The 144179-nt window shown below is 40.7% G+C and overlaps 4 protein-coding genes across 5 annotated transcripts; 2 read left to right on the top strand and 2 right to left on the bottom strand.

Annotated features, from left to right (window-relative positions):
* Positions 1–28655: 28655 nt before the first annotated feature.
* Positions 28656–48826, bottom strand: MZT1 (mitotic spindle organizing protein 1). The gene is made up of 3 exons (XM_007526709.3): positions 48631–48826; positions 36996–37141; positions 28656–29763 (listed from the first exon to the last, which is right to left on the bottom strand). The coding sequence occupies exons 1-3, from the start codon at positions 48713–48715 to the stop codon at positions 29740–29742; spliced, it is 255 nt and encodes an 84-aa protein (XP_007526771.1). The 5' UTR covers positions 48716–48826; the 3' UTR covers positions 28656–29739.
* On the top strand, positions 48756–87096 carry BORA (BORA aurora kinase A activator). 2 transcript variants are annotated; one of them, XM_060191409.1, is made up of 12 exons: positions 48756–49132; positions 50716–50883; positions 53162–53268; positions 57133–57178; positions 60584–60665; positions 61671–61736; positions 62492–62548; positions 63757–63983; positions 65459–65591; positions 68203–68816; positions 84134–84263; positions 85460–87096. In XM_060191409.1, the coding sequence occupies exons 2-11, from the start codon at positions 50731–50733 to the stop codon at positions 84233–84235; spliced, it is 1587 nt and encodes a 528-aa protein (XP_060047392.1). In that variant the 5' UTR covers positions 48756–49132; positions 50716–50730; the 3' UTR covers positions 84236–84263; positions 85460–87096. The 2 variants fall into 2 exon arrangements, with proteins under 2 accessions (XP_060047392.1, XP_060047391.1); XM_060191408.1 differs by having other exon boundaries at positions 85457–87096.
* A 941-nt stretch (positions 87097–88037) lies between these two features.
* DIS3 (DIS3 homolog, exosome endoribonuclease and 3'-5' exoribonuclease) lies at positions 88038–114813 on the bottom strand. Its single transcript, XM_007526707.3, has 21 exons — positions 114484–114813; positions 113366–113523; positions 111893–112086; positions 110401–110474; positions 108239–108406; positions 106847–107011; positions 105362–105475; positions 104983–105120; positions 104263–104409; positions 103526–103642; positions 102781–102882; positions 101421–101485; positions 101253–101337; positions 99701–99828; positions 96619–96705; positions 94483–94639; positions 92262–92476; positions 91884–92052; positions 91633–91791; positions 89987–90109; positions 88038–89382 (listed from the first exon to the last, which is right to left on the bottom strand). Exons 1-21 carry the CDS (start codon positions 114709–114711, stop codon positions 89296–89298), a joined length of 2880 nt encoding a protein of 959 aa, XP_007526769.1. The 5' UTR covers positions 114712–114813; the 3' UTR covers positions 88038–89295.
* Positions 114814–139669: 24856 nt separating this feature from the next.
* Positions 139670–142593, top strand: LOC103116766 (uncharacterized). Its single transcript, XM_060191866.1, is given in 4 exon segments — positions 139670–139847; positions 139929–140375; positions 141142–141308; positions 141485–142593. Coding segments are annotated over 4 exon segments (1842 nt in total). The 3' UTR covers positions 142535–142593.
* The last annotated feature ends 1586 nt before the right edge of the window (positions 142594–144179 follow it).

The following is a 144179-nucleotide window of genomic DNA, read 5'->3' as shown; positions in this document are numbered from 1 at the left end:
AAAAAATGGCGACTAATCCCTAACACTGAAAAAAACGGTATCATCTGTTTTCCATCTACACCATGCCTCGGCCTCGCGTGAGCTTAATATGCAGTTTTGCGATACGAGAATCCGGCATGAAGCCCAGCCAGTCTATCTTGGTGTTACTCTCGATCGCACTCTGTCATTTCACGAACATCTCATAAAAACTGCAGCAAAGGTGGGCGCGAGGAATAACATCATTGCAAGACTGGCCAGCTCCTCATGGGGCGCGAGCGCTTCCACACTACAATCATCATCTCTGGCATTATGCTATTCCACTGCAGAATACTGTGCCCCACCCAGTATGGTTCCGTAGCCCCCATGTCCACTTGGTCGATTCCAAATTATATTCCTCCATGAGGATAATTTCTGGAACCATCCGTTCCACCCCGGTTCCATGGCTGCCAGTTCTTAGCAACATCGCCCCGCCAGATATTCGTCGGGATGCGGCATCATCTAAGTTCATTTCCCACGTCTACGCTCGACCGGACCTGCCAATATACGCGGATATCTTCGCCCACCCTGTCTAACGCTTGACGTCTTGTCATCCAATCTGGTCCCCTACGCCTACACTGATCTTCTCTGTTCCAGACTCTTGGAAACAGAGTTGGCAGTCAGCTGAGGTAAAGAACAAACACCTCATCACAGACCCCTGCAAGCGTCAACCCGGCTGTGACCTAGCACGTTATGATTGGGCCCTCCTCAATCGCTATCGAACAGGCCATGGCCAGTGCGCCGCTAAGTTCCATCGCTGGGGAGCCAGAGACGACCCGAACTGCCCCTGCAGCTACAGACAGACTATGAGCCACATAGTCAACGACTGCCACCTCTCCAGATTCAAAGGAGGTCTCGAAACTTTCCATCAGGCTCAACCTGACGCTGTTGACTGGCTACGGAAGAAGGGCAAACGCAGGAAGAAGAAACTATGTGCAGTGCTATAGCATTAAAGATGAGAAATGTAAATACCAAAATACTCAGAAACATTTTCCAGGATGGACAGTGGAGTACTGGGTAGAGCATACACATTACCACGTGCAAAGATGAGGTTCAAACTCTCTGTCTACACCTGCAAAACTTCATAATCTATAGAGCAGTGCTCCATGTGTCTCTCTTTCTCTACACTCTTTCCCTCTCCTTCTCTCCCCTTCCCTCTATATTTCTCTGTCATAACAAATAAAAGAAAAGAAAAGGGAGGGCCAAGTGGTGATGCACCTGGTTGAGCACACAAGTTATAGTGCTCAAGGACCCAGGTTAGAGCCCCTGGTCCCACCTTCAGGGGGAAAGCTTTGCAAATGGTGAAGCAGTCCTGCGGTTGTCTCTCTGTCTCCCTCCTCTCTATCACCCCCTTCCCTCTCAATTTCTGACTGTCTCTATCCAGTAAATAAATAAAGATAATGCAAAAAAAAAAAAGAAAGAAAGAAAAGGAAAGGAAAGGAAAGAAAAGAAAAGAAAAGAAAAGAAAAGAAAAGGGAGGCCAGGTGGCGGCGCACCAGGTTAAGTGCACATAGCACAAGAGCAAGGACTTGCACAGGGATCCCAGTTCGAGACTCTGGCTCCCCACCTGCAGAGGAGTCGCTTCACAAGCAGTGAAGCAGGTCTGCAGGTGTCTGTCTTTCTCTCCCTCTTTATCTCCCCCTCCCCCTCTCAATTTCTCTCTGCCCTATCTAATAAAAGGAAAAAGGAAAAGAAAATAGCCTGCAAGAGCAGTAGATTTGTAGTGCTGAGCCCTAGCGAGGCAAACAAACCCTGGAGGCAAACAAAAAAGAAAACAGAAGTAGCAATAGGTGTAAGTATAATTTAGAAAGGAAAAGAAGATAGAACCATATGGGAAACATTGCCAAATGTGTGTGTGTGTGTGTGTGTGTGTGTAGTTACAGTTCTAGAAATAATAGTCAACCCATATCTGTGAACTTTGGAGAACTACTGCAGTTTCTAACAGAGAATAATCACATAGAACTCTGGTGGTAGAAACAGTGTGGAATTATACCCCTGTTACCTCATCATTCTGTAAATCAATATTAAATCACTAAAAAAAAAAAAAAAAAGCGGGGATGGGTATTCTTGCTTTTTTTTTTTTACCTGTCAGTTAAACCCTCTATGAAAATTATCTGTGGAAATAACCATGTGACATAACTTAGAAGCTGTCCATCTCTCATTATTGTTGTTATAGATGCTAAAATACCTTTGGGTCATTCATCATATTAATGGAAAGAGTTGGCCTCAGAATTAAAGATAAGTAAATACCACTACATTGCAATTATGGAAATCAGAGTTGAAAAGTTAAAGGCCACTTAAAGAGACAGTTTTCTAGTTCAATAAAACTAAGGAATTCTTAGCTTTTAAACTGTTTTATCAGATGGAAGGAAGTACTATTGGAGAGTTGGGAGATTAAATGTCAAGGCAAAGACCATATCTACATAGAGAAATCAAATCAGCCAAAGTGGAGTGAGCCCAATATACTTTGTTGCCTCTGTGATGAAGATGTACAGTAATCAGCCATGTTAACTGTGTGGTGATCTAACTCAGTTAAACTGAGAGTTTCTGTTCTTCCTTTAAAACTTTGTAAGGACATACAATTCAGTTGATAGTGGACAGACTTCTTGAAGATTAAAAATTATTTAAGCATAGGGTTATTACAAACCACAAATGCTTTCCAGAAATTATAGTCTGCTTAATCATATTCACTGAGGTTCCTATTTTTGTTTTTATAATGAGGTTTTCCCATGCTATATATTTTTCTCAAAGTATATAGCTTCACCTTGGTTGCAAACTGCTTAATACAAGAATGCTCTTATTTAATTACATTTTACCATCTTACATATCATGATGTGATGTGCATAAAGTTTTCACATATAGCATTAACAGTAGAAGCAAGTGTCCAAAAACCAATATTTACATAGGAAATGAAAATTTTATTTAAATGAACACAAACTATCTTTCCTCTCGTACCCTTTTAGTAAGTTTGTAATTTAAATTAATTTTATTACATCTAGTGTCAGTCCTTAACTTCTGCTGTGGTTATCACTAACTTGCTGTCCTCACTTTTCTAACATATGCAAGGAAATTAATACAAAGAACTAACATTTACTGAATTACAGGTAATGCTATAGAAAAATAATTTTCTTTGTAGTCCATATCTTTTTTCCCAATAACTCAAAAGTTAGCTATAGTTATTTATTTATTTACTAGATAGAGACAGCTAGACATCCATACAGAAGAGGGAGATAGAAAGGGAGAAAAAGAGAAACATCTGTAGCACTGCTTCACCACTTGTGAAACTACCCCCCTGCATGTGGGGACAAGGGACCTGAACCCAGGTCCTTGCGAACTGTAGCATGCACACTCATCAGGGTGTGCCACCGCCTGGCTTCAGCTATAATCATAATATGGGAGCACTAAGACTGATCGAAGTCAAACTAATTATATAAATTCAGGCAAGATGGTTATATGACTGAGGCTCTGAGGTCCCAGGTTCAGTCCTTTCTGCCACTAGAAACCAGAGCTAAGCAGTGTTCTGGTAAAACAATAATAAACATAAAATTAAATAATAAATTCACACATTGAGATTATCGTTTAGCAAATTCTTTCCCTTCTGACCTATGCAGGGTAGACTTCCCTACATTCTGGATATTAGATTTTGGCCATGGGACTTACTGAGTTCACAGAATGCTAACAGACATGATGTGAACCAAGGCTTCTAATGCACTTCACAGGTTCCACCAGCTTCTTACATTCTGGTCTTCTGCTGTGAAAAGAACATACTTGAGATGGATGCTGCTTTTTAAATGAGAGCTATGTAATGAAATAAACAAGGCAGAACCCCTTTCCTCAGACACTGTGTATCCCACAAGTACCAAGAATAAAGAGTATGAACAGATTTAACTCTTTTTTTTTTTTTTGCCTCTAGGGTTATTGCTGGGGCTCGGTGCCTGCACTACGAATCCACTGCTCCTGGAGGCTATTTTCTCCCCCTTTGTTGCCCTTGTTGTTTATCGTCATTGTTATTGTTATTGTTATTGCTGCATAAGACAGAGAGAAGTCTAGAGAGGAAGGGAAGACAGAGAGGGGGAGAGAAAGGTAGACACCAGCAGACCTGCTTCACTGTGTGTGAAGCAACTCCCCTGCAGGTAGGGAACCAGGACTCGAACCAGGATCCTTACACCGGTATTTGCGCTTGGTGCCATGTGCACTTAACCTGCTGCAGTACTGCACGGCCCCCAACAGATTTAATTTTATAATAAAGTCATATATTAAAGAACCTAAACAAACCACTGGCTTCCAGACCTGTGAACTGTTGGTATCTTCTAATTCTTTTAAAAACCCCTTCTGTTTCATTTGGTTTAAATCCCCCCTGCTTAACACTGCATTCTATTTACATAACCACTGCATTCTATTTACATAACCTCTGTTAACAAGCACCACCTTCCCTCCAGGGCATTGGTGGTTTAGTGGTAGAATTCTCACCTGCTCCGCCCCCTCTCCTTGTCATACCCTGATTTTCACCAGTCACTTTTCCCTCCACCCTCTCTGCGTCGCATCCTGTTCCCACCCTACTGGGCTAGTATATTTATAAGGACAGGATTGTTTGTAGTTTTTAGTTTAGAGTTCCGTAGCCCCCATGTCCACTTGGTCGATTCCAAATTATATTCCTCCATGAGGATAATTTCTGGAACCATCCATTCCACCCCGGTTCCATGGCTGTCAGTTCTTAACAACATCACCCCGCCAGATATTCGTTGGGATGCGGCATCATCTAAGTTCATTTCCCAAGTGTACGCTCGACCGGACCTGCCAATATACGCAGATATCTTCGCCCACCCTGTCCAACGCTTGACGTCTCGTCACCCAATCTGGTCCCCTACGCCTACACTGAACTTCTCTGTTCCAGACTCTTGGAAACAGAGTTGGCAGTCAGCTGAGGTAAAGAACAAACACCTCATCACAGACCCCTGCAAGCGTCAACCCGGCTTTGACCTAGCATGTTATGATTGGGCCCTCCTCAATCGCTATCGAACAGGCCATGGCCGGTACGCCACTATGTTCCATCGCTGGGGAGCCAGAGACGACCCGAACTGCCCCTGCGGCTACAGACAGACTATGAGCCACATAGTCAACGACTGCCACCTCTCCAGATTCAAAGGAGGTCTCGAAACTTTACATCAGGCTCAACCTGATGCTTTTGACTGGCTACGGAAGAAGGGCAAACGCTAGAAGAAGAAGAAGTTTAGAGTTTAGCTTAGCTTGGTATAGATTGCGCTGCGTCCTGCATGAATAAAGAGATACTGTGTACAACCCAGCCATGAGTCCCGGGTCGTCTGTCTCCCGTCAATGAAGCTCAGCCCGACGTATGGCACCCGTGGCCCAGAGCAAAATGTTCCAGAGACAGAGTAACTGTCTCATGATGAAACAGTAGAGGCTTTGGCAAAACTCTTCATAAGTAGAAAGGCAACCCATGGCAGATGGGTAGCCAAGTTTACTTATCTGGGCAATGGGTGGGTTAGGTCCCTCGTCGGTGCCGGTCCCTGTTTCAGGGCTTATGTCAGTCCCTTGTTTGGGCACCATACTCATTGACGGGAGACAGACGACCCGGGACTCATGGCTGGGTTGTACGCAGTATCTCTTTATTCATGCAGGACGCAGCGCAATCTATACCAAGCTAAGCTAAACTCTAAACTAAAAACTACAATCTTGTCCTTATAAATATACTAGCCCAGTAGGGTGGGAACAGGATGCAACGCAGAGAGGGTGGAGGGAAAAGTGACTGGTGAAAATCAGGGTATGACAAGGAGAGGGGGCGGAGCAGGTGAGAATTCTACCACTAAACCACCAATGCCCTGGAGGGAAGGTGGTGCTTGTTAACAGAGGTTATGTAAATAGAATGCAGTGGTTATGTAAATAGAATGCAGTGTTGAGCAGGGGGGATTTAAACCAAATGAAACAGAAGGGGTTTTTAAAAGCAGAATTAGAAGATACCAACAGTGAACAAGAAAATCAAACATTGTTTTATGACTAGTTTAAGAGTACATTATTGCAATGAATTGAATGTGTCCCCTTCCCAAATTCATGTTGAAACTCAATCTCCATTGTGATTCTATTTGAAAGCAGGGCCTTTGGGGATAATTATTCTGTGAGGGTGAAGTCTTGATGAATGGAGTTAGTGCCATTATGAGAACAAGCATGAGAGATTACCTATCTCCCCCACGTGAGGCTACAGTCAGAAGTCAACCATCTGCAAATCAGAAGTGTCCCAACCAGGAACTAAATTAACTGAAAACTTTTACTTTGAACTTCTCAGACTCCAGAACTGTGAAACTTTTGTTAAAAGCGGCCCTAGATGATTGAGACAGTTGTTGTGCAACATTATTGAGACAATATAGGTAGTAATTTGTAAAGCAAGGATTCAAATCCGTATTCTATTTCTTGTCACTTCTTGCTTTAATACAGTCTGTCAAACAGTACAATGGGGAATTAAACACAACATGTACTGCACCAAAGTCTGAAAAATACAGACTAACGATTTTATTCATTTATTCTTGGCAGAGTGTGGATGATTTCATCACTCTGGATCACTTTTTCATTCAAGGGGATGGGGACAGGAGAGTTTCCTCTAGCACCAGAGTAGCTCCCATGTTGTGCTGGATCACAACCATGACAAGGCATGTGCTCTACCTGGTGAGCTATCTCTCCAGCCCAAGTTAGAGAATTTAAAATATAGAAAGAAGATAAAACAAGACAATAAGCAGAGTAGCATTGGGCATTAGAAGCATCTAGGGAGGAGATCATCACACACATGACTAGATCCTCTCCCTCTTTTTTTTTTCCTCCAGGGTTATCGGTGGGGCTTAGTGCCTACACTAAGAATCCACTACTCCTGGCCATCTTTTTTTCCCCCCCATTGTTGTCTGATAGGACAGAGAGCAATTCAGAAAGGAGGGGGTGACACAGAGGGAAAAAGAAAGACACCTGTAGACCTGCTTCACTGCTTGTGAAATGCCCCCCAACACCCACCACCCCCCCGAAGGTGGGGAGTCAGGGGCTCGAACCAGGATTCTTGCAAGGGTCCTTGTGTTTCATACTATATGCACTTAACCTGGTGCACCACTGCCTGGCCCCCCACTATTCCTTGACCCACACTTCCTTTTTTACCTTCCTTTACCAACACTCAAGTAGCGCAGAAAAGATAGAAGCATTGTATGTGTTGATTCAAGAAAAGAAAACTGTCTAGAAATAGCCTGAATCTGCCTTACATATATTTTTCTCATCTTTAATTTTAAAAGGTTAGTTACTATCCTGCCTGTATTTTCACTGGTTGTAAGGATCCAGAAATCCACTTATGAGTCAGTGTTTAACAAATGCTCAAATATAAGTGGACTCTTTTTTACTTTCTGGTGTGATGAAGATCCAGAAATTCACAATAGTGGTTTTCATTAAAGAGCATCCTTGGCACTTTTTATGGCAAAAATTATTAGCACTTGTCTTTTGGCAAAATTCCAAGGCAAGCAATTATATTATACCTGTTCATACTCCTCCCACTATTTCAAATATCATTCTTCTTGCTTCCTTCCTTGAAACAATGTGGTGTTAGTGTGAACGTCTAATTCATTTCCAGAAGTCAGTGAGCCATGGTTTCTCTTTTCTTCATAGGAGAGCTTTTAGAGTTTTAATTAACTAATTGTTATAAAGCAATTATATGAAAGGAAATATGGTATTTATAACATTGATATCAACTGGCTTTATAATACTTAAAGCCAGTGAGATAAAGAGGAAAAATAAATTATAAAGCCTCCTAAAACTCTTCCACTTCTAATACTTGAGGTATTTTAGGGAATTGTTGGTGAATTAAGGCCCCCTCCAGCAATACTTACTGCTGAGTCCATATTTCAGGTTCACCTGATAAAAGATAGAACCACATTAGAGCAAGAATAAGTGGGCCTAGATTTTATTTCACTTTGAGATCTTAAAATTATTAATATTGCACTTGAACTGAGGATTTATTATAATGCCTCTCATCATGTGCTCACACAGGATGAAAGTACTTTTCTAACTACTTATATCAGTCAGGGTTCTCCAGAGAAATAACACCAATAGAATGTGTAATGTGAAAAAAAAAAAAAAAAAAGAATGTGTAATGTGTATGCATCATGGATGTCTCATGTATTACATACATGGGTAATATATAGTATATATTAGTTACATATCAACATAGTAATGTTCCTTAGGAACAATTCTGTTTCTATAAGGTGTTTTTTTTTTAAAGGTTTTGTGATGCTTTATTTTTAGTTTAGTTCAAACACTTTATCTTGTAATCAACATGCTTCTCATGGCACTGAAATTTCTTGCCAATCTTTTTACCTGTACATATTTTCCTTGCCATCGTCCTAGGTGTAGGATATCAATCCTTTTTTAAAAAAAATTATTATCTTTATTTATTGGATAGTAACAGCCAGAAGTCGAGAGGGAATGGGGTGGTAGAGAGGAAGAGAGTAAGAGAGACACCTGCAACACAACTTCACCAGTCACAAAGCTTTCCTCCCTGCAGGTGGAGACCAGGGGCTCGAACCCAGGTCCTTGCATGTTGTAACATGTGCACTTAGCCAGGTGTACCACCACCTGGCCCCAGATATCAATCCTTTATCAACCAAAGTTATGGTATTTTTCCTCTTTTCTCGCCTATGAATATTGATGAAAATTTTGTGTATATCTAAAAATTTGGAACTTCTATAGTGTCAAATTTGTAAACATTCTGAGGCCAAGTGGTGGCACACCTGGTTAACCACACACATTACAGTGCCCAAGGACCCAGATTCAAGCCTCTGGTTCCCAACTGCAGGGGAAATCTTTACAATTGGTGAAGCAGGGTTGCAGGTGTTTTTCTGTCTTTCTCCCTTTCTATCTTTCCCTCTCCTCTCAATTTCTCTCTGTCTCTATGCAATAACAACTAATAAATAAAAATTTTGTGAACATTCTCCTTCCTGTTTGTCTCATTTGCATTAAACTATTTTTTGCTCAAGGTTCCTGTAGGTATCTCTAGATTGCACTCTAGTTTTACATTGTGCTTGTACATCATCTTTTGACTAAATATTTTTATATTTATTTATTATTGGATAGAGACAGAGAGAAAAATAGAGGAGAGAGGGAGAGATAGAGAGGGAGAGAGACACCTGTAGCCCTGCTTCACCACTTGTGAAGCTTTCCCACTGCAGGTGGGGACTGGGGGCTTGAACCCAGGTCCTTGCGTACTGTAATGGGAGTGCTTAACCAGGTGCACCACCGCCTGGCCCCTAGACTAAATTTTTTAATGGAAATAATGTTATCATCTTTATATTTTAATAAACATCAATGAACACTTGCTATGAACTGTAATTATTTCTAGAACCTTATAAATATAAATGTTAATACATTTAATCTTTACTGGAAGCGTATGGAGAAGGTACTACTATAGACTTTTTTTTTTTGCCTCCAGCTTTATCTCTGGGGTTCTATGCTTGCGCAATGAATCCACTGTTCCTGGAGGACATTTTCCCCCATTTTGTTGCCCTTGTTGTTTTTATTATTGTTATTGTTAACATTGCCTTGGTTGTTGTTGGGTAGTACAAAGAGAAATAGAGGAGGAGGGGGAAACAGTGGGGGGAGAGAAAGACAGACACCTGCAGACCTGCTTCATTGCTTATGAAGTGACCCTCCTGCAGGTGGGGAGCTGGGGGGTTAAACAGGGATCCTTATGCCTGTCCTTGCTTTGCGCCATGTGCGCTTAAACAGCTGTGTTACCGCCCGGCCCCCTACTAGACCTTTAATACACATATGTAAACCAATGGAATCTATCCAAAGTCACACGATTATCACACCATAAGGCCACACAACTAGTAATCCTGGTAGAGGCAAAATTAGAAACTAGACACTGTGACTAAAATTTCTCTTCAAAACTACTACCCTACTGCCTTCTCATGTGTGGAAAAATAATGGGCATTCAACAAGTCCTTGTAGAATGAATAAAATTTAATAGGAAGGCCAGTTGGCTCAGCATTTCTGGGTGATGCACAGTTTCTTAGAAGACCAAACAAGAGTTTAAGAGGTCACGAGAAATGGTTGAGCAATTATAATACCAAATGCCAAAGAACCCAAAACAGAGACTCCCAAGTTCTTTTTTTTTTCCCCTTTTTTTTTTGTTTGCCCTAGTTGTTGCTTTTTCTTTTTTTTGACTCCCAAGTTCTAAGGTTTTTAGACTGCACCAGTCTTTGTGCACTTCGTTGACTAAAAAGGAATTCTTGGTTGATGAATGAGAGGGAGTTCAAAAAAGTGGAATCCAAAGCAATGGGCAGTTTTCCACATCATTATAGCAGTATTTTGTAACCATTTCTTTGGCATCTGACAGCAGGCATTTAAATCAGCTATTTCCTCCTCAGAATTCCTCTCCAAAGAATAATAATAGCCTCCGCAACTCTGAAGGAAATGTAGCTCCTACTCGGATACAATCTTATCTGGGAAATTGCCATGGTATTCGTCACAGCTGTCACTGCACTGAGCCCATTAGAGATGTGCTGAGTGTAGATCTACAGGGTTGTGCTCTCTGTGGGCTCCTGCTAGGCATTCTTCCCTAGTTTAAGTGGGAAAAGAAAAAAGCACCCTGCGTAGTGGGGACAGTCCCCTCAGAGCCCTGGACAAAAGAGTGCATTTCACACAGCCCTACAGAAATGACTCTATGGCTCAGGTTAGACATTTATGAAGACATTTGCAAGTGATACCACGGAGAAGGAGACAACACAAGAAAGAGTACATACAGAGAGAATCTAGTTTTCTACTCCCTACCGCCCCACCCCCATTGGAGAACTTGCGGGAAGGTAAAGACCTAAAAAATTGGGTTGGGTGTTGGGGAGAGTAAAATGGTCGTGCCTGAAGCACCAAGGTGCCAGGTTTAACCCCCAGCATCACCATAAGTCAGAGCTGAGCCAGTGTTTGTAAAAATAAGTAAGGCAGTAAATTAGTAAATGAATAAATTAAAAAATGAACAAACAAAGGTTAAGAGGCCCAGGGAGATAGCATAATGGTTATGCAAAAAAACATTTTCATGCCTGAGGCTCTGAGGTTACAGGTTTAGTCTCCTGTGCCAGCAGGGCTTTGGCTTTAATAAATAAATAAAATTAATAATAACAATAGTAATAATGATGATAATAATAATGTTAGTAGGTTGGTGTACATACCTTGAACCGAAGTTCCTTTAGTTTATTCTTGTTGAGCAGAGAACTAGTACAGTCTCAGGTCTTTGGGAGCAGATGATGTTAGGATCTGGAAATCTACCTTTTAGGTGATAAATAATTTAGGAAACTAGGATCCAAAGATGGAAACTGACCAGAATCCCTGTGTTTAGCACACAACAGTACCCAAGGTGCCTGGATTAGGACCAGTAGGACTTTTTATAACTTAGTTCTGCAAGGGACTTATCCTGTAAATATAATAAAAAAATTTTTCTCATTTCTACATTTTTTAAAAGTACCCTAAACCCTATTTACTTTTACTTAAAAATGAATTTTATTCAGTTTTAATCCACAGTTCCATTTACAAAGAAGCCGGCATAAAAATAATCTCCCACTCAATATACCAAGGGAGACAGACGATTGACTCTCTAAATTAAGTCGTCCTAGAAACTAACTTACTACAACATGTTATTTAACCCCAGGAAGTTGTTTAGCTACCTTGACTCAAAACAAGACCAGACACCTTTGCCACATGTAGTACCCTACAAGGTTTTCTAAACTAGAGGCTCTAATCTGAGATGTAACATAAATACCTTATACACATAGCAAGGCTGCTGGAGAGCCATTGCCGATGTGCTTGCTGCTTCTGACCCTCTCTCCCTACAACAAGACTATCTCTCTAGAGTCCTGGGGGTTGTGGGCATTGCTAGCAAACTCCAGAGCTTTTCTTTTGTTTTCACTATGTTGGGGATGAGGCATTCAGCTGAGGCTGGGAGAAAGTTGGAGCAATACAGTAAGTCAAGAATACTACTGGTCAACCAAAGAGAGATTGTTCACAGGTTGAGCATATGCCTTGACATGGGCAGGGTGCAGGAAAGCACTATGGTGCTGATGGAAGCTCCAGTGTAATGGGGTCTTTCTCAAGCTCTTCATCTGAATGACAAAGTGGTCCAGAGGAGTAGCAACACCATCAATGTAAGGCGCTGGGTCCACCAAAAAGGAAAGAGAGAAAAGAAACACTACTGGCACCCATCAATTCTGCACTCCTAACATCTCCCTTTTCTGTTTTGCTCTCTTTGGAGAGAATCCATGTCTCCATTCCCACCCTAGTGCCTGTCCCAGAATCTGAATTCAACAGATAATTTGTGGACTGTATGAAGGATTGAACTTCAGGGGGACAGACCATGGTGCACACAGTTAAATGCACATACTACCATGCTCAGGACCAAGGCTCCCCACCTGCAGGGAGTCCACTAGCTCTACCTGCAATTCAGGAGTGGTGAAGCAGGTCTGCTGGTGTCTTTCTCTCCTTCTTTCTATCACCCCGTTCTCTCTCACTATTTCTTTCTATGTCATCTACTAAAAATCAGAAAGGGGGGGAAATGGAAAAAATGGCCACCGGGAACAAAGGATTCATAGTGCCTGCATTGAGCCCTTGAGATAACCCTGCCAGAAAAGAAAAAGAAAGAAAAAAAAACTTTGTTTTTGTTCCTGTTATGCTGATGGTTCTCCTTCAACTTTTTGAAACTAACCATAAGATAAATAGTAGCAAAAATAGTGAATAAAATAGAGATGAATTACATAATTCAGGGGCCTCCATAATATCAAATTATATCTATGTCTCCTAACACAACTATATATATATATATATATATATATATATATATATATATATATATATATCACTTAACTAGTTTGCCTTTTTGTAAACTCACAGAATAATTTTCTTCTTTGAGGATGAACCAGAGCTAGGGTACACTTGTCAATGAATTCTTCTCAAGTTCCTAATTATAGATGTCCCCAAAGAATTGCTATTAGTAGGACTGGGAAGACAGCATAATGGTTATGCAAATAACTTCCAAGCCCAAAGCTCTGAGCTCCCAGGTTCAATCCCCAGTACCACAATAAATCAGAGTTAAACTCTTAATGTTATTTTTACCTAGATAAAACTGAATTTAGCCTTTTTTTTTATTTAAGAAGGCATCTTTTGAGTTTATAACCATGGATGAATCATCAATCTTTTTTACTTATTATCTGCAATACATCATAACTAATTATGTTGCCATTTTGCACATGTATTTTTTAATGTAGGAAATACTTTATAAGTATTTATATTTTAGGGGTACAGTTTCACAACTCTTCAAAATATATGTTTATTGTAGCTCCATGTGCAACCTTTTTTGGTTGTTTGTTCATCCTTCTTTGCATGGCCGTTTCTTCTTTTTTTATTTTTTTTTCTATTTATTTATTTATTTATTGCCTCTAGCATTCTCTCTGGAGTTCAGTGCTTGTACAACAAATCCACTGCTCCTGGAGGCCATTTTTTCCCATTTTGTTGCCCCTGTTGTTGCCCTTGTTATTATTATGTTATTGTTGCCATTACTGTTGTTGTTGGATAGAACAGAGAGAAATCAAGAGTGGAGGGGAAGAGAAAGATAGGCATCTGTACCCAGATCTCAAACTATATTATAAGGTCATCATCATCAAAACAGCCTGGTACTGGAACAAAAATAGGCACACAGACCAGTGGAACAGAATTGAAAGACCAGAACTAAACCCCCACACCTATGGACATCTAATCTTTGATAAGGGGGCCCAAAGGACTAAATGGAAGAAGGAGACTCTCTTCAATAAATGGTGCTGGGAAAACTGGGTTGTAACATGCAGAAGAATGAAATTGAACCACTTTATCACACCAGAAACAAAAATCAACTCCAAGTGGATCAAAGAGCTGGATGTTAGACCAGAAACTATCAAATACTTAGAGGAAAACATTGGTAAAACACTTTCCCACATACACCTCAAGGACATCTTTGATGAAACAAACCCAATGGCAAAGAAGACTAAAGCAGAAACAAACCAGTGGGACTATATCAAATTGAAAAGCTTCTGCACAGCCAGAGAAACTATCACACAAACCAAGAGACTCCTCACAGAATGGGAGAAGATCTTCACATGCCATACATCAGACAAGAGACTAATAACCAAAATATACAAAGAGCTCAGCAAACTTAGCACCAAAAAAGCAAATGACCCCATCCAAAAACGGGCAGAGGATATGAACAAGACATTCACTTCAGAGGAGATCCAAAAGGCTAACAAACATATGAAAAACTGCTCCAGGTTGCTGATTGTCAGAGAAATGCAAATAAAGACAACATTGAGGTACCACCTCACTCCTGTAGGAATTGCATACATCAAAAAGGACAGAAGCAACAAATGCTGGAGAGGCTGTGGGGACAGAGGAACCCTTCTACACTGCTGGTGGGAATGTAAATTGGTTCAGCCTCTGTGGAGAGCAGTCTGGAGAACTCTCACAAGGCTAGACATGGACCTTCCATATAACCCAGTAATTCCTCTCCTGGGGATATACCCCAAGGATTCCATAATGCCCAATGAAAAAGATATGTGTACACCTATGTTCATAGAAGCACAATTCATAATAGCTAAAAACGTGGAAGCAACCCAGGTGCCCAACAACAGATGAGTGGATGAGAAAGCTGTGGTATATATAAACAATGGAATACTATGCAGCTATTAAGAACAATGAACCCACCTTCTCTGACCCATCTTGGACAGAGCTAGAAGGAATACATTAAGTGAGCTAAGTCAGAAAGATAAAAATGAGTATGGGATGATCCCACTCATCAACAGAAGTTGAGAAAGAAGAACAGAAAGGGAAACTAAAAGCAGGATCTGATTAAATCAAGAGTAGGGCACCAAAGTAAAAACCCTGTAGTGAGGGGAAGGGTGGACATTTGGCTTCCCCGGGCAGCAGTGCTGGGGTGGTGGGGGTGGGGTGGGGGGTGGGATGGGACACAGTCTTTTGGTGGTGGGAATGGTGTTTATGTACACTCCTATTAAAGTGTAGTCATATAAATCACTATTTCATTAATATGAGAGGGAAAAATTGATTGTATGTCTCAAACTTTTTAAAACACAGACTGAGTCTTTTTAATACATAGGCTGTCTTTGATATGCTGACTCTCTAAAAAATCTAGACCAGGTAGAACAGAAGCAACCGGTGGCACAACTATATACAAGATGCTGGGTATTATACAGCAAACCCTAACAAAGGGACTTTACAAAGTTAAACCAATTACCAAATAATGTGATGATAACAATAACTATCCATTGTCTTCTTGAACCCTAAGATAGCAGGAACCTCACATTGCCACAATAGAGCCTCTATTTCCCCCAGTCCTGGAACCTTAGGGTGGGGCCCACTTTCCTGCATGCTTCTCTCAATTTATATCAAGTAATATTGCATCCGCCGATCGCAACTTAATCAATTCAACCAGTGCCAGTCCAGCATGCTTCACTTCAGACTGTATCCAGAGACTTCAAGTGTGGAATGACAACCCTTCAGCTTCATCACTCGGGTGAGACCTTTCCTTTCATAGTATTCTCTAATTCCAGGTGGTCCACTTCCTAATAAAGTCCCCAAACCTAGATATAGACCAGGTCCCCTGAGATAGAGCATATGTTCACACATGTCCATAAACCAGGGCAAAATATATACCTGAAAGCAGAAGTACAAAAGAGTCTGCAGTGTGTACTCCCCAACACTTCATCTGCACTATTCCAGCCTTTAGGTCCATGATTGTTCAACAATTTGTTTGGCTTTCTATGTTAACTCTCTTTTCAGCCACCAGGTTCCAGAGGCCATCAGGATGCTGGTCAGGCTTCCCTAGACTGAATACCCCACCAATGAGTCCTGGAGCTCTGCTTCCCCAGAACCCCACTCTACTAGGGAAAGAGAGAGGCAGACTGGGAGTATGGATCGACCAGTCAACGCCCATGTTTAGCGGACCTTCCACCTTCTGCAATCCACAACGACCCTGGGTCCATACTCCCAGAGGGATAGAGAATGGGAAAGTTATCAGAGGAGGGGATGGGATATGGAGATCGGGTGGTGGGAATTGTGTGGAGTTGTACCCCTCCTACCCTACAGTTTTGTTAATGTCTCCTTTCTTAAATAAATAAATAAATAGATAGATAAATAAATAAATAAAAAGATAAATAAATAAAAAGATAAATAAATAAAAAGATAAATAAAAAAGACACCTGCAGACCTGCTTCACTCCTTGTGAAGTGACCCCCCCTGCAGGTGGGGAGCCAGGGGCTCCAACTGCGATCCTTATTCCTGTCCTTGATTTTCAGGCCATGTACATTTAACCCTCTGTGCTACTGCCCTGCCCCTTCATGTTCTTTTCTTTAACACACTTTTTTTAATGAGAGAGATAGAGAGAGAGGTGTGTGCCAGAGCACTGCTGAACTCTGGTTTGTGATGGTGCTGGAAATTGAAATTGGGACCTCAAAGCCTCAAGTATGAAAGCCTTCTGCCCATCCTTTTATGTATGACATTTTAAAAATGTCTTTGATGATCGGGCAGTGGCATATTTGATTGAGTGCACATGGTACCATGAACAAGGATCCAGATTCAAGCCCCTAATCCCCACCTGTAGGAGGAAGCTTCACAAGCAGTGAACAAGTGCTACAGGCATTTCTCTTTCTTCTTCTTTATTTCCCATTTCCTCTCAGCTTTTCTGTCCTGTCAAATATAAGAAAAATCAAATAAAAATAAATTAATAAAAATATTATTGTTGGTGGGCTGGGTGGTGGCACGCATGGTTGAATACACAGGTTATAATGTGCAAGGACCCATATTTGAGCCCCCAGTCCCCAAATGCAGGGGACAAGCTTTGTGAATGGTGATGCAGTGTTGGCAGGTATCTTTCTGTCTCTCTCCCTCTTTATAACCCCCTTGACTCTCAATTTCTGGCTGTCTCTATCAAATAAATAAATAAATATAATATGAAAAATTTTAATTTTATTATTGGAAAAGGTGGAAGTGGCTCAGCCAGTAGAACCCAGAACTCACATGAATGGGGCCTTGGGTTTGCTTCCTGGCACCCAGTATGCCAGAGAATTACTCTGCTCTCTCTCTCTCTCTCGTTCTTTCTCTCTCTTGCTCTCTCTCTCTGTCTTTCTTGCTTTCTTACTCTCTCTAAATAAATCTTTACAAAAGTAAAAATTCCCTTGTTCATATAAAAGCATATTTAATACAATTTTATATAAAACTTTGTTTAAAAGGAAAGCATAACAATGTGGCAGACAGTGTGATTTGATGGAACATTACATTGTACATCTTAATTGGTATGGGTGGACACAGATAAGCACAAGCTAATTTAAAGTTTTCTCTTTAATTTTATGCTTAATATGATTAAAATAGTTATAAAATAATCAGTTGCCTTATAATCATATTCTACCATTTAAAATTGATATGAAATATCACTCCCTTTATTAAAAAGTCTGCAGAATTAAGCAGAGGACAAGGTAATTTCCATTCCAAGTGCTTTTTCTGCCATCTAGTGGAAAAAATGAACTCTAGGAGAAATGACAATTTACATTTTTAATTCTATTGTCTCATATAGCAAAGGCTTATTTGAAATCTGAAGGAAGGCAAAGAAAATAAAATAATGAATTCTCTTCCAGTTTCTAACTTGATTGGCAAGTTATCCAGAAGTGTATGATTCTGAGTGGTCCCCATGTTAACAAAGGGACTACATGCAGGAAAATGTAGGCAGTGCTGCCAAGAACACCTAAGTCACTAGTACTCATTGTTTGACAAAATTGGAGTGTCCTTCACTGTCAAAATGGTGAAAGACTCTTGCGCCCTTACATCCTTTTCTATTCCTGTCACTACTCTGATCAAGTAAACTGGCAAGAAGGTTTTAGACTAGAAAAATGGCCTGTTGAGCACTGTTTTTATGATTGGTGACTTTCAAACTTTCAAAATACATTCATTTGGCATTGCAGCCCAACCAGTGTGTATAAAACACAAGACAAGGTTCCACAAACTAATGACCTTTATATGAGTGATCACAATGACATTTTATATTCAACTTTGTGTTGCTCTATTTTACTTGTCAGTATTATAACATTTTGCTTCATTTCATACTCCACTCATGACCCTGAAACTTGAAAACCACTACTAGAAGTGTCTCCTAAGGAGTGCTATTTAAGGAGTCGGGCAGTGGCGCAGTGAGTTAAGCGCAAGTGGCGCGAAGCACAAGGACAAGCGTTAAGAATCCCGGTTCGAGCTCCCAGCTCCCCACCTGAGGGGAGTTGCTTCACAGGCAGTGAAGCAGGTCTGCAGGTGTCTATCTTTCTCTTCCCCTCTATGTTTTCCCCTCCTCTCTCCATTTCTCTCTGTCCTATTGAACAGTGACATCAATAACAACAATTAATAACTACAACAATAAAAAGTGCTATTTACTTCGCTTTAAAGCACTTGATAATTCTGAAATTATAATAAATTAAGATGCTAAATGAAAACAAAAATTATGATAGAGAATGGTTAATCAATACAAAAGCCTTGAAATCTTATCAATTAAAAAATATTTTATTTGGGGGGTGGGGCGGTAGCTCACTGAGTTAAGTGCACATAGTGTGAATGCAAAGGACCTGCTCAAGGATGCCAGTTTGAGCCCCTGGCTCCCCACCTGTGGTGGGGGGTCACTTCACAAGCAGTGAAACAGATCTGCGGGTATCTATCTTACTCCCCCACTTTTTAAATTTTTATTTATAAAATTGAAACGCTGACAAGACCATAGCATAAGAGGGGTACAATTCCACAGAATTTCCACCACCAGAAATCCTTATCCCATACACTCCCCTGATAGATTTCTATTCTTTAACCCTCTGGGAGCATGGACCCAGGGACATTATAGGATGCAGAAGGTGGAAGGTTTGGCTTCTATCATTGATTCCCTGCTGAACATGGGCGTTGACAGATTGACCCATACTCCCAGCACCTCTCTCTCTCTCTCTCTTCCCCTAGTGTAGCAGAACTCTGGGGAAGTGGGGCTCCAGGACACATTGGTGGGGTTGTCTGCCCTGGGAAGTCTAGTAGCATCATGGTAATATCTGGAACCTGGTGGCTGAAAAAGAGTTAAGATAGAAAGCAAAGCAAATTGTTGACTAATCATGAACCTAAAGGCTGGAATATTGTGGATGAAGATTCGGGGGTCTCTGTTTTGGAAAAATCCAGTAGGTCTATTTTAGGTATATTCCAAGGGGCCCATGACCCAATTTGTTTTTGCCTGTGCCTGACAGCTAATATGCAGGTGACCTAAGTGGTTGTCTGGGGGGATGGTGTCATAGTTGAGAAAAGGACCAGAAAGCTGGAAGAGAGTAGCTCCCAAATATGAGAAAAGTGTGTAAATATTGTTAACTGTAAACCCCATTGATTTGACCTGGGGCTTATAGTCAGCACAGGAGCCTATGTAGCCTCTGCATTCCTGTAGGTCTGAGCTCACATTCTGTGGTTATAGCTAGAAATATCCCAGGCTGCGCCAATTTCAGGACCCATCATCCTCTGGTGATAGGCAGAGCAAGCTACCCAACCTCCCTTTGGAGAATGGAACACTCCCTATCATTGTTGATCCACACTGAGAGCCAGGTCTGATGGGACCCACAGAGGGGTCCCTTATGTTGTTCCTGATGGAGATGACCAGTGACAGTGGTGAGTGGGATCTGTTAAGAGGCCTAGGCCTATCATGTCTGTGTGGGAATCCCAGGACTTCCTGACTAGGGCCCCAGGTGATGGTCTCACCCCTTTCTGTCTTCCCTTCCTCTCTCAATTTCTTTCTCTCCTATCCTACAACAATAGTAGCAACAACAACGGAAAAAGGATGGCATCCAGGAGTAGTGGATTCCCCAGCCATAACACCCTGGAGGCAACAAACAAACAAAAAATTATTTGATTAAAGTTTGGCATCATCATTTCTATTACCCAAAGGAGGAGCTTGGAATAATCTTCATAAACACCTCTCTTACATGATGACAGAGAAGGACCTAGAGGGGGTCGAATTGTTATGTGGAAAACTGAGAAATGTTATACATGTATAAACTACTGTATTTTACTGTCTACTGTAAACCAATAAAGGAAAAAAAAAACCTCTCTTATCTAATATTTTGCTTCACTGCTTGTGAATCGACCTCCCTACAGGTGGGGAACCAAGGACTCAAACCTGGATTTTTGTGCAGGTCCTTGCGCTTTATGCTGTTTGCGCTTAACTGGTACGCTATCGCCTGGCCCCCCCTAATTTTTTTAATGTTGTATGTATGTGTGCATGTATGTATGTGTGCATGTATGTATTTGATAGTTACATAGAGAAGTCAATAGGGGAGGGGAAGACAGAGAGAGAGGAAGGGAGACACCTACAGCACTGCTCCACCACTCCTGAATCCTTCCCCCTGCAGGTGTGGATCGGGAGCTTGAATCCAGGTCAGGACGCACTACACCATGTGTGCTCTACCAGATGCGCCACCACCCAGCACACTAGTCTGTGGATTCTGGTTTTTTGGTTTTTTTTTTTTTTTTTATCTTCATCAGCTTTGGATCCTTCCTTTTTGTCCGTGGATGATAATCACTCTCTGCCTCTCTGTCTCACCCTTCTAGTCCAACTTTCACAGTTCCCAAGACTTATCCTCTTCCTCCTCCTCCTTTCACTGCGCCCTCTGCCCAGTGAACAATGTCTGGTGATATTCAAGACTTTTCCTGCTTAGTACTTTGTTGGAATTTACTGATTTTTTATTAGGTTTTCTCTCTCCCTAACTGTTGGTATGCATGAGACCCCTTCTGTTTCATTGGTTTAATACCCCCTGCTTAACACTGTATTCTATTTACACAACCACTGTATTCTATTTACATAACCACTGCAGGGCATTGGTTCAATCCCCACTGGTTCATGATGTTTTTGCTCCGCCCCCTCTCCTTGTCATACCCTGATTTTCACCAGTCACTTTTCTCTCCACCCTCTGTGTCACATCCTGTTCCCACCCTGCTGGGCTAGTATATTTATAAGGACAAGATTGTTTGTAGTTTTTAGTTTAGCTTAGCTTGGTATAGATTGCGCTGCGTCCTGCATGAATAAAGAGATACTGCGTACAGCTCAACCATGAGTCCCTGGTCGTCTGTCTCCCATCAATGAAGCTCAGCCCGACACCTAACAGACTGCAATTTAACTGAGAAAGTTTGACTCTTTAAGCATATTATATTTGTTCAGCAGGTATGTAACAAATATTTGGAAGGCACTAAATTAAAATAAATTCTTTCTGACCTTAAGTTGTCTTTTAAAAATATTTATTTATAAAAGAGACCCAGAGCATCACTCTGGCATCTGAAATGCTGGGGATTAAAATCAGGACTTCATGTTTGGGAATTCAATACTTTATCCACTGCGCCACTTCCTTGATGGCCTCTTCAGGTTATATATATAGTCCTGTGCAGATCCTATCCTTGTCATTGTTCTTCTAACCTTTTATTGAGCTCTTCTTTTATTGGCTCCTTGTATGTTTTTTAAATTTTATTTTGAAAGAATGCGTATTTATTTGCTCTGACTTTAACATTTTTATTTTTTTGCAATCACAGTGATTGCTGAGACTCAATTTCTGTTCTACAATCCAGTACTCCCAATGGCTATCTTTTTTGGTTTTGCTTTTTGCCTCAAGGGTTTTTGCTAGGGCTACGTGCTGGCACTATGAATCCACTGCTCCTGGCAGCCATATTTTTCTATTTTATTGGATAGGACAAAAAGAAATTGAGAAAGGAGGGGGAGATAGAGGAGAAAGATAAGACACCTGCAGACTTGCTTTGCCGTTTGTGAAGTGTCTCCACTGCATGTAGGAACCTGGGGCTCAAACCCAGATCCTTGCAGGCACTATGTGTGCTTAACTTGTTAAGCCACTGCCTGAGCTCCTTGATTTTTTTTTAATTGTGATAGAGACCTAGAGAAATAGAGGGAGAAAGAAAGAGAGGCACATGTAACATGCTCCACAACTCATGAAGCTTTCCCCACTGCAGGTGGTAACAGAAATAGAGAGGGAAGGGGGTGAGAGGGAGAGACAGAGACACCTGCAACACTGCTTCACCATTTGCAAAATTTTCTCCCTGCAGATGAGGACTAGGGGCTTGAACCTGGGTCCTTGAGTACTGCAATATGTGCACTCAACCATGTGTGCCACCACCCAGGCCTAAAATAGATCTATATGTGAGTAGAGAGAGAAGTAGATGCACGAAATATTTGATTCAAAGACTTCTCTAAATTGAGTCACTGTACTGTCTTAAATTTGATCTTGAATAAGAAGTTACCATTTTCATCTTTATCTATGGATAGTGTGATTGTTTTTTTTTTTTAATAGACTATGCTTATGAGTAAAATATCTAATAGCAATAAACAACAGTACGGTGGTTACTAAAAACAAAAATTAGAAATTCCTAGAGGCTAGGAGTGTTTGTGCACCAAACTTGCATGCCTGAGGCACCAGAGATTCTACATTCAATTCCTAGCACTAGACATGCCAGAATCGAGAGAATGCTGTTCTCTTTCTCACTCATGAAGATGAATGATTATTTTAAAAATAGTTTCTAAGGAGTCGGGCAGTAGCACAGTGGGTTAAGCGCATGTGGTGCAAAGCTTAAGGATCCCAGTTCGAGTTCCCAGCTCCCCACATGCAGGGGGGTCTTTCACAGACAGTGAAGCAGGTCTTTCTCTTCCCCTCTGTTTTCCCCTCCTCTCTCCATTTCTCTCTGTCCTATGCAACAAAGATGATAACAATAATAACTACAACAATAAAACAACAAGGGCAACAAAAGGGAATAAATATTAAAAAAAATAAAAAGAAAAAACTTAAAAAAAAAAAGTACTTTCTTTCCATTTCCCAGTGCTCACCCAAGGAATACAAAAAACAAGGGTAGTGGTAGATAGCATAATAGCTATGTAAAGAGATTCTCATGCCTGAGGCTCCAAAGTCCCAGGTTCAATCCCCTGCATAAACTAGAGCTGAGCAGTGCTCATCCAAAAGGAGGATGGACAACATACTCTATGCTACACCTGAGGAAGATGGGTCCAGATACTGGGGCAGCATGGAATGTTCCTACTCATGACCACAAAATGTGAGCTCAGATCTACAGGGATGCAGAGGTCACACAGGCTCCTAAGCTAATTATGGGCCCCAGATCACATCAAATGAATGGGGTTTACAGTCAACAATACTTATACCCCTTCCCCATTATTAGGGAGCTACTCCCTTCCCTGATCTACCTTTCTGGTCCTTTTCCCAGCCTTGACCATCGTCTCCCCAGACAATAACTTGGACCCACCTGCATCAGATTTCAGGCTCACGCAAAAAAAATTTAATTAAAAAAACCACTAGTATAGCTACAGATGCTTTGAAATATAACTAAAATATGCCTACTAGCTATCTACAAAATGGAGGATCCCCCCCCCAACTCTTCATCTGCACTATTCTAGCCTTTAGGTCCATGATTGTTCAACAATTTGTTTGGCTTTGTATGTTAACTCTCTTTTCAGCCACCCAGTTTCAGATGCTAGCATAATGCCGACCAGACTTCCCTGGACAGACAACCTCACCAGTGTGCCTTGGAGCTCTGCTTCCCCATATCCCTTCCCCACTAGGGAAAGAGACAGGCTGGGAGTATGGATCGACCTGTCAACGCCCGTTTTCAGCAGGGAAGCAATTACAGAAGCCAGACCTTCCACCTTCTGCATCCCACAATGACCTTGGGTTCATACTCCCAGAGGGTTAAAGAATAGGAAAACTATCAAGAGAGGGGATGGGATATGGAGTTCTGGTGGTGGGAATTGTGTGGAGTTAGACCCCTCTAATCCTATGGTTTTGTCAATGTTTTCTTTTTATAAATAAAAAAATTAAAAAACACTCCTTCAAAAAAGATGTATGCAATCGTGTACTTATTGAAACATCCCTTATAATGGCACCTGCTGTGTAGAACTGATTAACGCCGACCAGTCAGGAGGAGGTCAAGTGCATTTGGAATGAGCTGAGAATTAGGTTATGTAAGCCAAACCAGAAGAATCCTTAGTTCCTGTTACTTGTGGGTCAATTCTGCACATGCCAAGAGTCAGCTTCATATTGGGTGATTCAGGGAACCATTGGGTCAGGCAGTTGAAGGATCTAAAGGACTTTAAAACTCTCCACCTGACAGGCTCAACCCCTCCTTTACTAACTACTCTGTGCTACTTAGTTGGCAGTTTTTCTTTGAGTTAAATTGCGATTCTAGAGCTTGCTTCCCTCCCCCCCCCCTCCCCACAGAGGGGGAGATATGCTATTAGGAACATCTTAGTGTCGATTCCTTTGTTCTGATTTGAGCATGTGAAATGAGAAAACTTGGCGCCAAACGCTGAAAGTGAAAGAGTGGGGAAGCCACACAAGAAACAGGATCTTCTCTTTTCCACATATTGTCTTCCCTAGGGACTCCCTTGTTAAGCAGATTTACTGCTAAATCCCAGCACAGATCCTAAAACCTTTCCAAACTGATGAAAGTGACAGTGTGGGAGCCATAATAATCCATCACAACAACTTTCTTTCCATCTAAGTCATGCTAGTGGCTGCTATCTTGAAAGGTCAGGTCCACACCAGTCTTTTTGAAGACTTCCAGGGCCCCAAGGTCCTCCTGCAAAAGCATTTCAAGGTGAGAACAGCTCGGTATACAGAGTGGCACTTTTCTGAAATCAAAGCACTTTTGTGTTTGTTCCACAGTAAATGCTTTTCTCTCTTCCTCTGTGAACTTGGCCTTGATTGATTAAGTTTTTTTTTTTCCTCTTCCTATTAGATAAAGAGAGGTGAAAGTAGGAATGCTGTTTATCCAGGGCTAATATGAAGCCTGCCTAGCCTTCTTCCCCGCCCCCCACCCCCACTATTTTCTATCAGTAGACTTCTAAGGAAGCTTTCTTATAGCCAGCCAGTTGTTAGCTCCTATTTTACAAGGGGGTTCTTAGTGTTCAACAGGAACAAAGATCACTGATATTCCCATTGGGATTATCAGAAGCAACTGAGAAAAACGAACTCTTCTTTTATGTTGAAAACAGGGATTTTAAAATTATTCATGACTCTTACTTCTAACACATTGTCATCCTCGTGGATGCTTTTCACTAATTAGCTATGCAAGTCTTTACATAAAATTACCTTTTTTTATTAGTAGGATATCTTGCTCTTCCCACCTAAACTCAATATACTCATATTTAAGAAAATTTTGTCATTTCCAAAAAGGGCATATAAAATTCAGTTTATGAAAACATATGAAGATGATGAATGACATAGTGGGGGTTGTATTGTTAAATGGGAATCTGGGGAATGTTATGCATGTACAAACTATTGTATTTACTGTTGAATGTAAAACATTAATTCCCCAATAAAGAAATAAACTATTTTATAAATAAATAAATAAATAAATAAAACATATGGTCTTATCATTGGTGGGAAAAAATTGTTCTGGTATCATTGGTGGTGTATTTCAGGGGGCCAGGTGGTGACCACCAGGTTAAGTGACCTAGTACAAAGTGCAAAAGCTCATCCAAGAATCCCAGTTCGAGCCCTGGCTTCCCACTTGTAGGAGGGGTAGCATCAAAAGTGGTGATGCAGGTCTGTAGGTGTCTTTCTTTCTCCCCTGTCTTGTAATTGTTTTTTATTTTGTTTATTTTCCCTTTTGTTGCCCTTTTTTTGTTGTTGTTGCTGTAGTTATTATTGTTATTGATGTTGTCATTGTTAGATAGGACAGAGAGAAATGGAGATGGGGAAGACAGAGAAGGGGGGAGAAACACCTGCAGAGCTGCTTCACCGCCTGTGAAGCGACTCCCCAGCAGGTGGGGAGCTGGGGCCCTGAACCGGGATTCTTACACCGGTCCTTGCGCTTTGAGCGCGCTTAACCCGCTGCACTACCGCACGACTCCCCTTGTAATTGTTTTTCATTTGTTTTAATATTTATTCCCTTTTTTCACCCTTGTTGTTTTATTGTAGTTATTATTGTTGTTACTGATGTTGTCGTTGCTGGATAGCACAAGAGAGAAATGGAGAGAGGAGGGGAAGACAGAAGGGGAGAGAAAGACACCGGCAGACCTGCTTCACCACCTGTGAAGCGACTCCCTACAGGTGGGGAGCAGGGGGCTCGAACCAGGATCCTTCCGCTGGTCCTTGCGCTTTGCGCCACGTGTGCTTAAGCCGCTGCGCTACCACCCAACTCCCCCCTTGTAATTGTTTCTATAGGTACTTTCTGACTGTGGAAAATTCAAGGGCTATTTTAATTTGAAAATACAGTTTTGTGGTGCAGGGTGGCACAGGAAGAACACTGGATGAGCTCTGAATTCAATCCTGACATCACATGCTGCCAGAGATACTCCAATTCTCTAACTCAATCTTTCTATCATAAATAAGTCAATCTTTTAAAAATTTACGTTTTGTGTGTGAGCTCATAGCAAAACGCCTATAACTGTAAGACTTCACCAATATGAAGTACCTAGAGTAGTCAAATTCACATTAAGGAGAAAAATTCTTAACACTTCTAGCCTTGAGGGTAGGATGAGAATAAACCATTACTTAATGGGCAGTATGTTTGGATGATAAAAAGAAATTCTGGAGAGTAGATATGGCTCTATGTCTGTGTGAATATTATTTCACAGAACTGTATACAACTTGAATTGGTTAAAATGGCAAAATATGCAGCCCAGAAGATAGTCTAACAGTGTTGCACTCTTAAGCATGAAGTCCTGAGTTCATTCCCTGGCATTGCATATGCCAAAGTGATGCTGTGGTTCTCTCCTTCTTTGTCATTTAAAGAGTGGAAGCGACCTAAGTGCCCATCAACAGCTGACTGGATGAAGATGTTGATGGGATATATACTCCATGGACTAACATGAAATATATCCTACAAGTAAAGATTTTGTATACTGTAGGACAAAATGGATGGAATTGGGAGGTGATTATGCTTAGAAAAGTTAAGTGGTCAGGGGTCGGGCAGTAATGCGGTGGGTTAAGCGCATGTGGCACAAAGCACAAGGATTGACCTAAGGATCCTGGTTTCAGCCCTGGCTTCCCACCTGCATGGGAGTCACTTCACAGGTGGTGAAGCAGGTCTGCAGGTGTTTCTCTCCCCTACTGTCTTCCTGTCCTCTCTTGTTTTTCTCTGTTCTACCCAACAATGACATCAACAACAACAACAATAAAAAAAAAGGGCAACAGAAGGGGAAATTATATATATTAAAAAAAAGTTAAGTGGTAAGAGATAATTATCAGTTGATTTCACACACACACACACACACACACACACACACACACACACACACACACACACATTCTAGTGAATTAAAACACATGAACTTGTAAACAACAAACAGAAGTAAATGAACTGTCTCTAAAACTGTGACAACCATAATGGTTATTGCTGGGAGGGGACACATAACTTTAGGTTATGTAATTATATCTTGTAAACCACTATTACATTTTTTTAATGGTTAATCACGTTGTGTATAGTTTGCTGCATTAAAAAATGTGGCTATTGTGAGGAAGTGAATTTTAAACTTTAATTATGTCAGTTTAAAATCAAATGTAATGACTTAGTTACTAGAAACTTTTATTTAGAACATGCAGGTAAATTTCATTTTTACCATGTGAAAATAAAAAAAGACTTGAAATATAAAATAAAAATAAAGCCTCAATGCCAACCTAACTTCCCTGGACAAATGACCAATGCATCCTGGAACCCCACCTCTCCAGAATGCTACCCCACTAGGCAAAGATAGAAACAGGATGGGGATATAGATCGACCTGTCAATGCTCATGTCCAGTGGAAAAGCAATTACAGAAGCCAGACCTTCCACATTCTGCACCCCATAAAGAAGATCTTTGGTCCATACTCCCACATGGATAAATAATAGGGAAACTTCCAGTGGAGTGGAGGGGATATGGAACTCTGGTGGTGGGAACTGTACCCCTCTTATGCCACAATCTTTTTCCCCCTTGGTTATTGCTAAGGCTCAGTGCCTGCACTACGATTCCACTACTCCTGGAGGTCATTTTTCCCATTTTTGTTACCCTTGTTGCTGTTACTGTTATTGTTGCTGTTGTTGTTGGGTAGGACAGAGAAAAATGGAGAGAGGAAGGGAAGACAGAGGGGGAGAGAAAGATAGACACCTGCAGACCTGCTTCACCACCTGTGAAGCGACTCTCCTGCAGGTGGGGAGCCAGGGGCTCAAACCAGGATCCTAACAACAGTCTTTGCACTTTGCACAATGTGCGCTTAACCTGCTGCACTACTGCCCAACCCCCTGCCACAATCTTGTCAATCATTATTAAATCACTAATAAAAAAGTTAAGAACAAATCTTAGGCTTATTTGAAATCAAATTTAGTTTTCAGCCTGGATGATGTTTATAGCTGTTTCTCTTCCTATTTTATACCTGAAACCTAATTTATACCTGAAACCTAATTACACCATAAAATTATATTGCTTACTTTTAACTAGTCTTAGTCACAAATAACTAAGAAGAATCTAAGTATGTATAGACTACTTACAGGAAAACAAAAGTTGAATCAACAGAAGCATAAATGAAATCAAAAGTACATGCCGATAACAAATGTTTTTATTTTTGCCATTGACAGTATCTACAACATTGTAATTATATCATTACTTTGTTCTCCTTAAATATCACGTTAAGTTTCAATAAAAATATATGTCAACATTTAAGAAACATTAAAGATGTCCTCTGTAAACATAACTCCTTCTCAATATATTTTCCTGCATTGTTTCATATATAAATGTCTTTAAAATAATAAATACAACTATATTAATTCTTATGACCTAAATTTTGGAAGTTGACAAGGGTTCACTCATTTCATAAACAATGACATGCAGTATGTGTTAGCACTTGCTATCAAAGAACTGACAACATTATAAGTTGTTAAGTCTTGCACTCAGTTCTACTAAGTATACTTTCCAGTGCACTATGCCACTGCATTAAAAATGTCAGTGTTCAGAAGAATTAAAAAAAAAAAAGTACAGAAAGTTTCCACTTAAACATTATTAAGCCTTATTAAGGCCACTTCATTTTGTCTGAACAAAAAATGGTAAGAATGTTTATAGTTTAATTTAAATGGAAGCTGAAAGTCTTAAATTTAAGAAACAACCAAATCAAAGCAGATTTCTATCGGTGTTAGAAATTCAGACGGCTCTTAATCCTACAAAACATAAAACATAAATTCAGTTATTTTTCATATGTAATTCAAAACTAAGCTGTATAATGGAAATTCCAACAAGGTTTCACTATTCCATTACTACTATTATATTTGACTATAGTTTATTATGCCTAAGTAATAAGCACCTAAGTATTTACAGAATACTTACAGATGTGTAAGACTGCTTAGAAAAGTTATGAGCTATAAATATGAAATGCATTAAGTATGAATACAACAGTGTCAAAGCATCAGAACTGTTTCTTAAAAACAGATGTGACCTAATATTTGACAGTAATCTCTGTAAGTGATTTTCTACTGATTTCGACAGGCTTGGTTTTATTAATTCTCTTACAAAAGAAAACGTTCCTACTGCTATATGCAGTAATTTCATTATGCATTCTTAGCTACAATGCAATCTTCAAATCCTTTTGCAGAGCTTGACGGATTTCATCAAGAATTTCTCCAGAAAGTCAGCTTGTCATATTTTCAGCAGCCTAGAACAGGAAAATACGATTTGTTATAATAAGACCATGAAGATAAACTTGTCAATATTGCACTGTCATAAACAAACAACTTTCCCTCAACATAACTAAACTGCTTTGATCAGCATAACATAACTACCTTTTAAAACTATTATTGGGCTAACAATAGAAAATTGCTTTATCATCTTCATAGTTCATGTAAAATTACACTGCTACTTGAAAAATAAACATGGTGGACCTTATGAAGTAGTTTTTTGTGCTTGTTTTGTTTTTGTTTTTTAATAGAGCACTGCTTATGGTGGAGCAGGGGATTGAACCTGGGACTCTGGAGCCTCAGACTCTTTGCATAACCATAATGCTATCTACCCCAGCTCTGAAGTCATCTTTTTCAGTCTGTTTATGAATGTTTTAGTAGTCGTCCGGGAGGTGGCGCAGTGGCTAAGGCACTAGACTCTCAAGCATGAGGTCCTGAGTTCGATCCCCAGCAGCACATTTACCAGAGTGATGGCTGGTTCTTTCTCTCCTCCTATCTTTCTCATGAATAAATTAAAAAATGAATATTTTAGTAGAGTGAAAAAGGTTTTAATGTATACTTTCGGGGGCTGGGTGGTAACACAGTGGGTTAAGCGCACATGGCGCAAAGTACAAGGACCAGTTTAAGGATGCTGGTTCGAGGCCCCAGCTCCCTACCTGCAGGGGGGTCACTTCACAAGTGGTGAAGCAGGTCTGCAAGTGTCTATCTTTCTCTCCTCTTCTCTGTCTTTCCCTCCTCTCTCTATTTCTCTCTGTCCTATCCAACAACAACAACAGCTATAACAACAATAACCACCACAACAAGGGCAACAAAATGGGAAAAACAGCCTCCTCCAGAAGCAGTGCATTCATAGTGCCGGCACAGAATACCAGTGATAACCCTGGAGGCAAAAAAAAAAAGAAAGAAAAAAAAAGAAATGTAGACTTTCTCATTATGATTTGTTTTTTTAAAGATTTTATTTAATCATGAGAAAGATAGGAGAGAGAGAGAAAGAACCAGACATCACTCTGGTACAGTACATGTGCTGTCAGGGATTGATCACGCTTGAGAATCCAATGCTTTATCCACTGCACCACATCCCGGACCACCTTGTTTTTAAGGTGAGGGGATAAGGACTAAGGAGAATGAACAAATGGCGATCGTGTTTCACTTACACTATCAACCATTATACGTCTCCTGATTATTCTACAGGAAATCCAAAATATTAAGTTATTCATCAATGAATTCTTTGCTATAGGGGCTGAGTGACGGCTGACCTGGTTGAGTGCTTAATACGTGACAATGCACAAGAACCCAGGTTCGAGTCCCCGGTCCCCACCTGCAGGGAGAAAGCTTTGGGAGTGGTGAAGCAGTGCTGTAGATGTCTCTCTGTCTCTCTCCCTCTTGATTTCTGACTAATATCCAGTAAATAAAGAAAATATTAAAAATTTTTAAAAACTATGTGCTACATATTTTCTAAAAGATAAAGATTTAAACAAATGAAGCACTCAACTGACCAGCTCCCAACCTGAATTCAGTAAGAGCAGTTAAGAGAAAACAGTTAAGAAACTTTGATCTAGAGAAGTAGTCAGTGAAAAGGTTGAATCCATGAAATTATAATTACTGTATTTCTGAAGTAGCATGATAGTCATCAAACACCACTTCTGACACATTTTGGATGATATCAAATTAGTTTTGTCTCCTTTGTATTAATAATTTCAGTATTAAAAAATTATAAGCATTATCTTTATAAAAACTATGTTATATATAATCATTATATATAATCCTCAAGTATCCTAAAAATAATTACTTAAAAATATTTTATTTGGATTGGGGATAATGGTTATGTAAATAACTTTCAAGCCTGAGGCTCTGAGTTACCTGGTTCAGTTCCCAGCACGAGCATAAGCCAGAGCTGAGCATGCTCTGGTCAAATAAAATAAAATAAATAAATAAATAAATATGAATGACAAAAGAGATAATCAGAGGACCACGCTAGCACATGGATCAAACTCAAGACCTCACACTTGAGAGTTCAATATTTTATCCAACTTCCAGGCTGTTATTGGGGTTTCAGAGAAAGTCAAGATGTATTTTTTTCTGTTTTTCTATGCAAAAGTGTGTTATGAATCTTCTGACAACCCAGTACTTTTCATGAGAGTGACTAGAGCACCACTCAGTTCTTCAGTATGAGTGACTGGGAATCAAGCCTGGAAACCCACGCATAAACTAAAGATAAAGTTCAGATAACATTTCCTCTTTGTTAAAGCTTTTCAGAATCTCTTCCCTTGTGAATTTTAACAAAATATTGGCACAATGGTTTAGCTTAAAATGGCTAAAATGGAGGCTGGGCAGTGATGCACCCAATTAAACACACATATTATTACCATGTGCAAGGAGCCGGGTTCAAGCTCCCTTTCCCCCACCTGCAGGGGAGATGCTTCACCAGTGGTGAAGCAATGCTGCAAGTGTGTCTCTCTCTTCCTCTCTCTCTGTTTTTTAACCAGAGCACCGCTCAGCTCTGGTTTATGGCAGTACCGGAGACTGAACCTGGGACTCTGTGCCGGGCTGAGCTTCACAGGCGGGAGACAGAGACGACCAGGGACTCATGGCTGAGTGGTACGCAGTTCAGTCTTTATTCATGTGGAATGCAGCGCAATCTAAGCTATCTCTAATCACAATCTTGTACTTATCTCTCCTGAGGCGGAAGAGTCAGGAAAAAGGAAGTACTAGGATAGGGGGCGGGGAGAAGGAAAAAGCACGAACCAGTGAGGATTAAACCAATGTCCCGGAGGCAGAAGGTGCTTAGTTAACAGTGGTTATGTAAACAGAACAAGCAGGGGGAACCAAACCAATGAAACAGAAGGGGTCTTAGAAGCAAAAATTAGAAGCATACCAACAACTTTGGAGCCTCAGGCTGAGAGTCTCTTTGCATAACCATTATGCTATCTAGCCCTGTCTTTTCTTTCTCCTTCTCTATCTCCACCTCTCTCCATTCCTCTCTGTCCAACTAAATAGAAAGGGAAAAGAAAAAAAAAAAAGAAAAAAATGGCCACCAGGAACAGTGGATTCTAAGTGCAGGCACTGAACCCCAGTGATAACCCTGATGGGATGGGGAAAAAATGTAAAGCATTTTAAGAAATGTTGTATGGGTATAAGAATTATCTTCCATTCAAAAGCACAATACTGTCTGATTCTGCTCATCTTAATTTTGGCTTTCCCCTTTTACATCTCATTATGGTCCACCAGAAATAGACTTATCGGTGGAATCAAAGCCAAGTTAAACAGATACTTCTCAATCTATTCGAATACCCTGGGTTATACTTTGCCTAAAAAAAAAAAAAAGGTCATGCCAAGCACCTGTTACTTCCCCTTGCACCTGTTGTAATTAGGTTATTTGCTCTGGCTTCTTTCTTTAAAAATAAAAAATCTGACTGGGTGTGGGAAGACAGATCATAATGGTTATGCAACCTGACTTTCATACCTGAGGCTCCAAAGTACCAAATTTAGTCCCCCACATCACCATAAACGAGAGTTGGGCAGGTCTGGTCCCTCTCTCTCTGAACCTCTGTCTCCAGTTGAAAAAAATCAAATACACTTTACAAAACTTACTAGGGACTGGGCAGTTGTGCACTCAGTTGACTGCACATGTTATAATGTGCAAGGACCAGGGTTTGAGCCCCCAGTTCCTACTTGCAGGGGGACAAACTTCATGAGCAGTGATACAGGGCTGCAGGTGTCTGTCTCTTATATTTCTCTCTGTTGATATAATAAAAAAACACCTTATTTTTATTTATGTCATACAAGATAAAACTTCATGTATAAGACAAAGAGGGAGAGAGAGACAGAATAGCAGTGTTAGAACATTTAAAGGACTACCACTGAAAAAGCCAGACAACCCAGAAAAGTCAAGAGATAAAGATACCCCACAAAAAAGAATGATTAAAAAAAAAAAAAAAGGTGAAAACTCACTCAGCTTTATTGGTACTCAGAGAAATGTAAATTAAACCACAGGAAACACACACACATGCACACCTATCAGAATAATTAAAACTACAAAGCCTAAGCAGTGGGTCAGGTGGTGAAGCAACCACTTGAGTGCACAAGTTACCATGTGCAAGGATCTGGGTTCAAGCCCCAGGTCCCCACCTGCAAGGGGGAAGCTTCATGAGTGATTAAGCAGTGATATAGGAGTCTTTCTCTCTACCAATCTCCCCTTTCTCACTCAGTGTTTCTCTGTCTCTATACAATAAATAAACATATATTTTTAAAGCCTAAGTAAGACAACAAGGGCAACAAAAGGGAAAATAAATATAATTTAAAAAAAAAGAAGTGAATAAAAAAAAGCCTAAGTAATGGTAAAGATGTGGAATGAGGGAAGCTCAAATACTGTTGGTGGGATTATCAATTAACATAGCCACTTTAAAAATGTTGGGCATGATCTATTTAAGCTGACGCTACATAACTGAAGATCCAGCAATTTTACTTCTAAATATACACACAACAGAAAGGTATGCACATATACACAAGAGATATGAACAATTATGCTCACAGTAGCTTATGGGTAATAATCCCACAGTGAAAGCAACCTAATGTCTGTTCACAGAAGAATAAATTGTATACTTGTACAATGAAACATGATCACTGCAGTGAAAGGGACTGCATTACAATTACACACAACCTGAATGAGTTTCATATAAATCACATTAAGTGAAAAGACCAAGGAAGAGTGCATGCATTACCATGCATAAGGATCTTGGTTCAAGTTCCCAGTCCCCACCAGTAGGAGGGATGCTTCAAGAGCAGAGCAGAGCAGTAGAAGCACTGCTTCAAGTGTCTGTCTGTCTGTCTCTCTCTCACTCTTTTCTTCCTCCTCCTCAAAAGGGAAGGGGGAAAAAAGAAAAAAGGGAAAAAAAGGCTGCCAGGGTAATAAGTCTGTGAGTAGGCCCCAAGTCCCAGCAATAAAGAAAAGCACACAAGTCACCCTCTAGGACCTTGGTGGCAGCAAAGTCCATTTGGCCTCAGCAGTCCCCTGGTCTCTGGGTCAGTCCTACAGTCATTCTTTCTTTCCTTTTCTTCAAGGATAACATATGCTCTGAGTTTAGTAGCTCTTTAATCACTTTCCTGCCAGTACAGGCCCAGAAGTCTGTTAGTTTCCTTTATTTTGTCACACTCATCGTTCAAGTCAGACACTTAATCTCTTCATTAAAAGGTGGCCCTGACACACTCTTGGCTTTATGGCTTGAGCAAACCATACAGAAAACTATGTTTTTTGTTTACAAGTTCCTTTCTCAATTCTCTTACATTTTACTAAAAGCAGCAAGGGGAAATCAGGTTGCATTCTGTGTTATTTTGCTTGGAAATTTTCTGAGTTAAATATTCAAGTTTGTGACATATGAGTGTTATTTTCCCTATAAAAGTAGAGCATAATTCTACCAAATGCTCTGTGACTTTTATAGCAAGGATAGTCTTTCTGTCTAAGAACAATAACATATCATCATTTTTGTCTTGAGACTTCACTACAAGCACCTTGGTGTTTCCACCAACATTCTGTTGACAATGATACACACACACACACACACACACACACACACACACACAATCAGATGATTGACATTTTGTTTTTTTACCAGAGCACTGCTCAGCTCTGGCTTATGGTGGTGTGGGGGATTGAGCCTGGAACTCTGGAGCCTCAGTCATGACAGTCTCTTTGCATAACCATTATGCTATCTAACCCAGCCAGACTGATGGCCTCCTTTCTTTTTTCGTAGTCCTGACCCAATAAACTTTAATATCCTTAATTTTAACAATTGCTTAAATGCAAATCTAAATCTTTTCTAACAAGAACCCTAACAATTTCTAATCTCCATTTTGTAATTTTTTATTCCCTTCTGTTGCCCTTGTTGTTTTATTGTTGTCATCGTTGTTGGATAGGACAGAGAGAAATGGAGAAAGGAGGGGAAAACAGAGAGAGGAAGAGAAAGATAGATACCTGCATTCCTTCTTCACCATCTGAACCGGGATCCTTAAGCCGGTCCTTGCGCTTTGCGCCACCTGCGCTTAACCCGCTGCACTACTGCCCGACTCCCCACTTCCTAATTCTAAAGTTGGTTCCATGTTTATAATTTTTAATTGTGTTACATCAGCACCCCACTGTAAAATATATATATATATCCAATTTCATGGATTTCCTTCTGAGGTTAGATGGCCATAGACAATTTCATGGATTTCCTTAATGAAGTGCCACAAACTGAGTGGTTTCAAATGACAGAAATTTATTCTCTCATAGTTCTGGATGCTAGAAATCTAATGTCAAGGTTGCAATAGGGGCATGTTGTTCTGAATTCTCTCTTTCTTTCTTAACCACAGCACTGCTCAGCTCTAGCTTAGGCTGGCGCTGGGGACTGAACCTGGGAACTCAGGCCTTCAGGCATGAAAGCTGTTTGCATAATCATTATGCTCTCCCCAGTCCTGCACTGAATTCTGAAAGCTTGGACATCTTTGATTTGTAGATAGCACTCCAATCTCTCTCATCAGATGGTCACTGCTCCCTCTGCGGACTGTGTCTTCATGCATAGCTCTCCTTCTGTGCATCTTATCTTAGAAAATTATTGGTCTGGGAGTTGGGCGTTAGCGCAGCAGGTTAAGCGCAGCTGGCACAAAGCGCAAGGACCGTCATAAGGATCACAGTTTAAGCCCCAGGCTCCCCACCTGCAAGGGAGTTGCTTCACAGGCGGTAAAGCAAGTCTGCACGTGTCTTTCTTTCCCCCCTCTGTCTTCCCCATCCCTCTCCATTTCTCTGTCCTACCCAACAATGACATCAATAATAACTACAACAATAAAACAAGGACAACAAAAGGGAATAAACAAATAAATAATAAAAAATTTAAAGAAAATTATTGGTCCCTATTCTATTGAAATCTCATCTTTATTTACCTTTGCAAATATAGTATTTCCAAATAAGACCATTGTCATATGCTCTAGACTTAAGCTTTTTAGGGGCCAACACAACTTAACCCATTAAATACACAAAATTCTAAAATAAGCTGGGAGACATCTGGAAAAAAAATAATAGTCCATGAAGGCAGCAAGATTTGTCATCCGGTGGCAGTAGAAGCTGGTTTAATCTTGCTTATTAGTCTCTTTCACAGAACTTTCTCCTTATTCATTTTCTAAACAAAATTTAGGCAAAATGAACTCATAACAAAAAAAACTAACATGAATATCTAACCTTAAGTGCTTCGGTAGCCTTTCGAAGTTCTTTAATAACAGATGATAAAGCTTCTGGGTTTATTCCTTGTTCACAAAGTCGTACACAAATGGACAGAGTTTCCATATCTAACCCAGTATTCAAAAGTCTTGAAATCTCAAGGAGAACTGAAAAATGACAGAAAAACCTTTTTAAAATGCACATAATACTTCTGTTTTCAATTTTTATAGTGCTGCATAATACCAAAGGACCAGCAAAGTATCTTAAAATCTGGAAATTGGCACATACTCTCTTGCCCTTACTTAGCTCTAGCAACTTGAATTACAACCTCCTCTCATAATTGTTTTCTAAAAACAACTTGGTTTATATTCATGCACTGAGTATCCATCTAAAATGTATGCATCAATGACGGAAGGTTTAGAAGATAGCTTACCCAGTAAGGTGCATGCCTTACCACCAAAGACCCTGAGCTTGAACTGAGACACCACGGGAGTACCCGGGAACCAGAGGGAAGCTCTATGGAAGGTAAAGTGGTGCTGCGGTATCTCTACCTATTAGTCTCTGCCTGAAATCTTAAAAAGAATGAGAAGAAATGGGGGTGGGTGGTGGCATGCTCAGTTAAGTGCACATAGCACATGCGCAAGGACCCAGATTCGAAACCCCTACTCCTCACCTGCAGCAGGGATGCTTCACAAATGAAGCAAGTCTGCAGGTGTGTCTACCTTTCCCTTGTTATATCTCCCCCTCCCTTCTCAATTTCTCTCTGTCCTACTGAATAAAACGGGGGAGGTGGGGGGGGAGAAGGAAACAGTGGCCACCATGGGCAGCAGACCTGTAGAGCTGGCACCGACCCCCAGCAATGAACACTGGAGACTAGTGGGGGTTGAATGGAAATGTGGAAAACTGAGAAATGTTGCACATGTACAAACGATTGTATTTTACTGTTTACTGTAAACTATCAATCCCCCAATAAAGAAATTTTAAAAAGAATAATCAGCCAGGGTGTGGTGGAATTGTATATGCACAAGACGCTAGCACTGGAAAAATTTTTGTAAAATTTATGAGTTTTGCAATTCCCAGAATTACTTTGAATATGTTCCCCGGATGGGGGAGGTATTCTTTTGAATCTAATTTAGCAGGTCACATAATGTTTTATTTTAAAGAAGCATACATTATTTTAGAGTTTGGTGGGTCTCATGTTTCTCCTATTGAAATACTGTGATAAGTAGCTATACATATTAGGATACTTTTAACTGCTCAATCAGTAATAGACACATTTAAGGTTTTATGCTTAGAAACTTCAAAAATTGTACAATTTCAGAGTAGACATGTGTGCTGAGACTAACAAAGGGCTTTTAAAAAGTTTTCACAGTACTTTATTGTAGTATAGAAGTATTTCTTTGACACACAAGCATTACCAATATAGCACCATAAAATAAACATAGATCAGAGAGCTAGCACCATCAGTAGCACAACAGACTTTTATGCCTGAGAGGTTCCAGGTGCAATTGCCAGCTAAGTTACCATAAGCCAAAGCTAAGCAGTGCTATGAGAACAAAACACAACATACGTTACACTAAACTTTGTTTAACTGTGGTCATTTCTGAGTGTTTAGAACACAACCCTATCACTACCAGAAGCCAGAGTTAACAGTGCTCAAAGGGGAAAGAAAAAAAAAAAGGACAGAGGGAAAACACAAAACAGAACTTGCACTGGAGTTGATGTACTGCACCCAATTAAAGACTCAGGGGGGAGAGTAAGGTTCAGGTCCTGGAACACGATGGCAGAGGAGGACCTACTGGGGGTTGATGGCTATGTGAAACACTAAAATACAGATGTACAAACTACTGTATTTTAGTGTTGACTGTAAACCATTAATCCCCAATAAAAAATTTTTAAAAATTAAAATGTTTGCAAAAAAGGCCAGTGGTCAACATGTTACACAGTTTCCTCTCTCATTTTCTCTTGGTATTATACTTAGTATCATACCCTCTCTATGCCTATTTTCATAGCAGCACAATTTGTAATAGCCAAAATCTGGATCAATCTAGATGTCCAACAACAGATGAGTGACTAAGAAAGTTGTGGCATATATACACAGTGGAATACTACTCAGCTTATAATCAGGAATGACAAATTCACCCTATTCACCTCATCTTGGATGGAGCTCAAAGGAATCATGTTAAGTGAGATAAATCAGGAAGAAAAGAATGAAGATGGGGTGATCGCACTCATGGACAGAAGTTTAGAAATAGAAACAGAAAGAGAGGACTGGGTTTGGTGTATTGCACACCAACATAAAGGACACAGAATGAAAGGGGGGCTTCAGGTCCTGGAGCATGTTGGTAGAGGAAGATCTGGGTGGGTGGTCAATGTTTTGCAGAAAACAAAGAACCTTTTTTAGGGGCCAAGTGGTGGCACACCTGGTTGAGTGTATGTTACAATGCATAAGGACCCAGGTCGAGCCCCCAGTCTCCACCTGCAGGGGGAAAGCTTTGCAAGTGGTGAAGCAGTGCTGCAGGTGTCTCTCTTCCGCTCCTTCTCTATCTCTTCCTACCCTCTAAATTTCTGGCTGTCTCTATCCAATAAAGATTAAAAACACACACACACACAATATACACATCTACCAACTGTATTTACTGTTGACTCTAAGATATTAGATTCACTAAGACACTAATCTCACTACAAAAGCAAGACCTGGCCTATTTGTTATAAAAATTTATAATATATATGTCATAAGTAGACCTTATATTAAAAAAAAGATTATAGAATTATTCACCAGCATTCCAACACTTTTAGTTTGTCCTCCTACCATGCACAGTAATTTAAATATTTCAATCCCTGAAGTTCAGGTGGAAGATAGTATCTAAGTTGCACTACTGTGAAACATGCAAAACTAGAAATTGAACTCAGAACCTCAAACTTTATAAAAGTTTCCAACATGTTACTCACTGTAACCTTTTGTTATCATCTCTTAAGACCTGCTTACCAGTTTGGTTGAGGATAAAATTTACTAGTACCTATCTTGGGGAAATGTGGATATAATACCCTTATGATGAGAAAAATCCTGTAAATCAACATTTCTTTGATAAAGTGATAATAGAACTGGAAGAAAAAAAAGAAGCAGCAGCAGCAATTTTCTACCCTAACTCTCACAAAGAATCCTTGTTTGAATTCTTAGCTGCTGTTCTGCTCTGAAGAGTTAGCATTCAAGACTACCCCATCATTCTTTAAAAAGAAAAAAAAAATGTATTTATGTGTTATGTTTTCCAAAGAGAGACAGACATCAAGCTACTAAACTAAACACCTTTGGCATATGCAGTGTAGAGTGATCAAACATGAGGCTTCCCAATTCTGTGCTCTGTCACTTAGCTGTCTCCCAGGTCCTACAACATTAATTCTTACATGAATTTCCAGTCTGACAGCTAACATATTGATTTCAAACTTCTCAGGTCCCATAATCATCTAAGTCAGTTCCTTAAAATAAAAAAGAAAAAGAAGAAAAAAAAAAAAGACTTGTTTATAAGGAAGAGAAGCAGAGACTCTCTCTGGGACATGTGACGCTGGAGATTGAATTGAGGACTTCATGCTTGAGGATCCAACACTTAATCTGGGCACCTGAAAACTTTTATAGTATGCTCCTATCAGACACTTCTATCTCTAAAAGTTCAATAAAGTCTTTTAGAAAATAAGACTTTCAAGGTTGTGGGAGGACAAACCAGCCCCATGGCAGCGCACGTGCCTACCAAAAATAAGACTTTCATGCCTCTAACTCTTTGTGGAATATAGTTTTAACATCCTCATCCACTTCTATTTTGGGTCTGTTTCAATTAACTGAAAATTTCTCTTCAATGGCTGTATTTTTCTGCTTTGTACAACTAATTTGTTTTTAAATGGGATGTCAGATACTGAAATTTGCCCTGTTGGGTGCTGGATTATTTCTGTATTTCTAGAAATACTCGAGTTTATTTGAGATAGTTACCTGTAAACAAAAATTTGACCCCTTTGGGAAAGGTTGCCTAAGTACTCAATGCTTATGAATTATGAAGGTTTCCTGGTGTTTTATATGGACACGCTGGCACTATTTAATCCAGTGGGTACATGAAGTTCACTTGAGTGGCTTTCCCCAACTTCTTGGGTGTTTCTTTCACACACTTGCATTGACTAGTGTTCTGTTAAATCTTAATGGGCCTGGTTCCATCCACAGATCTTCAGAATCCCTTCTGTGCTTTCCATTCAAACCCTCGGTCCTCCAATTTTTTTCTGGGTCTCCCTGGACCCAAAAGGTCCTTCTGTTCAACTCAGGGTGTCTATACCTCCACTTCATTCCCACCTCTGTGAGTGCTTCCCATATGATAGAATTCAATAAATAGGGTGGTTACTGCTACCACTGTCTATATTTTCATTTAGTAGTTTATTTACATTTTTTCATCTATCTTGGGGCCATATGATTTCTGGCTGAAACTCATCCCCCATAGACTTTTCTTCCACCTCCTGGACTGGTGATGCATACTTAAGACAGGCAGCCTCACACTGGCCTCAGCCCTCTGGATCAGGCCCGTGTGGAAGTATGCTGGCTCTAGACTCACCAGACACATGGACGATGCCACTCCATCCCTGACCATGGCAGATGGCACATTTCTGCCCTCAGCTTCACTCAGGCAGGGTAGTATGTTTCCATGAGTTTCATTCCCAATCTCCTGCTGTGGTTCCCATATGCTCTTTTCTTTGGGGAAAAACCTCTTTCCTCTTTCTAGTCATGGAAACTTTTCTTGCTTTCATATATATATATATTAAACATGGCTAGGTTGATTTTGGTATATTATTTCCCATCATTTTTTTGTTTAATGTTTGGATTGGAATGTTTTAGCGAGTGCTTAAACATCATACATTTTTGAGTCTGAGTCAGCAATGCTTTCTTTCTTTTTTATTTTCATTGCTTTTATAAATACATTCGACCTCACTCTTCCAAATTCTAAATGCCCAGTGCTAAGAATCTAGATTAAAATGCAAATAGACTAAATTATACTTTGTAGAAGTCATCTTAAAGAATTGTAGCAGTTTTTCAGAAGACTTTGTTTCCAATCAAATAATCCTTTCACCTACAAAATACTTTAAAAAATTAAAAAGCTAAATGCAATGAGTACCACCTCAGCATGCTTCACTTCAGACTGTGTCCAGAGACCTCAGGCGTGGAATGTCAACCCTTCACCCTCATCACTTGGGTGAGACCTTTCCTTTCATAAGATTCTAATTCCATTCCAGGTGGTTCACTTCCCAACAAAGTCTCAAAACTTAGATATAGACCAGGTCCCGTGAGATAGGACATATGTTCACATGCATTCATAAATATGGGTGAAATACATACCTGAAAGCAAAAGTACACAATAGTCTGCAGCGAGTCAGTATGAAGTTCATAATGAAATAGTGTCTACTTAGACTTAGATACCCTCCTCACCTACTTCCTATTATATATTATACTTCCCTAACTCACTCCCAAGCTATCTTTGTCAAAGCAAGGACTGCAAAAGCTGAAAAAGGGCAAGAGACTGGCATACTTTAATGATGACTCTTTGGTCACTATCAGGCCACCCCAACAGCTGGGGCCCTAGTCAGGGAGTCCTGAAATTCCCAAACAGACATGATGGGCCTAGACCTCAAATAAATCTCTCTCTCCATTGTTACTGGTCATCTCTATCAGGAACAACAAAACAGATCCCTTTGTGGGCCCCCATAGGACCTTGCCCTCAACTTGGATCAACAATGGTAGAGAATGTTCCATCCTCTGAAGGGAGGATGGACAACATGCTCTGTGCTACACCTGAGGAAGATGGGTCCTGATATTGGGGCAGCTTGGAATGTTCCTACTCATGACCACAGAATGAGAGGATCTACAGGGATGCAGAGGTCACATAGGTTCCTAAGCTGAATATGGGCCCCAGATCAGATCAATCAATGGGGTTTACAGTCAACACTATTTATACACCTTTCCCATATTTGCGAACTACTCTCTTCCCTGATCCAGCTTTCTGGTCCTTCTTCCAGCCATGATGTCATCTCCCAGACAATAACTTGGATCCACCTGCATATCAGATTTTAGGATCAGGGAAAAGAAAAAAAAAAAAAAAAAAAAACTAGTATAGCCACAGGCCCTTTGTAATATAACTAAAATAGGCCTACTAGCTAGCTACAGCAGACTCCTCCCCACCAACTCTGCATCTGCACTATTCCAAGCCTTTTGATTCATGATTAGTCAACAACTTAATTGGCTTTATGTTAACTCTCTTTTTAGCCACCAGGTTCCAGATGCTAGCATGATGCCAACCAGACTTCTCTGGACAGACAACCCCACCAATGTGTCCTAGAGCTCCAATTCCCCAGAACCCCGCCCCACTAGGGAAAGAGAGACAGGCTGGGAGTATGGATCAACCTGTCAACATCCATGTTCAGCAGGGAAGCATTACAGAAGCCAGACCTTCCACCTTCTGCATCCCACAATGAACTTGGGTTCATACTCCCAGAGGATTAAAGAATAGGAAAGCTATCAAGGGAGAGGATACGGAGTTCTGATGGTGGGATCTGTGTGGAGTTGTACCCCTCTTATCCTATGTTTTTGTCAGTGTTTCATTTTTATTAAAAAAAAAAATTGAAAGGCAACAGAGGCAGTGTAGTAAAGAAGAGAAAGATCATTAAAAAGGTCTACTTTGGGAGCCGGGCAGTGGTGCACCAGGTTAAGACCACATAGTGCACATCATAGTGTGAAGCATAAGGACTGGTGCAAGGATCCCGACCTACGGGTGTGTGTGTGTATGTGTATGTGTGTGTGTGTGTGTGTGTGTCATTTCTTAAGTGGTGAAGCAGGTCTAGAGGTGTCTTTCTCTTCCGCTGTCTGTCTTTATCTCTCTCGCAATTTCTCTCTGTTCTATCCAACAAAAGCAGCAACAATAGAAAAAAGACGGCCACCAGGAGCAGTGAATTTGTAGGCTGAGAGTCCACAGATAACCCTGGAGGCAAAAAAAAAAAAAAAAAAAAAAAACTCTACTTTAAGGAGACAGTGGTACCCAGTTTATTACTATGCTCAAGGACCTGAATTTGAGCCCTTGCTCCCCACCTGCAGGGGGGATGCTTCATGAGTGATAAAACAGGTCTGCAGGTGTCTTTCTCTCTCACCCCTTCTCCCTGCAGGTGTCTCTCTCTCTCCCCTCCTCCTCTCAATTTCTCTCTACCCTAGCCAATAAAATAGAAAAGGAAAAAAAAAAAAAAAGGCCACTGGGAGCAGTAGATTTGTAGTGCCACAATGAGCCCCAGCAATAACCCAGGTGGCAGTGAGAATAAAATTTAAAAAAATTTAAAAAAAAGGTCTACTTTAAAAAGGAGGAAAGTATAAAGAGGGTATTGAAGAACTAGAAATGAAAACAGAGGATCTTAAGCAAAAATTTAGGTTCCTGATCAACTAGGTTCCCTGTAAAAAAAAAAAAAAGTTACACAGGTAAATTACAAATGCTCCAGGCTTCTGTCCATGTCTAAGCATCTTCATCAAAATCCTTTCATTTCACAAAGAAAATGCTGAAAGAGATTTAAGCTAGGCAGGAAGCTTATTTATTTCCTAGTAAGCCACCAGAACTGCCAGGAACAGGCCTAGAAGAATTTGTTACCAGGGCCAGTGAGATAGCTGAGTAGGGCACCTGCATTACCATCCAGTTTGGAACCCTGGCATCACATGGGAGGTATTATGGTAGTGGAAGTTGTTCTGATGCTGTGGTTCTCTCCCTTTCTCTGGATTGAAACAAACAAACAAACAAAAAACTCACATAGTGAAACCATGCATGCACAAGGTCAAAATTACACACCTCATCTCTCTCACACACCCACACCCCTGACTAATCTGGCTAAATTATTTCAACTCCCTGACCTATGGTGAAGGAGGACTGTCTCCCACAGCCCCAACACCCAACTGCTGTTTTTCTTTTCCACCAGAGCTCCGTGCCTGTTCAATTCCATCATTTCTGCCAAACTCTTTCTCCTCCCAGGTGGAGGATTGGGGGGGGGGGGGGTGCCATAGCACCATCGTGAAGCTACCTGTTTGTATGGTGCTCCCATATGGTGGCCAGAAGCTTGAATACAGGTCCTCATAAACGGTATACATTCAATGGAATAAAGTATTTCCTGGTTCTCTCTCAGTAAAGTTCTCAATGGTGTAACTAAATAAACTATGAGTCTTCATTTGTGTACCAAAGATAAAATAAATGTCAATTTTCGGCTTCCTGGGGCAGCGGGGATGGGGTGGGAACGGATGGGATGGGACACAGTCTTTTGGTGGTGGGAATGGTGCTTAAAAGAAAAAAAAAAAGTTAATTTTCATTACCGTGTGCAAGGACTTGAGTTCAAGCCTACAGCCCCCACCTGCTGGGCAGAAGTTTCCCAAGTAGTGAAACAGTGCTGCAGATGTTTTTCTTTCTCTCTGCCTTTCCCCTCTCAATTTCTGTCTTTATCCAATTTAAGGAGGAGAAGACTGGGAAAATAGCTCACTTGGATAGTGTACTGCTTTGCCATGTGTGCAGCCCAGGTCTGATTCGGCCCCCACCATGTTGGAAGAAACCTCAGTGCTGTAGTCTCTTTTCACTCTCTGCCTCTATCTAAAAAAGTCATCTTGGATCAATGAAACCCTGCTTATGACATATGCATAGCCATCTTCCTTTAACTATTCACAATCATCACCAGGGAGAGACCCCCAACACCAAGCCAATTACTTCATCCTCTTCAAGTATAGGTCTTACAGCAGTAGCCGTCTGAGGACAGAGCCTCCACATTCTCTGACAACATCTTCTGCAAGACAAATCTAGGGCAATTCTAATTGAGGAATGACTTGCTCCTTTGCCAGGTATTTAATTTTTGGTGATATCAGGGACCTCAGGTGTTTTTCTTCAGTTCAGGAGACAACCCACAGCACTAAAACTTCTCCCTTTGTTGGGGTAGCACATCCTATGTGATGGTGGTGGGGCACGACAATGCAGGAATCCTACTGGGTTACCTGTCTCTGGTTTTATTTGCCTGATATTTTAAACATACGTGCTAGAAACCATAGGCTGCCCTCCGTAACATGGTCCTAGAGGAGGCAGGTAATCTGACACACAGTTGAGAAATGGGGTTAGGCAAAACATAGTAATTTTCTACCACTCTTTCCAAAAAATGTTTTGAAAAAATTACAAAGAAAGAGCAACAAAGGCTCACACATTAGCTTTTGTTCCAGCAAGTTCTCTGCCTTCAGGATAAAAAAAGATTAAGAAAACCCCTCCAAAATGGGGATCTAGAACTCTGTTGGTGGGAACGATGTGGAATTATATCCGTTATATAATAATTTTGTAGCTCAGTATTAAGTCACTAATAAAATAAGAACAGATAAGGGAAATTGGACTATAATGGTTGAGAATATATTTGAAACTGAAACTGTAAAAATAAATAAAGGATGATTCTGGGGCTGAGTGGAGGCACAGCTGGTTGAGTGCACATGTTACAACAGGCAAAGAGCCCCTGGTCCCCACCTGCAGGGGAAAAAGCTTTGAGTGGTGAAGCAGTGTTGCAGGATATCTCTCTCACTATCACATCCTTCCTTCTCAATTTCTGGCTATCTCTATCCAATAAATAAATAGACAATTAAATTTATAAAAAAGAAAACCTCTGGGAGTCGGGCTGTAGCGCAGCGGGTTAAGCGCAGGTGGCGCAAAGCACAAGGACCGGCATAAGGATCCCGGTTCGAACCCCGGCTCCCCACCTGCAGCTGAGTCGCTTCACAGGCGGTGAAGCAGGTCTGCAGGTGTCTATTTTTCTCTCCTCCTCTCTGTCTTCCCCTCCTCTCTCCGTTTCTCTCTGTCCTATCCAACAACGACAACAACAACAATAATAACTACAACAATAAGACAACAAGGGCAACAAAAGGGAATAAATAAATAAAATTAAAAAATATAAAAAAAAAGAAAAAGAAAACCTCTTTAAGCGCACGTGGCGCAAAGTGCAAGGACCGGTGTAAGCATCCGGGTTCGAGCCTCCGGCTCCCCACCTGCAGGGGTCGTCACTTCACAAGCGGTGAAGCAGGTCTGCAGGTGTCTTTCTCTCCCTCTTTCTGTCTTTTCCTCCTCTCTCCATTTCTCTCTGTCCTATCCAACAATGACGACATCAATAAAACAGCGATAATAACCACAACAATGATAAAACCACCAGGGTAACAAAAGGGAAAAAATAGCCTCCAGGAGCGGTGGATTTGTGGTGCACCAAGCCCAGGCAGTAACCCTGGAGGCAAAAAGAAAAAAGAAAACCTCTCCACACACACACACACACACACACACACACACTCACTCACTCACTCACTCATTCACTCTCTTTCACTTTCAAGACAAAAAGCAACGAACACTCCTCCAGCAGTCCTGAAGGTAGCAGTGGGTAAAGTGGTTCCACTCTCAAGTATGAAGTTCCGTTGGGTGGCATCTCATGTAACCAGTGATGCTCTTGTATCTTTCTCTCCCTATAAATAAATATATGTACACACACACATATGTATGAAAGTAAATAAAATTCCAAAATCCAGAGGCAGAAGACCCAATGAATTGGTGCGAGGCCCATTCAATTTATCTTGAATCCCACCTCTCGTCTTATCTTTATAAATCATCTATGAAACAAAGGGAGAAGTAAATTTGGGCATTGCTTCTTTTAAAAAAAAAAAAAAAAACACGTCTTCCCCCTTTATTGGGCAGTTAATATTTAACAGTCGCCAGTAAATACAAGTTTGTAATGCCTAACATTTCTCAGTTCTTCTGCTTCTATAGTAATGCGGACGCTGCTATAAAAAAAAAAAAAAGGTGTGAGCGTCTGTTTGGCTTTCTCATTGCACCAGGGAGCTGGACTGACTTTTTCGTTTGGCTTCATACTCAAGGGCAAAGGACAGAAAGACACAGCGGTGACATTACAAGTCACTGTCGCCAAGGGGTACAGAGTTGACGGTTCCCGCGAAGAGGGATGCAGTGGGGTGGGGCCTGCAGAGCAGGTGCGGGAAGGAAGGTCGCGCCTCGAAACAATGAATTCTGGAGGACAGGAGGGCGCCGCTCGCCGGTGCAGCGCGCGCGGGGGGCGGGCAGCCTAAGACCCGGCGTGGGGGAGGGGGGACGGCGGAGACCCAGCGCGCGGGGGGGGGGGGGCGGCGGAGAACCGGCGCGCGCGGGGGGCGGGCAGCCTAAGACCCGGCGCGGGGGGTGGGGGGGCGGCGGAGAACCAGCGCGCGGGGAGGCGGCGGCGGAGACCCAGCGCGCGGGGGGGGGAGGGGGGCGGCGGAGAACCAGCGCGCGGGGGGGGGGGGGCGGGCAGCCTAAGACCCGGCGCGGGGGGGGGGCGGCGGAGACCCAGCGCGCGGGGGGGGGGGGGTGGCGGCGGCGGAGAACCGGCGCGCGCGGGGCTGACGTGAGAGCCGCAACGTCGCGCCAGCGACAAACTACGCAGATGCGGAGAGACCGCTCTCCAAAAGATGGGGCCGCCAACCCTGCGGCCACGGCCGGCCCCTTGGAAACATCTTCGAAGATGCCGCCGGGGGCCGGAAGTGGACCTAAAGTTCTGGGGGGCTCCACCTCGGCAACAAAAACAAGGTAAAGGGGTCGACACGGGTACTCACCGTCCATGGTCTCCCTCACCGCGTTCAGGTTCGCCGCCGCAGCCGCCGCCCCTGCCCCTGCCCCGGGGCCGCTGCTACTTGCCATGGTGGAGGCCGCAGCCGGCGGGAGAAGGGTCTGACCCGGAACTGGAGCGCCTTCCTTTCCCCGGGGCAATCACACCGCGCGTCCCCCGCTCACGCCGGCAAGGCCCCGCCCCTCGCGCTGGTCGCCGGCGTGAGGCTGCGTTGGTTTGAATTTGGAGCCTCGTTGCGCTGCGCGGAATGAGCTGCGAGGAGTTGCCATTCGAATTTACTACGCGACCTCGAGGCGATTGGCTGGTTCGCGGACAGCGGTGCGACGTGATTGGCCAGTCGTCCACAAACCCCGAGCCTTGGTTGGCGTAAGACAGCGAGGAAGCGGGGAAGTTAAAGAGTCTGTGCCTTTGAGAGCTGCGGAGCTGAACCCCGGGGAGCACCCTGGCGTCTTCTCAGTTGGGGGGGCTCCCTTTTTTGCACACACTAGGTATGTGCTTTGTACTTCACCGCCTTTCCTGCTGTTTCGAGTTGGAGAGTTAATTCCCCTCCTCCCCGGCTCTGGACGGGTCTGCCCGCTTGCTCCTGAGTGAAAAGGGAGCAACGAGGGAGTAGGTGCTCAAGAGCGGGGTGCCGAGAAAGTGATCGCTGAGAGTTGGTGGTGACAGGGGCGCTGGTTGTGTCCTCTTCTGCTCTTCATCTCAAGAAGCCAGCTGCACTTGGGCTCTCCAAGGAATGGGTCTCTCTAGTATCCTTTGTCTGGAAGTATTAGAGTCTTGCCTCCTGTTGTGGGGGAGTTTAGCGGAAAGGGGATTCGATAGTTGAGGCTTGGCAACTAAAGGCAGTTAATTTCCAAGCCTTAATCGGTTGCACTTAACTAGAGGAGGACTGATGTACAGGAAAGAAAAGGCTTCCTGTTTTTCGTTGCTTGCCTGCTGTATGCAGTTGTTTAGTAACTGTAGTTTGATAGGTTGCTTCTAGCAAACGCTAGAAGAAGACTGGGTCAACTGGAGAATGTTGTATTTATAGAGGTTTGATATGGTGAATTTAAATAATATTGGCACAAATTCTTTAGTTGAAAAGTATTTTGTGCTTGTTGTAGTAGTTAATTGCCTATAACATGGACCTGAATTCGCTGATGATTGACTGCAGCTTATGGGCCATTTCGCTGAGCTTCTTAATTCTTCTGTCCTTGAGGTGGTAACACTAATGCCTTAAGCATTCAGGGGTTTTTTTTCACCAGTCACTTGAGAAAATATATACCCAAGAAAAGTTTTGAGTTAATTATTTTTATGAAACATAACTTGTTGAATAGATTTATTTTTTTTAATTTTTATTTTAGGACCGAGAAGATAGTTCATCTGTGAAGGGGCCTGCACTGCCATGTTTGTCCAGTCACCGATTTTTACTGCACTGGGAAGAACCTTGATGTGTCCACTGTTTTTCTTTCTCATAACAGAAGAGTGAGGCTATAGCAGCACTCTGGCATGTGCAGTGCCTGGAACTGAGCTCAGTACTTGCAAGTCCAGAACTCTACTGCTTTGCCATCTCCAGGGCTGCATGTTGAATGCAATGGTTTCTCCCCCTTTAAAAATTATCTTTATGTACTTATTGGATAAAGACAGCCAGAAATCGAGAAGGAGGGGGGTGATTTGGAGAGACAGAAACACCTGCAACACTGCTTCAGTGCTTGCAAAGCTCCCTCCTACCCCCTGCAGCTGGGGACTGGGGTCTCAAAGCTGAGTTTTGGCAATTTCACCTGGCTAGGGGAAATAATGATATACACGACAATTCTTGTATATGATTGTAGTTTCTTCCCACGTTTAATACATTTTTAAAAATATTTTTTTAATGTTCATTTATTTTTTAATAATTTCATTTTTATTTATTTACCAGGGCACTGCTCAGCTATGGTTGATGGTGGTGCAGGAGAATTGAGCCTGGGACTTTGAAGAGTCTCTTTGCATAACTACTATGCTATCTATCCCTACCCTGTTTAATACATCTTAATTATTTAAATGAATGTCTGTGACACTTTGTACTTTTAATACTTTTGATTTTTTTTTTTTTTAGTCTCCTTTCTGTGCTATGGGAGATGTCAGAGAATCAAAAATGCAAATAACACCAGAAACTCCAGGAAGAATCCCTGTTCTAAATCCCTTTGAAAGTCCTGGTGACTATTGTAATCTCCATGAACAAACGCTCTCTAGTCCTTCCATTTTTAAATCAACGAAACTTCCAGTAAGTTACTCTTATTGTTTACAAGTAATTTTAAACATGAATTTTATAAGTTAAAGGGGAAACATCATGGAATATGTATATCCCTTCATCTATCTTAATTTCAATATTCCCGAAAACCTGGTGGTTATAATACTGTTATAGAGCTAGAAATAAATTATTAGAGGGCATTTTTTTTTATTCAATAGATAACATGCTAGTTTCCTGTAATTTGAATATCCCTTAATATTCTGGCTAATGATATATCTAGTAATACTATGAAAAATAGATTATGTCGTCTAATTCTTAGCAAATATTAGTGAAATATTGCTGTGTGTCAGTACAGTGGTAGACCTGTTATTTTATCATGAAAAAGTCAGGGTCATTAGATGAAAGCTCAAGTAATTTATATTCTAGTACATGAGTCAGGAAACTGTCGAGGTTCATATCGTTAATATTTTAGGCTTTGTGGTTATTCTTTTGGCTGCTATAACAGCTCACTTTTGACTTGTCTTGAAAAACAGTCACAGACTGAAAACAAATGTGACTGAATAGAATCGTATATTTTGATATGTTGGGAGTAGGGTGGAAGCGCAGTGGGTTAAGCACACATGGCTCAAAGCACAAGGACTGGCACAAGAATCCTGGTTCAATCCCACCCCACCCATCCCACCCCACCCCACCCCACCCCCGCCCACCTGCAGGGGGGGGTTGCTTCACAGGCTGTGAAGCTGATCTGCAGGTGTCTTTCTCTCCCCCCCTCTGTCTTCCCCTCCTTTCTCCATTTCTATCTGTCCTATCCAACTACGACATCAATAACAACAACAGTAATGACCACAACAATGATAAAACAACAGGGGCAACAAAGAGGGGTAAAAATAGCCTCCAGGAGCAGTGGATTCATATTGTAGGCGCTGAGTCCCAGCAATAACCCTGGTGGCAAAAAAAAAAATTGTTATGTCATGAAATACTAATGCTCTCCCCACTACCCCAACACCACCAACCCCCAGCAGCAGAGCCCTCAAATATGCATGATTTCAGTGCTACAGGGCCAACTTTTTCTTTCTTTCCTCATGGTTTTCCTGGGTGCTTTGGCCACTCCTATGTGGCTCTGGGGCTCAAAGCTGGGCTACACAATGGCAAACCACATGCCCTACCCAGTGAGTTATCTCTCTAGCCCCGAACTACTACTAATATTTCTTTGGGCTTTTATTAAAGTCATTTTTAGTTTTATAAGTAGCAGCCAACCTCTTTAGTCATAAAAAAATAAACGTAACTTAGCTGACAGTTTTAAAGAATGTGCTGTGATTAGTGGCTAAGCATAAGTTTGAAGGACTGGAGGGGTAGCATAGTGGTAATAGAAAAAGACTTTAATGCCTGAGACACCAGGATCCCATATTCAATACAGACACTACCATAAGCCACTGGTTACAGAAAGTATAAGAAACATAAATGTGAACTGAAAGATAAATGTCTTCTTTAGGTCATTAGGAACGTCTTGATCCTATTAGTTTAATATCTCTGTTTCTGTCTCTCTGTCTCTCACACACACTCACTTTTAGGTGTTTCTTACAGTTTGTTTCATTCCTACAGTCTGGCTAACTAAATCTCCTCTTAAATTATATCTTTTACCAGCATGCCTTCCCAACCATCTCAGATCAGATAGATGCCTCCAGCAAAATTATCACACTCCTTTTCTTTTCAACTCTTTTGCAAGTATTTCCTTGGCTGTGTTTTTATTTATTTATTTATTTTCCCTTTTGTTGCCCTTGTTTTTTTTTCATTATTGTTGTAGTTATTGTTGTTATTGATGTCGTTGTTGTTAGGTAGGACAGAAAAATGGAGAGAGGATGGGAAGATAGAGGGGGGAGAGAAAAACGGACACCTGCAGACCTGCTTCACCAACTGTGAAGTGACTCCCCTGCAGGTGGGGAGCCAGGAGCTCGAACCAGGATCCTTAAGCCGGCCCTTGCGCTTTGTGCCATGTGCGCTTAACCCGCAATGCTACCGCCTGAGTCCCAGCTGTTTCTTTCTAGAAGGATTTCTTACTGTTAGTTGACTGCACTAGAGAAGTTCTTTTGAAATTATCCATATAGAAAGTTTGGGTATTTTAAGAGAGTCAGGTCAGTTGATTTAATATAATTTGATTACCATCTGCCATTTAATTCAGTGGTAAAGTCAAAATTCTAAATGGGAGCATAAAATACTTTTTACATTATATTTTTTAAACTCTTCTTGGTTAGCACTTCGGTGAATTATTTTAGTTTGCTTTCACTTATGTGTTCCCTTTCTTTTGTTAAAGACTCCAGGGAAGTTTAGATGGTCTATTGATCAACTAGCTGTCATAAATCCTGTAGAAATAGACCCAGAGGACATTCACCGTCAAGCTTTATACTTAAGTCGTTCTCGGTAAGTTTCTCTTTCTTGTACCCGAGTATAATAATATGTTTTCATGTGATGAGACATAGGAAATTCCAGGGGTTGAGTATTTTTGTATATAAAGATACCTGGGAGGAAAATATTTCATACCGATTTACCATATCTGAATGAGAGAGTTCATAAAACTCCATCTATGTCCCTTGCTAACAGTCCCAAGTCTTTTAGAGATAGATGCCCTTCTCCCTCTGCTGTTTCTGGACTACTTACTTTTCTTCCTTAGTACTAGATAAAGAAAAGAACATTTTGAGATTCATACCTTTCTTTCATTTTTGTGGCTTTTGTCATTGGATTCTTGGTTTTGCCTTTGTTTTTAAGATTTTTAATGACGGTGATAGGACAAGAAAGAGGAAAGAGAATTAGGTATCACTGATACATGCACTGCCAGGAACCAAGCTCCAGACTTCATGCTTAAGAGCCTAATACTTTATCCACTGCATCTCCTCCCAGAACATACTGTCACTGAATTTTTGATTAGGGGTGTTTAATTTGTTGTTTGTTTTTATGATGGTATTTGGGTAAAGCAAAGTGTACTTTGATTGCCATCTACATTCAGGAAAGCCTAAAGACCCCTTAGATGTTAAGACCCAAGAGAATGAAAGAACATGCAGTAAGTAAAGAGTTCTTCCAGATAGCATTCTGCTTTGACATAGAACCAGTGGGCAATTTGAATGACATTGTTTTGATTTCAGCCTAGTAAATACAGCAGAAATTAGCTTATTTGTTGATGTGTAGGTTTCATTTGTATTGCTTAATGATGTCTAGTATAGTAAAAACTTCCTTTTCTTTGGCACAACGGTGCAGACTTTGATTACAAATTGTCAGGTAGTAAGATTTTCTATTTTAAGGGATTCTCCTATTTATGTCAGTTTGATATCTTGACATTTTTATATTTGACAAAATTAAATATTGTGATGACTGCTCTAAATTTTTGTTCTAAGGTAGATGTGTTATCTTTCCAAAAACAATTTTTCCTGTTACCTTTAGAATTCAGTCACACAAAGAGGTGCACATGGTAAGAAATTTTTGTAAAGTCTTTGTCTGGCTTTCTACCCTTTCCTCTTGCCTTGGTAAGCTGAGCATCTCACACAGAATAAGTGTCCATCCAACGTATGCAGAAAAGGGATTTGATGGAGATAAGAGCACTAAAGGATTTAACCTAAATCTTAATAATAAATTTGGGAGAGAAAGTGAAAAGAATTCTTAAGATGAATGAGTCACTTAAGAGGCTGAATTTTTTGTTTGTTTGTTTCACACAGCTGCGTGCTCTGTTTGCCTTGTCTCTTCTGTGTAGTCAGGCATGCATACTTATTACCAGTTTTTTAAGTCTGTTTATTTTAAACTTTATTCATTTCATAGGACAGAGAGAAATTTCGAGGAAAGAAGGATAGAGAGACACCTGCAGGCTTGCTTCACCACTTGTGAAGCTTTCCCCTTGCAGGTGGGAGCCAGGGACTTGAACCTGGGTCCTTTTTTTTTTTTTTTTTTAATTTTTTGCCTCCAGGGTTATTGCTCAAATCCACTGCTCCTGGAGGCCATTTTTTCCCCTTTTGTTGCCCTTGTTGTCTATCGTTGTTGGATAGGACAGAGAGAAATGGAGAGAGGAGGGGAAGACAGAGAGGGGAACAGAAAGATAGAAACCTGGATACCTGCTTCACTGCCTGTAAAGAGACACCCCTGTAGGTGGGGAGCCGGGGGCTCAAACCGGAGTCCTTACACCAGACCTTGTACTTTGCGCCACGTGGCTTAACCCACTGCGCTACCACCCGGCCCCCTGAACCTGGGTCCTTGTGCACTGTAATGGAGACATAGAATTTCTGTACTTACTGTTAAATGGTGTCTTTTCAGGGTAGGCTTATGAGAGTGTGGGTATAATTCGGTAGAAAGAGTTTTTATACAGGAGAGAAAAAATAATTTTGTTTGAATTTAATTAATATAATTCAATGAATAGTTGTGGCTTCTACCTTCACTCTCAGAAAACATGCCAATTCATTTTTAGGAACAAGCAATAGTTTCCAAAGTCTCTTCTTTTGAGTTCCGTATGCCAGTGTTTCCCATTATTATTTTTTTTGAAATATTTTATTTATTTTACTGGATAGAGACAGAAAATTGAGAGGGAAAGAGGAGCTAGAGAAGGAGAGAGAGACACCTGCAGCACTACTTCACTGCTTCTGAAGCTTTCCACCTTCAGATAGGGCCTGAGTGCTTGAACCTAGGTGCTTGCAAATGGTAATGTGTCTTGTCCACAAGGCTTGCTACTGCCTGGCCCCCTCCCCACTCTTTGTGCTGTTACAAAAATGGGAAATAGAAGGTAGATCTGTGTAAATGAGTGGTCATGCAGGAGATGAACAGTCCAGAAGCTACTTTTTTCCCACACCCTCAGAGATTAATTCAGGACACATTGGCAACCAGTAGCATTATGCTGGTTGTCTGTGATGTACCCTGCCCTCTAATAGGTGATCTGGCTTTGCACTATTTGCCAGGCTGATGTTTGTTGCTTCCAGCAACCACCTAAATATTTCAGGGTTTTGTTTTTTTATTATTATTATTTTATTGCTATCACTAGAATCTGCTAGCTGCACAATGAATTCACTGTCCCCCCTCTTTTTAAATTAGATTGGACAGATAGAGGGGAAGTGGAGATAGGGAGAGAAAGAGACAAGCAGACCTGCTTCACCACAGGCGGGGAGAGGGGGCTCAAAGCTGAGTACTTGCACATGGTAATTATATATTCAAACAAGTGTGCCACTGCCCAGACGCCCTTATTATAGGTTCTTAAAGTATTTCTGTTGAAGCAGCAGTTTCTGAACAGGCAAATGCTAGATCAGAGCTTCTTAATAATACTCTACTATAATGACAATGGTGATGGATGCACTGTCACTTACCCTTGGTTATGACCTTGATAAGAGGAAGAGAACTAAGGTATCAGCCTTACAATGGATGGTTGTTCAAAATGAGATATGTGGTTTATCATTTTCTGTGGAGTCTGAATTTTCTGACTTAATATACACTTTCTTTTAATTTTTGAAACAAACATTCTTGTTAAAACCTTGTTAAGCCACACACAACTATGCATATGAAAGATTTTTGAGAGGACATGATATAAAACTGTCATAAAAATTACTGACTTAAAAATTTGCTGATAGAAGGCAGCCTCCTTGAACACATTAAAGAAGTGGTCCTACAAGGCAAACTGCTGAGTCTTTGGCAAGTATATGTCTTGTGCTTAAGACCCGACATTTGATATTAGACCTTGTAGGTGAGAACTTTGCCTTGCTATAATTATATACTATAAAGGAAAAAAAAAAAAACATGATTTGGACAAGTTCTTATATTGTTGATATTTTATTTCACAGTAATCTTGTAATTTCACAGTGATTTTGCCAATTCAGAACTGTAAAGGTGGTAGGTAGTTCCTTTTCAAAGTAGGTAACAGTTGATTCTAACGTTAAAGCTTTGATATATATATATATATATATATATAATTTGCTATAATTGCAGAGAAAGAACTTGGACAGTTTTTAAATTTCTGTGGAATGAAATGCTTGTCTGTGGTGACTAAAAGATAAAGTTTATTTAAACTTATCTTGCTAGTAGTAATTTAACACATAACTACATTACATGTAAGCATTTTGAAAGAAAATATTACTCCATTTGAACTGAATGGAAAGAGGGAAGTAAGCCTAACTATATAATACTGAATTTTAAATACTATAATTTACTAGATGTAGTGACACATCTAGTAAATTTAAAATGAGTTTCACATTTGCCAGATAATTATTTTAAATGTTTATAATCAGCTGAAGTAATGGCATGGTTATTTTTTTCTTTGTATAGACTAGATAAAGATGTGGAAGACAAAAGACAAAAAGCCATTGAAGAGGTAACTTAATATTTGCTGATCATTAAGCCAGTTAAACATCGATTCTGCATGTGTCATCCCTATTGGGAAGATTTCCCTCAAACTCTTTGCTATCTTCCTCCCCAGCTATATTAAGTGCCCCTCAGTCCCCTCATAAAACCAGTGTTTTCAGCTAGCCCAGAGCCTCTCATAGTACATAGATACTATTGATTGGTGGAATGCTTCTCCCTGGGCTGAGCTCTTCGTTGGCCAGTAAATATTGTGCTTCATTCATCTTTTTTCCTCAGGCACTGACACGGTTTTTCTTCCTTGTGCCTTCAGAATATTGATTAGTGCAGACTCCTATTTCAAGTTTGTGGTTTATTTAAAAAAAAAAAAAAAAAAAAAAAGAATGTTTGAGGAGTTAGAAAATCTAGCTTGGCATTGATAGTGATTTTGTCTTTTTTAAATTATCTTTATTTATTGAATGGAGACAGCCAGTAATCGAGAGGGTAGGGGAGATAGAGAGGAAAAGAGATAGAGAGACACCTGCAGCCCTGCTTCACCACTTGCAAAGCTTTCCCTCTGCAGGTGGGGACCAGGGGCTCGAACCCGGGTCCTTGAGCACTGTTAACATGTGCACTCAACCAGGTGTACCACCACCCGGTCCCAATGATTTTGCCTTTTGTGGGGTGTTAGTTGTTTGGTTTTTAAGATATAAAATTTATCTCATGAAATGAAATCTCTTATTGTTAAGTAGGAAATGTATCTCAAATACAGATTTTGTTTTGTTTAAGATATAGATAGAAAGGCAGATAGAGAATGAGAGAGACCAGCACAGCAGAGTTTCTTCCAGTGCCATGGTGGCGGGGATAGAACCTGGGCTGCACACATGGCAAACCTTCAGACAATCCAAGTGAGCTATTTCACTGGCCCCAAATGTAGGCTTTTTTAAAAAAGGTGGGGGAAGGGATGGATAAAAATGGGCCAGACTGTGGTGCAGCCTGTTAAGCACACATATCACCATACACAGGGTCCCAGGTTCAAGCCCTGCTCCCCACCTGAAGAGTAGTGAAGCAGGTCTTTAGCTCTCTATTTCCCCTCCCCTCTCAATTTCTCTCTGCCCTGGCAATGGGAAAAAAACAGAGAAGAGCCTGCGGGAGCAGTGGATCCATATTGTTGGCACCAAGTCCCAGCAATAAATCTGGTGGCAACAAAAAGAAAGAAAGGAGAGAAAAAAAAAAAGATTAAGAGGAGCCAGGTGTTGGCACTTGGTTAAACTAACACATTACAGTTGTTCAAGGACCCAGATTCAAGCCCCTGGTCTCCACCTGTGGGGGGGCTGCAGGTGTCTCTCTCTATCTCCCCTCCTTTCTAAATTTCTGTTTCTATCCAATACTAAATAACTAAATAAACAAAGATAGAAATAATAGGCAAGACTTTTATTTGAAGAACAGTTCCTTGTGCTTTACTCTTGTCAAGCAATATCTGCTTCATAATCTGTTATTTTTCAGATCTTATTCTGTAGCAAATCTCTTTATTTTCCTCACATTGTTTCCTGTTTTCCACAATTTTGAAAAGTATACCTTGTTAAATCAGAAGATGTGATTAAAAAAAGAGAGAGAGATGAATGTCTTCTTTTTGGAATCTTCAGCTTTAAAAGGAAATTGAATGGGCAAAATGGAAGAAAATGAAGTCAGAGTAAAGATTAAGATTGGTGTTTCAAATAATTCAAAATTTGTTCATATACATATTGTACACTTGAAAATATAAATACAAGCATATAGTAAATAGCCTCTCAAAATAAAACTGCAAGGGAAGGATAGAAAAGGAAGGAAGACAAGCCTCTTGTTCTCCCATCCATTTCCCAAAAGTAATTACTATCTTTTCTTAAATATACTTTCAGGGTAAATTTATGTATGTCATATCTCTTTTAAATATTTTAGACAAATAGGATCATCATTCTCATAGTGTTTTATTTATTTTACCAGAGCACTGCTCAGTTCTGGTTTATGGTGGTGCAGGGGATTGAACCTGGAACTTTGGAGTCTCAGGTGTGAGAGTCTCTTGTCATAACCATTTTCCTATCTACCCCTAGCCTTCTCGTAGAGTTTTCTACATTGCTTTTTTAAGATTTTTATTTATTTATTATTGAATAGAGACAGAAATTGAAAGGGGAGAAGGAGAGAGAGAGAGACATCTGCAGCTTTACTTCAGTACTCATAAAGCTCTCCCCTTGCAGATGGGGACAAGGGCTTAAACCTGGGTCCTTGTACACTGCAATGTGTGCGCTTAACCAGGTGCACCACCACTTGGCCCCTTCTATCTTACTTTTTTCTTCATTGTTTTTCTTAGAAAAAAAGTAATATTCTGGGAGTCGGGCTGTAGCGCAGTGGGTTAAGCGCAGGTGGCGCTAAGCTCAAGGACCGGCGTCAGGATCCCGGTTCGAACCCCCGGCTCCCCACCTGCAGGCAGGTGCCTTCACAGGCGGTGAAGCAGATCTGCAGGTGTCTGTCTTTCTCTCCCCCTCTCTGTCTTCCCCTCCTCTCTCCATTTCTCTCTGTCCTATCCAACAACAACGACATCAATAATAACTATAACAATAAAACAACAAGGGCAACAAAAGGGAATAAATAAATAAAATTAAAAAATAATAATAAAAAGAAAGAAAATTAAAAAAAAATTAATATTCAGTAGGCACAGATTTTTTCATTCTTTTAGTAATTGCATAGTATTTCATTGTATGAATAAATCATAATCTAACTCAGCTTTTACTGGTATTTAGATTGAATTTGGTGTTTTTGGACCACAAATAAGGTTTTGGTAAACACACTTATAATATGTCTTTGTGTACTTGAAATGAACTTGCTTTGTCAGAGGCTTTTGTGAATTTTTGATTTTAATAGATTTTGCCTTCCCAAAATGTGCCAATTTTCACTTTTGGCCACAGTTTGTTTTTTCATATATACAGTAATGGTTATTAAGCTTCATGATTTGTGCTGCTCTTACTCCTGTAAAGTTTTCATTTTATTATTTGAATGTTTTAGTGAACTAAGTTGCATTGATTCAGATTTGTTAGGTTTTTTTTTTTGAAAATGTCTATAACAATATGACCCCCTCTTTTTTCAGTGTATAATATGCTTGATGGCTATTTGAAAATAGCACAGGGCCTGGGCTGTGGTGTACCTGGTAAATTGAACATGTTGCAGTGTTCGAGGATGTGGGTTCAAGCCCCCCAGTCCCCACCAGTCAGGGGAAAGCTTCACAAGTGGTTAAGCAGTGCTGCTGGTATATCCCTTTTCTCTATCCCTGTCTTCCCATCTGTATTGATTTTTGTCTGTCTTTAACCAATAAATAAAACATTAAAAAAGGGAAGAAACTAGCACAGACACCGTTTCTATATTTGGGGGAAGTCTGTGCCTAATTGTTTGATTTTTATTTTCCTAGTTTTTCACGAAGGATGTCATTGTACCCTCTCCTTGGACTGATCATGAAGGAAAACAGCTTTCAGAAAATCATTCCATTAAATGTGAGTGTACTAAAAATCAGATTAATTTAAATAATAAAGATCAGTGAATGTAAAATATTTTAGTGAAGTGTCAATTAACTTTGTTAGAGTGCTTGGTATAAATTAAATTCCTGCATACATTGAGAATGTAACTACTTAAAAGTTAATCAAAATTTGATTCATATGTACTGAATCTTTGTTAATTGGATAGGGACAGACAGAAATCATGAGGGTAGGGGGAGATAGAGAGGCAGAGAGACAGAGACATCTGCAACCCTGCTTCACCACTCACCAAACTTTCCCCCTACAGTTGGAAACCAGGTCCTTGTGCATTGTAACATGTGTGCTCAACCAGGTGCAGCCACCACCACCCTTCACTGATAATTCTTCATGTTTTATCCTTGTGCTTTCTAAAAAAAAATGTGAAAAAGAATCCAGAAGCTTGCCAGTTTATAGATAACTTATGTATGCTGACATTTATTTTTAAAAGGTTGTAAAATAGGGCTGAAGAGATAGCATCATCTGTAGTGTACCCACTTTCATGTCTGAAGCACTGGAGTTCCTAGGTGTCAGTCCCTGACACCAAATGTAATCCAGAGATTACAGTGCTCTAGTGAAAATAAATGCAAAAGTAAAAGTGTTATAAAATGAGTTTCCACTTTGTTTTTCCACTCTTAAAAAAATAAATGAAGAATATAATTTGTAATATCTGTTTGTTTAGTGCCTCTGGGTTATTGCTGGGCCTCAGTGCCCACCACTGTTTTTGGTGGCCATTTTTTCCCATTTATTGAATAGGGGCGAGAGAAACTGATAGAAGAAGGGGAGATAGAAAGGGAGAGAGTAAGATAGACGCTTATAGACCTGCTTCACCGCTTGTGAAGTGTCCTCCCTGCAGGTGGGAAGCCAGGGCCTGGAACCCGGGATCCTTGCATGGGTCCTTGCCCTTAGTACTATGTGCGCTTAACTGGGTATGTCATTGCCCACCCCCCTTCATATGTAATGATTTTTATGTAAAATGTTTTACAGGTGTTAGCATAAATAATGGATCTCAAATTGGGAAACAGGTGACCATACAACCTGAGAAAAGCAATGGTGAGTAGGAGTATGAACTGAAAAAGTATCTTCTATATTAAGCTGTATTTGGATTTTCAATACAGTTCATGTAATACCACTTGATTATAGAATTGAAATCATTTACCTTTTATGAATGAGCTATATGACAGATGACTTTTAAAAAATATATCTTATTTATTAATTGGATAGAGACAGAGAGGAATTGAGAGGGAAGAGTGAGGTAGGGATGAAGGAAGAAAGACATAACACAGCACTGCTTCACCACTTGTGAAACTTGCCCCCTGCAGGTAGGGACTGGGAGTTTGAATTGTAACACGTAAGCTCCACCAGGTCTATCACTGCCTGGCCCTAAATGATGACTTTTAAAGGTCTTAAGAGTTGATACATCTAACCATATTTTAAAATAATAACAATAATGATAATATCTTGTTTTCTTGTCCAAAGCTTATGAATTAACTTGTGGTTTTGAAGAACATTCCTCTGAAAACTTGTCAAAATTGCAAAATCTATCCCCAAGTATAGCCTGACTTAGTTTTTTAAATGAAATTGCCAGCACTGCAAACAGAAATTAACTTTTAGTAATAACTGGTTTGCATCAGTGCTGCAAGGTGTGGGGAACTGCTATTTGAAGATGGCATGGTATGTAATAAAATATAAATGAAATTAGTTTGGTGGGAACATCATGGGGAGATGGTTGATTGGGAAGCATGCTAAGTTGCATGTTACGTGCTTGCTTTGATTTACCCATGTTTGTATTATTTGTTTGCTTCCAGCTGCTTGTCAGACATTGCTGTCTCTTCCTGTGGATTTTAATTTAGAAAGTGTATTAGGTAAGTATTATACTTATTTAAACCATTAATAACCTACAAGAAAGGTTTTGTTTTGATGTGTTTTTTTTTTATAAATGTGACAATGCTTCTTTCTACTCAAGTGGAGAAAATGTTTTGAAATTTCTCCTTTTTCTTTTCACATGGCCTGAATTAGTGTTTTTATCATAATGAGTTTGCTAGAGACGTACCCTATTTATGTACATGCTTTACTGTATTACTTATACTAATAATGAATTACTTAATTCAGAATAAGTACTTTCCAGGTTTACAACATCACATTTGGGGGGCCCGGGTAGTGGCACACACAGTTAGGGCACATATTACCATGCTCAAAGACCCAGGTTCAAGCCTGCTCTCCATCTGCAGGGGCTCTGTTTCTTTCTTTCTTTCTTTCTCTGCATCTCCCCCATCTCTCAATTTCCCTCTGTCCTACCTAATAAAGATAAGAAAGAAAGGAAGAAAAAAAGAAAGAAAGGAAGGGAGGAAGGAAGGAAGGAAAAAATGACTGCCGGGAGTGGTGGATCTGTAGTGCAGATACCAAGCCCCAGTGAGAGCTCTGGTGGCAATGAAACAAAGCAGAACATCACATTTGGGTCCACTAAGGTAAGCCAACTGGGAGAGTGACTATTTGACATGTTCACAGTCCACATTCAAGACTAACCCCCACTGTGTTCGAGGAAGCTTCAGTGCTATGCTTTCTTTGTCTCACTCCTTTTCTATCTGAAAAATTTGTCCTGGAGCAAAGGGGCTTCAAGAAGAACAAATAAGTTACGAGTGAGGTTAAGAGCTAGTTCACTTGGTAGAATACTAACCGTACAATATGCAATGCCCCAGGTTTGTGATCTGGTCCCACACGGGAGCACTGTGGCGCCAGAAGAAGCTCTACAAGTTGTGGAATAGTGCTGTGGCGTCTCTTTCTTTATTCCCTGTCTGTTTTTATCCCCTCACCCCCCCCAAAAAAAATTATAAAGAATGAAAAAATTCACCCAGAAATGATGGAATTGTACATGCATGAGATCTCAGCACTGCCCAATAAATAAAACTTCACATATGCAGTTAAGCTTTGCCCTCCTTTATGAAAAACTAAAAAAAAAAAAAAAAAATCAAATATAGATTATAGCTGTTTTTTTAAATCTCAGGTAACTGAAATATAATTGTACTTCAAAATGACTCACTTTGCCTTTTATTTTTATTAACATTAAATACAGGTGACTATTTCAGAGCAAATGAACTTGCAGATCAATCTCCTGGTAACCTCAGTTCTTCATCTCTTAGAAGAAAATTATTTTTAGATGGCAATGGAAGTATCTCTGACTCCTTACCTTCTGCATCTCCCAGGAGTCCTCATAGTGGTACTCAAACTTCACTGGAGGTTTTTTATTCAATAGATTTGTCTCCTGTACAGCATAAGAGCCCTGTACAGACACCAAGTTCGGTAAGAAGTGTATTAGAGTGGCTAGTTACTTTGCTATAGATGTACTTGGAATTGATGCTCATGTTGTACTTAAAAAGAGTAGTTGTCAAGCACAAGGATCGGCGTAAGGATCCCGGTTTGAGCCCCTGGCTCCCCACCTCCAGTGGAGTCGCTTCACAAGCAGTAAAGCAGGTCTGCAGGTGTCTGTTTTTCTCTCCCCGTCTCTGTCTCCCTCTCTCTCTTGATTTCTCTCTGTCCAATCCAACAACAACAACAACAATAATAATAACCACAACAATGATAAAAACAACAAGGGCAGCAAAAGGGGAAAAAATGGTCTCCAGGAGTAGTGGTGCAGGCACCGAGCCCCAGCAATAACCCTGGAGGCAAAGAAAAGGAAAAAAAAAAAAGAGTAGTTGTCTTTTGGGTTTTATATTTCTTGAGTTTCTGCAGTTTTGTCATTGGTCAATTTTTTTTTTAAGTACGAGCAGATGAGTTAGTGTTTCACATCATGTTAAGTAGATAGAGTGTTAGTGGAACAGGATCTTGCACGTTGTGATCTGACACGTGTTGCTGTGACAAGTGCACACAGAGAAAAACCCTTAATGCCATTTACACTCCAAGCATACCATGGAGTAGGGTCTAAAAGAATTGAAAGCACCTGTAAGGATCCCGGTTCGAGCCCCCCGACTCCCTACCTGCAGGGGAGTCGCTTCACAGGAAGTGAAGCAGGTCTGCAGGTGTCTGTCTTTTTCTCCCTCTCTCTGTCTTCCTCTCTCTCCATTTCTCTCTGTCCTATCCAACAACGAACAACATTAACAATGGCAATAATAATAACCACAATGAGGCTACAACAACAAGGGCAACAAAAGGGAAAAAAAATGGCCTCCAGGAGCAGTGGATTCATGGTGCAGGCACCGAGCCCAGCAATAACCCTGGAGGAAAAAAAAAAAAAGGAAAGCACCTGTGTCTTCACATAGACCTTGTCTCTGTCTTTCGGGAACTTGGTATAGGAAGCACCACCGCTTTCTTTCATCTCTCAAAGAATGTTAAAGGAATTGAAGAAGCACTTGGTAGCAGCCATAGCTCAGTGGAAGGGTGTTCCCAACTGCATCCCATCCTTGCCTCTGCCAAGTGTTTCGAGACTGGGGCCATGCCTGCCAAACAGCGGGGAGAGGATTTGTCGTTGTTGTTACTGTGTCTTCATAAACAGCAGCTTATTGTGAAGTAGAGTGATTGTTTAAGCACACTGCGTTTTTATTTTAATTTGACTAAAATGGTACATTTCAAATTTTTCTAACTATCTTTTTAACTGTCCTTTTACAAGATACCTTGCTGTTTGGCATCCTCCCCTTCACCAAGAGGTGAAGGTGACATCTTGCCTTTTGGTGAACAACCAGTTTATATGAGCTACTTTATGAATGGGCTTTGAAGATGAAAATATCTAACAGAGTTGAGGAGAACCACATCATCTTACTTACTTCTTTTCCTTGTAGGGGCAATTTTCTTCTAGTCCTATCCAGAGTAGTGCAAAAAAATACAGTCTGGGAAGTATAGCCAGTCCTTCACCTGTTTCTTCACCCACTTTCTCACCAATTACATTTCAAATTGGAAAGACACCACTCTCAGGTATGTCTCGAAATCAAATAGCTAGTTTAAAATATTTTGTTGTCAAGATTTTTATCAATAAGGCTCTTTTTAATTCTAACTATAATGCTCTAGATGACCACTAAGCTAAAATTTGAAAATATTTTTATCTTCAAACAGAACAATTTACCTTCAAAGACAAACTTCATTTCTTGTGTTCAGTATGAGTAATCCGAATAGCAACATTAATGTCACATACCCTTATAAAGAAAATAAAAGTGGTGGGAGTCAGGCGGTAGCGCGGCGGGTTAAGCGCAGGTGGCGCAAAGCCCAAGGACCAGCTTAAGGATCCCAGTTTGAGTCCCCGGCTCCCCACCTGCAGGGGAGTCGCTTCACAGGCGGTGAAGCAGGTCTGCAGGTGTCTATCTTTCTCTCCCCCTCTCTGTCTTCCCCCTCCTCTCTCCATTTCTCTCTGTCCTATCCAACAACGATGAAATTAATAACTACAACAATAAAACAACAAGGGCAACAAAAGGGGATAAATAAAATAAATAATTTAAAAAATGTAGTGACAATTTTAGAGGTACATTAGTGTTTGTATGCTCTCATTTTTATGGGATCAGACTTTGGTCATTTGAGTAAAGTTTTTAAGGCAAGTATAGTGTATGGAAATGTGGTTGTTGAGAATTATTCACAATTCAAAATCCTTTTTATAGTAAATAAGATTACAAAACTATAAACTATTTTTGGTAGTCTTTATATATATATATGTTTGTATACATATATAAACAAATGTATATGTGCATGCTTACATATATATCCAAATGGAGGGGTGTCTATGTATACATACCCATCAAACTTATACTTCTATTTTTTCATGAAGCATTTTAATATGAGTATTTTTATGTGTCACTCAAATCATTTATTATAGTGTGAAAACCATGGTTGTGAATCATGTAACATTCCATTTTACAAATGTGTCATTTGTTTGCAATCATTGATAAGCATTTACTGATGCTGATTTTTCATTAGCACAAAATTAATAGCAAGCCTTGTATATTTATTGTGTTTCATCTTTTAAATTCCCAGAAGTGGAATTATATGGCCCAGGGGGTAAAAACTTTAAAGGTTCTTTATGATTTTTAACAGATTTTCTTCACAAAGTTTTTTTTTTTTTTGCCTCCGTGTTTATCGCTGGGGCTTGGTGCCTGCACCACGAATCCTTTGCTCCTGGAGGCCATTTTTATTGCCCTAGTTATTATTGTTATTATAATTATTATTGTTATTGTTATAGCTATTGTTGTTGGATAGGACAGAGAGAAATCAAGAGAGGAGGGGAAGACAGAGAGGGGAAGAGACAGACACCTGCAGACCTGCTTCACCACTTGTGAAGTGACCCATCTGCAGGTGGGGAGCCAGGGGCTTGAACAGGCATCCTTACACCAGTCCTTGCGCTTTGCACCACATACGCTTAACCCATTGCGCTACCAGCCAGCCCCTTCATAAAACCTTTATCAGATTTCTCTTCAGTTGAAATTCTAATTAGTAGCACTTAAGTCAGTTTTTCTCCATCTAGAAACACTGGTATTATATTACCTTCTTTGGGAATGTTAAAATTGGTATGATATATATATATATATATATATATATATATATATATATATATATATATATATATATATATATATATATATGGAAAACTGGGAAATGTTATGCATGTACAAACTATTATATTTACTGTCGAATGTAAAACATTAATTCCCCAATGAAGAAATAAAAAAAATGGTATGATATAAAAAGGTCTCTTATTACTTTAATTTTTGTATCTTTGATTAGTTTTATGCTGAATTCTCTCCACATGTTTATTGATTTTTTTTATTTCTTTGTTAATACATAAGTATTTTTGTTGATGAAATGATTTCTTTCTGCTTTAAATTTCATATATTTTGGAGGCCGGGCAGTGCTGCACCCAGTTAGCACACGTAGTACTATGCACAAGAATCTGTGCAAGGACCCAGGTTGGAGCCCCCACTCCCTACCTTCAGTGGAAATACTTTATGATGGTAAAGCCCATCTGCAGGTGTCTTTCTCTCTCCCTCTCTATTTCTTCTGCCCCTCTCAATTTCTCCTACCAAAAAGGAAAGAAATGGCCGCCTGGAAATGGATTTGTAGTGCCAACACTGAGACTCAGTAATAACCCTGGTGGGGAATTAAAAATTAAAAAAAGAAAGAAAACCTTCATAACTCTTTTTATTTGTGTGACTGAATCCTTTATATGCTTACTTAGCCTTGGGAGAATTGCTTATGTGCTTCTGCCTATTTTAGCTAGTGCTCTAACTAGTAAAGTTGTAAAAAGAGTTATTTATTAAAGTTCCTTTATCATTATTATCATTAAGCTCATTATTATTGCAGATGGTATTTTATAGTTCGTTTGCCTTTACTATCATAGTATTTTGTATAAACAGTAGACTTTTACGAATCTCACTATAGTTTTAACAGTAAAATGTTACTTCAGTACACAATGCTGTTAGGAAAATCCAGGATTTTTCTTTTTTCTTTTCTTTTTTTCTGGCATGAATTGTGCCTGCCATTTAGTAACAAATTTTCCGCTTTCATGCCTTTATGATGTAATTTTCCTTTCTCCATCTTTTAGAACAAAGGAAGTTGGCTTTGCATTCTCCTGATGCTTCATCTGGAACAAATCCTAATGGGATGATTAATCCGTGTATCAGAAGTCCTTATATAGATGGCTGCTCACCAATCAAAAATCGGTCTCCTATGAAACTTGAGATGTGTCAAGGTGGTACTCAGTATCAGCCTTCTGTGATTCGAATACCATTTACTCTAGAAGCTCACAGTGAATATGGAGACGATAAAGCAAATATCCCTTCCACAGATGCTTCAGCGCCCACAGTGGACACTGCTGGAGTACACCTGTGGCAATTGAATAGTGATGCTTGTCCACAGGAGACACATTTGGTAGTGACTGCCATGTCCATTATGCAAAATCAGTCCGGTGCTTCTGAGAAGGAATTAGCATTACTGCAGGATGTTGGAAGTGAAAAGGAGAATAATACAGTGGACATGGTCGATCCTCTAGAGACAGCAGCAGATGAAAATACTTGGATTAAGGAGCCAGTTGATAATGGGAGTTTACCCATGACGGATTTTGCAAGTGGGATTGCCTTCAATATTGAGAACTCTCATATGTGCATGTCACCTCTTGCAGAAAGCAGCGTCATTCCTGGTGAAAATAGTAACCTCCAGGTAAGGTGTTTTGTTTTTAAGATTTTTTTTTTATTTTATTAACATGTATTTCAGTGAGAGAGAGACAGAGACCAGAGCACCTCTAAGCTCTGGTTTATGGTGGTGCTGGCATTTGAGCCTGGGACCTTAGAGCCTCAGGTATGAGAGTTATTTTTGTATAACTATTAAGCTGTCTCCCTAACACCACATAAAGCATTTTAATATACTAAATTCTTTTTTAAATTTTTAATCTTTAATTATTTTTTTTTTAATTTTGAAAAATGTATTTTGTTTCTTTTCGAATTTTATTAGGCAGAGGGTATATAGCATAATGGTTATGCAAAGAGACTCTGATGCCTGAGGATCCAGAGGCCTGGGTTCAGTCCTCCGCACCACCATAAGTCAGAGCTAAACATCATATATATATATATATGGAGAGAGAGAGGGCAATACAGAGAGAGAGAGATACCAGAGCACTTGCTCGGCTCTGGCTTATGTTGGTGCCAGGAACTGAACCTAGAATGATGGAGCCTCAAACATGAGAGTCTTTCTTTTTTCTTTTTTTTTTCTGTTTTTCTTTACCAGAGCACTGTTCAACTCTTTTTTTTTTTTTTAATTTAAGAAAGGATTAATTAACAAAACCATAGGGTAGGAGGGGTACAACTCCACACAATTCCCACCACCCAATCTCCATATCCCACCCCCTCCCCTGATAGCTTTCCTATTCTCTATCCCTCTGGGAGCATGGACCCAGGGTCATTGAGGGTTGCAGAAGGTGAAAGGTCTGGCTTCTGTAATTGCTTCCCCGCTGAATATGGGCGTTGACTGGTCGGTCCATACTCCCAGTCTGCCTCTCTCTTTCCCTAGTAGGGTGGGTCTCTGGGGAAGCTGAGCTCCAGGACACATTGGTGGGGTCTTCAATCCAGGGAAGTCTGGCCGGCATCCTGATGGCATCTGGAACCTGGTGACTGAAAAGAGAGTTAACATACAAAGCCAAACAAATTGTTGAGCAATCCTGGACCCAAAACTTGGATAAGTGGAGAGGAAGTATTAGGGAGGTACTCACTGCAAACTCTAGTGTACTTCTGCTTTCTTACTTTGGTGCCATACTCCAAACTCAGTCAATTTCTGCTTTGCGTTTCTACTTCTTTTTTTTTTTTTTTTACATGCATATCATTCCCCAGATTCCCATTTAACAATACAACCCCCACTATTTCATTCATCATTTTTCATGGACCTGTATTCTCCCCACCCACCCACCCACTCCAGAGTCTTTTACTTTGGTGTAATACTCCAATTCCATTTCAGGTTCGACTTGTGTTTTCTTTTCTAATCTTGTTTTTCAACTTTGGCCTGAGAGTGAGATCATCCCGTATTCATCCTTCTGTTTCTGACTTATTTCACTCAACATGATTTTTTCAAGGTCCATCCAAGATCGGCTGAAAACAGTGAAGTCACCATTTTTTACAGCTGAGTAGTATTCCATTGTGTATATATACCACAACTTGCTCAGCCACTCATCTGTTGTTGGACACCTGGGTTGCTTCCAGGTTTTGGCTATTACAAATTGTGCTACCAAGAACATATGTGTACACAGATCTTTTTGGATGGATGTGTTGGGTTCTTTAGGATATATCCCCAGGAGGGGAATTGCAGGGTCATAGGGTAGGTCCATTTCTAGCCTTCTGAGAGTTCTCCAGACTGTTCTCCACAGAGGTTGGACCAATTGACATTCCCACCAGCAGTGCAGGAGGGTTCCTTTGACCCCACACCCTCTCCAGCATTTGCTGCTGTTACCTTTTCTGATGTATGACATTCTCACAGGAGTGAAGTGATATCTCATTGTTGTCTTGATTTGCATTTCTCTGACAATCAGAGACTTGGAGCATTTTTTCATGTGTTTCTCGGCCTTTTGGATCTCTTCTGTGGTGAATATTCTGTCCAAGTCCTCCCCCCATTTTTGGATGGGGTTATTTGTTGTCTTGTTGTTGAGTCTGGCAAGCTCTTTATATATGTTGGTTATTAAACTCTTATCTGATGTATGGCATGTAAAGATCTTCTCCCATTCTGTGAGGGGTCTCTTGATTTGGGTAGTGGTTTCTTTTGCTGTGAAGAAGCTTTTTAATTTGATGTAGTCCCATAGGTTTATACTTGCCTTAGTCTTCCTTGTAATTGGATTCGTTTCATTGAAAATGTCTTTAAAATTTATGCGGAAAAAAGTTCTGCCAATATTTTCCTCTAAGTATCTGATAGTTTCTGGTCTAACATCCAAGTCCTTGATCCACTTGGAATTTGCTTTTGTATTTGGTGAAATACAGTGATTCAGCTTCATTCTTCTGCATGTTTCAACCCATTGTTTCCAACACCATTTGTTGAAGAGACTCTGCTTTCCCCATGTAATAGTCTGAGCCCCTTTGTCAAAGATTACATGTCCATACGTGTGGGGCCTCATTTCTGGGCTCTCAATTCTATTCCACTGGTCAGTGTGTCTATTCATGTTCCAGTACCAAGCAGTTTTGATGACAATGGCCCTATAATACAGTTTGAGATCTGGCAGTGTGATGCCTCCGGTTCTGTTCTTTTTTCTCAAGATTGTTTTGGCAATTCTAGGTCTTTTCTGGTTCCAGATAAACATTTGTAGCATTTGTTCTATTCTCCTAAAAAATGTGCTTGGGATCTTGATGGGGATAGCATTAAATTTGTAGATGGCTCTGGGTAATATATTCATTTTGATGATGTTAATTCTTCCAACCCATGAGCATGGAATATCTTTCCACTTCTTTGTGTCTTTTTCAATTTCTTTGAGTAGTGACTCATAATTTTTCAGTATACAAGTCTTTCACTTCTTTGGTTAGGTTTACTCCTAGATATTTTATAGTTTTTGTTGCTATAGAAAAAGGAACTGATTTCTGGATTTCAATTTCTTCTAACTTAGTGTTTGCATAGAGGAATGCCACTGACTTTTGAATGTTAATTTTATAGCCTGACACATTACTGTATTGCCTGATGATTTCCAAAAGCTTCTTGCTGGATTCCTTAGGTTTTTCCATGTATACTATCATGTCATCTGCAAATAAGGAGAGTTTGACTTCTTCTCTTCCAATCTGTATGCCTTTAATTCCTTGCTCCTGCCTGATTGCTATGGCAAGAACTTCCAACACTATGTTGAATAGTAATGGTGATAGTGGGCAGCCCTGTCTAGTACCTGATCTGAGGGGAAATTCTTCCAGTTTTTCACCATTGAGTATGATGTTGGCTATAGGTTTGCTATAGATAGACTCCACTATCTTCAGGAATTTTCCATCTATTCCTATTTTTTGTAGTTTTTGATCATAAAGGGATGTTGTATTTTGTCAAAGGCTTTTTCTGCATCTATTGATATAACCATGTGGTTTTTGGTCTTGCTTTTGTTGATGTGGTGGATCACATTGATTGATTTACGTATATTAAACCAACCTTGCATGCCTGGGATAAACCCCACTTGGTCATGATGAACAATCTTTTTGATATACTGCTGTATCCGGTTGGCTAGAATTTTGTTCAATATTTTCGCATCTATGTTCATCAGAGATATTGGTCTGTAGTTTTCTTTTTTGGTTGTGTCCCTGTCTGCTTTTGGTATCAGGGTGATGTTGGCTTCATAGAAGCTGGCAGGGAGTATTCCAGTGTCTTCAATCTTCTGGAAGACTTTTAAAAGTAGAGGTATTAGTTCTTCTTTGAAAGTTTTGTAGAATTCATTTGTAAAACCATCTGGTCCAGGACTTTTATTTTTGGGAAGATTTTTGATAACTGTTTCAATTTCATTAGCTGTGATGGGCCTGTTCATGTTATCCACTTCCTCTTTACTTAGTTTTGGAAGTTGGTAGGTATCTAGGAAATCATTCATTTCTTCCAGGTTCTCTAGCTTGGTGGCATATAGTTGTTCATAGAAGCCTCGCATGATATGTTGAATTTCTGCAGTGTCTGTTGTGATTTCTCCTCTTTCATTTACTATCCGATTTATTTGGGTCTTCTCCCTTTTTTGTTTTGTGAGTCTGGCTAAAGGTTTGTCGATTTTATTTACTCTTTCGAAGAACCAACATTTACTTTCATTGATCTTTTGTATGGTTTTCCTATTCTCAATGTTATTTATTTCTGCCCTAACTTTAGTAATTTCTGTCCTTCTGGTTGCTTTAGGATTCCTTTGTTGTTCTTCTTCTAGGTCTTTGAGATGTGCAATCAGGCTGTTTATTTGTGCCTTTTCTTGTTTCCTAATGTGTGCTTGTATAGCTATGAACTTCCCTCTTAGGACTGCTTTAGCTGTGTCCCAAATATTTTGATAGCTTGTGTCTTCATTTTCATTGAACTCTCGAAACATTTTGATTTCTTCCTTGATTTCCTCTTTGACCCAGAAGTTGTTAAGAAGTGTACTGTTGAGCTTCCACATTTTGGCACTGTTACTAATCTTTTGTTGATTGTTAAGTGTTAGTTTAATTCCACTGTGGTCTGAGAAGATGCTTGGGATGATTTCAGTTCTCTTGAATAGGCTGATGCTGTCTTTGTGGCCTAACATATGGTCTATCCTTGAGAATGATCCATGTGGATTTGAGTAAAATGTGTATTCCAGTTTCTTGAGATGAATGACTCTGAAAATGTCCAATAGTTCTAGTTTATCTATCTCTTCATTTAGCTCCCTTATGTCTTTACTGATTTTCTTCCTGGAGGATCTGTCAAGTTGAGATAGTGGGGTGTTGAAGTCCCCTACTATGATTGTGTTACTGTTAATATATTGCTGTAGCTCTTTCAGTAGAAGTTTGATGTATTTAGATGGCTTCTCATTGGGTGCATAGATATTAATAATTGTTAAGTCCTCTTGATTGACTGATCCTCTGAGCATTAAGTAGTGTCCCTTCCTATCTCTTTTAATCTTATCTATTTTAAAGTCTATCATGTCAGATATGAGAATAGCTGTTCCTGCCCTTTTTTGTGGGCCATTGGCTTGAATGATAGTTTTCCATCCTTTCACTTTAAGTCTGTGTTTGTCTTGTTGCGTTAAGTGAGTTTCCTGTAGACAACATATTGTTGGGTTGTGTTTTCTGATCCATCTTCCTACTCTGTGTCTTTTAATAGGTGAATTCAGGCCATTGACATTTATTGATATCAAAGATTGAAGATATTTTAACGCCATTCTTGTAGAGTTTTAGAGTGTTTTGATATATGTCCTATTTGTGGTGGTCTGACTATTTATAGGAGACCTTTCAGAACTTCTTTCAGGGCAGGCTTGGTGATGGTTGCTTCCTTCAACTGTTGCTTGTCTGAGAAGATTTTGATGCTTCCATCTAGTCTGAATGACAATCTAGCAGGATATAGTATTCTTGGCTGAAAGCCTTTCTCATTGAGCACTCGATAGATATCTTGCCATTCTCTTCTGGCCTGTCGTGTTTGTATGGAGAAGTCTGCTGCTAATCTTATGGGTTTTCCTTTGTAGGTGACTCTTTGTTTTTCTCTTGCAGCCTTGAGGATCCTTTCTTTATCCTTATTCCTTTCCAATCTAAGTATGACATGTCTTGGTGTCTTTAGGTCTGGGTTAATTCTGTTTGGGACCCTCTGGGCTTCTTGAATCTTTATGTCTTTGGTGTTGTCTAGACTAGAGAAATTTTCAGCTATTATGGCCTGGAGAATGCTTTCTTCCTCCCCTTCTCTTTCTTCCTCTGGTAAGCCAATAATGCGTATATTGTTTCTTTTGAAGTCATCCCATAGGACTCTGTTGTTGTTTTCAGCATCTCTTAATCTCTTTTTGAGATCTCTTACTTCTTTTTTAGTTGTCTCTAATTCATCCTCAATCTTGCTAATTCTGTCTTCAGCCTCATTGATTCTATTCTCTCTGCCCTCTACTGCTTTCTGGAGTTCATCTATTTTGTTGCCCTGCTCTGATACTGTTTTAGCTTGTTCAGATAGTTGCCTTCTTAGCTCAGCGATTTCAGCTTTCAGCTCTCTAATAACCATGAGATAATTAGAATTTTCTTCCATTTTCTCATTTGTTGTTCCTGCATTTCTGATTACAATTTTTTCAAATTCTTTACTCACTCCTGTTATTATTTCCTTGGCTAACGTTTGGATGTTGAACTCGTTGTTTTGTGCTTCACCCTCTGGAGGACTTTTAGCTGGACTCTTGTCCTGGTTCGAGTCTCCAATATTTTTTCTTGTTGTTTTAACCATTTTATATAAGTTAACAGTTTTTTCAATCCCTGAGTTGGAGTTCAGTGGTGTAAAAGCCTTTTTTTTTTCCCCTGTAGGCTATGGGAGCCTGAGGGCTTTTAAACTATCAATAGGCTTCTTAGCTTAATCACTGACTCCGGACCAAGAGATAAAGCAGGGTGTGGCAGAGATAATCCAGTGGTTATGCAAAGAGACTTTCACAGCCCCTCAGCTATGCCACTGAGGTATAGGTCTTCTCCTGAGTTTCCCGGTTAGATCTCTCTACCCTGGTGTTCCTCCCTGTTGCTGCTCCAGATTCTGAGGGTAGTAGCAATGGAGACTCAGAGTTGCACTTGGTGAGTCTCTGGGGAGTCCTTTCCTCCCTTTAGCTGTCCCCTTGTTGGTGGAGCAGACTGGAGGTGGTGTCTCCACTGACAAACTGTTGAACTGTTAGCAGTCACTTAATCTCTCCTTAGGCCCCTCTCTCCTCTCTGTCACCAGCCACGCGTGTTTGTACTCACGGGTGATTTACTGGGTTTCTGTGGTCATTCGAGTCCTGTCTTGTTTCGGTCCGGGTGGTCTCCTTTGGTATTCCTACTTGATCCGGGAGAGGAGAGGAGAGGAGAGGAGAGGAGAGGAGAGGAGAGGAGAGGAGAGGAGAGGAGAGGAGAGGAGAGGAGAGGAGAGGAGAGAAAGTGATCTGCTGCTCCGTAGCTCCGCCTCCGGAATCAGTTGTTGCTTTAAACAGCTGGAAGAAGGTGAAGCTCAGATTAGCAATTCTCTTGGTTCAAAGCAGTCAGGACTCCACACTCTACCTGGGTTGGTGACTCTTCTGTCATGCAGGCGGGCTCCTGAGTAAGTCTCAATCTTTAATTATTAAAATAATATTATTTATATATAAATGTTATTATTTTATTAAATAAAATTTTTATTTTATTTGTTATTGGAGAAAGAAATTGAGAAGGGGGGAGATAGAGAGACAGCTGCAACTCTGCTTTACCACTTGTGAAGCTTCCCCCTGCAGGTGGGGACCAGGGACTTGAACCCAGGTCCTTGCAAATTGTATTGTGTGCCAGGTGCACCACTGCCTTGCCCCCCAATATACTAAATTCTTTACTTAACTCCTTTGTGTTCTCTTTTTCTTTCCTCCCTAAGATTATAGTAAGAAAGAAAAATGGGATAAATTTGAGGACTGTTGCATTATGTAATATATTTTAAAAATATAACAGTACTGTGTGGTACCAAGAAGGTCTTTTTTAAAAAATTATATCTGTTTGTTGGATAGAGACAGTCAAAAATTGAGAGGAGGGGGGAGATAGAGAGGAAGAGAGACAGAGAGATACCTGCAGCAAGCACTGCTTCACCACTCAAAGCATTCCCAGTGCAGATGGGGACCAGGGGCTCGACATGATATCATGTGCACTTAACCAGACATGCCACCGCCTGACCAGTTTATATCTTTTTTAAAATTATTTTTAATTTATTTATTTTTGCCTCCAGGGTTATTGCTGGAGCTCAGTGCCTGCACTACAAATCCACTGCTCCTAGAGGCTATTATTTCCTTTTTTGTTGCCCTTATTATTATTGTTCCTGTCATTATTGGACAGGACAGAGAGAAATCGAGACAGGAGGGAGTGATGGAGAAGGGAAGAGAAGGACACTTGTAGAGCTGCTTCACCACTTGTGAAGTGACCCCCTGCAGGTGGGGAGCTGGGGGCTCGAACCCGAATCCTTGCGCCAGTCTCCTTTCTTTACATCTGTTTCCTGTTTGAAATGGGGTTGTAGGGGTTAGCCAGAGAAGTGACTCAGCAGTATAGCTATTCCTTGTTTTAGTTGAGACCCTGTGTTAGTCTTTTTAAGCATTGTGTTATTATGATAAATAATGGGACAGAAAAAGAGAGAGGACCAGAGCACCACTCAGCTCTAGGATAAGGTGGTGCCAGCAAGTAAGTTGGTGCTCTTAGCAGAGTTATACTTACATTAGTAAGTATACACATATTTTAAAAATGTGTTTTGTTGGGGGTTGGGCAGTAGTGCAGCAGGTTAAGCACACATGGCGTTAAGTGTAAGGATTGGTGAAGCAGGTGTCTTTCTTTCTCTCCCCCTCTGTCTTCCCCTCCTCTCTCGATTTCTGTCTGTCCTATCTAACAATGACAGCAATAACAACAACAATAGTAGCCACAACAACGATAAAGCCCCCAGGAGCAGTGGATTCGTAGTGCAGGCACCAAGCCTCAGCAATAACTCTGAAGGCAAAAAAAAAAAAAAATTTGTTTTCAATATCTAAGCATGCCTTTTAGGTAAGTTTTAGAGATGGCAGCCTTTTAGAGATAATCGTCGTTGATGAGTTAGAAGGTGAAGTGAGCTTCAATCTTCACTTTCATCTACTGGGTATGATCACAAAGTAATAGGAAAATATGTTCTTTGTGGTTCATCCACTGATTCTAAAGGAATTATAAAGTGAGTATTTGAAGAACAACCAACCCCCTACACCCCCCCCAAGAGCACTTTTCAACTCTGGCTTATGGTGGTGTTGGGGATTAAATTTGAGATCTTGGAACCTCAGGCATGAAAGTTTTTGCATAACCATTATATTGTCTCCCAGACCCAGAACTACCTTTTCTGTTTATATTGCTGATAAATTGTATTCACTATGTTATATTTTGCTATTTGGGATGACAATTTATATAATAATGCACTTAAATTTGAAAAATATTTACTATCTCATATATAAAAAATATGTAGATACACTTTAAAATTTTTTAAATTTGTGATTACTAGTAGGCTACAAGATTTTTCAGATTGCAGTATATAGTTCTATACCACACCCACCACCAGAGTTCTGTATCTCCACCCTCCCACTTCCCAAAGACACTACAGTTCTCACAAGTCTTGGGAACAGTTTGCTTGCTTTTTGTTTGTTTTTTCTTCTTTCTTTCTCCAAGTTCATGTGTATCAGTTGTCTAATTTCCACATAGGAGTGAAGCCACCTGGTAGCTATCATTCATCTCTGGTAGTTCCACTAAGCAGAATCACCTCCAGCTCCATATGTTTTATCCCAAAGGACACGGTTTTTTAAATTTTTTTCTTGCAGAATAGTATTACATGATATATATCCCATAACTTCTTTTTTTTAATAATTTATTTCTTTATTGGGGAATTAATGTTTTACATTCAACAGTAAATACAATAGTTTGTACATGCATAACATTCCCCAGATTCCCATTTAACAATAAAACCCCCACTATGTCATTCATCATCTTTCATGGACCTGTATTCTCCCCATCCACCCACCCACCCCAGAGTCTTTTACTTTGGTGTAATACTCCAATTCCATTTCAGGTTCGACTTGTGTTTTCTTTTCTAATCTTGTTTTTCAACTTCGGGCTGAGAGTGAGATCATCCCATATTCATCCTTCTATTTCTGACTTATTTCACTCAACATGATTTTTTCTTTTTTTTTTTTTTTAACATGATTTTCTCAAGGTCCATCCAAGATCGGCTGAAAACAGTGAAGTCACCATTTTTTACAGCTGAGTAGTATTCCATTGTGTATATATACCACAACTTGCTCAGCCACTCATCTGTTGTTGGACACCTGGGTTGCTTCCAGGTTTTGGCTATTACAAATTGTGCTGCCAAGAACATATGTGTACACAGATCTTTTTGGATGGGTGTGTTGGGTTCCTTAGGATATATCCCCAAGAGAGGAATTGCAGGGTCATAGGGTAGGTCCATTTCTAGCCTTCTGAGAGTTCTCCAGACTGTTCTCCACAGAGGTTGGACCAGTTGACATTCCCACCAGCAGTGCAGGAGGGTTCCTTTGACCCCACACCCTCTCCAGCATTTGCTGCTGTTACCTTTTCTGATGTATGACATTCTCACAGGAGTGAAGTGATATCTCATTGTTGTCTTGATTTGCATTTCTCTGACAATCAGAGACTTGGAGCATTTTTTCATGTGTTTCTCGGCCTTTTGGATCTCTTCTGTGGTGAATATTCTGTCCAAGTCCTCCCCCCATTTTTGGATGGGGTTATTTGTTGTCTTGTTGTTGAGTCTGGCAAGCTCTTTATATATGTTGGTTATTAAACCCTTATCTGATGTATGGCATGTAAAGATCTTCTCCCACTCTGTGAGGGGTCTCTTGGTTTGGGTAGTGGTTTCTTTTGCTGTGAAAAAGCTTTTTAATTTGATGTAGTCCCATAGGTTTATACTTGCCTTAGTCTTCCTTGTAATTGGATTCGTTTCATTGAAAATGTCTTTAAAATTTATGCGGAAAAAAGTTCTGCCAATATTTTCCTCTAAGTATCTGATAATTTGTGGTCTAACATCCAAGTCCTTGATCCACTTGGAATTTACTTTTGTATTTGGTGAAATACAGTGATTCAGTTTCATTCTTCTGCATGTTTCAACCCATTGTTTCCAACACCATTTGTTGAAGAGACTCTGCTTTCCCCATGTAATAGTCTGGGCCCCTTTGTCAAAGATTAGATGTCCATACGTGTGGGGCCTCATTTCTGGGCTCTCAGTTCTATTCCACTGGTCAGTGTGTCTGTTCATGTTCCAGTACCAAGCAGTTTTGATGACAATGGCCCTATAATACAGTTTGAAATCTGGGAGTGTGATGCCTCCGGTTCTGTTCTTTTTTCTCAAGATTGTTTTGGCAATTCTAGGTCTTTTCTGGTTCCAGATAAACATTTGTAGCATTTTTTCTATTCTCCTAAAAAATGTGCTTGGGATCTTGATGGGGATAGCATTAAATTTGTAGATGGCTCTGGGTAATATATTCATTTTGATGATGTTAATTCTACCAACCCATGAACATGGAATATCTTTCCACTTCTTAGTGTCTTTTTCAATTTCTTTGAGTAGTGACTCATAATTTTTCAGTATACAAGTCTTTCACTTCTTTGGTTAGGTTTACTCCTAGATATTTTATAGTTTTTGTTGCTATAGAAAAAGGAACTGATTTCTGGATTTCAATTTCTTCTAACTTAGTGTTTGCATAGAGGAATGCCACTGACTTTTGAATGTTAATTTTATAGCCTGACACCTTATTGTATTGCCTGATGATTTCCAAAAGCTTCTTGCTGGATTCCTTAGGTTTTTCCATGTATACTATCATGTCATCTGCAAATAAGGAGAGTTTGACTTCTCTTCCAATCTGTATGCCTTTAATTCCTTGCTCCTGCCTGATTGCTATGGCAAGCACTTCCAACACTATGTTGAATAGTAATGGTGATAGTGGGCAGCCCTGTCTAGTACCTGATCTGAGGGGAAATGCTTCCAGTTTTTCACCATTGAGTATGATGTTGGCTGTAGGTTTGCTATAGATAGACTCCACTATCTTCAGGAATTTTCCATCTATTCCCATTTTGTAGTGTTTTGATCATAAAGGGATGTTGTATTTTGTCAAAGGCTTTCTCTGCATCTATTGATATGACCATGTGGTTTTTGGTCTTGCTTTTGTTGATGTGGTGGATCACATTGATTGACTTACGTTATTAAACCAACCTTGCATGCCTGGGATAAACCCCACTTGGTCATGATGAACAATTTTTTTGATATACTGCTGTATCCGGTTGGCTAGAATTTTGTTCAATATTTTCGCATCTATGTTCATCAGAGATATTGGTCTGTAGTTTTCTTTTTTGGTTGTGTCCCTGTCTGCTTTTGGTATCAGGGTGATGTTGGCTTCATAGAAGCTGGCAGGGAGTATTCCAGTGTCTTCAATCTTCTGGAAGACTTTTAAAAGTAGAGGTATTAGTTCTTCTTTGAAAGTTTTGTAGAATTCATTTGTAAAACCATCTGGTCCAGGACTTTTATTTTTGGGAAGATTTTTGATAACTGTTTCAATTTCATTAGCTGTGATGGGCCTGTTCATGTTATCCACTTCCTCTTTACTTAGTTTTGGAAGTTGGTAGGTATCTAGGAAATCATTCATTTCTTCCAGGTTCTCTAGCTTGGTGGCATATAGTTGTTCATAGAAGCCTCGCATGATATGTTGAATTTCTGCAATGTCTGTTGTGATATCTCCTCTTTCATTTACTATACGATTTATTTGGGTCTTCTCCCTTTTTTGTTTTTTGAGTCTGGCTAAAGGTTTGTCGATTTTATTTACTCTTTCGAAGAACCAACATTTACTTTCATTGATCTTTTGTATGGTTTTCCTATTCTCAATGTTATTTATTTCTGCCCTAACTTTAGTGATTTCTGTCCTTCTGGTTGCTTTAGGATTCCTTTGTTGTTCTTCTTCTAGGTCTTTGAGATGTGCAATCAGGCTGTTTATTTGTGCCTTTTCTTGTTTCCTAATGTGTGCTTGTATAGCTATGAACTTCCCTCTTAGGACTGCTTTCGCTGTGTCCCAAATATTTTGATAGTTTGTGTCTTCATTTTCATTGAACTCTCGAAACATTTTGATTTCTTCCTTGATTTCCTCTTTGACCCAGAAGTTGTTAAGAAGTGTACTGTTGAGCTTCCACATTTTGGGACTATTACTAATCTTTTGTTGATTGTTAAGTGTTAGTTTAATTCCACTGTGGTCTGAGAAGATGCTTGGGATGATTTCAGAGCTCTTGAATTGGCTGATGCTGTCTTTGTGGCCTAACATATGGTCTATCCTTGAGAATGATCCATGTGGATTTGAATAAAATGTATATTCCAGTTTCTTGGGATGAATGACTCTTAAAATGTCCAATAGTTCTAGTTTATCTATCTCTTCATTTAGCTCCCTTATGTCTTTACTGATTTTCTTCCTGGAGGATCTGTCAAATTGAGAGAGTGGGTTGTTGAAGTCCCCTACTATGATTGTGTTACTGTTAATATATTGCTGTAGCTCTTTCAGTAGAAGTTTGATGTATTTAGATGGCTTCTCATTGGGTGCATAGATGTTAATAATTGTTAAGTCCTCTTGATTGACTGATCCTCTGAGCATTAAGTAGTGTCCATTCCTATCTTTTTTAATCTTATCTATTTTAAAGTCTATCATGTCAGATATGAGAATAGCTGTTCCTGCCCTTTTTTGTGGACCATTGGCTTGTATGATAGTTTTCCATCCTTTCACTTTAAGTCTGTGTTTGTCTTGTTGAGTTAGGTGAGTTTCCTGTAGACAACATATTGTTGGGTTGTGTTTTCTGATCCATCTTCCTACTCTGTGTCTTTTAATAGGTGAATTCAGGCCATTGACATTTATTGATAGCAAAGATTGAAGATATTTTAACGCCATTCTTGAAGAGTTTTAGAGTGTTTTGATATATGTCCTATTTGTGGTGGTCTGGTTGTTTATAGGAGACCTTTCAGAACTTCTTTCAGGGCAGGCTTGGTGATGGTTGCTTCCTTCAACTGTTGCTTGTCTGAGAAGGTTTTGATGCTTCCATCTAGTCTGAATGACAGTCTAGCAGGATATAGTATTCTTGGCTGAAAGCCTTTCTCATTGAGCACTCGATAGATATCTTGCCATTCTCTTCTGGCCTGTAGTGTTTGTATGGAGAAGTCTGCTGCTAATCTTATGGGTTTTCCTTTGTAGGTGACTCTTTGTTTTTCTCTTGCAGCCTTGAGGATCCTTTCTTTATCCTTATTCCTTTCCATTCTAAGTATGACATGTCTTGGTGTCTTTAGGTCTGGGTTAATTCTGTTTGGGACCCTCTGGGCTTCTTGAATCTTTATGTCTTTGGTGTTGTCTAGACTAGAGAAATTTTCAGCTATTATGGCCTGGAGAATGCTTTCTTCCTCCCCTTTTCTTTCTTCCTCTGGTAAGCCAATAATGCGTATATTGTTTCTTTTGAAGTCATCCCATAGGACTCTGTTGTTGTTTTCAGCATCTCTTAATCTCTTTTTGAGATCTCTTACTTCTTTTTTAGTTGTCTCTAATTCATCCTCAATCTTGCTAATTCTTTCTTCAGCCTCATAGATTCTATTCTCTCTGCCCTCTACTGCTTTCTGGAGTTCATCTATTTTGTTGCCCTGCTCTGATACTGTTTTAGCTTGTTCAGATAGTTGCCTTCTTAGCTCAGCGATTTCAGCTTTCAGCTCTCTAATAACCATGAGATAATTAGAATTTTCTTCCATTTTCTCATTTGTTGTTCCTGCATTTCTGATTACAATTTTTTCAAATTCTTTACTCACTCCTATTATTATTTCCTTAGCTAATGTTTGGATGTTGAACTCGTTGTTTTGTGCTTCACCCTCTGGAGGACTTTTAGCTGGACTCTTGTCCTGGTTCGAGTCTCCAATATTTTTTCTTGTTGTTTTAACCATTTTATATATTATGTTATGAGTTCCCTTTATCAGTACTTTTCAAATTATTGATCACTATTGCCTGGATTGACTTGTGTCCAAGTAATTTAATTAAAGGGTTTACCGTGGTGGAAGTTAACAGTTTTTTCAATCCCTGAGTTGGAGCTCAGTGGTGTAAAAGCCTCTTTTTTTTTTTCTTTCCTGTAGGCTATGTGAGCCTGAGGGCTTTTAAACTGTCAATAGGCTTCTTAGCTTAATCACTGACTCCTGACCAAGAGATAAAGCAGGGTGTGGCAGAGATAATCCAGTGGTTATGCAAAGAGATTTTCACAGCCCCTCAGCTATGCCATGGAGGTATAGATCTTCTCCTGAGTTTCCTGGTTAGATCTCTGGTCCTGGTGTCCCTCCCTGTCGCTGCTCCAGATTCTGAGGGTAGTAGCAATGGAGACTCAGAGTTGCACTTGGTGAGTCTCTGGGGAGTCCTTTCCTCCCTTCAGCTGTCCCCTTGTTGTGGAGCAGACTGGAGGTGGTGTCTCCACTGACAAACTGTTGAACTGTTAGCAGTCACTTAATCTCTCCTTAGGCCCTCTCTCCTCTCTGTCACCAGCCACCGGTGATTTAGTGGGTTCCTGTGGTCATTCTAGTCCTGTCTTGTTTCGGTCCGGGTGGTCTCCTTTGGTATTCCTAGTTGATCCGGGAGAGGAGAGGAGAGGGAGAGGGAGAGGGAGAGGGAGAGGGAGAGGGAGAGGAGAGGAAGCGATCTGCTGCTCGTCCCATAACTTCTTTAGCCAGTCATATGTTGATGGATGGTCGTTAACTAACCAAATATGTCTCTTAAGTATTGCAAAATAAAATGTGTGGCTAGTGGCTTATGGGTTGCAGTATTATTGTAAGTTTTTCTTTTTTCTTTCCTCCTTTCTTGTTAGATGATGGACAGTGGCTATAATACACAAAATTGTGGAAGCAATATTACCGATACAGTGGGAACGGAAAGTTACTACAAAGAAAGTACAAGCCTTGGAAATTGAGAATAAACCCCAAGTTTTTCATACAAAGGTATGGAACAACCAGTGAGAAACTGTTATCATCTGTAGGTTTAAAAATTTTAGATGTGGGGAGGGGAGAAGGTATTCTGTTAATTATGATATTTACTGAACTTCCTGGGTTGTATGGTTATAATTACATACTCATTATGAAATCTATCATAATGTCGGGCATTGATCGGGAAATTTTTTTATTTTTACGCCAGTGTGTAATTATCAAAAATATCAGCGGACATAACTCTCCAAATGTGTCACTTCCTTCAATTTTGTTATGGATGAAAGGGGGTTGTAGTTGTCTACTTAATGGAATTAAGGTACTGAAGGTTTTTTTAAAAAATATTATTTATTATTGGACAGAAACAGAAATTGAGGGGGGTAGAGATAAGGAAAGAGACAGAGACACCTGCAGCCCTCCTTCACCATTCATGAAGTATTCCCCCTGCAGGTGGGGATCAGGGCTTGAACCTGGGTCCTTGCACATTGTAGTGTGTACACTTAACCAGGTGTACCACTGTCTGCCCAGGTACTGAAGTTTTAAAGCAATGTTTTATTTACTTTAATGATATAATGAGAATTTAACTAGAACACTGCCCAGCTCTGGTTTATAGTGGGGCAGGGAATTCAACCTGAGATATCATAGCTTCAAGCATGAGTCTTTTGCATAACCATTAAACTGTCTATAAAAGTTTTATTTTTTGAGTATTTCTAAAAAAAGAAAATAAATAATTTTTACTGTCCCTCCTTTTAAAGTTATGCAAAGGAAATCTTTATTAGGGTTTTAAAGACGGTCACATGGTGGATGCGTCCTTGTCCTTGAATAGCCCTTCTTAAACTGAAAACAAGGGTTGGGGAGATTGTTCAGTGGAAGAGCATATTTCCATGTGTGAGGTTCTGAGTTTCATCTCCCAATACCACAAGATCAAGAAACTAGATGAAAAGACATAGGGTGGAGCAGTGCTTTGTCCTCTTTCATAAAAATCTTGGGCCTGTGGACGGGGGTAGGTAGCATAATGGTTAGGCAAAGAAACTCTGGGTCTGAGGCTCCAAAGTCCCAGGTTCAGTCCCCTGCACCACCATAAGCCAGAGCTGATCAGTGCTCTGGTATATATATATATATATATAGCCTGGGATGTGTGGCTCATTAGTAGATGATCTCTAACACCATATTAAAAAAAAAAATGAAGATTATATTTTGTCTTTCACAGCAAGACCACACAACACAGAGATGTTGGATGAAAACGACAAATCTTCCTCAGTGCAGCAGTCCATAGAATGTCCTTCTTAGAACCAAAGAACTGCATGGGAATCACAGTGATTGTGACTCGGAAAAACTGCTTCAACTATGCTTACCTTGATTGCTTTCCCTCAATGTGAAAAACCAACGGCTTAATTTACTGCCATGGAACAGCATAGAAGTGTCCAGGACTTTCAACAAGTTGCTAAAGTCCAGGTTTATTATTTTTTTATCAATAAATATTTTTATATTTACCTTGAAGTGATGTGATTAGCAATAAAACTGGAGAGCAACACCTTTGCTCTTAATATAGTCAGTGAACTACTTAAGTCTTCCGCAGCACTAAGTTTAACAATAGTTCTAAGAACAAGTGGATCTGTGAAGTCTTATGTCGCACACATGAATTTAAATTATAACCTATATGAAAAATACATCTGCCTTAGATATAAAACAAACCTAATGGAAGGTGATGATTAAGCACATTTCCAGAATTCTTCATACTTGATTTGTTCATTTATGTGTAGAAATTATTGCCAGTGAAAAGTAGTCTAATCACTGCTTTAAGAAATGTAGATATTAGCAAGGCAGTATAAACTGCATCCTAATACTCTTATTAGGGTGGGGCATGCCTGGAGTTGATCGTCATTTAATGTATAGCCTAAACATAGGAGAAGCAGGATAAACCGGGGAGATAGGTGAGAATGGAATTCCAATAGGGCTTCAGATCTATGAAGAATGGTTGAAGAGCTATGTCTTTATGTGGAAAATTAATTTATGTTGGCAGGGATATATGTAACATTTTTAGAAATATTTTTTCTCCTTTGAAAAATATAAACATGTTATAAATCTTTTAAAAATTGTCTTTATACTTGTGTTACAAATCATCTTTTAAAAATTGTCAGACAAAATGGGAGTCAGACAGTAGTGCAGCAGGTTAAGTGCATGTGGCACAAAGCTCAAGGACCAGTGGAACGATCCTGGTTCGAGCCCCCCGGTTCGAGCCCCCGACTCCCCACCTGCAGGGGAGTCGCTTCACAGGCGGTGAAGGAAGTCTGCAGGTGTCTTTCTCTCCCTCTTTCTGGCTTCCCCTCCTCTCTTCATTTCTCTGTTCTAACAACAATATCAATAACAACAATACTCCAGCAACAATAAAAAAAAGGGCAACAAAAGGGAAAATAAATATAAAAGAATTTTAAAATACTGTCTCAGGAGATTAGTAATTCATTTTATAGCCCTCAAAAATACAAAAAATTACCACTGTGACATCTAATAAATCTCTTAAAGTGAAATATTCTAAGCTGCTTCGAACTTTAGAACTGGCACTAGAAACACTTAAGATTACCAAGAGGCTTTATGGGTGGGTAAGTGAGGTAATTTTTTACTACTCAATGTGGACTAGTTGATAATTCATGCTTTTCTGAAAATAAGACACAAAAGATTGGTCATGTCCTTGTTTTATCAAGAAGCCCGTCCTTTTTTTTTTTTTTCTACTCTACAGGTAAAAATTGTAATCTGTCTTTTTTAAATGGCATAGATGAAGAGCTAATCACTGTTTTGTGGCATGCAAATTATGAAATTAAACTTGTTTTCATAAATGTGGCTTTGTTGGAAATCATCTGTGCTCATTTATTTACTGTTGATGGCTGCTTTCTAGGAGTTGAGTGCTGGTACCAGGTGGTGGCACACCTGGTTGAGTGCACATACTACAATGTACAAGGACCCAGGTTCAAGCCTCATGCCCCCCACCTGCAGGGAGAAAGCTCCACAAGTGGTGAAGCAGTGCTGCAGGTTTATCTTCCCAACCCCTCTTGATTTCTCTGTCTCTACTGAAATAAATAAAATACTAAAGAGCTGAGTGCCATGGTTGCAGCAGATAGGCTAGTACAATCTACAATGTCTGCTTCTTTATAAAAAAGGCTTCCTGGTTTATTTTTTTTTAATTTTTTATTTACGAAAAGGAAACGTTGACAAAACCATAGGATGAAAGGTATACAGCTTCACACAATTCCCACCACCAGAACTCTGTATCCCATCCTCCTCCCCTGATAGCTTTCCTATTCTTTAACCCTCTGGGAGTATGGACCCAAGGTGGAAGGTCTGGCTTCTGTAATTGCTTCCCTGCTGAACATGGGCATTGATAGGTCGATCCATACTCCCAGGCTTCCTGATTTTCCTGTAGTATTTCAGTTTGCCACTTAGATACAAGACTACCTGTCTTGAACTGATACAAGGTGTGTCATTGTATGGCTGGACAATTCCCAAATGCCTAGATGATTGTATACACTAATAATTCCCACTTACTATATCCATTGTACTAAACATTTGCCAGTCTTCTCTCATTGTACTACAAACTCCTTTGAAGATAGTTTACTTAATTGGCAGTCTATAGGTACTTTATAAATAGAATAAGCAAAGTTAAGTCATTATTTTAACTTTTACATATATTCTTTGATTTGAAGAAAACATTCATGATGGATTTGTTACAAGTAAATATACTGAACAGTCTTCCAGGTATCTAGGAGAGGTTGGGAGAACATGAATGCAAAAAGAAGGTGAAGTGTTTTAAGGAAATTTTATTTCAAAATTATCTTGAAAATGCACATTTAATCATTACTTTAACAAAGGAAATAGTTGCTTTTACTGAAAAAACAGTTTGTTCAATAACTCCTTTACACAACCCTCCATATCTGATACCTGTGCTGTTTAAAAATTATCTACCTTTTTACTTTAGGTAAGTAACATAATGTAGGTGTCTTCATATCCAGCCTTTCTTCATGCCCAAATGCTTTACTTTCTAAGAGATTTGAGCTGAAGATCAAAAGAATGACGATATGTATTAATATATTTTTAAAAAGTTTTTCTTTTTCAAGATGATAAGTATTAACTAATATTAAAAATAATGCATTTCTGTTTCAAGCAGATCAAAATATCCTATACTTTTTATCTTCCTACAGTATTCAATTCCCACACATGTACAGTTGTCCAGTGGCCACAAGGTGGGCAGTGGCGCATATGGTTAAGTACACACAGTACCACGCACAAGGACCCGGCTTCAAGCCCCGCTCCTCATCTGCAGCGGGGGCCTTTTACAAGTGGCGAGGCAGGTGTCTCCCTCTCCTCTCAATTTCTCTCTGTCCTATCAAACAAAAAGGGAAAAATGGCCACTGGGAGTGCAGCATTTATAGTATAGGCACCAAGCCCCAGCAATAACCCTAGAGGCCACACACACACACACACACAAAAAAAAAAGCAAAAGGCTTTAACAGTAAGGGGATACTTAATGTAAATTACATAAATCCAAGACAGTAAAGGAGATGAAATACTAAAATCCTTGATAGAACTTAACTCGTTTTGTGAGTTAAAAAAAATGCTATTCCAAACACTGATAACTTTCCAGAATTAGAAAAAATAGATTATTCCATGCTTCTAGAAAATAATTTTCCTCCTTAGGAAAATTATTTTTTCTGCCAATATTAAATAATCAAATCACTTATATAAAATTAATCTGCTCTTCAATGATCAGATAAATGTTTCATTTAAATACTCCTTACAGGTCCCTGAAGTTATTGTTCTGTCACTATTTAAGTATTTAAGTGATAGATATTCAATTGAATTTTCTGCATAGTTTGGTTCAACCCAGAAACAGTATGATAGGGCAGACATCATTAACAGGTCAATAAAAATGTAAATTTTTACAGTATGAAAATGCTCTTTAAACTATCACACACTTCTTAGATTTCAAAGTGGTATGGTCTCAATTTTTTTCTTTTTAAAAAGGAAACCAATCTTTGAAGTAGTTTGTTGATAGCAGCTACTTTTCAAACTTCTTCTTCTTCTTTCTCTCTGGTTCATTAGTGTCCATATTTGACACATCAGTAGGATTACTTATTCCTGGTATCTAAATACAAGTCCAGAGGGGAAATAAATAAGTGAAAACATAAATAAGGAATACATCTCATTCTTTTCTCCATTAACAGTTTCAAATTCAAAAGGATGCAAAGGTAGGGAGAGGTTAGGTTTTCCACATAAAATGTATGTATTTTTTTATATTACTAAATAGTAGTTCAAAATAAAAAAGAAAAGTACAGTCTCTGTAGGAAGTTTTTTACTGTAACACCTCTAATTTAGCCCATCTGGACAATGGGATGTTTAGTGCAAATATCTGGACACCAGCAGCCTTTGGCAATGGTAGGGTAAAATAAAAGATCCTAATCTTAGATGAAACAGCTACACATCTCTTCAAAGAGGGTGTTTCAAAACTAAAAATGAAAAGGTACTTAGTAGATCTGAAAGAGATCTACTTCCTCCCAAAGGGCCTTCAAAATTCCAGTTGCCTGGGATTCCCTGGTCTAAAGAAATCAGTGAGAAAACTGATTTGCTGTGCAACTATTACAACTCCAGACTACCTAGAGGATTCCTAATATTAAACAGAAACAAGTGGACTGCCCCTAGGAGTACTGTTAATTCTATCATAACATGACAGTAATAGAGTTTGTTCTTACCTGTGGCTCTACCAGTGACATCCGGATTTTCTGATGCTGAAGATTAGATGAATCTAATACTATTTTCACTTTAACTTTATCAAACATATGGAACACTATATCTTCTACTTTAAGTGAAGGTACCTAAACAGAACACATTGTACTATTTTTAACTGCTTTCTTAGAGTATTTGTGCTAATAGTTTCATATCTATTTGAATTTTATTTTATTAGAGTGTGAAAAGAGATCAGTCGAAGCCTCAATGTGAGGGTCAAGCTCAAACCTGGGCCACACACTCTTTCAAAGTTTAAATTTAAAAAATTCAATATTACCAATAAGTAAATGGGTGTTCAAAATAACAAAAAAGCATTAACATAGTAAGCTCAAAATATACCCTAATTATGGGCACACTTTTTCCATAAAGAAACTATTCAGGGACTTAAGTTTTGCCAATGCAAAGGACAGACTTATACATTTAGAGAGGCAAATACAAAAAAGAACCATTGGTCTCAGAATGAGCATAACTTAGAGATTGTAAAGAATGATACTGGAGGGCCCAGTGGTGGCACACCTGGTTGAGCGCACGTTATCATACACAAGGACCCAGGTATGAGTCCCCGGCTCCCCACCCGCAGGAGGAAAGCTTCAGGAGTGGTGAAGCATGTATACAGGTTATCTCTCTGTTTCTTTTCCTCTCTACCTTCCCCTCTCGACTTCTGGCTGTCTCTAATAAAGGTAATTAAAAAAAGAAAAAAGCAATAACAATAATAACAGTAATAATGGTAACAAGGGCAACAAAAGGGAAAAAATAGCTTCCTGGAGCAGTGGATTCGTAGTACAGGCACCAAGCTCCAGCAATAACCCTGGAGGCAATAAGTAAGTAAATAAATAAATATTTTAAAAAATGACATGAAGGAATTATTTGAAGCATATTTTGTGTGTGTATGTGTTGAGGCATGTTGATTTATGGAACTGTATGTTAAAGGTCAACCTCAACCATCTCAAGAAAGGAAGGAAAAAAGGAAGGGGCGAGCTATATGGGGGCTGGTGGTGGCACACATGGCTGAGGACACCTATCACAATGAATAAGGACCCAAGTTCAAACCCCCAGTTCCCACCTGTAAGTGAGGAAGCTTTGTGAATAACAAAGTAACGTTGCTGGTGTCTCTCTCCCTCCCTCTCTCTCCCCTTTCAGCTTCTCTGTCTCTATCCAATACATAATTACATAAAATACAAAAAAAAAAAAATAAAAGAAAAACTAGTCATTAGTCTAGAAGAGACACACAAGGGACTACAATTTGAGTCATTTGCACTTCAACTAAATTTAGAGAAGTATCAGATACTAGATACTGGAAGTGAGTTTTAAAAATTCCATATTTGACTGTTTTCCCTTTAGTCCATCTGTTTACTTAGGACAAAGTGCTAATTTGGTGGTTTTTTTACATGGGCAAGGACAGTATCTGTAAATGGCAAGATACCCTGAGGGAAGACATTATAAGTAAAATGACAAACTTAGTGGGGCCAGGAATGTACCTTAGTGGTAGACTCCATGCTTTGTATGTGTGAGGACCAATCCAATGTTCATCACCAAAACCAAAAACAAAACAAAAAAGACCCATTGGCGTAAAAGTGAGTGCTCCAAAATAAAAGTATGAGAAATATTATACCTCATCATCATAAAAAAGCCGTGGATTTGGTTTGTCCTTTTCTTCAAAAAAGACTGTACCTTCTAAGCCATACTTTGGAATTAATACCACAATAGCATTCTTTCTCACAAACAGAATATAGGCTTCTTCGCTTACTATTCCTTTGCTTTTGAAAAACAGCTGTAAAACAACATCAAAACATATTAAGGATTACTTTGAAATAAAAAGTGAGTGGTCAAAAACACCTTTCCTACTATCAACAGAAGACATACCTGGGTGTGAAAAGCCACTGATGCACGTTGTGCATATTGAGCCATTTTGTGTCGGAAATTGAGATTTTTACATAAGTCTGCAAGTTTGTGTTTGTCTGTCAACTCTGGATAAGTACAGTCAGCCCCAATAGCAACAGCTAACAACCGATGAACGATGATGTCTGCATATCTAAGTATATGGAGAAGAAATTATGTCAGCATTGAAATGTCTTTAAAGGTAAAAATGGGAGACAGCAACATGGCTATGCAAAGGATTTTCATGCCTGAGGCTCTAAAGTCCCAAATTCAGTCCCAAGATGCACCATACACCAGAGCCATGCAGTGCTGTAGTAAATACACAAACACACATGAACTTTCTATTTACTAAGGAAAAAATACCTTCTGATGGGGGAGGTGAAATGTGTGTATATTGGGGATGCTAAGCCATAGTGATGAAAATCATTATCCATTCCGGAGCAGAAGTACACAGCTTGCATCATACAGCGTGTGGCTAATATTCTTAACAGAGTGTTGAGATATGGGAAAGTGGGAGCATCTGCCCGGTCCAAGGAGTCAGCCAAAGACTTAGCTGAATCAGTTTTAATTTCCAAATTCTGTGAATAAAGAAGTGGGAAAGACCACATTATTTTTAAAACCAGTCTCACTGTGTCTTCAAAATATAATGAAACAAGACTGGACAAATAGGACACCTCTGACCATTAAAAGTGTATATGCCTTTTATCCTTATGAGAACTGAAAACATTTGTTTTTAAAAAGCAATTAACTGGGAGTCAGGCGGTAGCGCAGCGGGTTAAGCGCATGTGGCGCAAAGCACAAGGACCGGCATAAGGATCCTGGTTCAAGCCCCCGGCTCCCCACCTGCAGGGGAGTCGCTTCACAGGCGGTGAAGCAGGTTTGCAGGTGTCTCCCCCTGTCTTCCCCTCCTCTCTCCATTTCTCTCTCTCCTGTCCAACAACAATGACGTCAATAATAACTACAACAATTAAAAAACAAGGGCAATAAAAGGGAATAATTAAAAAAAAAACCTCTAAATAAATAAAAAGCAATTAATTGTTACGTGGAACATCAAAGCTTACAATTTTCTAGGTGCATTTAGAGGTGCTGAAATATCCATGGCCTGAATAAGTTTTTTTTTTTAATTTTTTATTTAAGGATTAATGAACAAAACCATAAGGTAGGAGGGGTACAACTCCACACAATTCCCACCACCCAATCTCCATAACCCACCCCCTCCCCTGAATAAGTTTTAAGGGGAGGAGAATGGTGGTAGAAGCAGTAGTAATATTCTTCTAAGTTTAATTTGCTGCTTGCTTAGTCTTTAGTGGCATAGAGAAAAACAAAATGGATATGGAAAATTCAAACTGAATTTTCTCTGCAGTTATTTTCCTTCAATTGGCCACTATAGCTCAGTGCTCTGATATATCAGTCTTGGCTGTTGAATTTGAGAGATGAGGCAAAAATATCATAAATACTCCTAACTCTACAGGTCTTAGGGAGGAAAAAAATTAAGAAAATTCCTAATTTACTGTGTAAGCATTCTAGCAAAGATAATTCTATTTGTATGGGTAGGGAGGAGTAGAGCCACCATCAAATTCAGAGTCAAAATCAGACATCAGTGTAACCTCGTAAGAATATAGTCATGCAGAGCTTACTGATCTTTTGGTCATATACACAGTTAAAAGTCACCCCATGAGTAGGGGTAATTATGCCTAAATAAAAGTGTACTAATCAGAGGCAGGAGCTATGTGGGAGCCAAGAAATTGAAGCCCTTTCTACATTTTTCTACTTTTATTGTTCTTATATTTCATAAGATAAAGAAATTGAGAGGTGAGGGGAGAAATAAAGAAAGCACTGCTTTATCACTCAGCACTTAAAACTTGCCAATTTGGGGTGGGGAGCAGGGGCCTGAACCTAGGCAATATTTTACATTTTTCTCTTTATTTAAAAATGGGCTCTGGGGGGTGAGTGTTCTGCATAAAACTGAGAAATTTTATACATGTACCAATAACAGTATTTACTGTACACCATTAATTCCCCCACCCCCCAAAAAAATATTCCATCTTATAAAAATTCAAACTCCCACTGAAATGAAAGAAAAATTGGTCGGTGGTCTCTCACTTTCTCCGCCTGTCTCTATGTAAAAATAAATAAATGGAAATAAATGGTATCTGGGAGTCGGGCAGTAGCACAGCGGGTTAAGCGCACGTGGTGGAAATAAATGGCATCTTAGTGTTTCATGAATTTGGAATATATGTAAACCTCTGAAGAAACCAGTTCAGAGGAGGCATGAATCAGTCATAAGGAACACATAGAAGAACTTACAGTATATTCAAGACATTGCCAATAACAGCCAGCCTGCAACATCTGGCTTTAGTATAGGTCGCTCTTCACAGGTATTAAAGGATCTTATTAAACATGATTTCAATATGAAAAAAGATAACTTCTCAATTTAGACCTTTTTGTTTGTTTTTTAGTAAAAAAAAAAAACTGCTCTTTTGTATCAAGAAGCAACAAAACTTCTATAGAGAAATGAATATAAAGTATTAAGTGTACTGGGCAGAAGTCTACACAGAGATGATTTCAATAACTATGATCTTACCTTGGATTTACCTGCCTTTATAAGAATATCATAGTTAGATGGAGGAGGAACAGGATGTTTACGAAGCAGTGCATGTTCAGAGAACTCTTCATGAATTTTTCTTGCAACAGAAATATTGGCAAGTAACATAAATTCTTCCACCATGGAATTTGTTTCTCTGCCAATGGAAGAAATCACATAAAGAAAAAGAATCTGAATTTTTGATATATTGGTTCTATCAAAAAGATCACAGAAATACTTCATATGTAAGAATTCATATTAATGGGCACATGGGTACTTTTAAGACCTGGGTTCAAGCCCCCAGCCCCCACCTGCAGGGGAAAAGCTTCTCGAATGGTAAAACAGTGTTGTATGTATCTCTCTCCCTCTTTATCAACTCCTTCCCTCTTGATTTCTGGCTGTTTCTATCAAATAAATAACAAAAGGAAAAAAAGGCTTACTAATATATAACCTAAAATAGCATTTTTTTTTTTTGCTTCCCTTTACTGAATCCAAAGAATTTTTTTAAAGAATATAAAAATATTTTATTTATTTCTATGGAGGGGGGGAGAGAAACAAGATACAATATAATGCTAAGACCCACATCATCAAAGCAGGAATTAGTAGCTAATTTAATTAGCATATTTAAGTTCTGTATAGCTAGTTTAATCCATGCCAGACATATGCTCTTAACCAATGAGTATAGAGTTTCCATTAATTTCTAGGAAGAGTGGACTTGCCTGAAATAATTCACTTTCTTATGTTTTATTCGTCTATAAATTTTCTATTTTGAAAAACAATTTGAACAATTCTTTACTTTCTAATAGAATGCTGCCCAACTTGCCATTTAATAAAACTGATTATATATTTTTTCTCTTTTTAAGCTTATTTATTTACTTTTTATTTATTCCCTTTTGTTGCCCTTATTTTATTGTTGTTATTGACGTCGTTGTTGTTGGATAGGATAGAGAGAAATGAAGAGAGGAGGGGAAGACAGAGAGGAGGAGAGAAAGATAGACACCTGCTGACCTGCTTCACCGCCTGTGAAGCGACTCCCCTGCAGGTGGGGAGCTGAGGGCTCAAACCGGGATCCTTATGCCTGTCCTTGCGCTTTGCGCCATATGCACTTAACCAGCTGTGCTACCGCCTGACTCCCTATATCTTCATTTTTAAAAAATGATTTGTTTAAGTAATGAGAAAGAGCAGCATGAGGGAGAATTAGAACACCACTCTATCACATGGCATGGCAGGCATCGAACTCTGGACCTCATGCTACAGAGTCTAACATTTTATCCAGTGTGCCATCTCCTGAGCCAGATCGTCAAGAAATTTTTATTTAACTTTAAATCTGTAAAAAATAAAGGCTACAAGACTAATAGTGCAGGGCCTGCATGCTAGAATGATGCTCTGACTCCTGTAAAATAAATTTATCTTGTAAAATAAATTTATCTTTAAGAGCATTTTGGGATGGGAGAAGTAAAAAATAAAGACTACTTAGAATTAGACACTAGGCTATACATATTTTAGCTAAAAAGAAACTTATAATAATAAGTCAGGGGTTTGAGCAGTAGCGCAGTGGGTTAAGCGCACATGGCGCAAAGCTCAAGGACCATAATAAGGATCTGGTTCGAGCCCCCGACGCTCCTACCTGCAGAGGGGTCGCTTCACAAAACAGTGAAGCAGGTCTGCAGGTGTCTATCTATCTTTCCCCGTCTCTGTCTTACCCCGCTCTTGTGACTTCTCTCTGTCCTACCCAACAAGAACAGTAATAATGACGACGATGAACAGCAAGGGCAACAAAGGGGAAAAAATGGGCTTTAGGAGCGGTGAATTCATAGCGCAGGCACTGAGCCCCAGCAGTAACCCTGTCTGGAGGCAATAATAATAATATAAATAAATAATAATAAATCACTACAATGAAGAGATTATATTTACAGAAGCTAACTGGGATATTTAACATATAGCAATTATTTGTAGATATTTAGTCTGTGCCCAATTAAAACTCAGTTTAACAGATAATTTGATCCTGTTTACATAGCATCCTCATTCCAAGATTTTTAAAGGAATTAATACACACACACACACACACACACACACACACACACATACATATACATATACATACACATACACTACCCATCAAAAAAAAAAGCATACCTAAGTTCTTTCGTTTGCAGATCTATGGGATCATGAGTTTCACTGTCCATGTGAAATCGAACTTCTGGAGAAGAAAGAGTTAAAGCCCTACAAAAGAAATCAAATTACCCAAATGAGCCAGTAATAGGTACAAGTCTAGAACTGATTCTTTTTTTAAAGTAATTTATTATTGAATAGAGACAGAGAGAGATTGAGAGAGGAGGGGGGCAGAGAGGGAGAGACAGACACTTGCAGCTCCACTTTACCACTCGTGAAGCTTCCCCCCTGCAGGTAGGGGAACTGATTCTTTTCAAATATAAAATGAGTATAGCAAGTACTTAACAGTTACACCTTCTAAGACTTTTTGACCATTGGCAAAGTTTTATTTTCATATAACATATAACAATATTATAGATCTAAAATACATTTAAGAAGTGAAGATAATGGCAATGCAGCCAAGTATCATTCCGTTTGCTTCTGAGATTTTTTAATATTCCTTGTGCCCAGTGAGTTTTACTACAAATAAAGATCCCTAGCAGTATTTAATCTACAATAGAAAGTAATGTACTGGATGCAGGGAAGCAATTACAGGAGCCAGACCTTTCACCTTCTGCATCCCCCAATAACCCATACTCCCAGAGGGTTAAAGAATAGGAAAGCTATCAGGGGAGGGGAGGGGATACAGAGTTCTGGTGGTGGGAATTTTGAGAAGCTGTACCCCTCTTATCCTATGGTTCAGTCAGTGTTTTATTTTTATAAATAAAATTTTTTTTTAAAAGTAAGAAAGTAATGTACTGGATGGAAGATGGAAAAGTGTCCATGGGCAGATGAATGCCATATGAAATCCACAGCATAAAAATACTTTCTGGGAGTCAGGCAGTAGTGCAGCAGGTTAAGCGCATGTGGCACAAAGCACAAGGACCGGCATAAGGATCCCAGTTTGAGCCCCCGGCTCCCCACCTGCAGGGGAGTCGCTTCACAGTCATAGGCGGTGAAGCAGGTCTGCAGGTGTCTATCTTTCTCTCCCCTTCTCTGTCTTCCCCTCTTCTCTCCATTTCTCTGTCCTATCCAACAATGATGACATCAATAATAACTACAACAATAAAACAACAAGGGCAACAAAAGGGAATAAATAAATAAATAATAATAATAAAATACCTTCCAGGTGGTGACATACCTGGTAGGTGTACATTACCATGCACAAGAACATGGGTTCAATGCCCCAGTCCTTATGTGCAAGCTTTATGAATAGTGGAATAGTCCTATAGGTGTCCCATTACACTCTCTCTGAGAAAATAAAATAAATTTTCTTCCACCTAGATGCAATCAATGGAGAGGAGATTGATAAACGACTACTTCTATGTTGCAAACACTGATGTCACGGCCAGGTAGTGGTACACCCAGCTGAGCACACATGTTACAATGTGCAAGTGCCTGGGTTCAAGCCCTCAGTCCCCATTTGCAAGGAAGCTTCCTGAGTGGTGAAACAATGTCTGTAGATGTCTCTCTCTTTTTCTCTCTTCCTTTCCTCACGGTCTCTATCATATATTAAATAAATAAAGTATAACAAAGACTTAAATGTAGAAAATAAACACTGATAACTGTAATAGTGGTGTTAAATAACACACTATACTAAGCATGCCATGTAAAAAGTCTATTGTTATGCAAAAATCCTTTCAGGCCTGAGGCACCAGAGGTCCCAAGTTCAACCACCATAAGCTAGAGTTGAGCAAAGCTCTTAGGGGAGGAAATGTCATTAATGAGCTGGCAATTTCTGCCTTGAAAATTAAATTTCCACAAGGAAGGAAAGAAAAAAAGGTATTAAGACAAGTGAGATACCACGTGCTTTTCTTCCTAATCTCACTTTTATTTAGAATTGCAACAAAAGGAGTACTAGTAGCAAGGAAATCTTAATATCTATTTCTTGCAGTGCAGTAATATACCAAGACTCTCTATCAGATATATTAGCAAACATTGATTGAAAAAAGCAAGATATACTATTCAAAGATACATTTTACAAGTAGACAACTATCTATGCACAAAATTATAAACTTTTTTAGGGAGTCAGGCAGTAGTGCAACAGGTTAAACACAGGTGGTGCGAAGCGTAAGGATCACATAAGCATCCCAGTTCGAGGCCCTGGCTCCCCACCTGCAGGGGAGTCGCTTCACAAGCAGTGAAGCAGGTCTGCAGGTGTCTATCTTTCTCTCCCCCTCTGTCCTTCCCTCCTCTCTCCATCTCTCTCTGTCCTATCCAACAATGACATCAACAATAATAACTACAACAATAAAAACAACATGGGCAACAAAAGGGAATAAATATTTTTAAAATATTTTTATTTATTTATTTATTTTTTCAATTTACTTATTCCCTTTTGTTGCCCTTGTTGTTTTATTGTTGTAGTTATTATCGTTGTTGTTGTTGGATAGGACAGAGAGAAATGGAGAGAGGAGGGGAAGACAGAGAGGGGGAGAGAAAGACAGACACCTGCAGACCTGCTTCACCGCCTGTGAAGCGACTGCCCTGCAGGTGGGGAGCCGGGCCGGGGGCTCGAACCAGGATCCTTATGCCGGTCCTTGTGCTTTGCGCCACGTGCTTAACCCGCTGCACTACCGCCCGACTCCCTTAAATATTTTTTTTAAAAAAATCTCTTTTTTAAAGTTAAAAATGCCTTTTCTGTTACCTAATAATATACATTATAAATTGCAAGTCTTACATTAAAATAACCAAAATGGATGTGATGTTAACTTGTCTTATTTGCTTTGCTTTAGAAATAGTTTCTGAAATGTTTATGCAAGCCATCTTCTGTATAAACCTTGAAACCATCTTGCCTTCCAAGAATTACTTTCTTCAAGATCTTCAAATCAAACCCCTTTTTAGCACATTATTATAAGCAGAGAACTTCTGGCTAAATACGAGCTCAGAAATCAAGTTGCTAATGCTTACAGGATAACTAGAAGAAATAGGATGTTCTCTAGTTATGTGTCTCTATTCATGCTACTAAGAAATTCACTATCCATGATAATATACTTGAGTTTACCACCATTTTATCTTAATATCAGAATCAATTATGGCACATCTTAACACATATTTGAAATTGTACCCATTTTCGATTCTTCTTTTTTTCAAAATCTTCGCTAGTTTATTTAGCCCACGGAGACTGGTGGTAATATCATCATTCATGGCTGCTGAATCAATTCGCATTTGAGCTTCAGCATAAGTAAGGGAAGCCTAGGGAACCATATGTTAATACATCTTTCATCAGTGATAAAACTTAGCTTACATATTTCTATGTTAAAGAAGAATGTCAGTATTGGTAGCAAATAGTTTAAGTTTGAATTTCACACTTTAGTCAATATACAAATACACAAGTAATGTCAAAATTAAAAAAAAGGCTATATTATTATCTTGATTTTAAAATGAATGCTTTCCAGAGGATCATTATTACTCTCTACATATTCGCAAGCAATAAAGAAAATTATAATAGTTTATACAGCATATTTTGCAGAAGACTGACTAAACACAATGAAATATCTAAATTTGAGACAAATCACAGTGGTACAAAATTAATTTCCCATTCCAATATACAAAGTTGTTTCTGTTCCTATTTCATGCCTCCTAAGGAGCATTTTATATATTAAAAGGTGTCATAAGTAAAAGTCAGAAATAAGTGATTGAACGCAGTCCTAGGAAATAAGCTGAGTGACTCATAGCATTTTTACCATGGAGAAATGTGAGGAACAAGAGGATGGATTACGTATCTACTTTTAAAACACTCATCAGTTGTGAGTTAAGATAACTTGAAATTAAAAGGTTATCTTTTTAGTTTTTTCAAAAATAGTTATGGAATAGCTATCATATGAACATTTCTAGATAGTGTCAAGAATTAAAGAGCATGAAGTAAGCAGTATTAAAGTAAGCAGAGAGAGGGCATGACTCGCATGTGTGAGGTCTTTGGTTTGGATCCAACACCATAACAACACCAAGAGGATAGATAGGTGGAACTCCATTTATGGTAGATTGGTGCTTGACAGCCTGTCTCTCTCATTTTAATACAATTTCTTTTTCAATTTTTTTTTTTTTTACCAGAACACTGTTCAGCTCTGGTTTATGGTGGTGCGGAGGAATGAACCTGGGGCCTTTGTGCCTCAAACATTTTTTCTCTTTGCAGAACCATTATGCTATCTACCCCCACCCAGAATTTTGTTGTTTTTAACAAGTGCAGCTGAGCTCTAGTTTATGGAGGTGCTGGGGATTGACTGAATTGAAGACTTCAAAGTGACAGGAATAAAAGTCTTTTGCATAGCCATTCTACCACCTCCCCAAACCTCACTGTCTCTCTCATTAAAAAAATATACAGTAAAATATTTGGGCAATGATGTGGATCAGAGGTAGAGGTGCATACATGAGGCCCTGTGCTCACTCCAGTACATTACAAGGGTGGTGGGGGAGAAGCAGCAAATTTAAATAGATAAATAAAAGGGGGGTGGGAATAATTCACTTAGAGGAACCTAGAACTTGCATGCCAGAGGCTGGCTCCCCATTCAGACCCTGTGCCACATACTGGAGGTGCTCTGGCTTCTCTTTCTCTCATGTGAAACTCTAACTCTTGTGCAATAAATGAAACCAATCCAAAAATTAAAAATGAAACCAACCTTTGAATTAATGACACTTTTGGTAAACTTTGTTTTTAAAATTTCAGCATTGTGGTTCATTTCCCAAATACATGAAAATGCCAATCTATGGAAGAAAACATAGTATGTATGAGTTCGAGTTAAAGTAGTAAGTACTACATTCTTATGAAGATAAGAATGTGTAAATACCTGTCAACGTTAGATCTTAGGGAACATAAGTTAGAGCTAAGCAACTCTGGAACCATGTCAATTCTCTAAAACAAATAAAAACAGAACAAGAGATTACTTAGCCATATTCATACAAATTAAGAGAGGTGCTATACTCAAATAGCATTACTTAGCAAGAAAAAGAAAGGGGGGGTTGGGCAGTAGTAGCACAGCAGGATAAGAGCACATGATACAAAGCACAAAGACCGTCATAAGGATCCCAGTTCGAGCCCCCAGCTCCTCACCTGCAGGGGGGTTGCTTCACAAGCAGTGAAGCAGGTCTGCAGGTGTCTATCTTTTTCTCCCCCCCTCTGTCTTCCCCTCCTCTCTCTGTTTCTCTTTGTCCTTTCCAACAACAACAATAACCACAATAATAAAATAACAAGGGCAACAAAAAGGAAAAAAAAAAAAAAAAAGCCTCCAGGAGCAGTGGTTTCATGGTGCAGACACCTAACCCTGAAGGCAAAAAAAAAAGGAGTATTCCAGTCTTTGTGACTAAATTGAGGAAATGTGAAATAAGTTTATTTGTAACAAAATATTCACACCAATTGTTACAAATGTAAGCAGTGAAAGAAAACCAGACTTCATGTGTATAAATCTAAGTTTCTTTAAGTCCTTTAACACTATTTAGTTGTCCCCTGAAAGTGTGAAATCTCCATGTGAAGAATTGGTGTGTGTTAGATAACAGATACAAACCCTACAAGTGCTATAATTGGATCATTCACCAATAAATAACAAAAGTTACAAGGTGTTTTAAAAAGATAGTATTTTGGGGAAAAAAGTTAAAAAGAACTTAAATGATTTCTTGACAGCTTAAGCTAAACTTTACTCTTACTTTCTCATTTTATTCTGCAAGTTAATTAGATCACACTGGTAAACAATAAGCTGGTAAACTAACAAAATATATGAAAAAGCAAAAATAGGAGCCCAGGAGGTTTGCAGTGACCTTCATGTCTGAAGACAAAGTCTGGTTCTTGGCATCATATATGCCAGTGATGCCTTAATTTTCTCTCTCATATACATAAATCTTTTTTAAAAAAAAATACATTTAACTAGTTAGTCATAGATATAAATGCTACATTTTACTTCTTAGTTGGGCCACTCAAAATAGACACTGTAAAAATAAATATACACTGCAATTTTTTTTAGTATTTTAAACTTAATTCTTATATTTTATACTGTAATTCATGTACTATTGTAAAGTGAAACTTCTCAAAAAAGAACCCACAGATTTTGCAAAAATCCATAATTTTTGCAAAATCACTATGAACAACTTTCATAAAGGTATTCACTAAATACTGACAGATCCATTTTCATGGCATTTTAGAGTTAATCCATTTACCTTTTCACAAAGATACACAGTTGTTCCCCTTCTTGCTGATTCTTGATCTAAAGCATTTCCTGGCCTAATAAAATGGCTAACATCAGCAATATGAACACCAACCTTTAAAAGACAAAAATAAAAGATGTCAGTATGTTTAAGTTGGAGAACATACTAATGGACATTTATTTATTTATTGAGGGATTAATAGTTTACAGTATATTAAATACAATAGTTTGCACATGCATAACATTTCCACTTAACAATTCCACGTAACAATTCCACTAGGTCCTCCTCTGCCATCATGTTCCAGGACCTGAACCTTCCATCCCACCCCAGAGCCTTTTAACTTTGGTGCAATAATTAGTGGAGATTTAAAAAGAAATTTAGTTGAACTGAAAAAGGCCTCAGTAACATTTACCATTTCAGTTTCTGGCATATGCCCAGTAGTCACTGCAGCTATAATCGATAGGCTTCTTTTTTTCTTTAATATTTTATAAAGCATTTTATTTATTTATTTATTTATTTATTTATTTATATTTTTGAGAAAGATGCAGAGAGAGAAAGACACAGTGAGAAACACCAGAGCACTACTCAGCCCCGACTTATGGTGGTACAGGGGATTGAACCTGGGACTTTGCAGTCTCAGGCATGAGTTTCTTTGCATAACCATTATGCTATCTACCCCCACCCAACCCAGCTTTTATAAATAATTCACAGAAGTTCAGACTGCAGAGAAATTGACTGAAGCAGATTATTCAGATACCTCCAAGTTTCCATTTTCAAGTTGTCTGCAATGCAGAGCATCATCTATATCAGTACATCCTGGCGGGTCCACGCTACAAACACACAGGTGTCTAAGGTCTTCTCGGTTTTTCATGTCCTAGAAGGTGCCATGTTATAAACTATGTTGGTAGAACAAGTGTGACAAGGCTCTTAAAACAAGCAAACAAACAAAAATCAACGATCTCTCTATCTACATAAAGTTTTCTTCCTTGATAACTCACAAATCATATTATGTAGCTGTGGCTTCCTTTGCATAATCTGACATGTTAGTACTAGTCCCCCCAAAAAACTGATCTTTCAGTAAAAATGATTCTATTATACCTAAGAGTAGTATATTGACTAAATGTAGTGGAGGTAAACACTATGGTTTCTAATGTTTTTAAAATACAGAAATAAAACAAAATTAGTCCAGATACAGTAATTTAAAAAGTCACTATAGGGGGCCAGAAGAGAGCTTACCTAGAAAATGCACACTTCACTCCAAATTCACTCACCACTCCCCCTGCCCACCATGAGCCAGTGCCTTGCACACACACAATTTCACTAATCCCAGTCTGTTTTTTCATTCAGAAAAAAGATACCACAGCACTAGAGCTTCCTTAGGGGTAGGAGTATTCCCATACATCAGCGAGACTCAAACCTAAGCCAAGTGTGTGGCGAGGCAGGTGTCCTACCTAGTGAGTTATTTCTCTATCACCTAAGTTCTTGTCAACATACCTTTTCAGTAATGCTCCAGGGCATCTTTGGTAGAAAGCTGAGAACAGCCTGTGAGAAAGGCTGATGGGGGACATCATGTTCCAGTAACAAAACTTCTGTTTCAGTCTCTTTCTCTCCGACATCACCCAAATTTTTTACAAAGTGTCCCTAAAGCCAAAAGGAATTACAGAGAGAGATATGTTAGAGTTTCATGCTTGGTAACTTCTATCTTATCATCATATGAAGTTCTTGAGCATTTATGCATCATCACCTTGGTATATTTCTGAGTGCTAGTATAACTTGTTTTTTTAATGACCCATTGATAAATTAAAATTTCTCAACTGATTTATGATGGAAACTGTGAAGGCTGAGTTTATATACCAAAAATTACTTACTTCCTATTACCCTTTCAAATGTAAAATATGCTTCAACTATATTAGCTTCAAAATTTATCAGAATCTGTCGAGATCTCAAGTACTATTTTTATAGTCTTAATCACTGAAAGTTACCTATCTGGAAACTAAGTGAAAGTGATTTACAATGGTGTTTCATAAAACTTAATATAATAATTTATAATAGCCTTACAAAATTAATTTCCAGATAGGATATACTAGTTATAAGGTGCTTTGTGAAATCAGTATACATTTTGTACAAAAGTAGATTCTATTTTTACCCAAAGCAACAATTTTACCCAATTTTAAATTAAAAATCCTAAAAATAAAATTAATAATATATGCTTACGTTTGGATATCTAGAATTTCTGGGCCAACCATCAATAGCAACAATAATTCTTCGTCCTTCTAAGGTAGAAGCCTGTCTGGTTTCTATCCTAATGCGAGGGATTCTTTTATCAGCAGGTGTAAAGAGATGTCTTCTTGACTAAATAAAAAATAGAAAAAGATTTTTTTAAGTATATATATGTAATTTTAATGAGAAAGACTGGCTTTTTAAAAGTGGTGCTGGGAATTGAACCTGGAATTCCAAAGCCTCAGACATGAAAGGCATCTGCATAAATATTATGCGATCTCCCTAGCCCAGGGAAAAGAATTTTATACACATACACACATCTGTGGATGATGCTGGGGAAGAGGTAAGGCTATTACAAAATAACTTTACTTACCTCTTTAATATCAGACTTGGAAAGCATGCCACAATATGGTCTCCAATTCCTTTTTATTATTCCTACAATTCTACCTGTAGGCTTTAACATTTTTTCATTTACAGTAGTCTTAAGCTAAGAGTAAAAAAAAAAAAAAAAAGTCAGTTATTGTTCTTCTATACATGAGGCTATTTCTCTTCGAAAGTAGAATATGATTATGGACACTAATATTTTCAGGCTATAAATTATGACATAAACTACAGAATCTTGATGTGTCAAAGTTCTATGGAAAAATATGTTGAATCAATTATGGAGAGTGCATTTAACAATTAAAACATGATGAAAACATAATAAAGGTGTAACTAAATAAGCATGCTAAAAATTCAGTTCTAAGTATAAACACAAGGATTTACTGACTAAAACAAACATGAGTGTCTGAGAAATAACAGGCGGTTCTTAGTTCTAATTTGCACTAATCAGTTGTGTGCCATTTACTAATTCATTAAAAAGGGAGATGAATCTTCCAAGATTCTTTCTTATTCAAAATAAAACTAGAAAACAGAACACTGCTTGTTAGAAATTAGCAAAAGAACCATTCCAAATTTTCACCTCACTATAATACATTTCTTTGATTTGTTCTCTGAAAGGATGTTGTAAAACTCCAGAGAGCTCAATACAATTCATGGAAATGGAAAACTGAAGTTATGGAAAAGGAAGAGATGTAACCATTTATATTATTCGTATAATTCTAAACTAGGGAAAGAGAGCCTATCAGATACAATTTAGCTCTTAATAACAATGAAATAGCAATCTCTACATAGAAAAGGATTTTGTGCTTGTCAGGATTTCACAGCTTTGTGTCACCTTTCTATAGAGAAAGACAGGGTGACAAGGAAACAACAGTAACGTGGGGAGAGGGCTTGAACCTGGGTCAAGTGCATAACAAAACAGGTATGCTTCCAGGTAAACTATCATGCCAGCCCAGAGACAAGACTTAAGTAAGCCCAAATATAATGCCTGAGAGTTTATATAAAGGCTGAAGAATTACATAAAACATTACATTAAAAGAATTAAAAACTATCATTTGTATTTACTTAAACTCATTAATTAAAGCAGTGTGTACCTGAATGTCAGAGTTAAGTTTCATACTCAACATATTTATTTATATATATTTTTTACCAAAGCATTGCTCTGCTCTGGCTGGCTTCCAGTGGTGTGGGGGATTGAACCACAGACAGGAGAGCCTCAGGCATAACAGTCTTTTTTGCATAATTACTGTGTGGTCTCTCTACCTAACTTTTTTTTTTTAATTCAAGCAAAATAAAACATTTTAGAAGACTGTAAGTATTTAGAGGGGGGAAAATCATCTGCATATCAGATTATTAAATCTATAGAACTCTTAATAATTCCAAAAGCAATAAAGCTTTAGTTTTCTTGAAGACTTAAGTATGTCAAGTAATTATTTAGCACGAATTAGATAAAAATAAAACCTGCTCAGTTTCATACAATGCATTCCCTTTCCTCTTCTTTCTCCACATCATCTTCATGCTGACCTTCATCATGTAGAACCACAGAAGATGGTGCAACCCACTGATTCTTGGGCAGAAGCTCCACTGCTACAATGTCTTCATGAACAGCTCGGTTTAAATTTCTAAGCCCTTGTAAAATGATCTGTGTAAAACAGTAAATGGCACATAACCAAACAGTTTTAGAAAAAAAAAGAAGCGGAGGGAGAGACTATTATCAAATAGGCATTTAGATATAATCTGAATGTAACTATCTCTCCCCCTTTATAAGACCCTAAACGCCTCCTACTTGATATCTGGAAAAATCATGGCTAGAAAATGTGGACCCTGATTCCAATTTCATCATGATTCTTACAGCCATACCAAGAGACCTTGGAAACTTTTTTTTGCCTCCAGGGTTATTGCTGGGGCTTAGTGCACCTCGAATCCACTGCTCCTGTAGGCCATTTTCCCCCTTTTTGTTGCCCTTGTTATTTTATCATTGTTGTGGTTACTGTTATTATTGTTGTCACTGTTGTTGGATACAACAGAGAGAAATGGAGAGAGAAGGGGAAGACGGGGAGAGAAAGATAGATACCTGCAGACCAGCTTCACCACTTGTGAAGCGACTCCCCTGCAGATGGGGAGCTGGGGACTCGAACTGGGATCCTTACTCTGGTCCTTGTGCTCTGTGCCATATGTGCTTAACCCGCTGCGCTACTGCCAGACCCCCAGAAAATATTCTTAACCCCTCTAGGTCTTAGAGTCCTTATTGGTAAAATAAAGAGAACATCTATATTATTAAGCTGGGTTGAAGACTTGACAGAAATGAACTTTGCAAAACAGAAACAGTAGCTTGTAAAGAGTGAGCACCTCCTTTCCCAATAAAGAAATTAAAAAAAAAAAAAAAAAGAGTGAGCACCTCCAAAATGACTGCCAATCACTTTAGAGAGCATGAAGCCCTGGGGAACAACTATATATTGTGTAATGGTATCTTCACCTGCCACAGCTAGCGATAGTACTCAAAATAGAGGCAATCAATTTAATCTATGACTTCCCACATTAACTGCCTTCGAGATGATAAACTTAAAGAATAAAGCAAATGTAATGTTTCATACATTCTGGGGCCAGGTGGTGGTACACTCTGGTTCAGTGCACATGTCACCATGCATACCTGGGTTCCAGCCACCTATATAAGGAAAGCTTCACAAGTAGTGAAGTAGTGTTAGAGGTCTCTCTCCTCCTCCTCTTCCTCCCGCTTCCCCCCCTCAATTTCTCTGTCTCCATCTAAAATAGATACATAAATCTTTTAAAAATTCTCACATATTCTCTAGTAAAAGAAATTAATGAACAAAAAGATATCAGTGTATAAGAAATTTATGTACACACTTGCCTCTTTATTTTCTTCAGTGTCTCCATGAACCCATACTGTAGCTTCTAGGTAATTTTCCCTGCTAGCTCTAAATGTCCCTTGAAGGTATGTACCAGATTTTATACCTTGCTGCAGCTTACTTAAGGGAAGATGCTCTGAAAATATTATTTTTCCACTTTCTATTTCATTCTGTAAAGAAAGCAAAAATCATAGTTAGTATGAGAGTATTCTGCTTATTCAGCATATAGCTATTACAAGGTAATTTTGAACATCATTCAAATTATGGCATAAATCACTTTATAAATTTGAGAGATTATAGCACAATGAGGGGAAAAAATGCTTCCTACTCTTTTTTTTTCCTCCAGGTTTACTGCTGGGCTCGGTGCCTGCACCATGAATCCACCACTCCTGGAGGCCATTTTTCCCCCTTTTGTTGTCCTTGTTGTTATAGCCTCGTTGTGATTATTATTATTGCCATTGTTGATGTTGTTCGTTGTTGGATAGGACAGAGAGAAATGGAGAGAGGAGGGGAAGACAGAGAGGGGGAGAGAAAGATAGACACCTGCAGACCTGCTTGTGAAGTGACTCCCCTGCAGGTGGGGAGCTGGGGGCTTGAACCGGGATCCTTACCCCGGTCCTTGTGCTTTGCGCCACATGCGCTTAACCCACTACGCCACCGCCCAACCTCCGCTTCCTACTCTTAGGACATCTTACATAAATATTTTAATTCCACTATACTTAGGTGTTTATAGTCACAGATGTGTGTCCCTAGGAAACTCTGCATAACACTTCTCTCTGCCCTAAATGTCTCAAAATAAGGCACAAGGGTTTTAGTTTAGCTATTTTAAATAGTTCTGGATATAGTGTGGATTAGATTGGAACAGTTTTTTGGATTAGATTGGAACAGTTTGGAACAGTGTTTTAGATCATATCATAGCAGCTGTCAGAAGCTCATACTGGTAACCTCAATTTCCTTTGCCAATTCTAACATTTTTCACATTCTAAGGAATTACTTTTACAACTTTGTGCTTTTTTGGTTAACACTTAACTCCTTGTCACTGCCTACTCTCAAATGAAGGCCTCAATTTCCACACTGAGAATCACAAGCAGTCAGTAGAGATCTACTTTTATCTTCTCACCACTGAATCTACCCAACTACTTGCATCTCTACAGAACTGGGATGAAAGCTGACTATAATGAATTCATGAAAAAGAGTGTAGGTGAAGAAGCAGATTCACAATAATTCTTTTGTGCACTCTGGTGTGAAATATCATCGTGCATTAGACTAGGTTTATATTATCACCTAATGTGTTGATGATTTTCAATGTTTATCTCTAGTCCTAACCTTCCTCATGAGCCAAAGCCTTGTACAGTCAACTACTGATACGTTAACAGCTATCTCAAACTTAAGGTGTCTAAATCCGTATTTCAGATTTTCCTATTTAATACCATTTTCCCCACCATCCAGGAACAAAAACACTACTATGTGGCTCTACTTACATAGGTAAAGCACCTAGGGATACCCATTCGCCCTCACTGACTTACACAATTCATCACCAAGCCTGAAAAAAATCTCTCCGATAAAACAGCAGACCCCAAACAAATCTCACTACTTCTCACTACCTTACCTGCTACTTATGAGAGCCTAATTTGTAAAATATCCTCCCACTGCTTCTGTATTCTAGAGGACAAGCCATACCCACTCTGTTCTCCTTTGAGTAGTGACAAGGAGCTTAACTCCCTTGCTCAAAAGCAATCTAATACTTAAAGACCAAGATGTTCCATGGTTTGATTTTGAAAAACACAGAATTGTCATTTCCTCTTTTACAATAACCACATAATCGTACTTAATCAAATACTGTATATGACCAATACTAAACTTATTTCTTCTTCTACACTAATGCTACTTTTAAAAAAAATGTGATGAAGGGAATATTCTTTTTTATAAATATGGAAGTCACTTTAACTTCACGCATGAAGGTCCGTTGCAATGTATATTTTCAACTTTTTTTTTTTTTTTTTTAACCAGAGCACTGCTCAGCTCTGGCTTATGGTGGGGTGGGGAATTGAACCAAGGACTTAGGAGCCTTAGGCGTGACAGTCTCCTTAAATAAACATTATGCTATATATCCCCACCCTATTTTCACCTTTTTCAAAACAAAAATAAATGAATTCACACATACCCCTTCTTCAGACAAACAAGCGAGACGATCTATGAGCTCAGGGTTAGCAGTCAGGCTCTTCACATATTCTTCACCTAAAATATAAGTTATATTGTTCTTAATAAATCAACTCTTCTCAGAAATGGAAGAACAAGGAGGCTGTGGGACGAGCAGAAGAGGGTGTTAGGGTATAAGTGCCTGATGATGGAAAAGGACCCAAGCTGGGGGATAAGAGTGAAGTTTCACCTCCCCAGAGCCCTACCCCACTAGAAATGATTAGAAACAAGCTGGGAGTATGGATCAACCTGTCACTGCCCATGTCCAGTGGAGAAGCAATTACAGAAGCCAAACCTTTCACCCTCTGCTCCCAATAAAGATCTTTGGTCCATATTCCCAGAGGGATAAAGAATAGAAATTTTCCAATGGAGGGGAAGGGATAAGGAACTCTGGTGGTGGGAACTCTTTAGAACTGTGTCCCTGCTATCTCATAATTTAGTTAATCATTACTAAATCACTAATTTTTTTTTTTTTAAAGAAAGAAAAATAATTATACAAGCAAACTGTTTCTAAGACTTGTGAGAACTATGGTGATTATTTTGGGGAGGTAAAAGAATGGGGACACAGAATTTTGATGGTGGGTGTAGTGTGGAGCTACACACTGTAATTTTACAATCTTATAACCCACTATTAACAAATAAAAAGTAGGAAAAATTAAAATGCTTCTGAAGGAAAAAAGAGAATGTTTTACAGATACCTATCATGGTGAGATGAGAAATTTAACCCATGTCAAAAACTATACTATAAACCATTATCTCTACAATAAAATAATTTGAGAGGGGAAAAAAAAAAATCAACTTAACCTTGCTTGTCACAACTTATCTATCAATTTGGGGGGTGGGGGCACAACAACCCAGATATATGGATATGGTCAAGCCCATGCAGAGGCAATGGCTAACACATAGCTCTGAGCTGTTATTGCTAATCCAAGTCCACAAAGCTATGGTGGAATTTATAGGTTGTGAACAAAGTAGTAAATGATCACCACAATTTACTTGGCTTGGAAATTCACTGCTGAGGGGCTGGGTTGTAGCACAGCTGGTTGAGTGTGCATGTTACAATGTATAAGGACCTGGGTTTTTGAGACCCTGGTCCCCACCTGCAGAGGGGAAGCATTGAAGGTGGTAAAGCAGGGCTGCAAGTCTCTCTCTGTCTCTCTCTCCCTCTCTCTCTTCCCTCTACCCTCTCAATTTCTGGCTAGCCCTATCCCATAAATAAAGATAATAATAATAAAAAAAAACTTAGAAACTCATTGCTGTGCCTTTCTTAAAGCTCTCCCGCCCACCCCCCTAAACACACACTCTGCCATAAGTGCTCTCATGAGACAGGCCAGGGCTGAACTTGGGTCCATCGCATGGTAAGATGTGCTGTACTGGGTGAGCTGCCTACTGTTCCTGATACTAGTTTTCACATGCATTTGCCGTGATGAACTAATAGCTCTCCACTTAAGACTTACAAGTGAAAGCTGGTATTCCTTCTTCTAAGGCTTTCTCTTTGTTTTTTCTGTCATTTGTTATGAAGATTACTTGCAGCTGATTCTCTGCTGATATTTTCTTCAAATGTTCATTGTACCACTTTGCAGCTACTCGAATGGCTCTATCATTCCTGTCATTAGCATTTTCTCCTTGCTCTTGTTCTACATAAGTTTCTCTAAATAGAAAGGGGAAAAAAATGTAATCAGCAGTAATAATATGAAAAAAATGTTTAAGACACAAAACCATGGAACTTAAAAAAAAATCAGTAAAGCAGAGGCCAGGTGGTGGCACAACCAACCGAGTACACATGTTAGCATGTGTAAGACCCAGGTTCAAACACCTGGTGCCCATCTGCAGGGGGGAAACTTCACAAGCAGTGAAGCAGGGCTGCAGGTGTCTCTCTTTCTCCCTTCTCACCCAATTTCTCACTGTCCTATCAAATTAAAAAAAAAAAATATATATATATATATTAAATTTAAAAAGTCAGTGAAGCTACTTTTGCTCTTCAATGCACTCAGAATTACATTTAAGAAAGAATAACTTATGGGGCTAGGGAAATAGCATAGTAGTTATGCAAAAGACTTTCATGCCCAGATTCAATCCATGACACCACTATAAACAAAGCTGAGTATGGCTCGGGTCAAAAAGAAAAAGAAAAAAAGGAAAAGAGCTTCTATTCAAACTTTTTTCCCCCTGCTTCATGTCTGCACAGTTCCACAGCTCCCGGCGGCACATGCATTGCTGTGGGTGAGGCCCTGAAGTTGATACCCAGCACTACAAGGGCACTATGGACAACACAAAGCAAGTGGAGCAGTGCTCTGATATCTCTCCACGTACAGAGAATTGTTTAGGCTGGGATTGACAACATAACGGTTATCCCAAAAGACTTTCATGCTTGAGGCACCCAAGGTCTCATGTTCAATCTCCAGGACCACCATAAACCAGAGCTGAGCAATGCTCCAGTAAAGAAGAAAAGGAGGAGGAGAGCTGAGCAATGCTCTGGTAAAGAAGGATAGAACAGGAAGAAGAAAAGGAGGAGGAGAAGGAATAGAAGGAGGAGAGAAAAGAGAATTAAAAAATGGGGGGAGGGACTTTGGGAGGCCACTCTGCAGCACTGATATTATATATATATGTTTGAGGTCCTCAGTTCATTCTAAAGATAACATTAAAATCGAGTAATGGCCCCCACCACCAAAACTCAAGTTTGTGAACTATAAAGTAGTTAACAGAAGGGAAGGACAAGGCTGGGAAGAAATGCCAGAGGGGTCCACTTCAGTAGTGATAGTAATGGAGTTTTAGTGGTGCAAGAGGGGGTACTGTGTCAAACAGTACTCTTGAAATTCCACAGTATTGTAAACCAGTAAAATGTGACTAACAGATTATTTACTGCCCTGGGTTCTCTACCAAATTTAGTTAATTATAGTTTTCTGGGAATAAGCATAACTTTACCCTACCTATGATGCTCATTGGTGAATGTATAGAAATGCTTCTCTTGGTTATTAGTTACATCTCGGATTCGTTTATAAACAGGTGCACTCCGATTTCTCACTTCCTGGAGAACTGTTTGTAGCACAATTACATTCCTGATGGCAGGGTCCTCAAGAACATCAATCTTTTAAGAAAGAAAAAGAAAAGTTATTTTTTCCTATGATCACTTACAAAGTATTTCTACAGGTTCTAAAACCTCATGAAAGACAGGCTGGGAGTATGAATCGACCTGTCAACACCCATGTTCAGCGGGGAAGCAATTACAGAAGCCAGACCTTCCACCTTCTGCATCCCACAGTGACCTTGGATCCATACTCCCAGAGGGATAAAGAATACGAAAGCTATCAGGGGAGCGGATGCGAAGTTCTGGTGGTGGGAACTGTGTGGCGTTGTACCCCTTATCCTATGGTTTTGTCAATGTTTCCTTTATATAAGTAAAAAAAAAAAAATTTTTAAATAGGGCAGGGGTAGATAGCATAATGGTTATGCAGATTCCCATGCCTAAGGCTCCAAAGTCCCAGGTTCAATCCTCTGCACCACCATAAACCAGAGCTGAGCAGTGCTCTGGTAAATAAATAAATATAAATATAAAAAACCTCACGAAAATAGAAAACACTAAACATTAAGCGAAGGAGTTGTTTTGCTCTAGAAAACCCTTCAGGCCTATTACAGAAATGGCAATGTGGACAGTCTAGTTAACAAAACTTGATAACGTCAAGTCTATTATAATGAAATATAGTGGCCCACAGTTTTCGTCAGCAGGCACTTACAAGTTGCCTGGGGGTCGCAGGCTGGAGGCCACAAAAGCCCAGGTCCCAGGCCTCCAGACACTTACAATCTAAGAGACACAAGGAATAAGAAAGTTAATGGGTCTTAAAGGGTTTTTAACGACTCCAAGAAAGGGGGAGGGAGGCGAGGTGGGGAGAAGCACAAGGAAGGCAATCTCATCCTGGTTCCCTATGGGATTTGCCTCCCCCTAAGTTCTTGGGACGTCGCACAAGACCCTCTTCCTTGGACCCCGGTTTCCCTACCGATCTAGGCACATTCTCCAAAGTGGGGCCGCACATACCACCTACCGACGCACCTGATGCAGCAATACGTTGGTGTCAGGCAGCAAATAGTGCGGCCGCGGGCAGAGGCAGCTCGCCTGGTCCACAGGCTGCAGCTCCAGGGCTGGCCCCTCCTGAGCACCGCTGCATGCCGAGCACCCGGGCGCCCCGCAGCCGATGTCGTCCCGCAGGTAGTGCTCGCGCACGATCTTCATCACGCCTCCCGCTCGCGTCTTTTTTAAGAAAGTCTTGGACTTGAGCATCTTGCTTCCCGGAGGATAATCTCCACTCGAACAGTGAAAGCTGTTGAGATAGGCGCAGAGCACAAGACATCTGCTTCCCGGATATTAGAATACAAGTCTCGCGGGAAAACACCGAGAGTGATGCTGGTTGGTTCTTTTAGGCCCTGCGGGGATTGGGCGAGAGTAGTGAGCTCATGCTGAATGGGCGGAGCTTGGATCTATTTCCGCTCGTGATCCAGGCGGGGCCGCCTCTGGTTTCCACCTGCTCTTGCTTCCTACGCCCGAGTGGGCGGGCCTGGGTGGAAGGAGTTCCGGCGACGTGAGCATGCGCAGTTTGTTGCCTCCTCTCCCTCCCCCCCTCGGAGGCGCCTAAATGGTTGTCTAGGGGACGGGTCCTAACTTTCTGCTATCCTAAAACCCTGTTTTAGGGTTTGCAACCTAAACTGCGATCTGAAGAGACCTTCGGCTCCTCGAAGTGGCTGCGGAGTAGCTGTTTTCGAGGTGGCCCGTGGCTATGTATTTTCCTTTGCCGCACGGGGCGAGGAGTGCACCGATGCTGTTCGCTTTGGGTGTTTTCTCGATGTGCTCCTGGGCAATCCTGCTCTCTGAGCCTTTGTCATCCAGGAGATATTGCAAAACTTGGATTCCACATTTCCGTGTCCCATTTTTTTTAACAACAAAAAAAGGAAATCTATCTAACTGAAGTTAACATATCCCCTTTGTGCATCCCCCCCACACACACACACCCCAATCATTCATTTTGGAAAAGTGATGTTCTGCTGTGCCATCGACAATAAATTCTATCGTGTAGAATTGAAACATGAGAGTTGCAAGGACAAGGGGGGTTATGTAGAATACTTGAGCAATTTTTACTCTCTTTTACTCTTGTTTTCAGCGCCTATCTCGAAGTCTGTTGAAAACGTTTTTACTGTGTGGTCCGGGAGGTGACACAGTGGTAAAGCTTTGGACTCTCAACCATGAGGTCCTGAGTTCAGTCCCCAGCAGCACATGGGCCAGAGTGATGTCTGGTTCTTTTGCTTTCCTATCTTTCTCATAAATAAGTTTTTACTTCTTGTATTCTTATCTTTGAAAGAAAAAAAAAAGTTCTTCACTGGTGCTTCATTACCTGTAGAATACATTTCAACTACATTTTGACATTCAAGTTCCTTCACCGACTTGATCTTTAGGGCTATACGTGTGTTTGTTTAGGGTAAGTTATTAGATTTCACAAATATTTGGCCCTAGCTACAGCCACTGTCTTGGGATGTTGTTTGACATATTTTTCATTTCTCTACTCATCTTAATTCCTGCATGCTTTTCATCTGCTTACTTACTATTCCTCTCCAAGTTTTTCAAAATCCCCAGTCTTAATGGAATGTGACCTTTACTTAACCAACTCAGAGGTGACTCATCTGGAGCCCGTGTAACTGTTTTTATTAGCATTAATGGGTACCAATGACTTAAACCTCCATCCTCTTTTAACTTCTGTTTCCTCCAGATACGATCCCTACCTCCAGGTACTGAATTAAAAAAAAAAAAAAAAATCTCAGGAGTCGGGCTGTAAAACAATTGGTCAAGTGCACGTGGTACAAAGCACAAGGATGGGCTTAGGGATCCCGGTTGGAGCCTGTGGCTCCCCACTTGCCCGCGAGCCTTTTCACAAGTGCTGAATCAGGTCTGGAGGTGTCTTTCTTTCTCTCCCCCTCTCTGTCTTCCCCTCCTCTCTCCATTTTTCTCTGTCCTGTACAACAACGACGACAGCAAGAACAACAGTAATAACTACAACAATAAAACAACAAGGGCAACAAAAGGGAATAAATAAATAAATAAGGGAGTCTGGCAGTAGCTCAGTGGGTTAAGTGCACGTGGCACAAATCGCAGGGACCACGGTAAGGATCCCGGTTTGAGCCCCTGGCCCCCCACCTACAGGGGAGTCCCTTCACAAGCGGTGAAGCAGGTCAGCAGGTGTCTATCTTTCTCTTCCCCTCTCTGTCTTCCCCATTCCTCTCTATTTCTCTCTGTTCTATCCAACAATGACAACAACAATAAAAAAAACAAGGGCAACAAAAGGAAAAATAAATATAATAAAAAAAATTTGGGGATTTGACTTCCGGAGGCGGAGCTACAAGCAGCAGATCGCTTTCTCTCCTCTCCTCTCCTCTCCTCTCCTCTCCTCTCCCGGATCAACTAGGAATACCAAAGGAGACCACCCCAGACTGAAACAAGACAGGACTAGAATGACCACAGGAACCCAGTAAATCACTGGTGAGTACAAACACGTGTGGCTGGTGACAGAGAGGAGAGAGGGGCCTAAGGAGAGATTAAGTGACTGCTAACAGTTCAGCAGTTTATCAGTTGAGATATCACCTCCAGTCTGCTCCACCAACAAAGGGACAGCTGAAGGGAGGAGAGGACTACCCAGAGACTCACCAAGTGCAACTCTGAGTCTCCATTGCTACTACCCTCAGAATCTGGAGCAGCGACAGGAAGGGACACCAGCGGACAGAGATATAACCAGGAAACTCAGAAGACCTATACCTCGGTGGCATAGCTGAGGGGCTGTGAAAGTCTCTTTGCATAACCACTGGATTATCTCTGCCACACCCTGCTTTATCTCTTGGTCAAGAGTCAGTGATTAAGCTAAGAAGCCTATTGATAGTTTAAAAGCCCTCAGGCTCCCATAGCCTACAGGGAAGAAAAAAAAAGAGGCTTTTAAATCACTGAGCTCCAACTCAGGGATTGAAAAAACTGTTAACTTCCACCACTGTGAACCCTTTAATTAACTTACTTAGACACAAGTCAATCCAGGCAATAGTAATCAATAATTTGAAAAGTACTGATAAAAGGAACTCATAACATAATATATAAAATGGTTAAAACAACAAGAAAAAATATTGGAGAATCGAACCAGGACAAGAGTCCAGTTAAAAGTCCTCCAGAGGGTGAAGCAAAAAATAACGAGTTCAACATCCAAACATTAGCTAAGGAAATAATAACAGGAGTGAGTAAAGAATTTGAAAAATTGTAATCAGAAATACAGGAACAACAAATGAGAATATGGAAGAAAATACTAATTATCTCATGGTTATTAGAGAACTGAAAGCTGAAATCGCTGAGCTAAGAATGCAACTAGTTGAACAAGCTAAAACAGTATCAGAGCAGGGCAACAAAATAGATGAACTCCAGAAAACAGTAGAGAGCAGAGAGAGAGGGGAGAGAGAATAGAATAAATGAGGCTGAAGACAGAATTACCAAGATTGTGGATGAATTAAAGACAACTAAAAAAGAAGTAAGAGATCTCAAAAAGAGATTAAGAGATACGGAAAACAACAACAGAGACCTATGGGATGGTTTCAAAAGAAATAATATACGCATTATTGGCTTACCAGAGGAAGAAAGAAAGGGAGGAGAAGAAAGCATTCTTCAGGACATAATAGCTGAGAACTTTTCTACTCTAGACAACATCAAAGACATAAAGGTTCAAGAAGCCCAGAGGGTCTCAAACAGAATTAACCCAGACTTAAAGACACCAAGACACATCATATTTAGAATGGAAAGGAATAAGGATAAAGAAAGGATCCTGAAGGCTGCAAGAGAAAAACAAAGAGTCACCTACAGAGGAAAATCCATAGGATTAGCAGCAGACTTCTCCAAACAAACAGTACAGGCCCGAAGAGAATGGCAAGAGATCTATCGAGTGCTCAATGAGAAAAGCTTTCGACCAAGACTACTGTATCCTGCTAGACTGTCATTCAGACTAGATGGAGGCGTAAAAACCTTTTCAGACAAGCAGCAGTTTAAAGAATCAACTATCACCAAGCCTGTCCTTAAGGAAGTTCTGAAAGGTGTCCTATAGACAGACAGACCACCATAAATAGGCCACATATCAGAACACTGCAAAACTCTACAAGAATGGCGTTAAAATATCTTCAATCTTTGATATCAATAAATGTCAATGGCCTGAATTCACCTATTAAAAGGCACAGAGTAGGAAGATGGATCAGAAAACACAACCCAACAATATGCTATCTACAGGAAACCCACCTAACTCAACAAGACAAACACAGACTCAAAGTCAAAGGATGGAAAACTATCATACAGGCCAATGACCTGCAAAAAGGGGCAGGAACAGCTATTCTCATATCTGACATGATAGACTTTAAAATAAATAAAATTAAAAAAATAGGGATGAACACTACTTAATGATCAGTGGACCACTCAATCAAAAGGACTTAACAATTATTAACATCTATGCACCCAATGAGAAGCCATCAAAATACATCAAATGTCTACTGAAAGAGCTACAGCAATATATTAACAGCAACACAGTCATAGTAGGGGACTTCAGCACTGCACTCTCTCAACTTGGCAGATCATCCAAGCAGAAAATCAATAAAGACATGAGGGAGCTAAATGAGGAAGTAAGCTAGAACTATTGGACATTTTCAGAGTCATTCATCCCAAGAAACTGGAATACACATTTTACTCAAGTCCACATGGGTCATTCTCAAGGATAGACCATATGTTAGGCCACAAAGACAGCACCAGCCAATTCAAGAACATTGAAATCATCCCAAGCATCTTCTCAGACCACAGTGGAATTAAACTAACACTTAACAATCAACAAAAGATTAGTAATAGTCCCAAAATGTGGAAGCTCAATAGTACACTTCTTAACAACCTCTGGGTCAAAGAGGAAATAAAGGAAGAAATCAAAATGTTTCGAGAGTTCAATGAAAATAAAGACACAAGCTATCAAAATATTTGGGACACAACTAAGGCAGTAATTGTGAGGGGAAGTCATAGCCATGCAAGCACACATTAAGAAGCAAGAAAAAGCACAAATAAACAGCCTGATTGCACACCTTAAAGACCTAGAAGAAGAAGAACAAAGAAACCCTAAAGCAAACAGAAGGACAGAAATCACTAAAGTTAGGGCAGAAATAAATAACATTAAAAATAAGAAAACCATACAAAAGATCAATGAAAGTAAATGTTGGTACTTTGAATGAGTGGACAAAATCAACAAACCTTTAGCCAGACTCACAAAACAAAAAAGGGAGAAGACCCAAATAAATCGGATCATAAATGAAAGAGGAGCTATCACAACAGACACCTCAGAAATTCAACATATCATGCGAGGCTTCTATGAACAACTATATGCCACCAAGCTAGAGAACCTGGAAGAAATGGACAATTTCCTAGATACCTATGAACTTCCAAAATTAAGTAAAGAGGAACTAGGTAACATGAATGGGTCCATCACAGGTAATGAAATTGAAACAGTTATTAAAAACCTTCCCAAGAATAAAAGTCCTGGGCCAGATGGTTTTACAAATGAATTCTACAAAACCTTCAAAGAAGAACTAATACCTCTACTTTTAAAAGTCTTCCATAAGATTGAAGACACTGAAATACTCCCTTCCAGCTTTCATGAAGCCAACATCACTCAGCAGAGTACATACTTTACCATGTGCAAGGACCTGAATTTTCCCCCCAATTTTATTGGGACATTAATGGCATACAGTGGAGCTGTTAACACATGGGAACAGTTTCTCATCCCCCAGTGAGAGTTCCTCACACAACACTCTCACCCACTGTTTAGGTCCTTTGACACCATCATAGGCCCCCAAGGTTCTTTCCCCTTCTTTCCCTAGAGTCCTTTACTTTGGTGTAATACACCACACCCAGTCCAAGTTTTACTTTGTGTTTTCCATGTCTGAAGGACCTGAACAGACTTTATAGTTGGCAGTCACAACCATTATAAACAAAACCAAAACAAAAATCCCCTATTTTTAGTCTGTATATGTTAGCTGCTTTCTTATTTGTGTTTATCTGATGGAAGGTAATTTTTCTTTTTTTTTTTTTTCCTTTTTTTTTCATTTATTGGATAGGGACAGCTGGAAATTGAGAAAGAATGGGATGATAGGAAGGGAGAGAGACAGAGAAACACCTGCAGTCCTGCTTCACCACTCACAAAGCTTTCCCCTTTGCAGGTGGGGACCAGGGGCTCGAACCCGGGTCTTTGTGCACTGTAACATGTGCACTCAACCAGGTGCGCCACCACCCGGTCCCTATAGAAGGTATTTTTAAGTACATGTTGGAAAATTGGCCATTTGAAAGTTTACCTTTTTTCCTGTTGTTATTAAGATGGAAGAATTGGAAGAGAAACTTAATAATTCACTTCACCAGAAGCAAGTATTGGCATTGAGATTAGACAACCAGTTGGCTTTTCAACAGAAGGATGCAAGGTAAGAAAATCTTAACAAAAGAGAAAACCAGTTAGGGGGCCAGGTGATGGTGCACCTGGTTGAACACACACATTACCATGCGAAAGGATGCATATTTAAGCCCCTGGTTCCTATCTGCAGGAGGGAAGATTCATAAGAAATGAAGCAGGGTAGTAGGTCTCTCTCTCTCTCTCTCTTTCTCAGCCTCCCTCCATTCCCCATCCCTGTTTCATTTTTTTTCCCTGTCCAAGCAAGTAAATAGGAGAAAAATTTTTAAAAAAGGATAAAATGGCTAGTACTGTTGAACCAAGAATTGAACACTAGCAATTCTCAGGCATCACTGGTGACTTAGGAGGAGATGAAAACCTTTTTTTTTTTAATTATATTTATTTATCAGACAGAGAGAACCAGAAATCGAGAGGGGAGGGGAGGTAGAGAGCAGGAGAGACAGACACCTGCAGCTCTGCTTCACCACTCATGAAGCTTCCTGCCTGCAAGTGGGGACAAGGGGCTTGAACCTGGGACCTTGCGTGCTGTAAAGTGTGCACTTAACCAGCTGTGCCACCACCTGGCCCCAAGGTGAAAACTTGGAGCCTGAATTTAAGAAGAAAGGAATAAGAGAGAGAGAGAGAGAGAGAGAGAGAGAGAGAGAGAGAGAGAGAGAGAGAATATGTTGACCCAGCCTCCCTTTGGAGAGTGGGGCAGTTTCTTCCATCGTTGTTCTATGGAGCAAGTTCCTGGAGAGACCTCCCCTCTAAGACGGCATATGATGATGTTCCTGATGGAAGTGACCAGTGATGGAGAGAGGAGTCTATTAGAGGTCTAGGCCCATTATTTCTATGAGGGAATCCAAGGATTCTCTGATTAGGGCCCCAGGATGATGGGATGCCCAGTGTTGTCCACAAGGCCCACCATTAAGTGAACAGCAGATTCAGTAATTAGTATAGAGTAATGTCTATGCATTTCACTGAGGCTAAACATGATACTGAACTGCTAATTTCCTAAATGTATTACTTTAAAAGGTAAGTGATAAAAGTCTCAAAGGTTATTGAAGCTTTTTAAAAGTATTAATTAATTAATTTTACTAGAATACTGCCTAACTGTGGCTTATGGTGTCGCAGGGAATTGAGCCTGCATGGAATCAAACTGAGCTCTGAGATGTGAGAATTTCTGTCCTGCATTGAGTCCTCTGGCAGGCTACTCCATTTTTGGCTTGAATCAAGGATCTGTGGGCTCAGGTTCAAAGAACACCTTAGGGGCTGTGGAGATAGCATAATGGTGATGTCAAAGGCTCTATGCTTGATGTCCCAAGACTTGAGGTTCAAATCCCAGCTCTCTGGTGTAAGTCTGATCTGAGTGGTGATGTGGCCAGCCTCAATCTGGAGCCTTCCTTCCTTCCTTCCTTCCTTCCTTCCTTCCTTTCTTTCTTTCTTTCTTTCTCTCTCTCTCTCTCTTTCTTTCTTTCCTTCTTAATATTTATTTATTCCCTTTTTGTTGCCCTTGTTTTATTGTTCTTGTGGTTATTATTGTTGTTGTTATTGATGTTGTTGTTGGATAGGACAGAGAGAAACCAAGAGGGGAAAACAGAGAGGGGCAGAGAAAAGTATAGAACTGTAGACCTGCTTCACTGCTTGTAAAGCGACCCCTGTGCAGGTGGGGAGATGGGGGCTTGAATTGGGATCCTTATGCTGGTCCTTGCACTTTGTACCACCTACACTCAACATGCTGTGCTGCCACCTGACTTCCTGGAATGTTCCTTATTTTTCTTGTTTCTTTTATTTTTACCAATACCTAGATCAACCCCAAATCATGCATCTGTGGGAACCTCAGAGCTTAAGATATGAGAGTCTCTTTGTGTCACCGTTATGATATCTGCCCCTGCCCATGTCAGTGTTTCCTTATCTTTCTCATGAGTCTTTAGCTTTCATTCCTAAAGATAATAGTAAAGTAAAATAGGATGAAATAGTAAATCAAAAAGAAGAGCTTGGGCAGAAGCAACTGCCTCTTAGTTATCATCCTTCTCTCTTTAAACCTATCTCTCATTACTAAACTTACTTACTATGTAAAGTAAAATAAACATATTTTAAAAAGAATTCCATGGGCTGGGAGTCAGCTTACTAGCTAGCAACAATCTCTATTTCTCTATCAGTAGCTACATTTAATATACCACAATACAATGCAAATACTTAAAATAAGAAGACCTGGGTCTTAGGAGCTGTGAGTGGAGTTCTTCCTAAGACTTTCACACTTGTGGCTTTAAGAACCAAGTTTTGTTTGTTTGTTTGATTTTTTTTTTTACCAGAGCACTGTTCAGCTCTGTCTTATGATAGGGTTTAGGATTGAAGCTGAGACTTTGGCATGAGAGTCTGATTCCATAAGCTTTCTACCCCTGCCAAGATCTCAGTCTCAATCTCCAGAACCATCCTGAGCTTGAGCTGAGCAGTGTTGTGGTGTGTCTCTGTGTGTTTTTCTCACTGGATGTATGTGAGGAAGAGAAAATGAAGAGAATATTCGAGGTATGTTGGGAACCCTTTGCTTGGCTCCTCTCCCTTCAGGTGCATTCTACTCTGTGTCCACATGGTGGCGACATTTCACAGCACTGTCACTGGTGAGCATGCCTTGCTGCCCTTGAGTGTTCGTGTGGGCAGGGTTTTTGCAGTCTGTTCACAGGATCTGTTCTTGGCAGGTTATTTGCCAGGAGCGAGAGAGAGGCAGGAGGCAGAGTTGACTGGGCAGAGCACCAGGCTTGCACGGCTGAGGCACCAGGGTGGAGATCACACGAGTAGGAATCCTTCAAGGAGATTTATTTTTTTTACTGCTGTTGACCCAGGTAGGCTCTTGAGCCGACTCCTCATTGCTTCCAAGGTCTCTGATGTCTGTGGATGTGGGTCAGTGCACATGGGCTAGTTTTAGTCTGAGCAAGAAATGCTCTAAGTCATTGTGTGTGTGTGTGTGTGTGTGTGTGTGTGTGTGTGTGTGTGTGTGTGTGTGTGATTCCCTTTTTCCTAATTGGTGTGTGATAGCTTATGCATAACATCTTTAAAATGCTGCATTCTGGGAGTCGGGCAGTAGTGCAGCGGGTTAAGCGCAGTGGCTCAAAGCGCAAGGACTGGCGTAAGGATCCCGGTTGGAGCCCCCGGCTCCCCACCCGCAGGGGGAGTCGCTTCACAGGCGGTGAAGCAGGTCTGCAGGTGTCTATCTTTCTCTCCCCCTCTCTGTCTTCCCCTCCTCTCTCCATTTCTCTCTGTCCTATCCAACGGTAACGACAACAATAATAACTACAACAACAATGAAAAACAACAAGGGCAACAAAAGGGAACATAAATAAATATTTTAAAAAATTAAAAAAAGAAAGAAAATGTTGCATTCTAAATTTTGTGAAAAACCCGGATGTTTTTCTGAGAGCTCTCTCATTTTAAAAGTTCTGCATTTTTAGATTCAGGTAGCTGCAGGCAGAGGCCACCAGGTTTTTCGGATGTTGAGAAACTCCCCCTTGCTGAATGCCCAAGGCCAACTGGCTCTTTAAGACAACTCAGTCATGCTGGCTTCTGCTTGCTAAGGGTGACCATACTGTTCCTGACCATTATAAATAGACATGAGTTTGAGAATTCGGGGGCTCTTTCTCTCAAGCAAAGGGGCCACTTCTGGCACTCCTTCTTGGGGGAAAGGGGTGGACCCCTCAGCTTCCCTGAGGTCCCTGTGTGTGTATGTGTCAGTTTCTGTGTCTTTACATGTGTAAATTTGTAATAATGGCTATTCTTTTTTTAATTTTTTAATATTTATTTTCCTTTTGGTTGCCCTTGTTTTTTATTGTTGTTGTAGTTATTGTTGTTGTTATTGATGTCATCGTTAGATAGGACAGAGAGAAATAGAGAGAGAGGGAAGACAGAGAGGGGGAGAGAAAGACAGACACCTGCAGACCTGCTTCACCATCTGTGAAGCGACTCCCCTGCAGGTGGGGAGCCGGGGGCTGGAACCGGGATCCTTAAGCCGGTCCTTGCACTTCACGCCACATGTGCTTAAACCGCTGCACTACCACCTGACTCCCAATAATGGCTATTCTATGTGCTTGTGTGAATAAATACTTCAATTTCATATTTCAATACTTTGTCGGCCTCAGTATGTAATGGGTACGGTTGGAAGCAAAACATAGCACTTTGGGTGCTGGCGCCATTTTCACTCTCTTTTCTTCTTTTTTTCTTAATTATCTTTATCTGTTGGATAGATGCAGCCAGAAATTGAGAAGAAAGGGGTGATAGAGAGGGAGAGAGATAGAGACACCTGCTAGCCTGCTCCACCACTCCCAGGTCTTTCCCCCTGTAGGTGGGGACCAGGAGCTCTAGCCCAGGTCCTTGCACACTGTAACATGTGAGCTCAACCAGGAGTGCCACCACCCAGCCCCAACACTCTTGTTTTTAAAGAGGGGGGAAAAAGGAGGAGGAAAGAAAGAAAAAAATTCCACACGTGGAGTTGGGTGCTGGAGCACCTTGCAACACACACGCTGAGGCCCTGGGTTTGAGCTCTGCTGCCACCTGCAGGGGGGGGGGGAGCAGCAGGTTCCTCTCTTCCCCTCTCCCTCCCTCTTTTCCATCTCTCTCTCTGGCTGTAAAAAAAACAAAAGTTAGCAGAGCAGTGGCACTGCAGGCACAAAGCCCCAGAGATAACCCTGCTGACTAAGAAAAAAGCAAAGAGGGGCGGATGACAGCATCGTGGTTCTGCAGAGATTCTCCTGCCTGAGGCTCTGAAGTTTCAGGATCAATCCTGGAAACATCATAAACCAAAGCTGAGCAGTGCTCTGGTAAGAAAAGAAAAGAATAATGATAATAATTGAGTTTTAGGGCTGGGTGGCAGCAGTCAACTAAGGGGCATGTCACCACGTGCAGGACCCCAGCACAGAGTCCCCTCCCTGCCTTGAGGGTCTTCACAGTGGGGGAGCAGGTCTACAGGTGTCTGTGTGTCTCTCCCCTCTCTGTCTCCCCTCCTCTCTCGATTTCTGTCCGTCCTGTCCAACAACAATGACAGCAATAACAACAACAACAACAACAAGATAAAACGAGGGCAACAAAAGGGAAAAAATAGCCTCCAGAAGCAGCAGTGGATTCATAGTGTAGGCACTGAGCCCCAGAGATAACCCTGAAGGCAAAAAAAAAAAAAAAAAACAAGTAAAATAATGATTAGTGTTCATACAATTGGATTCTTTCTACTCTTTGGTGATTGGTGATTATTTTGCAAAGTAGAGACATAGATTCTTTACTGGTTAAATGTGAGGACAAGATTCATTTTTTATAAAAGATTTTGTTTATTTATTCATGAGAAAGATAGGAGGAGAGAGAGAAAGAACCAGACATCACTCTGGTACATGTGCTGTTGGGAATTGAACTCAGGACCTCATGCTTGAGATCCACTGTGCCACCTCTCAGACCACACAAGATTCATTTCATTAAAGGAGGACAGTGTAAATCTAATGAGAGTGAAAGGAAAGTAGTGCAGGTGAGAGTTGCTAAATATTTTCCTTTTAAAAAATTTTTTTTCTAAGCTTCTTTTTTTATTTTCCTAATCATTTTTTAAATTTTTAAATAATTATTTATTTTCCCTTTTGTTGCCCTTGTTTTTTTATTGTTGTTGTAGTTATTATTTGTTATTATTGATGTTGTTGTTGTTAGAACAGAGAGAAACAGAGAGTGGAGGAGAAGACAAAGAGAGAGGGAGAAAGCCAGACACCTGCAGACCTGCTTCACCGCTTGTGAAGCGACCCACCCTGCAGGTGTGGAGGGGGGGCGGGGGTGCTCAAACCTGGATCCCTATGCCTGTGTTTTGTGCCACATGCACTTAGCCCGCTGTGCTACCACCACTCCCGAGAGAGAGACAGAGAGAGAGAGAGAGATGCCTGAGACCTCAGCACTGAAGCTTTCTTCACTGCTGTTGGGGTTGAGCTGGCACCTGGGCTGCACTCATGGTATAGCGGTGCACCACTACCGAACTGGCTTCGTGAGCGGAGACAGACAACCCGGGACTCATGGCTGGGTTGTAGGCAGTATCTTTTTATTCATGCAGAACGCAGCGCAATCTAAGCTGAGCTAAACTAAACTAAAACTAACATACTTGCCAAGTAGGGTGTAAACAGGATGTGACGTAGAGAGGGTGGAGAGAAAAGTGACTGGCGAAAATCAGGGTGTGACAAGGAGAGGGGGCGGAGCAAAAACACATCATGAACCAGTGGGGACTAAACCAATGCCCTGCAGTGGTTATCTAAATAGAATACAATGGTTATGTAACTAGAATACAGTGTTAAGCAGGGGGGATTAAACCAAATGAAACAGAAGGGGGTTTTAGAAGCAGAATTAGAAGCATACCAACACACCACCAAAGGGAGGGAACAATTCTGCTGGCCCTAAGTATTTTTCTTTTCTTTTCCTTCTTCTCTTCTCCTTTCCTTTCTTCTCTTTTCTTTTTTGCCTCCAGGGTTATCACTATGGCTTGGTGAGGGTTTTGTGAGTCCACTGCTCCTGGTAGCCATTTTATTAGATAGGGCAGAGAGAAATTGAGAGAGGAGGGGAGATAGAGAGGGAGACACGAAGAGAGACAGCTGCAGACCTGTTTTCACCGCTTACGTAACAACCCCCCTGCAGGTGGAGAGTAGGGGACTGAACCGGGATCCTTGCACAGGTCCTTGGCTTCACAGCTTCACGCCATGTGCACTTAACCCGGTGTGCCGCCACCCAGCCCCCGCCCTAAATATCACAGAGAGTGAGAGAAATAGAGGCCAAGAGGGAGGAATGGACACTCAAGCACTGGAGCTCCCCCCAGGGCTGTGGCACGTCCCTGTGGTGCCTGGGCTCAATGAACCTAGGCCATGCACATGTCAAGGCATGCGCCCAACTAGGTGAGCTGTCGCTGGGCTTTGTGATAAACTCTTTGCAATCCCCCTCCCCCACCCCACCAGCTTATAGTTCCACACCACAGGCACCACCAGAATTCTGTGTTCCCACCTCCCATGTCCGAGAAGTAACCACCAGTTTTCCTTTGGGTCAATGGCTAGGGGTATTGTGGGGTCACACAGTAACTTCGTTTTATTTGTTTGAAGATTCTCTATGCTGTCTACCAACTGGCTGTACCAGTTTGCGGTCATTCCCGCCAGCAAGGTAGCAGAGTCCTCTTCTCCACAGCCTCGCCAACACCTGTCGTTCCCTGTTTTGTTGATGTAACCCATAGGCGTGAGGTGGAATCTCTGCATAGTTTTGACTTGCATTTCTCTAATGATAAGTGATGTGGGGCATTTCTTTACATTTCTGTGGGTCGTGTGTATCTCTTCTTTAAAAATCTCTCTATTGGGGCCAGGCGATAACTCACCATGCAGTGGTGCACCTGGCACATGTTACAGTGCGCAAGGACCCAGTTCGAGCCCCTGGTCACTACCTTCAGGGGGAAAGCCTCATGAGTGGTGAAGCAGGGCTGCAGGTGTCTTTCTCCCTTTCTTTTCTTCCTCTCCCCCATCCATCTTGATTTCTGGCTGTCTCTATCCAATAAATAAATAAAGATAAAAAATATTTTAAAAACTTAAAAAAAATCTATTTAGCTCATTTTTATTTTTTAAGTACCTTTATTTATTTATTTATTGGATAGAGACAACCAGAAATTGAGAGGGTAGGGGAAGATAGGGAGAGAGTCAGGGAGATACCTGCAGTCCTGTTTCACCACTCGCAAAGCTTTCCCCCTGCAGGTGGGGACCAGGAGCTCGAACCTGGGTCCTTGAGCATTGAAACATGTGTGCTCAACCAGTTGTGCCACCACCTGCCCTGTCTATTTAGTTCTTTGTCCCACTTTTTCTTGAGTTATTGTTTTTCTTTGTTGAACTGTACCAGTACTTTATTTATTTCCCACTCCTATCACCAAAGAACTGTGCCCCCATGTCCATGTAGCAGTTCTTTTTTTTTTTTTTTTTGGACACCTGCAGACCTGCTTCACCACCTGTGAAGCGACTCCCCTGAAGGTGGAGAGCAGGGGTTCGAACTGGGATCCTTACTCCAGTCCTTGCGCTTTGCACCATGTACGCTTAACCTGTTGTGCTACCACCCAACTCCCCATGTAGCAGTTCTTTATGGAACAAAAGCAGTTTGGTATCAGCCCATACTCCCAGAGGGATAAATAATAGGGAAGATCCCAGTGGAGGGGATGGGATATGGAACTCTGGTGGTGAGAACTGTGTGGAATTGTAGCCCTGTTACCTTACGATATGGTTAATCATTAGTAAATCACTAATACATTTTCTTAAAAACATAGTTTATTGCCTAATATCTAGATCTATGCTCCATTTTGGTCTGACTTTGGTGTGTGGAGGTAGCTGATGCTGTGGCTTTATTTCCTCCATGTGGCTGCCCAGCTGTCCCAGCTCTGTTTGTTGAAGAGGTCTTCTTTGCCCTTATTGTATGGCCATGGCCCCTTGGTTGCATATTGCTGGGGCTCACATGGAGTGGCTCCAACCAGGGGGCAAGCCTCCAACCCTCGCTCGCCGGTTCTAGGGGCTGCGCGACTCAGAAAGAGGCATCGGAGAATATTCTGGTACAAACATTCATTTATTTGGAGAAGGGTACAGGTTTTTATAGAGAGTTAAACAAATGACATTTTTCACATATGTCAGAGATTACAGGTTTCTTAAAGGTCAGCTTGCCCCTATGGTAGGGGGTTGGTATGACAAGAATTGATGAGATGCATAAAGGTCAAAACGATTAGTCTTCATGATGCAGGCAAATTAATTATCCAAAGGTATTTGAGAGAAGCATAGGGATTAAACCAGTAAGGTGAGGTAGAGAAGAAGAAAAACAAACCTTGATGTAAATCACAGATATCAAAGAGCACAAGGAAATAGAATTTGGGGTTTTCACTGCCTGGTGTTGGGGAGGTGTATGATAGAGAATGTTCTCCTTTATGATCAAAAGGTGACGTGGATGTGTGAACTTTGAGTGAACCCTAAAGTAGGCAACCATTTGGCCTGCTAGCAGGTGAAACTAAGTGTGAGAGGCTTGTAGGCTTTCTGTGAGATTGAGAGACTAACAAGGAGAAACTGAGTCTGGGAGACTTTTCTCTCTTGGCTCATCTCTATAAGGAGAGAGGCTAACAAGTGGGGTGTCTTTCCAGACCTCCATCCAAGGATGGGAGAGCTCCCCTAAGCTCTACCAAGCTTTCACATAGTCCCACAACGTATGAGGTGATTCCATGTGTGTGGGCTCAGTTCTACTCCAGTGTCCTGCTGTTTTAATCACTGTTGCTTTGTAACATACACTGAAAGTGGGAAATAGAATTCCTCCATTTATCCTTTTTGTCAAAAGAACTTTGACTGTTTTTTTTTTTTTTGCTGTGGCTCCACACAGATTTTTTTTTGGACAATTTTTTCTATTTCCTTGAAAAATGCCATTGAAGTCTTGATAGGGCCTACATAGAATTGTTGATTGCTTTTGGTAGAATGGCCATTCTAATAATGTTTAATCTTACTATATATATATATATATATATATATATATATATATATATATATTCCCTCTTGTTGCTTTTGTTGTTTTATTGTTGTAGTTATTATTGATGTCATTGCTGGATAGGACAGAAAGAAATGGAGAGAGGAGGGGAATACAGAGAGGGGGAGAGAAAGATAGACACCTGCAGACCTGCTTCACTGCTTGTGAAGTGACTCCCCTGCAGGTGGGGAGCTGGGGGCTCGAACCGGGATCCTTATACCAGTCCTAGTTTTCTTTTTTGATAGTCTTTTCCTGCTTTAGGGATTAATATGATATTAGTCTCTTAGAATGTGTTTGGAAACAGTCCCCTCCTCTCTGAGTCTCTGAAACAATTAGAGGATAATTGTATTAGTTCTTTAAAAGACTTATAGAATTCATTTGTGAAACTATCTGGACCTGGACTTTTATTTTTGATTATTGATTTGATTTCTGTATTAGAGATTGGCTTGTTTAAGCTGTCAAGTTCCTCTTGGGTTAAACTTGGCAGGTGGTATGATTTTAGAAACTCATCCTTCTCGGGGCCGGGCGGTAGCACAGTGGGTTAAGTGCACATGCTGTGACGCACAAGACTGGAGTAGGTAGGATCCAGGTTTGAGCCCCCAGCTCCCCATCTGCAGGAGGTCACCTGAAGCAGGTCTGCAGGTGTCTATCTTTCTCTCCCCTCCTCTGTCTTCCCCTCCTCTCTCGATTTCTCTCTGTCCTATCCAACAATGACAGAAATAACAACAATAATAATAACAACAAAAACAATAAACAAGAGCAACAAAAGGGGAAAGAATAGCCTCCAGGAGCAGTGGATTAGTAGTACAGGCACCGAGCCCCCACAATCATCCTGGAGGCAAAAAAGAAAAAAAAATCATCCTTTTCATCAAGATTGTCACATTTATTTGAATAGATGGGTTCATAGTAGCCTTGTGTGATTCTTTGTATCTCCCCGTCTTCCATTGTGGTTTTACCTCTCTCATTCTTGATTGCTTTTCTCAAAACTTCCTCTCTTTCTCTCTCTCTCTTCCTATCTTATTTTAATTTTTCTGAGAAGTCTAGTCAATTGGTTTATTTATCTTTTTGAAGAAACAAATCTTGGATTCATTAATCCTTTGATTCAGCTTCCTGGCTTCTATTTCACTAATTTCTGCTCTGATTTTGATTATTTCCCTTCTCCTGTTGGCTCTGGACCTCTGCTGCTTCTTTCCTAGTTGGCTCACTGGCAGTCTTATAAGGCAACAGTAGTAGCATTTGGTTTACAACTATTCTTACTGTTGCTGTTGTCATCGTCGTCATCATCATCATCATATCCAAGCACTGCTCAGCTCTGGCCTACAGAGGTTCCATGCTGGAACTGAACTTGAGACCTCAGAGTCTTAGGCATAAGAATGTTTTGCATAACAAATAAGCTATCTTCCTTGCCCCACAGCAAGGGAAGCTCTGGTGCTCTGGAGTCTCTCTCTCTCTCTCTCTGTCTCTTGGAATTAAGAAGCCACCTGGGAGCCATGAGATTATGAATATTAAAGTCCCAAACTCCATGAAGAGAGGAGAGGAGAGGAGAGGAAAGGAGAGGAGAGGAGAGGAGAGGAGAGGAGAGGAGAGGAGAGGAGAGGAGAGGAGAGGAGAGGAGAGGAGAGGAGAGGGGAGGGGAGGGGAGGGGAGGGGAGGGGAGGGGAAGGGAAGGGAAGGGAAGGGAAGGGAAGAGAAGAGAAGAGAAGAGAAGGGAAGGGAAGGGAAGGGAAGGGAAGGGAAGGGAAGGGAAGGGAAGGGAAGGGAAGGGAAGAGAAGAGAAGAGAAGAGAAGAGAAGAGAAGAGAAGAGAAGAGAAGAGAAGAGAAGAGAAGAGAAGAGAAGAGAGGAGAAGAGAAGAGAGGAGAAGAGAGGAGAGAAATCGCCATGACAAGAGCCCGAGGCTCCACTGGGTAAGAGAGTAAAGGCCTGTGGGTGCAGGGGTGGAGATGGGGGGCACTGGGGTTTGATTAGATATGGTATTGGTGACATATTGGGGAGCAGTTTAGCCAGATGACTATTTCCTCCATGTATATAATTTAGAAAATGCAACCAGAAGGGAGCACAGTGGGTAGGATGTGGATTCTCAAGCACGAGATACTGAATTCAACCCCCAAAATAGTGCTTTGGCTTTTTCTTCTTCTTTCCTTTAGCAATAAATGAGTAAACACACACACACACACACACACACACACACACACACACACACACACACACACACACACACTAATTAAAAAATGCCAGAGTAGGGGAGATAGCATAATGGTTCTGTACAACAATGTTCATGCCCAAGACTCCAAAGCCCCAGCACCACTGTAAGCCAGAGCTGAGCAGTGCTCTGGTTGAAGAAGAAAAAGAAAAAGAAAGAAAACATCTTTTTGGACTGTTGGCAGGCTCGCCTGGGAGGACATCTGCTTTGTCATGCATGAAGCCTGGGTTTGAGCCCCCCCGGCAAAGCATATGGGAGCATTAGGGCACTGGGGGCAGATCTCATGCTGTGCTAGCTCCCCCCCTTTCTGTTTGGAAAAAGTTGATGCATGGCAGTGAAACCCTGGCGATGAAAAGCAAAGAACACCCATTATCTGCCCTCATGGTTGTTTTCCTGGTCTCCATCCACCTCTGGCCTCACTGGCCTGAGTTCCGTTTTCATTCTTTCACCATCCTGATTGTTCCCCGACTGTGGGCTGAGTCAGAACTCCACTGGAAGATGTCTCTCCTTCCATCACTGCAAGTAAGCAGATCCATACCCAGGAGAGCTGGGGTGGGGCAGAGCCAAGCTCTTGCTCTCAGTGTGGGTCTGGGTGGGGCCCTCCCTCCTGCAGCCACTGTGTGTCATTTGTAGAGTGGGGCGGTGACAGATGCTCTGCTGGGCCTTGCAGGCGGGAGGTCAGGCTGGAGCAGCACAGGCTGGGGGGAGGGAGGGATGTGTGTAGTCCAGCTGCTGCTATTTTTTTTTTCCAGATTTTGTTTCCCCCTCCTCCCTTCCTCTTCCCTCTTCACTGCTCACTTCCTCTCCTTTCTGTCCTCTGCCCTTTCCTTCTCCTTCCTTCTGTCCTTCCTTCCTGAAAGAGCTTTGTGTCTGTGTGATTCCACTGCCCCTAATGGACTTGTTTTCTTTCTTTCTTTTCTTCCAGATATATATATATATGGAGAGAGAGAGAGAGACCACAGCACTGACTCACTGTGTTTGAAGCATCTCCTTTGCATGATGCTCTCATGCGATGGCCAGGGATTCAAGCCTGAGGACTTGGGTTCAAGTCCCAGGTCCCCACCTGCAAAGGAGAAGCTTCAGGAGTAGTGAAGCAGGTCTGCAGGTGTCTCTCCCTCTCTATATCCCTCCCCCTTCAGCTTATCTCTGTCCTATCAAATAAAGGGGGTAGAGGAGAGAGAGAGAGAGAAGCACGTGAAAGCTCCTGGCTGGAGCTTGGCAGAGGGGAGGCCTCTTGATTGAGCCGTGGTTCCCCACAGACATCACAGCAGCTCCCTGCTAACCAAGGGCAGCCTTGGCTCTAGAGGGCTGAGGTATAAACGCTTGTTCCTCAGACACAGAAGGGAAGGCAGCATGCCTTCAGAGTAAATGAGCTAAGTGGTTTAATAACAGAATCAGAGCACCGCTAGCTCACAAGGTGCGGTTCAAATACGGTCTTTGGAATCAAGTCCCTCAGGAGCAGGCGAGCTGCCCTTCTCCTGAGGCTACTGCTCTCTGGTGTGTTTGTCTACCTCCCTGTGGTCTCGGGGTCTTTCTCCTCTTCTGAGAAGCTTGTGGTCTCTATTTGTTCATTTAAAATAACTTTTTATCCATGTAAAAAGGGAAAGGGCTCTAGAGAAACTACCAGGCCCAGGAGGGGCAGGGATTGAATCCACTGCTCCTGGTAACTATTTTTTCTTTTTTTGTTGCCCTAGTTATTTATCATTGTCATTGTTGTTATTATTATTGTTGTTGTTCTTATTGCTGTCGTTATTATTGGCTAGGACAGAGAGAAATGGAGAGAGATGGGGAAGACACTATGAATCCACTGCTCCTGGTAACTATTTTTTTTCTTTTTTTGTTGCCCTAGTTATTTATCGTTGTCATTGATGTTATTATTATTGTTGTTGTTCTTATTGCTGTCGTTATTATTGGCTAGGACAGAGAGAAATGGAGAGAGATGGGGAAGACAGAGAGGGGGAGAGAAAGATAGACACCTGCAGACCTGCTTCACAGCTTGTGAATCCCCTGCAGGTGTGGGGAGCCGGGGGCTGGAGCTGCCATCTCTGCAGCCAGTCCTTGTGCAGACAGACCTGCATCACCACTTGTGAAGCGACCCCCCCTGGTAGGGAGCCAGTGTTCGAACCAGGATCCTTATGCCCATCTTTGTGCTTTGTGCCAAGTGTACTTAACTCACTATGATACTGCCCAGCCCCCCATCTGGTTGTTTCTAAGCATTCTGTGTAATTTGTCATTTTGCACAGTGGATTGTAGCACATGAATTGCACAAATTACTCTCAAACTATTGTTTTATGTCTTTCCGTATGGCATATTGTGTATCTGGTGTTTAGAATATATTAATTCATGTTCTATGAACATCTTTCGTTAGTTACGCCTGGTGGATTCCACGAATCATGACTGACTGCTGTTTTGCTTTTAATTTAGAGTTGAGAGCCAGTGAAGGAAAATGTGGACAGGGAGAGATGAATCCAGAGAGTGGGGAGAGATAGAGAGAGAGACACCACAGCATGGCTCTGCCTCTTATGAAGCTTCCCCTGTGCAGGTGTTCTCATATGCTGACTGGTGTTTAAAGAACTTTTGCAGTCTTTCTTTTTTTCTTACTTCCCATTGCCACCTGTGTTATCAGTTGGGCTCTGTGTCTACAGGATGAATCACTAGTCCTGGTGGCCATATTTCCCCTCTTTCTTTTCTTTTTTTCAAATTTGGTAAGAATGAGAAAGAAGGGAGAGAACTTTATCCCAGTGTCAGCAGCTGTACTGTCAGTCATGACCCTTCCCCAATGAAGCGGGCTTTTCAAAAACATCGCCTGGTGCTTCCTTACTAAGTAGGTAACTTTTCAGGTGAAATATCAGCACTTTCCCTCTACTGTGTCTAGTTGTGTATAAAAATACTTGCTAAGTTTGTTTGCCTTTTAATACTAGAGATGAAAGCATTGACTTTTCTTTTTTCATGGGCATGAAATACCTGATGTAAAGAGCTTGAGACTACATGAGAAAGAGACAGAGAGAGAAAGAGAGAGAGAGAGAGAGAGAGAGAGAGAGAGAGGAAGAGAAAGAGAGAGGACATGATTATTGGCGGGCAGGTTTGAGACGCACTTCAGACTGGGCCCTCAGGTGAGGGAGGACCAGTGCCTGAGCTGCTCAGAATCTGCTCCTGCCACCCAGGGCTGCTTTATGCGCCCTCAGCCAGACAGATCTAGAAGCAGAGTGACCCGAAGCTGACCTTTCTTTAAAAAAATTAATTTTTATTCATTTTTATTAGTGATGTAATAATGATTAACAAGATTGTGATATAGTAGGGGTACAATTCACAGTACCCACCACCAGAGTTCTCTGTCCCATCCTCTCCATTGGAAGCTTCCCTATTCTTTTTCTTAAAGATTTTATTTATTTATTTATTTATGAGAAAGATAGGAGGAGAGAGAGAAAGAATCAGACATCACTCTGGTTCATATCCTTCTGGGAACTGAAATCAGGACCTCAGACAGTCCAATGTTTTATCCACTGTGCCACCTCCCGGACCACTTCCCTATTCTTTATCCCTCTGGGAGTATGGAGAAAGGTTTTTTATGGGGTGCAGAAGGTGGCAGGTCTGACTTCTGTAACTTCTTCTCTGGCAGACATGGGTGTTGGCAGGTGGATCCATACCCCCAGCCTGTTTCTGTCTTTCCCTAGTTGGGTAGGGCTCTGCAGAAGAGAGGTTTTTTTGTTTGTTTGTATTTGTTTTTGTTTTTAATTATTTATTTAAGAAAGGAGACATTAACAAACCGTAGGATAGGAGGGGTACAACTCCACACAATTCCCACCACCGGATGGATCTCCATATCCCATCCCCTCCCCTGATAGCTTTCCCATTCTCTGTCCCTCTGGGAGTATGGACCCAGGGTCATTGTGGGTTGCAGAAGGTAGAAGGTCTTCTGTAATTGCTTCCCCGCTGAACATGGGCGTTGACTGGTTGATCCATACTCCCAGTCTGCCTCTCTCTTTCCCTAGTAAGGTGGGTCTCTGGGGAAGCGGAGATCCAGGACATATTGGTGGGGTCGTCAGTCCAGGGAAGTCTGGTCGGCATCCTGCTGGCCTCTGGAACCTGATGGCTGAAAGGAGAGTTAACATACAAATTGTTGAACAATTATGGACCTAGAGGCTGGAATAGTGCAGATGAGGTGTTGGGGGGTACGCACTGCAAACTCTTGTGCTTTGAGCAGTGAGGGGTCACCCCAGCCCCAGGGCAGCCCCCCCACACCTGGAAGCATGGTGAGTCTAGAAACCCTGGTTGAGCACACATGTTACAGTGTGCAAGGGCCCTGTGAAGTGACTTCCCTGCAGGTGAGGCACCAGGCGCTGGAACCAGGATCTTTCCCAGCATTTGGGCTTTGCGCCAAGTACACTTAACCCGCTCTGCTACCACCCCACTCCCTGCAATAATAGACTTTCATGCCTGAGGCACTGAAGTCCCAGCTTCAGTTTTCAGCAGAGGATAAAACGTAGCCAAGCAGTTTCTGGTAACAAGAAGGAAAAGAAAGAGGAGCAGTTAGAAGAGGAGAAAAGAAACTACCCAGAAAGCCAAAATCCAACCCCCAGCCCCCAGCCCCAGCTCCCAGAGGGGAACCTATGCAAAGGGGAAGCAGCAGGCTAGCTTCTGAGCAGATGCATATAGTTAAGAATTCAAGCCCCAGCCTCCATGTTCTTAACAACCCTCACAGCCAGCACCACCCCATAGACATTGTAAAATGTCAGCCTGGATTTGGTAGGCGACTGGTCTCGTTTTGACTGAAATCTGATTTTGGCTTTGCCGGGAGAGGTGAGCAAGGCTTGGTCTGCTTTAGGGAAGCAGGCTTTGAAATGGCTGACCCCCAGAAGACATTACAGCCTGGCCACAGATACAAGGCATGGGGCAAGTGGGCCACCATCTCTGCTGCTGAAGATCTTGTGAGCTGCTTGACTGAACTTAAGTGTATAGACTTAGTGTTTTCCTGACTTGTCTGAAGCTTTGAAAGCCACATGCACCAGGTCAGTCATGCTCTAGGTGGATTTCTGGGTTGGAGAGCACCTTGGGGGGTGCTTTTTGCTTTAAGGAGATGTGGGGACCTCTGGTGGAGCATGTGGGTGAGAATTAGAGTCAGGCATTTGGGTGGGTGGGCCCGGTGCACCAGGGGTCTCTGGGGCAGAGCTTCCTGTGTGGTGATCCTTTTCTTGTACATTTCTTTGCTTTGGTTCTATAAGTTCACATATAAGGAATATTATCTTGGACTTGTCTCTCAGATCTTTTTAGTTTAGCATAGCCACCAGTTCTATTAGTTTTTTGGGTTTGTTTTTTTTTTCAAATGACACAGGCTCATCTTTTTAAACTATAGGGCTGTATTTCATTGTATACATGCTGGTTTTAGTTTCATTTAACAGAGACAGAGGGAGTGTGTATATCTAAGAGAGTGAGAGAGAGAGAGAGAGAACACATAGCACTGAAACTTTTTTTCAATATGGTGGAGGCTGGGCTCAAACTTGAGTTGCACACATGAAAAAAATGCTTTCAAGTGAGCTATTTCACCAGGCATTATTGCTGATTTTTATGTTATACTTTTCTTTTTATATTTTCTGTTTTTTTATATTTATTTATTTATTGGATAGGTAAGCCATAAATCAAGAGGTTAGAAGGTGATAGGGAGAGAGACAGAGAGATAGAGAGACACATGCAGACAGGCTTCACCACTAACAAAGCTTTCCCCAGCAGGTGGGGACTGAGACTTGAACCTGGGTCCTTGCACACTCAACCAGGTAGACCACACCCTGTCCCTCTTTTCTTTTCTTTTGTTTCTTTTTTTCTTTTACCACAGTAAAGTACTGCTTAGCTCTAGCATATGTTGTTATGAGGGATTGTGTTTCAGGCCTTGAAATTAGACTGACATTTGCATAAGCAGTGGATTCATAGTGCTGACACTGAGCCTCAGCGACAACCCTGAAGACAAAATAAATAAATAAATAAATAAATAAATAAATAAATAAATAATGTCTTTGTCCAATCACATCTGGTGTGTATACTGTGTTTATTTCATGTTTACTGTGATTTCTGTGTCTTGGGTATTTCAGGGTAGCAATAAAACCAAAATACAAGAGAGAAATAAATAAATGAATAACAGTAGCAGGAAGGTGCTTGGCGTCCTCGCTTACAGCAGGAGGAGCGTGAGTGAGAGCTCAGCTCATTTCTGTTATTTTTTTTAATTTGTAAAAAGGAAACACTGACAAAACCATAGGATAGGGGCGGTACAACCCTACACAATTCCCACCACGAGAACTCTGTATCCCATCCCCTCCCCTGATAGCTTTACTATTCTTTTCTTAGAAGGTAAAACATTGTTCCAGAAATAAAAGGGTTAAAAAAAGTAAAATTCGAGAAAATGGGCCCCCTGGAAAGGCCAGTAAACTACTTGTTTGACAAGAATCAGTTAAGGAAACATTTCCTGCTGAGGAGAGACAATTAACAAAGGCAACTCCCCAACCCACTACATCCTGCTTCTTCTTCTAGAGTTTGCCACTACATCCTGCTGACCAGGCAGAAGGGGAGATAACCAAAGGTCACAACCCCTACCCCCCCCACCCCCCCACCCCCGCTTCTCCTGCTATGGCTTGGGAAAACTTTTTTTAACTAAACTAACATGATGCTTGTCACGTAGCCCCCTTGTCCTAAACCCTATATAATCTCAATAGAAACTATAGAGGGGGTTGAGCATTTCTGACCACCACTGCGTTGGTGGCTCAGTGTGTTCGTCCCTGGTGCCAGCTAATAAAGACTCTGTTGATTTTACATCACTCTGGTCTTTTGGTGATTTCTGTGGATAACCTGACCCTAACAAATGGGGGCTCGTCGGGATCCTCAGAGCTCCTCAACTAGACAGGGTGAGGAGTCTTTCCACTAATTAACCTCCAGAAAGAAGCTAGGCTACCACCCTGATGAGGAACCCAGGATCAGTCAGAAAGGATCAATTTTGTAAAGGCAGCAAGAGTCTAGGGGGACGCCCTGCTTATGACTGCTGCTAGGGTAGAGATGGAAGATGTTCCCCTCTACTCTCTGGGACCCATACGGCACTGGTCGCCGTTTGGTCTGCTGGAAGTCCCCGAGGTCAATGAACTGTCGGGAGATGCAGAACCACGGGTCTGTCAGGAAGCTCTGACGTGGAAACCAGAGTCAGTTTTGAGAAAGTCCGGACAAATTTTGAAAACAGGTCAGGGAACCTTTTGTTGTAGTGCGCTTGTCTGTCTGTTTGTGAGCCTGTGTTTTGTGTTCATTTACTTTTATTTTTCAGGTATGGGTCAGGCGACATCCACACTCCTGGACCTAGTCCTCAGTCACATGTCTGAGGTTAAGGAGAGGGCTCATAACCTAGGGGTAGAAGTCAGGAAATCTAAACTAAAAACCTTTTGCGTTTCAGAGTGGCCTACCTTCGGAGTAAAGTGGCCCCAGGAGGGGACTTTCGATCTCCATGTGGTTCAGAGAGTACGAGATGTTATTCTCAACCCTGGTCCAAGAGGGCATCCAGACCAGGTACCATATATTATCACCTGGCAAAGCCTAGTGGAAGACCCCCCCACATGGATCAAGGTTTTGATTCCCTCACAGGTTCCTCCAAAAGTATTGGTGGCAGAGGCTAAGCAGCTGAGTTCCAAGAAGCCAATGGTGCTCTCAGACTCCGTCCCTTGTTCTGATCTCATTGATCTCCTAGGGCCAGAACTTCCCCCACCTTATTCCACAGGTACCAGAGGACAGAACAACCATCCTCCCTGCAGACAGCCAACAGCTTCTCTGCCTCCAGCTGAGGGAGATCAGCACGCCTCAGGACCAGCATTTGGCCTCAGGCCCCGGCAGGGGCAGAGGGAGCCCATACTGTCAGAACCCACTTCAGTCCCTAAGGCACTCCCGCTGCAAGCAGTGGGTTCCCCAGATAAGGAAGGGAAACAAATACTTTATTATTGGCCATTCTTTACCTCTGACTTGTATAATTGGAAAACTCAGACCCCCCCCCCTTCTCTGAAGAACCTAAGGCATTGATTAACTTGTTAGATTCTGTTATCTTTATACATCAGCCTACCTGGGATGACTGCCAGCAGCTCTTACAGGTCTTGTTTACCACTGAAGAGAGAGAAAGGATCCAGAATGAGGCTCAAAAAGCCATCCCTGGGCCTGATGGGAGGCCCACCCAAAATCTGGATCTAATAGCAGCGGCTTTCCCATTGACCTGACCCTCCTGGGATTTCAATTCAGCAGAAGGTAGGGAGCATCTCCGTGTCTACCACCAGACTCAAATGGCCGGGCTCTGACCAACCTAGCCAAAGTGGGGGATGTGAGGCAGGGACCCCAAGAAAGCCCTACAGCATTTCTAGAAAGAATCATAGAGGCTTTTAGGCAGTTCACTCCTATGGACCCTGAAGCAGAGGAAAGCAAGGCGGCTGTGATAATGGCGTTTGTCAGTCAGTCGGCTTTAGACATCAGATAAAAATTGCAGAAGGTGGATCAACTAGGGGACTTGGTAGAAGTGGCAGAGAAAGTTTATAATAACAGAGAAACCCCTGAGGAGAGGGAGGAGTGGCTGAGGGCTGAAGACAGGAAGTATCAAGCTGCTGAAGGGAAGAAGAATAGTAGGGAATTGACAAAAATCCTGTATGCTGTCACTCAAGGAGACAGACATGTAAGAGAAAAAGATAGGGGGGCCAGGACAGAAAAAAAGAAATGAGAGGAAGAAAGGAGAGAGAGAAAAAGGTTAGAAAAAGACCAGTGTGCTTACTGCAAAGAGAAGAGTGCCCAAAGAAGACCATGACAAACAAACCTAAGCAGGTCTTGCTGGCAGAGGAAGATAGTGACTAGGGATGTCTCGGTTCGGAGTCCCTCCCTGAACCGCGGATAACACTAGAAGTGGAGGGGCAGCCTGTAAGCTTCCTGGTGGACACCGGGGCCCAACACTCAGTCCTCACCCAGCCACTAGGACAATTAGACAATAAACAGAGCTGGGTGCAGGAAGCCACAGGGAAGAAGATCTATAACTGGACTACTAAAAGAAGGGTTAACCTAAGCACAGGCCAGGTCATGCATTCTTTTATGGTCATTCTGGAATGTCCAGCACCATTACTAGGACGAGACCTCCTGAACAAAGTCGGGGCTAGGATACATTTTGAAAGGGAAAGGTTTAGAGTAACTGACCGCCAAAATCAGCCCCTACAAGTCTTGACCATGTCATTGGTGGATGAATACCGCCTCTATGATACAGCAAAGTCTGGGGAAACCTTATCAGGATGGTGGCTGCAAGCTTATCCTCAGGCATGGGCAGAAACAGGGGGTCCTGGATTGGCAGTGAAACAGGCACCCCTGTTCATAGAACTTAAACCTGGGGCTGAACCAGTCCACATTAAACAATACCCAATGACATTGGAAGCAAGGAAGGGAATCACCCCTCACATACAATGCCTTTTAGATCAGGGAATCTTGAGGCAATGCAGATCACTGTGGAACACTCCCCTTTTGCCTGTAAAGAAATCTGGAACTGGAGATTATCGGTCAGTACAGGACCTAAGGGAGGTAAATGCCAGGACTATGGACATACACCCCACAGTACCTAACCCTTATACTTTATTGTCGGCTCTGGCCCCAACTCATGTTTGGTATACTATACTGGACTTGAAAGATGCATTTTTCAGCCTGCCACTGGCACCTAAAAGCCAGGAAGTCTTTGCCTTTGAGTGGATCGATGAGTCCCGTGGCATCGCAGGACAGTTGACCTGGACCAGGCTTCCACAGGGATTCAAGAACTCGCCTACTTTGTTCAACGAGGCACGACACTGAGATCTGAGTGAGTACAGAAATGCCCACCCACAGCTGACGCTTTTACAATACGTTGACGATCTTCTCCTGGCTGCCTGAGATAAAGAACTGTGTATGGAAGGGACTAAAGACTTATTGCAGACACTTGGACAACTGGGATATAGGGCTAGTGCCAAGAAAGCACAGATCTGCAAAGAGGAGGTTGCCTATTTGGGATACAAACTGAGAGGTGGGCAGAGATGGCTCACCCAAGCAATGAAGCAGACTATTCTGGGCATACCGACCCCCACCAGTAAGAGGGGAGTGCGAGAGTTCCTAGGATCAGTGGCGTACTGCCGCGTATGGATCCCTGGGTTTGCAGAAATTGCTCGACCCCTATATGAAGGCACGGCTGAAAACAGAGAGTGTGGGTGGACTGAGGCTATGGACTTGGCTTTCTGTCAGCTCAAAGAAGCCCTCCTGTCAGCACCGGCCTTGACCCTCCCAGACCCCACAAAGCCTTTTCAGCTGTTCATAGATGAGAAAAAGGGGATAGCTAAAGGAGTACTGACCCAAGTATTGGGACCCTGGAAGCATCCAATCACTTATCTATCAAAAAAACTAGACCCAGTGGCAGCAGGATGGCCACCCTGCCTAGGAATAATAGCGGCCACAGCTACATTGGTAAAAGGCGCAGATAAGCTGACTTTGGGGCAGGCTCTAAAGATTACCACTCCACATGCTATTGAAGGGGTATTGAAACAACCCCCAGGAAAGTGGATGAGCAATGCCAGACTAACCCACTTTCAAGGCCTCCTCCTAGACTCCCCAAGAATACAATTTGTAGCTCCATCCACTTTAAACCTGGCTTCCCTCCTCCCAGAAGCAGATTTAGAAAAGCAGCATGACTGCATGGAGCTGTTAGCAGCAGCACAAGTGATCCGAGTGGATCTGAAGGACCAGAATCTGCCTGATGGTGACTTTGTTTGGTACACCGACGGGAGCAGTTATGTAGAGAGAGGAATTCGGTATGCCGGGGCAGCCGTGGTGGACAGGAAGGGACAGGTAATTTGGAGTCAGGCCCTGCCACCCGGGACCTCAGCCCAGAAAGCTGAGCTGATTGCGCTAACTGAGGCCCTTAAGAAGGCAGAGGGAAAGAAGCTCACTATGTACACAGACAGCAGGTATGCAATCGCTACTGCCCACGTCCATGGGGCTATCTACTTGGAAAGAGGCCTATTCACAGCAGAAGGGAGAAAAATCAAAAATAAAAAAGAGATATTAGATCTCCTAGAAGCAGTGATGTTGCCCTCCAAATTGGCTATCATCCTTTGCCCAGGACATCAGAAGGGGGAGGACCCCGTGGCTAAGGGAAATCAGGCGGCTGACCGAGTAGCCAGAGAAGCGGCTAAAAGAAAGAGTGTACTAGTCCTCCAAGGGGCAGAGACTAGGGAGCTACCATCCCAACCATAATATGATGAAGACCAACAGTGGATTCAGGCTCAGGGAGAAACTGAAGAAATTAACTCTTGGACCTTCAGCAAAGAGCCGTGGAGCATATTGCTTCCAAAAACATTGGGTCAGCACCTTTTACAAAAGCTACACAGCAGCACCCACTTGGGAGTAAAGAAGATGACCCAGCTTTTGCAGAATGCAGACCTTAGATTCAGAGATAGCCATAAGGAAGCTGAAAAGATAGTCTGGACCTGCAGGGTCTGCCAAACAATGCAGCAAAGCAGCACTCGGAAGATTAAAGGGACCAGAG

This window comes from Erinaceus europaeus, chromosome 5, assembly GCF_950295315.1.
Source record: "Erinaceus europaeus chromosome 5, mEriEur2.1, whole genome shotgun sequence".
NCBI lineage: Eukaryota > Metazoa > Chordata > Mammalia > Eulipotyphla > Erinaceidae > Erinaceus > Erinaceus europaeus.
This window is presented reverse-complemented; position numbering and strand designations above follow the sequence as displayed.

Bases quoted from the DNA above. Each gene is read 5' to 3' on its own strand.
- MZT1 (XM_007526709.3), bottom strand. From the start codon at position 48,715: ATGGCAAGTAGCAGCGGCCCCGGGGCAGGGGCAGGGGCGGCGGCTGCG. The intron at 37,142-48,630 runs GTGAGTACCCGT...GTCATTTTTCAG, and splicing joins GGTGAGGGAGACCATGGACG to TTCTCCTTGAGATTTCAAGA. The intron at 29,764-36,995 runs GTTAGATATTCA...TTCCTGTTCTAG, and splicing joins AGGCTACCGAAGCACTTAAG to GCTGCTGAAAATATGACAAG.
- BORA (XM_060191409.1), top strand. From the start codon at position 50,731: ATGGGAGATGTCAGAGAATCAAAAATGCAAATAACACCAGAAACTCCA. The intron at 50,884-53,161 runs GTAAGTTACTCT...CTTTTGTTAAAG, and splicing joins TTAAATCAACGAAACTTCCA to ACTCCAGGGAAGTTTAGATG. The intron at 61,737-62,491 runs GTGAGTAGGAGT...GTTTGCTTCCAG, and splicing joins ACAACCTGAGAAAAGCAATG to CTGCTTGTCAGACATTGCTG.
- DIS3 (XM_007526707.3), bottom strand. From the start codon at position 114,711: ATGCTCAAGTCCAAGACTTTCTTAAAAAAGACGCGAGCGGGAGGCGTG. The intron at 112,087-113,365 runs GTAGGGTAAAGT...CTTTCTATTTAG, and splicing joins TTCACCAATGAGCATCATAG to AGAAACTTATGTAGAACAAG. The intron at 110,475-111,892 runs GTAAGTCTTAAG...CTTATATTTTAG, and splicing joins AGGAATACCAGCTTTCACTT to GTGAAGAATATGTGAAGAGC.